General features: G+C 44.1%; 3 protein-coding genes and 3 pseudogenes across 6 annotated transcripts; 2 read left to right on the top strand and 4 right to left on the bottom strand.

Moving 5' to 3' along the window:
* Window positions 1-17,215: 17,215 nt before the first annotated feature.
* LOC308163367 (aldo-keto reductase family 1 member B1-like) lies at window positions 17,216-25,278 on the top strand. Its single transcript, XM_080537557.1, has 10 exons — window positions 17,216-17,376; window positions 18,624-18,791; window positions 19,928-20,044; window positions 20,388-20,465; window positions 20,893-21,015; window positions 21,997-22,103; window positions 22,497-22,578; window positions 23,377-23,460; window positions 23,589-23,671; window positions 24,072-25,278. The coding sequence occupies exons 1-10, from the start codon at window positions 17,296-17,298 to the stop codon at window positions 24,112-24,114; spliced, it is 966 nt and encodes a 321-aa protein (XP_080393683.1). The 5' UTR covers window positions 17,216-17,295; the 3' UTR covers window positions 24,115-25,278.
* A 2,527-nt stretch (window positions 25,279-27,805) lies between these two features.
* LOC308163481 (aldo-keto reductase family 1 member B1-like) lies at window positions 27,806-32,397 on the bottom strand (the record flags this gene model as incomplete). Its single annotated transcript, XM_080537664.1, has 10 exons — window positions 27,806-27,848; window positions 28,147-28,229; window positions 28,736-28,819; window positions 29,082-29,163; window positions 29,421-29,521; window positions 29,684-29,797; window positions 29,917-30,003; window positions 30,364-30,480; window positions 30,851-31,021; window positions 32,383-32,397. The coding sequence occupies 10 exons, from the start codon at window positions 32,395-32,397 to the stop codon at window positions 27,806-27,808; spliced, it is 897 nt and encodes a 298-aa protein (XP_080393790.1).
* Window positions 32,398-43,259: 10,862 nt separating this feature from the next.
* Window positions 43,260-72,854, bottom strand: LOC308163482 (cohesin subunit SA-1-like; annotated as a pseudogene). The gene is made up of 24 exons: window positions 72,673-72,854; window positions 71,191-71,308; window positions 70,599-70,794; window positions 69,232-69,328; window positions 68,503-68,579; window positions 58,811-59,019; window positions 58,312-58,463; window positions 58,000-58,094; window positions 56,149-56,203; window positions 53,571-53,648; window positions 52,914-53,006; window positions 51,843-52,043; window positions 51,381-51,445; window positions 50,794-50,881; window positions 50,614-50,694; window positions 48,698-48,733; window positions 48,164-48,305; window positions 46,805-46,896; window positions 45,591-45,700; window positions 44,980-45,099; window positions 44,396-44,571; window positions 43,765-43,897; window positions 43,486-43,570; window positions 43,260-43,310 (listed from the first exon to the last, which is right to left on the bottom strand). The product of its transcript is annotated as a cohesin subunit SA-1-like (transcript).
* Window positions 72,481-84,800, bottom strand: LOC308163366 (nipped-B-like protein B; the record flags this gene model as incomplete). The annotated part of the gene is given in 35 exon segments (XM_080537556.1): window positions 72,481-72,860; window positions 72,864-72,899; window positions 73,872-73,946; window positions 74,118-74,292; window positions 74,454-74,791; window positions 75,289-75,435; window positions 75,598-75,825; window positions 75,919-76,026; window positions 76,517-76,707; window positions 76,912-77,085; window positions 77,264-77,354; window positions 77,486-77,634; window positions 77,745-77,838; window positions 77,983-78,123; window positions 78,806-78,942; window positions 79,068-79,176; window positions 79,312-79,365; window positions 79,491-79,589; window positions 79,700-79,834; window positions 80,405-80,551; window positions 80,865-80,963; window positions 81,065-81,167; window positions 81,312-81,496; window positions 81,662-81,748; window positions 81,878-82,024; window positions 82,189-82,321; window positions 82,491-82,573; window positions 82,661-82,787; window positions 82,969-83,069; window positions 83,216-83,296; window positions 83,439-83,590; window positions 83,907-84,081; window positions 84,231-84,317; window positions 84,429-84,526; window positions 84,716-84,800. Coding segments are annotated over 35 exon segments (4,671 nt in total). The 3' UTR covers window positions 72,481-72,560.
* A 20,688-nt stretch (window positions 84,801-105,488) lies between these two features.
* Window positions 105,489-109,038, bottom strand: LOC308164084 (aldo-keto reductase family 1 member B1-like; annotated as a pseudogene). The gene is made up of 10 exons: window positions 109,030-109,038; window positions 108,495-108,665; window positions 108,008-108,124; window positions 107,561-107,647; window positions 107,328-107,441; window positions 107,075-107,175; window positions 106,736-106,817; window positions 106,388-106,473; window positions 105,798-105,880; window positions 105,489-105,531 (listed from the first exon to the last, which is right to left on the bottom strand). The product of its transcript is annotated as an aldo-keto reductase family 1 member B1-like (transcript).
* Window positions 109,039-109,329: 291 nt separating this feature from the next.
* On the top strand, window positions 109,330-117,786 carry LOC308164085 (aldo-keto reductase family 1 member B1-like; annotated as a pseudogene). Its single transcript has 11 exons — window positions 109,330-109,338; window positions 109,652-109,826; window positions 110,309-110,425; window positions 110,725-110,802; window positions 110,939-111,061; window positions 114,807-114,855; window positions 116,121-116,202; window positions 116,459-116,540; window positions 116,899-116,982; window positions 117,439-117,521; window positions 117,675-117,786. The product of its transcript is annotated as an aldo-keto reductase family 1 member B1-like (transcript).
* Window positions 117,787-118,255: the final 469 nt, after the last annotated feature.

A 118,255-nucleotide genomic window follows, 5' to 3' on the forward strand; every position in this document is an offset into this window, starting at 1 on the left:
AATATCAATAAATACCATTTTTAAAATGCAGCATAGGACACTGTTCACTAATCTTATCTAAAAGTCAGATACATATCCATGCTTATGCAAAACAAGAGACAGTAAATATTGTCATTCAGACCACATGTTGGGTGATTAAATAGATAGATGGCATACTGCTGTTCTGTAGATGTTGTAGCTTCCCTGGGCATCACACATCTTAACCATCCACTAGAAGTTACAAATGGGTCCCCCTCAACATTTCATCAAACAAATGTTCATCTTCAACAAGCAGTCCATTCTAATAATGACCTACTTCCTGTGAAACAGGATGTTGAAAGTGGAGAAGTGAGTAATGGATGCTACCAGAGTAGGTAAATTGCCCCTAGCCACTGATACAGGGTCAGATATGGTCACCCCCTGTGGGTTAAGATTAGGATTTGGGGTAGTGTAATCTGGTCCTAGGTCTGTAGTTAGGGACAACAGAATAGGCATGCCTACCCACTCTCAAGCATCCATATAATTATTATTTTTAAATACTGTATGCTGAGAGTCTCATTGGTGCATCTGTAAACGTTCAACAAACTATTCAAACTGTAAAAAAAAAAGAAAAAAAAAACCAAAATATAGTTGATCCGTTATATATATATATATATATATATATATATATATATATGATAATATAGATAAGGCTGTGATGGAATTGGTAAACAAAATCACTCCTCCATTACCTGTGTTTGGCGAGGCAGCAGGTCTTGAATGCTCAGCAGGATTCTCTTCTGGTGTTGTATAATTCTAGTCTTTCATGAGTCTCTATAACAGTGTCAGTTAGCCCCAGATATCAGCATGGACAAGTGAAAGGGACCTAGATATAAACCATTCCTGTTTCCTCTTTTCTTGTGTCTGGGGAGTAGGGTGCAAAGGGAAGTTGTTACGTCAATCCCTTCTACATATCCCAGACCAAAGTAATCACAGATTTTTGACAAGTCATTCATGGTTATGTAATACCTTCCATGTGTTGTGTGTCTGCCACCAGGCTGGAGGCTCTTCTTCCTCGTTGTATGAACCTGAGTACCACTGAGGATGGCCGTAGTGGGCCAATTGAAGGAATTGGCGTTAGCACAATGTGTCATATTTTCTCTGTGGACTCCTTGGAGGAGAGCGATATCTAATGGTCTGGTGGGCCGAGGTGTTCAAGCTGAGGTTGACTGAACCGTTGTTGTTTCCTACGAGTTGTTTTGTTCGTCTTTGACGTGGAACCTGTTTCCTCGACGAGAAGCTTTTTCTGGACATTCTACACAGCATGAGCTTAGAATTATAAGGTTCTATCTCCGTTTAGGGTAGTTCAGAGATATTGAGCGTCAAAGTTTTTACATTCCATTATGTTTTGTGAGATGGAACCGTTGTATTTTATTAATTACTAACTCAAAAATGTCAACATTTTAAAAATAACACCACACAGGCATTCATAAACACCTAATGGATCAGATTATGTAAAAACCTTATGATTCTAACGTCACGACAGAATGTTGTTCTCAAAATGTTCTTGTAAAAACGAGCCGTGCCAACAGATGTCCTTTCATTGCAAACCGTGGAAATCAAACATTCGACAACAATTTGATATTCATGATTTACGAACTGTAGTAAAACACAACAACATACACAACAACATACATCGTATGCAGTCATGCCTAAAGGCATATTAAAAACTATTATGATGTTGTGAAGGGACAAACTGAAAACAGTCATTTGACTTTCATGTCTTGAATGACTCCCTTGTCCTCTAATCTTGAGATTCTCCACGTTTGGTGGAGTGCTGTTCCTCTTGTCAAGAACAAAGTACACAGAAGAATGTGATTGGCCACCTTTATTGACCTTTATTGGCTTTCGAACCCAACCAGCTCCGACGGCAAATGACTCTGTTATTCCCTCCTCTACCACACACTCATCTGCATAATGAGTCAGATGAACGACCCATCACGGTGATTTGAGAGAAAAAAGCCTCCGGTTCCCCTCTCTCCAGCTCGTATTGATTATGTTTATTCACGTCAGTTAAGGTTGATGAGGGAGCGATATGGAGGAGGTTGGATGGACACTTGTTTTTGGCAGGGGGGGGAAAAAGAAAGAATAATGAAACACCATTAAAAGAGAACAAACACCACCCAAACCCAGAGGAAATCAAGCCGAAATTGGCACTCAGGAAATGCAGATCTCAAAAGCACTTCATTACCGCCTTTCTCCCTGCAATCTTCCGTCTGAGAGGCCGAACGAAGTGGTTAATCAAGCCCAAAACGGAGCCCTGTCTGAGGGGGAGCCAGGCGAGGACAGGAGAGGCCCCCCTGGTTCTCGGATTCTCTGGTTGTTTGCTGCTCCCCAGGCCCTACCCCCACCCCCCCCCACCCCAGACCCAGACAGACACTCAGGGGCTCACATCTGCCTCACTGCCCAGTAGAGGTGAGAGGTCGTCCAGCCCTGAGAGGGGCAGCATGCGTCTGCTGCCGGACAGAGGAGCACTTCTGTTTGATGGTGAGGTTGATAGTTCAGACGTGTTGCATGTCTTCATAGGTTCTCTCTCCCTCTATCTCTCTCTCTCTCTCTCTCTCCCTCTCTCCCTCTCTCTCTCTCTCTCTCTCTCTCTCTCTTTTCTTTGAGGGCTGAAGGATGGTCTTCAGGATCTTATTTTCCTGCACTATGATTGAACCCTCAAAGAAAGAGTTTTTTCTACTACTAAAAATGTCTTTACTCCTCTGAAAGTATTACAGGGCTTGAAAAAAAAAAACACGCTGATACTAATTCTAGTTCATGTCTGAAATATATCTGTGAAAACCCAATAAACGTAAAACGCGTTTTGAAAAAAAAGTATTTCGCTATTTGCAAAGACGATAAAATCAAGGCCTTTATTTGAAAATCCGAACCGGACAAAAGACATGATGTGATAACTATTTCCCATCCGAGTCTGTCGAAGAAGCAGTGGATCTTCTTAGGCTTGAGTAAACAAACCTGATGATGTATCTCATATCTTGTAATAGTTTGTTTCTTTGTTCCGTAGACAGAATGTTCGGTATGTGAGTGAACGCCGCGGGAGCTGACACTCAGCATTACCTCAGCAGACAGAGATGACCCTGTGCTCTCCCCGACAGAGACAGGCAGAGACAGGCAGAGACAGGCAGGGAGAGGAGGCCCGGGGTGGAGGTACTGTTTGATCTCCCCAGGACAGGCCAGATCTTACAGATGTAGTGTCTGATCTCCTAGAGGGAGCAGGCAAGCATGGGCACCAGGCCCACAGACAGGCCTCCTATTATGGCCACACAACAGGGAGAGGAGAGGAGACCAGGATGTACTGTAGCACAGAGGGGAACATAATAGAATTCCATGTTAGGAATGGGAGTATAGGGGTGTGTGTGGGTATGTGTGGGTGTGTGTGGGTGTGTGTGGGTGTGCATGTGTGCGTGCGTGCGTGTTTGTATTTGTATATTTGCCTGTCTGCTCTTGCACCAATGATGGTGGACATATGTTGAAATGAGTAAGACAGAGACAGAGTGTGTGTGTGTGTGTGTGTGTGTGTGTGTGTGTGTGTGTATTTAATTAATCACTTAAACATGAACCTGAAGGGTTCGGTTATGAATATTCCCTCTCAAGTTCAAATTCTTTGAGCCAGCCGCTCTCCCAGACTCCCAGACTCGCTCACCTCCAACTCCGCAGCCGCCACTCTTTGTCCAAAAGTTTCCTGCGAGACAGTCAGATCAACTTCATCTCTCTCATCTTCAAAACCGATCATTCTTCTCCCTTTTATTCTGATCGATGCTACTCTGTTCCGGCGGAGGCTGTGTCATCCTAGTCAAGTAAGACAAAAGAGAAAAAGTGTTGAAAATGAAAATGTTCCTTCTCTTTTAGATGGCAATTGTATGTGGCTCCATGTCTGGCTTTACCTGAAGGCCTTTGATCATACCGGAGGCACGGATGTGGGGATGGCGTTTGATTTCCTGGGGTACTTTGACAGCTCACAAGCTGGCAAAAGGCTCTCGGATGTCTGCAGACAGGATCAGAGGAGACGAGGTGGAAAAGCAGTGGAGTCCAGCTGGGAGAAGATCAGAAGAGACACAAACTTCAGCGGAGAGCCATTGTGAGGGTACACACAGTGGCTTCCCATAACCTTTTCTTTTCTTTTTCTTTTTTGGGTAACTTCCTTTCAGAATGTTGAACGGCTCAGTTAAAGGTCTGTGAGGTTTTTTGTCTGACTTTGACAAAAGAGGCCGTTTTTTTTCTTTTTTCTTCTTCTCTCTTTGTGTTCCCCACTTGGGGTTTGGCTGATTCTTTACCATGGTGGAAATAACTAACTGTGGTCCTCGTGCGCTCCAGGCATTCGCATTGCTGCATGCTCTGTTGTTTCAAGATGTATCTCATGTCTTATAGTACACAGTATCATTTTCTTTTTAAGCTTAGAATTTTGAAATGGTCCTATTAGAAGATGTGCATTGAGGTGAATACAATTCGGAATTTCCATAGTTTTCGTTTTTTCTATATTTGCTGGTTTTAGGTTTGGTGTTTGAAATGGGATGTTTAGGGTTATGTTATAGCAACTTGTTATGCCCATTGAGACCCCGTTCTTCTTCCTTCTCTGACTTTGATTGATGTCCACAGCTGGCACATTTCATTTTATTTTTAAACCAGTGTAAATCAATTAAATTATGGAACTTATGTTTTGAGTTAAATAGAATAAGAAATAATAAGAAAAATATGTTAGAGCATAGGCCTTCAATAGCTAGATTCTTAGACTTTGTTATGAACTATCCTTGAACTATCCTTTAGATTGAAATAATAGCAACTGGTTATTATTACAATATTTCATTTTAGCATTTAAAGTTTTACTGCATGTATCACCAAATGTAAGTGTATATCTCAGGTTTTCCTTTAAGTTCAGATCGAAAACCCTTGCTTTAATAAGCCAGTCAAGTTTTTGAGATCAATGTTAACTGGCTGGTGAGTGTTGTAATGTCTCCCTCTAGTGCTGTTTAATGTGCATTGGCCATTCTGCATCAGCCTAATTATGGAGTGTGTCTGTGTCTGTGTCTGTGTGTCTGTCTGTGTGTAGTCTGCGTGTGTTCAGTGTGTGAACTCACATAGACAGCTCTTAGTCTTGTTGTCGTAAATGTAGCCCATCTCACACAGACACTCATAGGTCCTGTCCTGATTCCTTCCACTCAGGTTCCTGTCCTTCCACTCAGGTTCCTCATTGCTTGCACCACACCACAGAACAGGTTACAGAAACACTATCACACATCTTGAATGGCTGTTATGTTTACAAAGGAATGTATATAGCATGTCATGACAGAATTGTGAGCCTTATAGTAAAGGACATATCACTCCACTTCCCAGTTACAGTGAAAATGTATACACATGCTTGTGTCAATGCATCTATGTTCAATTTCTGTAATAACCAATGTCACTTTTCACAGTTGTCTGCTAACACACCAGATAGTAGTTGTTAATGAAGAGTCCAGAGAGGTGTCTGTATTAGAGGTAGCATGCACCTTTGATATAAGCCTAGAGGAAGCCTTCATGACTAAGGTCATGAAATACCAGCAGCTTGTAGATACCATCTCAGAGCTAGGCTATAGGTGTACGCTATTAGTCTTTATATTTGGCAGTCTTGGACATGTGCACAGATTGGTTGTCAGAGGACTACGTCTACTGGGAATGTCCAAGGGAGAAGCAAAAAGGCTCAGCAAGTATTGCTCTGTCTCTGCGATTATTGGCAGCTGCCATATACAGTGTTACTTGTACCCGTGAGTCTTGTCCTGTTGTATGTGAAAGACATTGTCCATGTCTGTTTGTGAATGCATCCCATCTGTGCCTTCAGTATTTGTGTCCCTGTATACTTGTTTCTATGTGGACATAAATAAATGATTAAAATGTGTGTGTGTGTGTGTGTGTGTGTGTGTGTGTGTGTGTGTGTGTGTGTGTGTGTGTGTGTGTGTGTGTGTGTGTGTGTGTGTGTGTGTGTGTGTGTGTGTGTGTGTGTGTGTGTGTGTGTGTGTGTGTGTGTGTGTGTGTGTGGGTGGGTCTGGGTGGGTGTGAGTGCCCGCTTTTCCCCTCTACTGTGTCCCCTAAAAACTTAGATTTGCCCCCCTTGTACTGTTTCTCTGTTTCTCCAGTGTCTAAATAAAAATAAAAATAAAGTAAAAGGTTAACTTTAGAAGAAGGTGATAGAAGAAGGTTTTTCCTTCTATCAATGGCCCCGGGCCTGAGCTAGATTACTCTTCCTGCTACGACTGGTGGATTGATGATTCACTTGCTTTGTCAAAGGTATTGAATGTAAGTCGCTTTGGAATAAGGCGTCTGCTAAATGCCAAAAATGTAATGTGAGTGTGTGAGTGTGTGAGTGTGTGAGTGTGTGAGTGTGTGTGTGTGTGTGTGTGTGTGTGTGTGTGTGTGTGTGTGTGTGTGTCTGTGTCTGTGTCTGTGTCTGTGTCTGTGTGTGTGTGTGTGTGTGTGTGTGTGTGTGTGTGTGTGTGGGTGTGTGTGTGGGTGTGTGTGTGGGTGGGTCTGGGTGGGTCTGGGTGGGTGTGAGTGCCCGCTTTTCCCCTCTACTGTGTCCCCTAAAAACTTAGATTTGCCCCCCTTGTACTGTTTCTCTGTTTCTCCAGTGTCTAAATAAAAATTTAAAAAAAGTAAAAGGTTAACTTTAGAAGAAGGTGATAGAAGAAGGTTTTTCCTTCTATCAATGGCCCCGGGCCTGAGCTAGATTACTCTTCCTGCTACGACTGGTGGATTGATGATTCACTTGCTTTGTCAAAGGTATTGAATGTAAGTCGCTTTGGAATAAGGCGTCTGCTAAATGCCAAAAATGTAATGTGAGTGTGTGAGTGTGTGAGTGTGTGTGTGTGTGTGTGTGTGTGTGTGTGTGTCTGTGTCTGTGTCTGTGTCTGTGTCTGTGTCTGTGTCTGTGTGTGTGTGTGTGTGTGTGTGTGTGTGTGTGTGTGTGTGTGTGTGTGTGTGTGTGTGTGTGGGTGTGTGTGGGTGGGTGTGTGTGGGTGGGTGTGTGTGTGTGTGTGTGTGTGGGTGGGTCTGGGTGGGTGTGAGTGCCCGCTTTTCCCCTCTACTGTGTCCCCTAAAAACTTAGATTTGCCCCCCTTGTACTGTTTCTCTGTTTCTCCAGTGTCTAAATAAAAAATAAAAAAAAGTAAAAGGTTAACTTTAGAAGAAGGTGATAGAAGAAGGTTTTTCCTTCTATCAATGGCCCCGGGCCTGAGCTAGATTACTCTTCCTGCTACGACTGGTGGATTGATGATTCACTTGCTTTGTCAAAGGTATTGAATGTAAGTCGCTTTGGAATAAGGCGTCTGCTAAATGCCAAACATGTAATGTGAGTGTGTGAGTGTGTGTGTGTGTGTGTGTGTGTGTGTGTGTGTGTGTGTGTGTGTGTGTGTGTGTGTGTGTGTGTGTGTGTGTGTGTGTGTGTGTGTGTGTGTGTGTGTGTGTGTGTGTGTGTGTGTGTGTGTGTGTGGTGTGTGTGGTGTGTGTGTTCCTGCAGAGGCCCTAAAGCCTGCTGGACAGAACCACCTCAGACCCCCTCAGAGCCTTTCACCTCGAAGAGAATAACCCGGTGCCGAAACAACTCTCTAGTCTAGCCCATTCTCCATCTTTGTTTGCTGATCAGAATGCATTCCATAACGCAAAACGGTGAGGGATTAGAGCTGTCTGAGTATTTATTATCTTATGATCAAACTACAACCGTTGTACAACCAGAAGAAGGTCTTGGTTGTTTCATGAACTGTAATTGAATCGAGTGGACATATTAAATGTTTTAACATACACGTAAAATAATTTGTTGAGATCATAATGGCTAATCATTAGACTGTAAGCTAGGCTGGTGTGTGTGGTCTCTGGTGCCACCTACTGGTCATCTATCTTTATTGCAGCTTTGAGGATATGATCAGTCCTGGGCTTGAGTGAGCATATTGATGTGATTAGTTGTAACAACACCACTATATTGCTGAAATCGGACTATACACGCACACACACACACACACACACACACACACACTCACACACCATAGCTGATGTTGTAGAGAGTGAATCTATCTGCTGTCAGGGTTGTTGTATGTATCCAGTTGACTCGTTGACTTGTGCTGAAACACACACACACACACCCACACACACACACACACACACACACACACACACACTCAGGATTCCCAGGCCATCCTCTTTAAAAGGGCACTCTCCTGCTCATGCATGTCTTCCTTCAGAGTGAATTTAGATGTCTGTTCTCTGTCCACCGCTGTCTTCACCACCGCCTCCCTGTCGATCTTCATCACCCGGCTCCGCCCCTGCTGCTCCGCCACAGAGACCTGTGGACCAATCAAACCAAGTCACATTTGAAGAAGAACCGTCCCCCCCTCAGAAAACAAGACGGCTGTATACTGTGTTGTTGCATGGCCGTGTCCCATCCCCCCCCGCCCCCCCGCCCCCTTTCCCTGAAGTGTTGACCTATGACCTATGCACAGTGGACTCCCACACTCCTCCACACATGCACTGTCCTCACTCTCATCTACATCTCAACCCCTCTGAGAGGGAAGGGGGGAGGGAGGGGAGAGAGAGAGGGGTGGGTGGAGGTGAAGAGACGGTAGAAGACCGAGAGGGAAAAAAGGGAGAGATGGGCAGGGGGAGGAAGAGAGAGAGAGAGAGAGAGAGAGAGACAGAGAGAGGTGAGGGTGTGTTTATGAAGCCATCTCTCAACCTTAGTGCATTCCAACATGGGAGGAACCCACAAGCCTCCATACACATGAACATGTCTGTGTCTGGGTGTCTGTCTGTGTGTAGTATGCAGTGTAGTGTTCAGTGTGTGAACTCACAGAGACAGCTCTTTAGTCTTGTTGTCGTAAATGTAGCCCATCTCACACAGACACTCATAGGTCCTGTCCTGATTGGAACACTGTGCAGTCCCACACACACTCAGGTCTTGACACTTGGTCAAGAAACACACACACACACACACACACACACACACACACACACACACACACACACACACATTAAAATCATGAAGACAGAAAAATACAGCCTTTAGTTTCCACGTCTAACGTACTCTTTTAGCATAACGGTTTCTTACCACGACACTGTGTGGCGTCCGACCAGTGTGTAACCATGGCGACAAACTAGTGCATTCCAAAATGGGAGGAAGCCCACAAGCCTACATAAACATGAACAGGAAGTGTACAAAAAAAACGACCATCTGGAGAGGACCTGTTTATGGTCAGCAAGGTACGGCTGTAGGAGACTGTGTATGGTGTCTATCATTTATTCTTTTAGGACTCAGCTCTCTGCTAATATCCACATGTTATTTATATCTAGTCCTTACTTATGGGCCTTTTCATGTAGGCTACATGGTATTTTGAGCCTTTTGATAACTAATATCACGTGGGTGGGTTCTCACGGGTGCTGCTCATTCAATCTAGCCTACACCTGTCTATTTAACACCTGGCCGACATTTAATGGCCGACATGCACCATCCTGTTTGTAAGACTTGACAAAGGCTTCTGGACGAAACTGTTGTCGTTAATGATACACCTGACCTTTTGCATCTGGAACGAGAGTGTGCGGCTTCTTCTTTACCCTTCGGTATTCTGCTCTGTCGCCAGCACCTCGCCCACGTTTTCTGCGGTGTTGTACGTTCTCTTGTTCAACTAAGTCTATCATTTACCATGGATATTGCTGTCAAAACAAAACTTGAAACTTCCTTTTCACCTCAAATAAACTACCACCCAAATGTACCACGTGTCCAAGAGAAGACATACCGGTACCTTGAAAATAATCCCATTATTTATATTTTATCTATACAGATAATCTAAATGTAAACGAATAGACCGAGAGAACAAGTTTACAGGAGCAATTTGAAGGTTGTTGCTCAGCTTTCTCAGAAAACGTAGGGTCGGTTTCACAGATAAGGCTTAAGCCTATAGCCCTGGCCTAAAAATCACCCTTTTAATGTCAAATCTCCATTGAAGATGCTTTTTTAATCTAGGATTACTCTTAAACCTTATCTGTTTAGCTGCATAATGGTTTCTTACCACGACACATGTGGCGTCCGACCAGTGTGTAACCATGGCGACAAACTAGTGCATTCCAAAATGGGAGGAAGCCTACAAGCCTACATAAACATGAACATGAAGTGTAACAAACAATGTCAACTTGACCAAATGTCAGCAAGGTACGACTGTAGGAGACTGTGTATGGTGTCTATCATTTATTCTTTTAGGACTCAGCGCTCTGCTAATACCCACATGTTATTTATATCTAGCCCTTACTTATGGGCCTTTTCATGTAGGCTACACAGTATTTTGAGCCTTTTGATAACTTCTATGTAAAACCGGCTGTGTTGTTAATGTATGAAGGACATGTGTAACCTCACGTGGGTGGGGTTCTCACGGGTGCTGCTTATTCAATCTAGCCTACAGCTGTCTATTTAACACCTAGTCTATTTAACACCTGTTTATTTAATGGCCGACATGCACCATCCTGTTTGTAAGACTTGACAAAGGCTTCTGGACGAAATTGTTGTCGTTAAATGATACACCTGACCTTTTGCATCTGGAACGAGAGTGTGCGGCTTCTTCTTTACCCTTCAGTAAACATGAACATGAAGTTTAGGCTACAAACAATGTGAACGTGACCAAATGTTGTCACCATCAACAGTTCTGGGTAGAACCATCGAGTCTGTCTGAGCTCTGACTCTGTATGGCCTTAAGAGATCACAGACACACTAGTAGGCTACTGTCTGTACTGTTGAATAAATGTTAATTCTCGTAAAGAGGGAGGGAGACTGTGACATCTTTTGGATCCAAAGCAACCCTGCCCAATGTTGTTTGAAGTACAGTAGACCAACATACAGCACTATAGCAGGTATCAAAGCTGTGCGCTGGGAAACCTTGTTAGTGCATAGGTGAAGTTATGGGTGGTGGTGAATTTTCTCATTTTGAAGTTACTGTCTTTTTCGGTTTTTGACAAGCCATAACTTCTCTTTTAAATAGTAGTTTTTGGTCATGAATAGAATAAGAGAGGGACGAACATCCCCCTGGCATTTAGGCATCATGTGATGTGTATTTTGATACGACATTAGTTGCAAATGTCAAAGCATGTAGTGTGTCATTTTTGTCTGTGGTTTGACCTTACATACTTCTGACAATAAGACAGAAGGCCTCTCCACTAGTAGTCCAGTCAATCTAACTAAAAAAAAGGCCCAACCCAGGAGAAATTGCAATAGTAATGTTTCATAGTTTTTATTGTTCCTAATACCCTCCTGCATCATATATTAAAAGTCTTACTTGATTAATTTATTGGATCATACTTTTTTCAAGGTCAAAAGAGGTTAAACAATGTTTTAGAGTGACGCCATCTGGGTAAAATGGTGTTAATATTGGAGGGCCTATGTATACCTATCCAACATATTTGGTGTCTTTTCCTATGTTTTGGGGATCAATCTTTCCAATAAAACACTTTTTCAGAGGATATTCTTAAGTCTTATACCTGTATTAGGGGTACAACTACCCCAACACCCACTTATTTGCCAAATGTGACGCCAGACAATGTTTTCATCAATCAGTTGCCTACATAAACTCTCAGTTTTTTTTACATATTCTGAAGCTACAGATTGTAAGCTTTCAAATGATGTGTCATACATTGAAATCGGACAGAAATTGAAGACGACACAAGTATTTGAATGTTGGTACACCTCAAACACAGAATGGGAGAAAAGTCACAACAAACGCTGCTAACAGCTAGCGGCTAAGAATGGCACATAGCTACGAACATCTAACTGCATTTTTATAACATCACAACATGCTGAGAGAACATCAACATGCTAAAAACACATAACTACACATAATTAGATGATCACACAGTCCTTGCTTTTGAACACGAACAAAAAAGAGAGTATAGGCCAATGCACACGGCGTGCGATTTTGTCGCACGACAACATTTGATTCTCAATTCACACCACCGAAGTGTGTGGGTGTGAATGGAGAATCGAATGTTGTCGTGCGACAAAATCGCATCGCACGCCGTGTGCATTGTCTCATTCAAAACAATGGAATTGAATTCGGCGGTGCGACAAAATCGCCGCCGTGTGCATTGGACTTATGTTCACAAGTCAAGTCTCCCTTACCAGTAGCCTAAGGCAGAGGAGAACAGTGAATTAAATCCACACGTTATAAGTATTTAGTGATCGTTAAACTTTATTAGGCCTATATTGAGTGGGTACTTTAAAACTTAAAGTTGAGTGTTGTGAGAAAAAAAAAAGAAAACCAAATATTGTTGACACAATAAGTTTCACTTAAATTTTCTGTGACTAGTTTATCCCTAGACTGGCTTGCGTCACAAATGTTCCTTATCATGTGTCACGCCCCACCCCCATCCTGTGAATGATATTATTGGTCCCCCACAATATATCACTGTAAACACAACTTGATGCATCATTGATGTAATTTCAATAAAAATACACAATGAAAACACCACTCCCAGTCTGTCATTGGTAAGTAGTTCAAACACCGATGTTAGACATTTCTCAAAATCAAAATGTCTAGTTGACAGTCTGTATCACCTTGGGTTTGGCTGAAGTGCTGCAGTAGCTGAGAAACTTGAGGTACATGGATTCACACCTGGGCACTTCATGCAATATGTTGCTGATAATGCTGACCATAATATCTGAACAATTGATGGCCATGGAACGTTCTATGGCATGGGAATTATTGTATGCATCACCCGCAGAATTGAACAAGCTTCCATCATTCCACGTATCAAGTTGACAGCAAAGGACGCAGATGTCGGACGCATTAACATTGTTCCATATGTACAGAAGTCTGGGGGCCTAGTGTACACACCAAATGCATTTGTATTTGTACTTGTTTTGTTCATGTATATGTGAAAAAAGCATAAATGCACCTTCTGTAAATGCCAAAGCAAATTCCTACATGTGTCAAGCATAATGGCAATAAACGTTATCTGAATCTGAATCTGAATCTGAAAAAGCAGAAGCCTCAGATCTGTATGACAGTGTTATGGCTGCCACCGCAACCGGGACAAATGCAAGTGCACTACTCCAGATCATAGCTCAGCGTTTGGGGGCAGAGAAGACAACCATGGTAGATGACCGGCAGCAGCATTGTGGCTACAGTACATGGAGATGATCGACCTAGTCTGTGCATTCATTGGATCGGAGAGAACTGGAAATTGGGATCAGCACCTTGATACCCTGACAGACATGATGCCATTCAAGGCTGCCTCCGGACATAACTTGTATGTAAAATCATTGACCATATACCTCCAGAAAATGCACCAACTAGAAGACACATATCCCCAAGTTTACAAACGATTTCAGGAAGATGGTCTGCAAGTTGTTCGTAGATGAAATGAATACTGGGCCGGACTATCCCCCGACCTTGTAATAGAACAAGCCCTCGTGCGAAGTATGAAAACAACCGGAGGACTGACACAGGGAAGGAGTATGTCTGAAACACAACGTTTGGTCTGGGTTCTTTCCAACCCTGCAACATCTGAAATCAAAAATGCAATGAAAGAAGTGACAGGGGTAAACTATGAAACTAGTGAACAGCACAAGGACCTTTCTGCATCAAGACAGGCACGAGACAACGGTGACACTATCAAAATACTTCAATTGTTGGAGTCACAAAATCCGTTTGCCGGGTATGAATGAACACCTTCAGCACCTAATCACTGGTTTCCAAATCCACAGTCAAACTGAACAAAGAAGAAGTTGTCCATATTGATGAATGAATGGACTTTATTGTCATTGCTACAGTACAGGTACCAAACAACGAAATTTAGGAGGGGTGGCTCCCCTGGTGTAAGGAAAAGGGGAAAAAAAACACTTTAAAAAGAAAAAGAAAAAAGAAGGGAAGGAGCTGGTTTACATAAATAAAGGCTATGTACACAATCCACTGTACTATACTGTACAGATAGACGACTAGGGTTGTCATATTGCACAATAGTATTGTTTCACGTTATTTAAAGTGTCACAGTTTGCAGGCTTGAAATGTACATGTTTGTGCCTCAGCACTACACCTGATTTTTTTCAGTCCAGCAGCTGCCATACAATCCGTCCAGACTGTCCAGGGCGGCCAGAACTTAGGTCTTTGCTGTGTTCAGGGCCTGGACAGCCCTGTGGTAGAAGCTGTTCTTCAGTCTGTTAGTCTTAGCGGCCAGGGTCCTGAACCGCCTTTTCGAGGGCAGCCTGGTAAAGTGTACGTACCCAGGGTGGGTCGGGTCCCTGGAGATCTTGGAGGCCTTCCTGAGACAGCGTGTGTTGTACAGCTCTTCCAGAGAGGGGAGGGGGGCGCCGGTGATCTTTTGTGCTGTTCTCACGACTCTCTGTAGCGCATTTCTCTCCGCTGTTGTGCAGCTGGAGAACCAGTTGCAGATGCCGTAGGTGAGGATGCTCTCCACTGCGCCGCGGTAAAAGGTCACCAGTATCTCCTGCTTGCTGTGTTCCTTCCTGAGGCATCTCAGGGTGTATAGCCGCTGTTGTGCCCTCTTGATGGTGCCTTTTGTGTTGTCCTTCCAGGTCAGGTCATCCCGCATGTGCGTCCCCAGGAATCGGATGGTTGAGACTCTCTCCACGCTCTCTCCGTCGATGAGCAGGGGCTGGATCTCGGACTTTTTCCTCCTGAAGTCTACGATGATTTCCTGGGTCTTTGACTTGTTCAGCAGCAGGTTGTTAACCTTGCACAGCTTGCTCAGTTGCTCTACCTCATCCCTGTACGCCGCCTCGTCCCCCCCCGAGATACATCCCACCACGGTGGTGTCGTCTGCAAACTTTACGATGGAGTTGCTGGGGTGGACAGGGGTGAAGTCGTAGGTGTAGAGGTTGTAGAGGATGGGGCTTAGCACGCAGCCCTGGGGGGACCCAGTGCTGAGTCTGAGGGCTGTGGAGGTGTGGGGGCCCACCCGCACCCTCTGGGGGCGGTCGGTCAGGAAGTCCTTGATCCACGCACATATAGAGTGTGATAGACCCAGGTCTAGTAGTTTGGTCACTAGCCTGTCTGGAAGGATGGTGTTGAAGGCGGAGCTGAAGTCCACGAAGAGCAGTCTCGTGTAGCTGTTTCCCCTCTCCAGGTGGGATAGAGTGGCGTGGAGAGTCGTCGCGATGGCGTCCTCTGTGGACCTGTGGGCTCTGTAGGCGAACTGGTATGGATCCAGGTTGGGCGGGAGGCGTGTGAGTATGTGGGCCCGGACTAGTTTCTCGACCTGTAACTTGATCATCAAGTTACAGGTTGTTTGCAACAACATCTTATTCGCGCATGCCATGCTTGGCTGTGATACAACATCCAGACTCTTTGGGGTTGGGAAAGGGGTATCTCTGTGTCTGGTTAGCGAAAACGACTCATTCAGAGTACAGGCCAGCATTTTTCAAAAACAATCTGCTACCAAAGAAGAAATTGCTGCTGCAGGGGAAAGGGAAATGAACTAATATACCAATATACTAATACTAATCTACAAAGGTGCTGAAATGGATTCTCTCAATGACCTCAGGCTGAAAAGTTTCTATACTAAAGTGACTGACAGCAAAACGGCTATCCACCCTTGCAACTTGCCACCAACATGGTCGTCTGCCATGCTTCACAGCTTCAGAGTGTACCATCAGGTTCAGGAATGGATGGGAAACTCGCTACCACCAGAAGAATGGGGCTGGAGGATCCAAGACTCATGCCTCATTCCCATCCATTCCGACCAGGACCTTGCTCCTCAATACTTGTTGGAACTTGTGCGCTGTAATTGCAAGTCAGGTTGTGGCACTATGCGCTGCAAATTGAGATTGAGATTGAGATTGAGATTGAGATTGAGATTGAGATGCAAATGCCGTTGTCAAGGAATTGATTGCTCTGTAGCCTGTTCAGAATGCAGAGGTGTATGCGCGAATATGTCGGCACAACATTTGGATGAGGACATGGAGTGAAGGTTACATGTAAGCCTACAGTAAAGGCATATTTCAAGCTTGGTCTAAAAACAGTTTTTAATAGGTTTATAGGTTTATATGGTTTATTTCTCATTTAAGGGTTTAATCTGTATATGATATGCAACATAGTTTTCATGGAAAAACATTAACATTTCTGTATGTTCAGAAATGTCAATGATAATACATTTGTTATAAACTAATTTGATTGACTTTGTTTGAATAAAATAAAATAAAACTATAAAATAAAATAAAATAAAACTATATCATTTTTGGGTTAAGGGGGTAATGGCCATTTTCTCAAAAATAGTTTTTTTCTCATACTCTGAGCCAGAAATCTCCACTTCAGTAGCACTTACATACACCAAACTTTCCAGTTGTATTCCTATCTACATTCCGAGGTCTGCTATAGAGGGGTTTGTTAATATATCATTCATAGCCTGATTTATGTAACATTTACTCCTAAAAACATGGCAAAATGTTATAGAGGACCTTGACTCTAATATGACAACAAGATGAAACAATAATTTTTAACCTGGCTTTATCCAATGTTCAGATTTCTGATTTTGAATGTTATGCAAATTAGCACATATTTCATTAGATAATGCCTAATTTGCATATTTAAACATAATATTTCAGAAAACTTGTAATACAAAAAATGTTAGTCTTAATGTAAGTGATTAACTGGTGAAGTTTCATGGTGATATCTATTAGTTGATTTTTATATCCTATTAACTGGCTGTGTTGCGCCTGGCACAAAAACCCACATTTTCGACCCCTGAATTTACCTTGATCCAATAAATATTAAGACTAAGACTTTTAATATGTTATTTGGTTGTCCCTAGGGATCACAAAAAAACTTGAATGATTACTATTGCAATTTCCCCTGGGTTAAACCACAGATTGACTGGACTATAGCCCAGATATACTTTTTTTACTTGATCTAAGTGGGAATGCTATTTCGTCTAGTTCTTTGTCATTATAGGATTCATTCACATTTTGGAACTCTTTTTAAATCATGACTATTATTATTATTGTTTATTGATTGTATTCATTGTAAGATTAAGAAGTCTGTTACCATCTCAGCGGGTGCATATACACTTTTACCAGAGGGTGGCGCTCTTGCCAAAAAGAATCACCGAACTTTGACCGAGAGAGAACGCCAAGACGTGAGTAATCGAGCCACGATACATGTTGGCTGACAGCTCCTACGTTCGCTCCATTTGCAGTTGACCGTCTGCAGCTGACCGTGCCTTACTTCTGAGAGGCTGCTCCCTGGCGATACATTTTGCATTTTTCTTTTACAACCGATCTAGACATTTTCTCGCCTTTTTTTTTTTGCAACGATGGCAACATCAGTGCTTCTCTGTAGACCCATTGTCACACAGTCGACGGTCATGCCCATCTTGGGTCTGGGGACATGGAAGGTGCGTTCTTATTTAATCATTTTAATTAATTTAATTTATTTGAGTTAGTGTATGACAACTGTGAACAACTGTGAACATTCTAAATCTGCTAACTGCGACACTTGAATGAATGTGCAACAATACTATGTGCAATATGATAACCCATGTTTACATAAGGTTCAGATATAGGAAAAAGTGAGGATATTTATAGCATAGCATAGAGTACAGCACAGTGTTTTATTGTATAGTATAGTATAGTAGATAGTGTACATAGCCTTTATTTATGTCAACCAGCTCCTTTCCCTTTTTTATTTTACCCTTTGCATGCATAAATCTCATCTCATGCTTTGTATTATGAGATCAGCGTTGTGCCTTTTGTGTAACTACAGTACAGCACTTTTGTCTATTTGCAAGTTACATGTAAATGCAAGGCAGGGTTACATAGTTCACTTAATTTGTAATAGGCTTACACACCAATTACGCAAATAACATACTCCAAACTCTTTTCAGGAGCTAACTGTACATTAAGCTTACTGCTATGCGTCTCCTGTATATAGCCTACCTCGAACTACCATACTGCCACAGCATTGGCTTGGTGTAGGTAAGCATCATCCATTTGGGAGAGTGAAGAAAGTACACACCTTAGGAAGAAGGATAGACGTATGGACTGGATTTGCTTCAATATACTTTTTTATTTCTAGACCATTCGTTTAGAAACTAAGGGATTCAGGTTCTGTTAGAGGCAGTATCATCAGGAGTATTATGTGATGATGACTGTTTCACAACTCTTACGCAGTCTGGAACAGAGCTCTTCCCCTCGTATCATGTTTTATATCATGTTTTATATCACTATTTGCACTTCTGGGTTAGATACTAAACTGCATTTCATTGTCTGGTACTTGTACTCTGCAATGACAATAAAGTTGAATCTAGCCTCATCTATTACAGCAAGGGTGAGGCTCTACTTAGCAATAATTTCCCTGTTGCCACACAGATTTTTGCTAAAAGTACCGTAGTGTCTTGTGATGTGTGTATGATTGATAGAATTGCCTAACATTTCAAAAACATGTACAATTGGCCTGCATATTGTGCTTTTGAGACAGATTTTCAATGCACATTCTATTTCTTGAATCAAAGAGCTAGCCGTGAGTATTCAATTTCAAAGTAAGCAATGTTATAATTGAGTTACAGGCCTATACCGTGTATAAGCTAGGCTAATGAAATAGGTATTCATTCTCTCTTTCTCTTCTCCCCCTCTCGCCCATCAGTCTCCCCCAGGTAAGGTTACGGAGGCTGTGAAGGCGGCCATTGCTGCAGGCTACCGGCACATCGATGGGGCCTTCGTCTACGAGAACGAGAAGGAGGTGGGAGAGGGCGTCAATGCCATGATCGATGATGGCGTGGTGAGGAGATCGGAAATGTTCATCGTCAGCAAGGTACGACTGCAGGAGACTGTGTATGGTGTCTATCATTTATTCTTTTAGGACTCAGCTCTCTGCTAATACCCACATGTTATTTATATCTAGCCCTTACTTATGGGCCTTTTCATGTAGGCTACACAGTATTATATTTATTTTTTTAAGTTCTTTTTTCTGAGTGGGGCAGTCCCACTCATATTTTTCATTTTTATTGATGGTTACAGAGAAGATTTAGACAGGAAGGATGGGTGAGAGAGAGAGGAGGGATGACATGCAGGATATGTCCCCGGCCGGAATCGAACCGGGGACCCTGCGGTTACATGGTCAGCGCTTAACCCGCTACGCCACCTAAGCGCCCCAGGCTACACAGTATTTTGAGCCTTTTGTAATGTGTAATCTCACGTGGGTGGGTTCTCACGGGTGCTGCTTATTCAAGCTAGCCTACACCTGTCTACACCTGTCTATTTAACACCTAGTCTATTTAATGGCCGACATGCACCATCCTGTTTGTAAGACTTGACAAAGGCTTCTGGATGAAACTGTTGTCGTTAAATGATACACCTGACCTTTTGCATCTGGAACGAGAGTGTGCGGCTTCTTCTTTACCCTTCGGCATTCTGCTCCGTCGCCAGCACCTCGCCCAAGTTTTCTGCTGAACAGCTTGAAACTTCCTTTTCACCTCAAATAAACTCCCACTTCCTTTTCACCTCAAATAAACTACCACCCAAATGGACCACGTGTCCAAGAGAAGAAATCCCTCATAAATAATCCATTATTTCTGTTTTACCTATACAGATAATCTAAACTTAAAACCAATAGACAGAGAGAACTAGTTACAGGAGCATTTGAAGGTTGTTGCGCAGCTTTCTCAGAACACGTAGGGTCGGTTTCACAGATAAGGCTTAAGCCTAGCCCTGGCCTAAAATTCACCCAAGATGCTTTTTTAATCTAGGATTACTCTTAAACCTTATCTGTGAATGCGTGCCGTAGAGTCGTAGGGATAAAATCAGAGCTTGGCTTGTGGGTTGTGGTATTAGACGATTGTGTAAGAGGAGTTTCTGAGGTTGGGCGATAAGTTGCGTAACAGGTATCTGTTTGAGCATGAAATACCACCAGATTGGGCTGTGGGTAAGATGTTTTTCCTCTTTCTACAGCTGTGGAGCACCTTCCATACAAAGTCCTTGGTGAAGGAAGCCTGTGAGAAGACTCTCAGTGACCTCAATCTAGGCTACCTTGACCTCTACCTGGTGCACTGGCCTATGGGCTTTCAGGTCATATGCATATACCTCATTTTACCTCATAATTCATTTGTCATATTTTACATCCTAATGCTCTCCCTTCTCACGACCCCACATTGATTCAAAAGCATCGGATGGGTGTAAGCAATCATCCGTTTGGCAGAGTGAAGAAAGTGCACACCTTAGGAAGAAGGATAGAGTTTCAGGATCGGATTTGCTTCAATATGCTTTTGCTTTTTTTATGACCATAATTCATTTAGAAACTAAGGGATTCGGTTTTTGGTGTCAGAGGCACGGGAGTATCATGTGACGAGTATCATGTGACGAGTATGACGTGACGCTTCTGGTTGTTTCTGTGGTAACTGTGGTTACGCAGGCTGGAGAGGCGCTCTTCCCCTCGGACAGCGAAGGGCAAGCCATCACCGATGGGACCAGCTTCCTGGAGACATGGGAGGTGAGGTAGACAGGAAGGAGGCGGCGGCGACATTATCTTAAATCCAGTTATTGTATATTGTGTGTATATATATTTATTTTCTTGTTCTCCTCTCCTCCTCTCCCCTCCCGTCCTCTCCTCTCCTCCTCCTCTCCTCTCCTCCCCTCCTGTCTTCTCCTCTCCTCCCCTCCTGTCTTCTCCTCTCCTCCTCTCCCCTCCTGTCCTCTCCTCTCCCCTCCTCTCCTCCTCTCCTCTCCTCTCCCCTCCTGTCCTCTCCTCTCCTCTCCTCTCCTCTCCTCTCCTCCTGTCCTCTCCTCTCCTCTCCTCTCCTCTCCTCTCCTCTCCCCTCCTGTCCTCTCCTCTCCTCCTCTCCCCTCCTCCTCTCCTCTCCTCCTCTCCCCTCCCCTCCTCTCCTGTCCTCCTCCTCTGATGTGTGTTTGTATTCCAGGCGATGGAGGACCTGCTGGATTCTCGTCACGTCAATGCCATCGGCGTTTCCAACTTCAACAGCGAGCAGATCGAGGCCCTCCTGAACAAACCAGGTCTCAGGCACAAGCCTGCCATCAACCAGGTACAGACCGGTTTCGCTTACCTGTGTGTTCTAGCTTTCTAGGATAATCTACCCCCACTTTAGTTGTGGGTCATTGAAAATCATTTCCAAGTTTCGACAGAAATAAGGTCATGTCCTCACATGAAAGTCTGAATCGTGACCCGGAGCAAGTGGATGAGATTGCAACATTGTTGCATAAATTATTTCTGTTATTGATTTGCGTTCTCACAGCCCTTTATGTAAACGAAGTAACATATACGCAATCGAAGCAACAGACGTGGTAGTTGATTGGGCAGAATAATTTGAAAATTGCCCGTTCGTCCCGCTCTTATCCAGATCAACACGCATGCGCTGTTGTTTTCCTATGGACAGCCTCAATGCGTCGTTTCTAACCGGAGCGAAACCACCCTTTTCAAGCGGAGCATTCCGTTGGTTGTTTGCTCTGGGTGTGACTTTGAATGCGTGTTCTCACAGCTCCAAATGACGCAGAGCAAAGCGCATTTTATCCTAAACTCCGATTCCAAGTGAAGCAAATGTTCTAGTGAGAACACACCCTAATACTTCGCTTAAGATCGCCAGTCGCTCAAAGCAACGCATAAGTCTAAAAGGGATAAAACTCCCAATTGTATCAAATGATGTCTGGTGTTTTGTTGTTTGCTTTCTGGACGCTAAGCAACAAGCAAAACTAGCTTTTCCTTGAGGAGTTTTGAATCCCCCCTTTAAAGGGCAGAGGCCCTCGTGCTGTCATTCTCTTCCTCTCGTTGTCTTATTCACAGTGGCAGGTCTGGCCAACACAGGCCAGCTAAGACCTAATAGTCGCCACCAATCACCCTGAGGCTAGACCGCAGTAATCTGGTGACTTTATCCCTGCTGTCTATATCTATAAACATCCTGGTATACTGCTGGTACTATGTTGTGATAATTATTTCTCTCTGTCTCATATACTGTATGTACTGTATAATTAATAAATAATAATCTCATGAATACTCCTACCCATGGCAGGTGGAATGTCACCCTTATCTCAACCAGGAGAAGCTGATCAGCTACTGTCACTCTAAGGGCATCGAGGTGACGGCGTACAGCCCCCTGGGGAGCCCAGACAGACCCTGGTCAGTTCACACACTCTCACACTAAGACTCTAGTGTATTAACTCTGGCCAGTTTCAAAACACCTAATTACCATTACACATTCAGGCCAGTGTGAAATCGGTACTCTGTTGATAATGACTGGACACACTACTGTACATGGCTCTCTCTGTGAAAAGGTTATAACTTTATCTACCTAGCACATTTTTTTATACACACACAGATACAATACAATGTGCATTTTCCGAAGAATAAATATAAACAACTTTAAAACATAAAAAAGTATTACAGCACAAACAATCCAAAGCAAAGATCACCTCATTTGAACTTGTCCCTCAGAAATGTAAACAGGGAGATATAGAGTATTTCAGCTTTGCTATAGATTCATTCTGTTAATGTGTACATCCTAATTAACAGGGCCAAGCCAGAGGACCCGTCTTTGCTGGAGGATCCCAAGATCAAGGCCATCGCTGAGAAGCACAAGAAGACCTCTGCTCAGGTACTACATATGAGGCCCAGAAAGGCCTGCTTTAGTGGCATGGCTGAATATGTACGATGTGTTCGGTTGCTCTTGGAAGACAAACGCAACCCCTCGATGGACCAAAAACACATTTGTTTAAAGATAAAGAAGCACGTGTTTATGAAGCTCCGTTTGCCCTCCAAGAGTGACTCAGCACATCTCACATCCAGTCAGCTCCATACTGGCCCCATGAGGCCGGTTAACCTCTGGTCAGAGTCACATCATCATGACACAGCCCTTTCCTCTCCCTCCCTCCCTCACCACCTCTTTCTTTCTCTTAACCCACTCCTTTTTTCCCCTCTTTTGTTTCTATCGTAAAGCGCTTTGAGTTGCGTTCATGTACGAAAGGCGCTATATAAATACAGGTGCAACAAAAAAAATATAGAATATCGTGCAAAAGTCCATTCATTTCAGTAATTCAACTTAAAGGGTTAAACTTAAATATTATATAGACTCATTGCATTGTACATATGCATGATTATACTTTTCAGAGGGCTGACATTTCTGTATTTAAAATCCTTTTCTTATTGATTTCATGTAATATTAAACATTTCTGAGATATTTAATTTGGGGTTTTCATAAGCTGTAAGCCATAATCATAAAATGTATAACAAATAAAGGCTTTAAATATCTCGCTTTGCATGTAATGAGTCTATATAATATCTAAGTTTAACCCTTTAAGTTGAATTACTGAAGTAAATGAACTTTTGCACGATATTCACATTTTTTGAGTTGCACCTGTAAATAAAGTTTCACTTCACACTTCCCTCTCTTCAGGTTCTGATCCGCTTCCACATCCAAAGGAAAGTGGTTGTGATTCCCAAGTCCATCACACCCGAGCGCATTCGGGAGAATTTCCAGGTACTTTCTAATGTTCAGAGGTTTGAATCGAAGACTCGTGGCTACTTGGCTTAGTTGCCGAGTTCACAAACAACATACTGTACGCGACGTTGGTGTGAACATGTATTTAAAAATCGATTACATTTCAGGTGTTTGACTTTGAGTTGAGCGAGGAGGAGATGAAGACCATTCTAGGGTTCAACAGGCCCTGGAGAGTCTGTGCCATGGGAATGTGAGACACCACCTTATCATCTCTGTACTTGTAGACATTTTCGTGACGTTAGAATTATAAGGTTCTATCTCCATTTTTGTCAAAATTTAGTTTTTTACATAATCTGATCCATTAGATGTTTATTAATGCCTGTGCGGTGTTATTTTTTAGTTAGTAATTCATAAAATACAAAGGTTCCATCTCACAAAACATAATGGAATGTAAAAACTTTGACCCTCGATATCTGAACTACCATAAACGGAGATAGAACCTTATAATTCTAAGCTCACGATTCGATGACATCAGGCTAATGGCATTGTATCGTATTTAATCGATTTGACTGCCAAGTCCATCCTGTGTTTTTTCTGAAGTTGGAATCATGTGAGCGACTTGTCTTGACCTTTTTCCCTTCTCATTCTAGGAGCGACAAGCACAAAGACTACCCTTTCCACGCAGCGTTCTGAGGAAAACGTCAATGTCACAGGGTTGTCATCAGGTGCTGCCGTATGGAAATAGGCACAAGTAGCGAACCCCAACGTGGTGTCTGTTGCACACTATGCTGCATTATAGGATATCTCTCCCAAGATAGGAAATGTACAGTATGCGTACATCCTCTTTTTCTTTATTACTCTTCACATCCTCTTTTCTTGCCTTTTAATCAACGCTAACTGCACTATCTCAAAGCAAAAATTAAGCCAATTTAACCACAGGGTCAATAAAATGACTTCAGCGTAGCATTATGGCCTATGTGTATGACAACTGGTCTATTATGAGACCCAGAGTTACTGATATAAGTTACATGAGTTGAGTTATTAGTTCAACAGTAGAATCACATGATCCATTTTGGGGTTTCAGTGGCTCTTCAGATTTGGTCCTACCATAGTTTCTTATACAGTGCATCCCAGCGCTAATAAACAAGCCACTCATTTACTGACCAGGATTGCTGTATTATTTGACAGAATGTAAATGTTACATTATTATACAGCTGTTTTATTATTGTTTTACCAAGCGGATCAATTAAGAACAAATTGTGATGTTTACAATGACGGCCTGATATAAATGTAATAGGTTTGAGTTGTCAACTTTATCTTGAAGTAAGTTTACATGAAGTACAATAGTGAGGGTGCATAGACACATGGTATTACATTACCTTTCTTTATTGTTAATTTCAGTCAACTGCCAAAAAGAGGAAAATGTTTTCTTTCACCAGGCTAACATGATGACCAGCATTGACTAGTTATTAGGGAAGGGTCAATGTGCTAAATTGGAGATGTCATCGTGTTATCAGCTATTTAGCATATTTGGTTTTTTTATGAACACTCCTTTCTTCTTCCTATCATAGGCGTTGCTATTAATGATAACTGTTAATGATTATTGACTGGACTTATGAAGCACTTATCTAGACACTCAAAGCATTGTCTGGGGGATAACTCTCATCACTACCAATGTGATGACCTGAGTAGAGGAAGACGTCCCCTCACACCATCACACTCCTAGCCTTAAGAGGATTGATTCTCTCGATTGATATTGACTAGTTTTTCACATAATGATGTTCATCAGTGCTCAGTGTGAACTGTGTTTTTTTTACTGTATTAGATTAAAAGCTTTTTTCTCCTCAGTTTCTTTTTATGTATGCATGTAATTAAGCAATATCACTGTCATTCATATTTCAAGACATCGTCAGTTTTATTTGTTGCCAACACAACTTGTTTTATGAGCCTGCTACAATGGAAAGTAGTGTTATAGTTAATGAGGTAGTAGTGGGGATAACTCACCGAATCCATTGCATAATTGCAATATCTTGGCTTGACTTATATAGTATAGTATGATATATTATGATGTAATATAGTGTCACAATTTTTTTTTATTATAGTATGATGTAGTCATACTATACTATCATACTATACTACAACATACTATAAATGTGTGTGTCCATGTGCTTTTGTATTACAATAAAGGGAAAAAATAATTAAGTGAAAAAAAGAAGAAGAAAAGAATATAGTATACTATGTTCTTTTTTCACTTTATTATTTTCTTCCTTAGTATGATAGTATGATGTAGTATATAGTATAGTATGATATTCATTATTTTCTTCCTTAGAATGATAATAATATATCATACTATACTATATACTACATATACTATACTACAAATGATTAAAAAAAACTGAAAAAAGAGAGACCTAGGATATAAAGGGAAACCTAGGATATAAAGAAAAACCTACAGTGCCTTGCAAAAGTATTCACCCCCCTTGGCTTTTTACCTATTTTATTACATTACAACCTGTAATTAAAAAAAAAAAAAAAAAAAAATTTATTTGATGAATCTGCACAAAATAGTGTTAGTTTTTAAATGAAATGAGAAATATATATATAAAAAAAGAATTTTTAAAAATAAAGAACTGAAAATTGGCATGTGCATAATGTATTCACCCCCTTTGTTATGAAGCCCCTAAAAACTTCTGGTGCAACCAGTCACATAATTAGTGAAATGAAGTCCACTTGTATGCAATCTAAGTGTCACATGATCTGTCAGTATATACACACCTTTTCTGAAAGGCCCCAGAGGCTGCAACACCTAAGCAAGAGGCACCACCAACCAAACACTGCCATGAAGACCAAGGAACTCTCCAAACAAGTCCGAGACAAAGTTGTTGTATAAAGGAAAATCTAGGATATAGAGAGAAACCTAGGATATAAAGGGAAACCTAGGATATAAAGAGAAACCTAGGATATAAAGGGAAACCTATGATAGAGAGGTAAAAACCTAGGATAGGGTAACCCTAACCCTTTTGTGACACATACTGATTTGATTTGATTTTGATTTGATTTGATTTTTATTAGGAATTTACAATAGAATCATTAACACATCATGACACTCAGTAAAATGTCCAGAGGATAGCACTTGAAAGCATTATTTAAAACACTTATTTCCAAAGTGGTCCTCAGTGGAAACATAAAATGAATAAAACAAAACATCAATACAGCATAAAACATATAATGAATAAAACAAAACATCACACGTCCTAAAACAGCATAAAACAGCATAAGAAACAACACAATTTAAAACACAACATGGAAACATAAAGTGAAACAAAACAAAACAGAATCATCCTCTCGTTCTTAAGGGTGAGCCATTAGTTCTCCCCATAAATAAGACTTCACTTTTGTTTTAAAGATGGCTTTGCTTTATATGCAGAGGCAGATGGTTCCATAAAGAAATCCCAGTATAGAAAAAGGAGCTTCTTGCTGTTTTGCTTTTGACAAGAGGAACACTGCATGACATAATACTTCCTCTTGTATTATAATCATGTATATTTCTCTCCATATCTATGTTACAGTTCATATATTCAGGGGCCCGGTTATGAACTATATCAAACATATGGTTGAGTTTTAGTTGTTTTACTCAAACCTCTACAGGTAACAGACCAACTTACTATTATCATTCTATACTATATCAAAAAATATAACACATAGTATAGTATGATATATTATATCTTTTTTTCACTTTATTATTTTTTTCCTTAGTATGATAATAATATATCATACTAACTATATAGCCTAGGCTACGTCTGTAAACGTCACACAAGCAAATTAGCCTATACGAGTGTATGAATGCATTAGACATAGCAAGTTGAAATAGCCTACGAATAATGCCTAATCAAGATTGCAATCAAATCAAAGTTTGGATTTAGCCTGATTTAGCTCTGAAGCAGCACTGTCATGCAAAATCATGACGCTAACGCTATTAAATACAAAATATATAGTGGAGGTTAAAATAAGAATATGACTTGGCCTGAAAAAAAATGGAGTCAAGAGATTTTTCTTTTTTGCTTTAATCCCTGTGACTAGCGAGTAAGTCATTGACTTTCAACAACGTTTAAATTAATTCACATTTTTCAGAATAAAAGACATCAGGATTGGTTGCCGACTTGTTCCCCCTTTCAGCAGCTGCTGTCACATATGATATCAGTGGTTAGACCTCACACAACTACAGAACGTGTGTTAGACCTCACACAACTACAGAAAGTGTGTGTCCCTCCCCAGCATCTGCTCCAGGCTGGAGGACTGCAGATCTGAGGTAGTATACAGGGATGTGTTGGTCAGGTGTGTCGTCTCCTCCATCTCTGCCAGCCACACACTCTTCTCTGAAGGCTCAGTCCTCTGCCCTGATTGGGTAGTCTTTGTGGTTCTTGGCCCTGTGGTGAAGGAAGCCATAAAGAACTAGTAGGTGACAGGGTATTCATTACTGCCGCCCTAAAAACACACAGTGGGCACTATCTTCCCTCTTTCTTTCTCTTAACCACTCCTCCCCTGATCTCCTTCTATCAACCCCCCTCCCTCTCTCTCTCTCTCTCTCTTTCTCACCAACCACTCCTCCCCCTATCTCCTTCTATCAACTCTCTCTCTCTCTCTCTCTCTCTCTCTCTCTCTCTCTCTCTCTCTCTCTCTCTCTCTCTCTCTCTCTCTCTCTCTCTCTCTCTCTCTCTCCCTCACCATTCCATTGTAAATGCTCTCCAGTTCCTGTTGAAGCTCAGGATGGTCTTCATGTCCTCGTCACTCAGGTCAAAGTCACACACCTGTAGAGGTACAACCACATTCTCACAGACGCTGTGCTGCTAGCAACACACGCTTACTCGCTCTACACACTCACAAGCACACGCTTACTCACTCTACACACTCACAAGCACACGCTTACTCACTCTACACACTCACAAGCACACGCTTACTCACTCTACACACTCACAAGCACACGCTTGCTCACTCTACACACTCACAAGCACACGCTTACTCACTCTACACACTCACAAGCACACGCTTACTCACTCTACACACTTACAAGCACACGCTTACTCACTCTACACACTCACTATCATCATTGCTGCTATATTGCGTAAAATGATTGTGTTATTATTGAATAAACATTTATTTAATTTGATTACATTTTATAGAGCTTTCTACACAAAGTTTTCAGTTCAAGAGCAGGATACAGCTCTACTGCTCTATGGTTATTTCTTTAAGTCGATTTTTTTTTTTTTACATCTCTGACATGACATGTATTTATGGGGGATTTAACAAGATTTACCTGGAAATTCTCCTTGATCCGATGGGGCGTTGATGACTTGGGAATGACGATCACATTCCTCTGGATTTGGAACCGAATCAGAACCTGATGGCAGAACATTGATCCGATTTGAATTGAACCATCTGAAAAATGTTTTACTCTTTAACCATGTAATTCCCAAACACACCCTGATATCAAATGTTATATAAAAGTCTGATTGGTATTCCGACTGCTGTGTGTCTATTGCATTCCTTTATGCAGAATTAGAGCAAAGGTCAGTGTTAAGTCACAGGGTTTCCAGGGGAGGCTGGTGGAGGAGACATGGGAGGACAGAGGAACGGTATCAAACAGCCGTGTTAAACAGCACCTGTGCAGTGGTCTTGTTGTACCTATCAGCTATGGCCTTTATCTCTGGGTCCTCCAGCAGAGATGGTTCCCCAGCTTTTGCCCTTTTGGAAAATAGATTTGATTAAGTCTTTACAACAGTATACTACCTCTTTACATTGAAAATGCATTTTACTCCTCCAAGCACAGTACCGTACACAATATGCTGGTCCCCCCCTTTATATTGTCCCAAGATATAACAACCCCTAGGTAAAAATCATTGCAGTACCTGAAAAAAAAGTTGTGTGTAAAATGGCACTTTAATGTAAGATTGCAGTGAGTCTCGTAAGTATTATTGTGGTGAGAGTGTGTGTGAACTGACCAGGGTCTGTCTGGGGAGCCCAGGGGGCTGTACGCCGTCACAGCGATGCAGTGACAGTAGCTGATCAGCTTCTCCTGGGTCAGATAGGGGTGGCACTCAACCTGGAGGCGCGCGCGCAAACACACACACACACACACACACACACACACACACACACACTTTAAGGTGAGGCTTTCCTGTAAAGGGGAGATGATTGAACAAGTCTTTGGTACAATCCACCCCCGCTGGTGTTGCCTGTAAGTTACCTGGTTGATGTAAGTTACCTGGTTGATGGCAGGCTTGTACCTGAGGCCTGGTTTGTTCAGGAGGGCATCTATCTGCTCGCTGCTGAAGTTGGAAATTCCGATGGCTTTGACCAGACCAGCATCCACCAGCTCCTTTGTCAACATTGGTATTAGAGAAACACTTCTATTTCACTCCCCTGTCAAAATCCTACAATACCATCTAGTATTCCTGTGTTCAGGACTGTAGCTTTTAGAACCACAACACCCATCATTTGTATTACCTCCCATGTGTCCAAGAAGTTACTGTCATCTGCAATGACTTGTCCATCTTCACCAACGGGAAATAGATTGTCTCCCGACTGCAATGTCAAACAACCTAGTTACCGTGGGACATTTTGTTTCACCACTATAACCAAGGATACAATACAAGCTGAGAGAACTGTTACTTCCAATGTTACTACAGTTTAATACCTGTATGTCATAGTAAATGTTACATTACAACATACTGTATGCTTCCCTGTGTTTCCGCTTTAGATTCATAGTTTATGTGCAACAATGGTAGCAATCATTAAAATCTGGATAATGCAAACGTGTCAACGCACGGACACACACACACACACACACACACACACACAACACACATATACACACAACACACATATACACACACACACACATTACACACACATGCACACACAGTGTTCGCTCTGTGTCCGTACCTTCATGCCGACAGGGAAGTGAATCAGGTAGAGGTCCAGGTAGTCAAGCTTGAGGTCACTCAGAGTCTTTTGACAAGCTCCTTTCACCAAGGACTTCTCATGGAAGGTGTTCCACAACTTTGGGGAGAAACAGTCATATGAAACACTGGGAAAAACAGTGAATATTGTTATTGCCTCATTTGAATTTAGGCTAAAGGATGTTACATCTTGAGACTGGATAGCAGACGACCCATCTCAGTGAGTCGTATATGCAGCTGAAGTGGAGTGAGGTGATTTGGTCTTGATGATGTCATTGGCCTCAAATCCTACGTACATTGGTTGGATGACATGCTTTCTTTTTCTGCGTGCATGACCTCTTGGTAAACCAGGCTGTAGTAGAGTAAATCAATAGCAGAGAGACAAGGCTCTTCTAGTGAATCAGCAACTTCAGGTTTTTCTTCCAGTTATTTTTTCCCCACAGACAGACACGGTTGGTGTGACCACCCACCTTACTGACGACAAACAGGTCCTCTCTCTGCACGTCCCCTTGGTCGATCATGGCGTGAATCCCGCTTCCCACTTCTTCCTCGTTCTGATACAGGTGCGCCCCGTCGATGTGTCTGTAGCCCGCGGCGATGGCCACCTTCACAGCCTCTGCTACTTGTCCTCCTATGGAGGCCTGGAGTTTTAGAGGAATTATTGGTTAGGTCATATGTGCACTGTGGGGTTAGCACAGTGTTACACACCCGAAGGTGGTGACAAATAAGGGAGTCCACACATGTGTTTAAATTATCCAAATAAAGTTTTATTTAAGTAAATAAGCCAACATAAACTAAATAACATATGTATATGATTATGGATAAGAATCAGTAGTGTATGCCACGAGTGAATGGTTGTATAATGTATGTTGTATGTGTAAGAGCTGTATGGATGTATGTAGTGCAAAACTGAAAGGCCCCAAAACCTGGTACCCAGAGACCTTACAAACAAACCCCCAACGGAACCAAATCAAAAGGAAGGAAGAGAGAGAGCTGAGGACACACCCATCTCATATATACAGGTGCTGGTCATATAATTAGAATATCATCAAAAAGTTGATTTATTTCAGTAATTCCATTCAAAAAGTGAAACTTGTATAATGTATACATTCATTCCACACAGACTGATATATTTAAAGTGTTTATTGCTTTTAATTTTGATGATTATTACTGACAACTAATGAAAACCCCACATTTAGTATCTCAGAAAATTAGAATATTACTTAAGACCAATACAAAACAAGTTTTTTTTAAAATGTTGGCCAACTGAAAAGTATGAACATGGAAAGTATGAACATGGAAAGTATGAGCAGAGTGGGAGGCGTCACAACAGGTAACCGCTGAGTTGAGGAACGTAAAGGATTAGAGGGTTTAATAAGGTCTTTAGTCGTGGTGTAGCCTACAATACAGCAGAATAGATGATGTAAACACAGTAACAACTGTAAAAGTTAAATGTGACTTTGAGGGAGACAGTAGCCTACTACTGAGCATGTTAACATTATATGTAAGCCCTAATTCTAAAGACCTTACTAGGGACCCTACTAAACCCTCTAACCCTTACTTCCCTTACCTGTGCTAACCCCACAGTGCACATATGACCTAACCAATAATTCCTCTAAAACTCCAGGCCTCCATAGGAGGACAAGTAGCAGAGGCTGTGAAGGTGGCCATCGCCGCGGGCTACAGACACATCGACGGGGCGCCCGCACGTGTATCAGAACGAGGAAGAAGTGGGAAGCGGGATTCACGCCATGATCGACCAAGGGGTCGTGAAGAGAGAGGACCTGTTTGTCGTCAGTAAGGTGGGTGGTCACACCAACCGTGTCTGTGGAGAAAGAACAGTGGGAAAAAATCCTGAAATCTCAGATTTCCTAGAAAAGCCACTCTCTGTCTCTCTGTCTCTCTGCCTACAGCCTGGTTTACCAAGAGGTCATGCATGCAGATAAGAAAGCATGTAATCCAACCGATGTACGTAGGATTGAGGCCAACGACATGCCAGTACTGCTTTTCCATCCATTATGGCTGTGTGACTAATCGGGTTGTTGTACTGTGTAAGCCTGCTGAGCTAAAACCCACAGGGGGTATTAGTTTGGGAATCTTAGACAAGTCAAGACCAAATCACCTCCACTGCAGCTGTAAATACTACTCACTGAGATGGGTCGTCTGCTATCAAGTCTCCAAAAAGTGTAGCATCCTTTAAATTCAAATGAAGCTGATAACAATATATGTGATAACAATATTCACTGTTTTTCCCAGTGTTTCATATGACTGTTTCTCCCCAAAGTTGTGGCGCACCTTCCATGAGAAGTCCTTGGTGAAAGGAGCTTGTCAAAAGACCCTGAGTGACCTCAAGCTAGACTACCTGGACCTCTACCTGATGCACTTCCCTATGGGCTTCAGGGTACAGACACTGAGCCAACACTGTGTGTGTAATGTGTGTGTGCGTGTGTGTCCGTGTCCGTGCGTTGACACGTGTGCATTATCTAGATTTTAATGATCGCTACCATTGTTGTACATAAACTATGAATCTAAAACGGAAACACAGGGAAGCATACAGTATGTTGTAATGTAACATTTACTATGACATACAGGTATTAAACTGTAGTAACATTGGAAGTAACTGTTCTCTCAGCTTGTGTTGTATCCTTGGTTATAGAGAAACAAAATGTCCCACGGTAACTAGTTTGTTTGACATTGCAGTCGGGAGACAATCTATTTCCTGTTGGTGAAGATGGACAAGTCATTGCAGATGACAGTAACTTCTTGGACACTTGGGAGGTAATACAAATGATGGGTGTTGTGGTTCTAAAAGCTAAAATCCTCAACACAGGAATACTAGATTATATTGTAGGATTTTGATAGGAGTGAAATAGAAGTGTTTCTCTAATACCAATGTTGACAATATGTTTAAAAGGCCATGGAGGAGCTGGTGGATGCTGGTCTGGTCAAAGCCATCGGAATCTCCAACTTCAGCAGCGAGCAGATAGACGCCGTCCTGAACAAGCCAGGCCTCAAGTACAAGCCTGCCGTCAACCAGGTAACTTACATCAACCAAGTAACTTACATCAACCAGGTAACTTACATCAACCAGGTAACTTACAGGCAACACTTGTTAAACTTGTTAAACACAGCGGGGGTGGATTGTTGAATCATCTCCCCTTTATGAATGAATGAATGAATGAATGAATGAATGGTCTTTATTGTCATTGATATAGTACAGGTACCAAACAACGAAATTTGGGAGGGGGGGCTCCCCTGGTGCTAGGAAAAGAAAAAAAAACTAAAGAAAAACAAGAAGGGAAAGGAGCTGGTTTACATAAATAAAGGCTATGTACACTATCCACTATACTATACTGTACAAATAAAACACTGTGCTGTACTCTATGCTATGCTATACCTATTCTAACATTTCCTATTCTCTGCAACCTTATGTACCCTAGGGTTGTCATATTGCACATAGTGTTATTGCACATTCATTTAAAGTGTCGCAGTTTGCAGGCTTGAAATGTACACATTTGTGCCTCAGCACTACACCTGATTTTCAATCCAGCAGCTGCCATCAATCCGTCCAGACTGTCCAGGGCCCAGAACCTAGGTCTTTGCTGTGTTCAGGGCCTGGATGGCCCTGGGGTAGAAGCTGAGCTTCAGTTTGTTTGTCCTTGCGAACATGGTCCTGTACCGCCTGTTCGAGGGCAGCCGAGCAAAGTGTTCGTACCTAGGGTGGGATGGGTCTCTGGAGATCTTGGAGGCCTTCCTGAGGCAGCGTGTGTTGTACAGCTCTTCCAGAGAGGGGAGGGGGGCGCCGGTGATCTTCTGGGCCGTTCTCACGACTCTCTGTAGCGCATTCCTCTCTGCGGCTGTGCAGCTGGAGAACCAGTTGCAGATGCAGTAGGTGAGGATGCTCTCCACTGCGCAGCGGTAGAAGGCCACCAGCATCTCCTGTCTGATGTGGTCTTTCCTGAGGACTCTCAGGAAGAAGAGCCGCTGTTGTGCCTTCTTGATGATGGCTGCTGTGTTGTTCTTCCAGGACAGGTCATCCTGTATGTGCACCCCCAGGAATCGGAGGGTTGAGACTCTTTCCACGCTCCCTCCGTCGATGAGCAGGGGCTGGACCTCAGATTTTTTCCCCCTGAAGTCCACGATGATTTCCTGGGTCTTTGACTGGTTCAGCAGCAGGTTGTTAACCTTGCACAGCTTGCTCAGCTGCTCTACCTCATCCCTGTACGCCGCCTTGTCCCCCCCCGAGATGCAGCCCACCACGGTGGTGTCGTCTGCAAACTTTACGATGGAGTTGCTGGGGTGGACGGGGGTGAAGTCGTAGGTGTAGAGGTTGTAGAGGATGGGGCTTAGCACGCAGCCCTGGGGGGACCCAGTGCTGAGTCTGAGGGCTGTGGAGGTGAGGGAGCCCACCCGCACCCTCTGGGGGCGGTCAGACAGGAAGTCCTTGATCCATGCACATATAGAGTGTGATAGTCCCAGGTCTAGTAGTTTGGTCACTAGCCTGTCTGGAAGGATGGTGTTGAAGGCAGAGCTGAAGTCCACAAAGAGCAGTCTCGCGTAGCTGTTTCCCCTCTCCAGGTGGGATAGAGTGGAGTGGAGAGTCGTCGCGATGGCATCCTCTGTGGACCTGTGGGCTCTGTAGGCGAACTGGTATGGGTCCAGGTTGGGCGGGAGGCATGTGACTATGTGGGCCCGGACTAGTTTCTCGAAGCACTTCATGATGATTGGTGTGAGTGCCACCGGGCGGTAGTCGTTTAGGCAGCTCACCGTGCTTTTCTTCGGGACTGGGATGATAGTTGAGGTTTTCAGGCAGGGTGGGATGGTGGCCTGGGACAGGGACTGGTTGAAGATGTTGGTGAAAACCCCGGCCAGCTGGTCGGCGCAGTCCCTCAGCACCCGTCCCAGGACGCCATCCGGCCCTGAGGCTTTCCTGGGGTCCACCGCCTTCAGCACGCGTCTCACTTCATGCTCTGTGAGGGTGAGGCTGCTGAGAGCTGGAGAGAGTGGTGTTTGTGTTGTGGTTACCTCCGTTCGCCCCTCGTCGAACCGGGCGTAGAAGGAGTTCAGCTTTTCCGCCAGCAGGGGGTCGTCCTCTGCGGCTGTGAGCCTGTTGGCTCTGAAGTTTGTAATGTGCTGAACCCCCTGCCACACCCGCCTGGAGTCGCTGCTCAGGAAGCATTCCTCAATCTTCTCTCTGTGGTCTGCCTTGGCCTCCCGGATGCCGCGCTTTAGGTTAGCCCTGGTGGTGCTGTACAGCAGTGTGCCCTTCCCTGCGAAGGCGTTGTCCCTCTCATTGATCAGTTTTTGGACCTTCCCAGTCATCCATGGCTTCGTGTTGGGGTAGACCCGGACCCGTTTGTCCACGGTGACTGAGTTGGTGCAGTTCACTATGTGGTTCAGAACCGACGACGTGAACTGTTCCAGGTCCTCATGCTCATATTCCTGCCATGAGGTGTCATTCAGGCAGATCTGCAGTGGAGCGGACCCTGCTGGCCAGGTTCTGACAGTCTTAGTGGTGATGGGAGCACTTTTCCCAGTGGTGTAGTCTACGTGATACGCAGGACTACGCCGTATACCCACTAGGAAAGGCCAAGGATTTGCGTATACCCACTAGAAAATGCGCGAGGATACGTAACGGCGTTTTGTGACAGAACTTTCACTTTCATTCATAAAATTCACCCCGTAGACCTGTGTTACGAAGCACTTACTTCGAACTTTCTGACATGTTTGTTATCACATAACCAGTCGTTCAGAATGCTAGTCTCAGTATTTCCCCTACAGAGCCTTGGGGTGGGCGGGCCGCGAATTTGCGAAACCTAGGATGGTAGGGGGAGGCAGGGCAATACCGCTACCTGATTGGTTGGCGAAGCACTCCCTCATTTCGCCAGCCAGCTGGACTGAAAAAATCAGGTGTAGTGCTGAGGCACAAATATGTACATTTCAAGCCTGCAAACTGCGACACTTTAAATAAATGTGCAATAACACTATTGTGCAATATGACAACCCTAGTCGTCTATCTGTACAGTATAGTATAGTGGATAGTGTACATAGCCTTTATTTATGTAAACCAGCTCCTTCCCTTCTTGTGATTTTTTTAAAAGTGTTTTTTCCCCTTTCCTAACACCAGGGGAGCCACCCCTCCTAAATTTCGTTGTTTGGTACCTGTACTGTAGCAATGACAATAAAGACGATTCATTCATTCATTCATTCATTAATTCATTCATTCATTCATTCAAGTGTCTGATTATAGTTTCATGGTGTGAATAATAGTGTCAAAGAACTAGCAAGCTAGCTAGCTAGCTCAGAGGTGATTAGATGAGCTAGTCTGCTGCACACATGCCAGCTAAAGAGCTAACTGGAGGCACTTTATTATTTTACTTAAAGTAGATATACAATCTTTCTTATTCTGCTAGAATTGGGCTTTATGGTAATACCATAATGGCATATTTACAGTACATGGACAGTGGATTGAAGCATTGGAACAAACCCTCACTCATTGGAAATGTCTGTTTTTTGTAGTTGGACATACGATTTTCTTACAGGTGAGAGAGTAATTAAAGACAGTATCTGACTCTATTGCCCACAGCAACCCAATATTCAATTAGAATGATGTTATGATTTTATATGAATTCAATGTATACCTCTTATTAAATTATAAATACTCTGGTTGTTATATTTGCCTTTTGGGTGACAGCAAAAGAGGGAGAGAGGAGGATAGAGAGGGAGAGAAGGAGAGAGAGCAGGATGGTGTCGGCACACCAGAGAGAGAGAGAGCAAGAACCAGGTGAGAAAGTGGACATGTAGTCAAGACCACGTAAGTAGCCTTGAGAACCGATGGTTCTCGAGCCTAACGGCCCTTAGGGGGCAGGAGCCTATCTCCTGTTTCTGTAGCGTGAGGCAGCTTGATGTACAAGTACAGTCCATGCCACCCCCCCCCCCCCCAAGGCAGCAAACACTGGTGTAGATGCATACTGTATGCATAAGTGAGTGTGGTGGTGCGTATGGGGTGTCGCTACGGGACAGGTGTCGCTCTGACTGGGAGGGCAAAATCACAGTATACCCACTAGAAAAAACTAGACTACACCACTGACTTTTCCTCATGGGAGTGTAGGCTGGGATCAGGAGGATTGACACATGGTCAGACATGCCTAGATGAGCTAGCGGTCTAGCCTTGTAAGCAAGCTTGATGTTGGTGTATACCTTATCCAGTGTTTTTTCTCCTCTTGTTGCACATTTAACATGCTGATAGAACTTGGGTAGTACTACCTTCAGGTCAGCATGATTAAAGTCTCCGGCGATTATATGAACTGCCTGTGGGTCTGCGCTCTGTCTACCACTGATGACGTCATGTAGCCGCGCCAATGCTAAGCTACCATCCGCGTTAGGCGCAATGTAAACAGATGTTATGTGCACCGCGTTGAATTCCCTCGGGAGGTATGTGGGTCGGCATTTAACAGTCAAGTATTCCAGGTCTGGGGAGCAGTGGCTACTTACAGTTTTTGTGTTTAAGCACCAGCTGTCCTTCGTAGATATAATGAGGCCGCCTCCTCGCGTCTTCTCACTAAGCAGCGTCCGGTCCGCCCGGTGTAAAGTCCTTCTTTCCAAGCCTACCGTGGAGTCCAAGATGGTGTCATTTAGCCAGGTCTCCGTGAGAATAATCACACAGCTATCTCCCACGATGTTATTAGTAGCGACCTGCAGTCTCAATTCGTCCATCTTGTTAGCCAGAGACCTGACGTTGGATAGGAAAATACTCGGCAAAGCAGGTTTATCCGGGCTTCTCTTTAGCCTAGCTAGCAGGCCTCCCCTTCGTCCTCGGCGTTGCTTACGATCACGACGCCGACGTTTGCATTTGAGGGCTGGGACCGAGAACCACTTTTCACCCGGCGACCTAGCGATTTCGAATGGGATTCCTTGTTGTTTCAAGAATTCCGTTGTTACAGTCCTCTCATTTTGCGCACCAACTTCTAGTAAGTCTAGTCTGCTGTAGGTACTATTTGCACAACCGTTCCCTATAAGTACTAAAATAAAAATGTACATACAATACTATTTGCACAACCGTTCCCTATAAGTACTAAAATAAAAATGTACATACAAATGTACTTAAAAACACTAAAAAAACACCAGCGTTGGAGCCACTCCGAGCCGCACGTCTGAGCGCGCCGCCATCTTAAGGTGAGGCTTTCCTTTTTTACAGGAAAGCCTCACCTTAAAGTGTGTGTGTGTCTGTCTGTGTGTAAGGCAAGGCCAGGCAAGTTTATTTGTATAGCACATTTCATACAATAGGGGCAATTCAAAGTGCTTTACATACAGCATAAACAATACAACAAGAGGAGAATAGTAAGTGACAAGAATATATATATATATATATATATATATATATATATATATATAATAAATAAATAGATAAACATTTAATAAGATAATAGATAATGGATAAAAAGACAGAGATAAAAGTGTTTCAGAGAGATAAGATTTCACACAGAGAAGCAGAGAGTGAAGGGGTGTGTGTCCTTGAGAGATACGTTTTCACACAGAGAAGTCAAGGGAGAGATGTTCTCTGAAAATGAATACTCACCTTTTCCCTGTTCATCAATTCATTTTTGACCAGGTTCCAAAAACCTCTGTGTGTGTGTGTGTGTGTGTGTGTGTGTGTGTGTGTGTGTGTGTGTGTGTGTGTGTGTGTGTGCCTGTGTGCCTACAGGTTGAGTGCCACCCCTATCTGACCCAGGAGAAGCTGATCAGCTACTGCAGTGTTTCCCAAACTGTGGGGCGCGACCCCCTAGTGGGGCGCGGGGGTACTGCAGGGGGGGCGCAGAAATAATATGGGAGGGGGGGAAAATGCACACACAAGAGCTGTAAACAAACACTGCTTGCTTAAGGTTACCATCAGGGGTGTTGTGGGCGTTGGATGATAAAAATGAGAACCTGAATGGAGCGCAGGCCATAAACTGTAACAAAGAGGCAGCGAGGGGGCGCGAGCCCAGAGGGGCTCCATTCACGTCATTGACGCGCGCTCTCCCTCCCCATCATTCCAGCTATCTAGCAGCAACAACAACAATGGATAAGTTTATGAAAGAGCCAGAAGCTAAACGAAAAGCGAAGGAGCCCATAACAAACGTCCCAAAGCCAAAGTCAAGAAAGTATGACGATACATACCTCTCCCTGGGCTTCACGTCTAATGTGGACAGGATACAATCTTTCACATGGAAACTGGACATGTGGGGGAGGAGACTTGAACAGGGGGACATCGACTCATTTGGGAATCTGAAGGCATTCATCGAGACCAATGAGCTGCAGAGCACAGTGGTTCCATGTATGACAGAGCACATCTCAGCCCTGAAACAAAGCTTCCAGAAATACTTCTCTGTGGATCCATTTGTTGCACCACCACCTGCCATGTTCAGCACTGCGGAAGAGGAACAGTACATCGACATGACTTCAGAGTCAACCATGAGGCTGCAGTTCACATCCACGACTTTGGCTGGGTTTTGGATTGGAGTGGAGAAGGACTACCCTCTCATTGGACAGAAAGCTGTGGGAATACTGCTGCCTTTTGCAACATCATACCTGTGTGAGATAGGCTTTTCTGCTGTTGCTGCTATCAAAAGCAAATACAGGTCGAAGTTGAACATTGAGAATGAACTGAGAGTGGCAGTCTCAAAACAACAACCCCGCTTTGAGAAGATTTGCAAGGCAAAGCAAGCACACACAAGTCATTGATCGTAATTGTGATAGGAATGTGAGGAGTAAGAATAGTGATGCAGTAGAAATTAGTTAATGTTGATATGTTGAATATTTCAGTGGCACAGGATCATTTGCCAAGCACTTATGTTCCTTTTCAACCCATAATAAAATATAAAACTATAGTTGGATATATGTGTCTTGTTATTATTAGAAGAGAAAATGTAATGTTTTTACAACTTTATACAATTAATTATATCAATATAGGTGGGGACTGGGTTAGGGGGGGCTCGAAAATATTTCCAATTACCCAAGGGGGGCCTGATTGAAAAAGTTTGGGAACCGCTGAGCTACTGTCACTCTAAGGGCATCGCTGTGACGGCGTACAGCCCCCTGGGCTCCCCAGACAGACCCTGGTCAGTTCACACACACTCTCTCACCAGAATAATACATACGAGAATCACTGCAATCTCACATTAAAGTGACATTTTACACAAAACGTTTTTTGGGTAGGTACTATAATGATTTTTACCTAGGGGTTGTTATATCTTGGGACAATATGAAGGGGGGGACCAACATATTGTGTACTGTGCTTGGAGGAGTAAAATGCCTTTTCAATGTAAAGAGGTAGTATACTGTTGTAAAGACTTAATCAAATCTATTTTCCAAAAGGGCAAAAGCTGGGGAACCATCTCTGCTGGAGGACCCAGAGATAAAGGCCATAGCTGATAGGTACAACAAGACCACTGCACAGGTGCTGTTTAACACGGCTGTTTGATACCGTTCCTCAGTCCTCCCATGTCTCTTCCACCAGCCTCCCCTGTAAACCCTGTGACTTAACACTGACCTTTGCTCTAATTCTGCATAAAGGAATGCAATAGACACACAGCAGTCGGAATAACAATCGGACCTGAAATTCTGCTCCATGCCAAAATCCATTTAAAGGGAGTGTTAATGCAGTGTTAGGGAATGAATGTATTAACTACATTTACTGTAGACAGCATAAGAAGACATGCGCGATATCAGGGTGTGTTTGGAAATTACATGGTTAAAGAGTAAAAAAATAAATCTGATGGTTCAATGTTTAAATCTGAAGATGTTCTCCCATCAGGTTCTGATTCGGTTCCATATCCAGAGGAATGTGATCGTCATTCCCAAGTCATCAACGCCCTATCGGATCAAGGAGAATTTCCAGGTCAATCTTAACAATCATCCAAAGAACAGTGGGAAAAATATTTTTACTTTTGAGAAACATGGCATTAGCATAACATGATCGAATAGAAAGGACTTCATCTGGAAATCAGGATCAGTCAAGTCAAAACGCTCCCTGTTAAATACATGGACTGAAAACTTTGTGTAGGAAGCTCTATAAAATTCTAATCAAATGAATCAATGTTTATTCAATAATAACACAATAATATAAGTGTAAATAAGGCAATATGTGTAAGATAAAGTTAGCAATAAAATAAATAGTAATACATAGCAGCAGTGACGATAGTGAGTGTGTGTGCAAGCGTGTACTTGTGAGTGTGTAGAGTGAGTAAGCGTGTGCTTGTGAGTGTGTAGAGTGAGTAAGCGTGTGTTTCTAGCAGCACAGCGTCTGTGAGAATGTGGTTGTACCAGAGCCAACCCATGCTGCCTGTCTCTACAGGTGTGTGACTTTGACCTGAGTGACGAGGACATGAAGACCATCCTGAGCTTCAACAGGAACTGGAGAGGACTTGCAATGGACTGGTGAGGGGGGGAGAGAGAGAGGGAGGAGTGGTTATGAGAAAAAAAGAGGTGGTGAGAAAGATAGAGGGAAGATAGTGCCCACTGTGTGTTTTTAGGGCGGCAGTAATGAATACCCTGTCACCTACTAGTTCTTTATCGCTTCCTTCACCACAGGGCCAAGAACCACAAAGACTACCCAATCAGGGCAGAGGACTGAGCCTTCAGGGAAGAGTGTGTGGCTGGCAGAGATGGAGGAGACGACACACACCTGACCAACACATCCCTGTACACTACCTCAGATCACCTGACCAACACATCCCTGTACACTACCTCAGATCACCTGACCAACACATCCCTGTACAGAGATGGAGGAGACGACACACACCTGACCAACACATCCCTGTACACTACCTCAGATCACCTGACCAACACATCCCTGTACACTACCTCAGATCTTCGGTCCTCCCGCCTGGTGCAGACGCTGGGGAGGGACATGACAGCAGCTGGTGAAAGTGGGATGAAGTCGGCAACTGACCAAATGTTCAGACTTTTATTCTGAAAAATGTAAATATATTTCAATGTTCTTGAAAATTAACGACACACTCGCTAGTCAAGCCAAAATATTTAAATGCAATGGATTCGGTGAGTAATCCCCACTACTACCTAGGGGGGTATTCCATCAATGTCACTAAAGGAAAATCCAGGCTTATTTTGATAAATCCCGCAAGATCTTGCAGGATTTATCAAAATAAGCCTGGATTGTCCTTTAGCAGTAGAGTAGTAGGAATTAGTCACTGAATCCATTGCATTGCAATGTTTTTGCTTGACTAATATAAAAGTCTAGAATAAAAGTCCGAATATTTTGATGCTGACTTGTTCCCGCTTTCACCAGCTGCTGTCACATAGACACGTTGTGTAGTTGTGTGACACACGTTGTGTAGTTGTGTGACACACGTTGTTTGTATGGTTATGCAACAACATCCCATGTCCATCTGCAACAATGCAGACTTCAAACCAGAAGGCGCGCGGCTCGCTGCTGTAGTACTGGCAGCTACAGAAGTTTAGCTATATGTGCACACTGCAATTTACAATACTTTGTAAACGATTGACATTGCATGGGTTTATAATCTTGGTGACAGTATGGCTGTAACTCGAGTAGTTATCTAGCTCCACTACTACAACCCCCACTACAATCCCCGTGTGCTCCTGGCGCCTCATTCTTTGTCTGATGTCGACGAGGGCCATTGCAACTTCCATGAACCACCACGTGTGTTAAATCATTCCCAAATAAGCAATGCTGATACACTGCATTAACTTAATAATAGTAAGGCACCTGTATTTTATTTAACATTAAAAACACAAAAACAACAACAACAACAACAAAAAGTCAAGTGCATCATTTAACCCTTCAACTGATAAGGAGTTATCAAGATGTTTTCACAGAACTGTGTTCTCCTTCAAATAGTACTGGCGTCCACTCTCTTACTCAAACCGCCCCTCTAGGTAACTGGTGGTGGATCGACGGGTGGATGGCTGAGGAGCAAAAGAGGGAAAGAACAAGAAAGGTGAGAGACCACAGGAATAGATAGTGGGGTGTAGACGTTTTGGGGTCAGAGCACTTTCCTTTTTTTGTTTAACTAGTATGAATAGATGTTGTTATTTGTCTTGTTGAAGTCCATGGTTGGATCTGAGTGGGCTGGGGAGTTACCAGTGTGATGGAGGTCTCTCTGTCAGAGTCATCGATCTCAGGCTCTTCCTCTACCTCATCCTCATCTTCCTCAATCATGGACAGCCTGGGAGACATAACATAAGGGTCGTTCAAACCTCAAGCACTTGTACTGTACCAGGAGAAGCCGTGCTCTTCTGGCTTCTTTGTCTCTCTCTCACACACTCACACTCACACTCACACTCACACTCACACTCACACTCACACTCACACACTCACACACTCACACTCACACTCACACTCACACACACTCACACACACGTGTGTTTGTGTTTCACTCCAGGCTTGGGCGCCCTTCTCTCCACGGTGGAGGTCAGGGTGGGGGTCGGCAGGGAGTGGATCCTGCCGCTGTCCTGCCACACCCCTCGTCCGCTTGCACTGGACGCTGCTGAGCCTGGAGAGAGAGAGAGAGGTCAAAGGTTAAACCTCCTAAATCCTTAGCAGCCACCTCCCCAGCCTTAATTAATCAGGCCCCTCTATCATTTAAACAAACCCTGGCCTACACCCTTTTCCCAAATAGTATGTACTTCTGTGATATTACGGAGACTGTATATATGTTTATGGAATGTCTTTTTTTTGGAACAAACCAAAACATTTAAAAGTGTGTGTGTATGAGTGTGTGTGTGTGTGTGTGTGTGTGTGTGTGTGTGAGTGTGAGTGTGAGTGTGAGTACGTGTGTGTGTGTGTGTGTGTGTGTGTGTGTATGTGTGTATGAGTGTGAGTGTGTGTGTGTGTGTGTGTGTGTGTGTGTAAATGTCTGTGTGAGTATGTGTGAGTATGTGTGTGTGTGAGTGTGTGAGTGTGTGTGTGAGTGTGTGTGTGTGAGTACGAGTGTGTGCGTGTGTGTGTGTGTGAGTGTGAGTGTGAGTATGTGTGTGTGTGTGTTACCCACCCCGGGGTGTGGTCCTCCTGTGCGTGGATGCAGGGGTGCTACGGGGGGACGGTGCTGGGCTCTCCTTCTCCTTCTCTCCTCCTCTGGACTTAGCAGGGCCCAGAGAGCGCTGGTACATACCCAGGGACGGCCAGGAGGGGGCAGCAGAGGGAAGCTCAGCTCTCAGGAAACGTGACCTGGAGAGGATAGAGAGAGGGAGGGACGAATGGATGTTTGGATGGATGGAGGAAAAAGAGTAAGAACAACCTACAAGTATTTATATATATTCATGTGACGTGTACTTACTACATATTGTGCGAGTTCCGGTGTGGAAGTTATTAGTGAGGGCAAAGGGGGGATGATTGATTGGGTGGTTATTTGAATATTTGTGTGAGTGTCTGTGTGCACAAACACACTATCATATATGTCATATGTCAAGTCATATGTATAGATGCTTGTGTGGATGAAGACGTGTGTTCATGTACGCCGGTGTGTGGGTGTGTGTGTGTGTGTGTGGTGTATGTGTGTTGTGTGTGGTGTATGCATGAGTGGTGTGTGTGTGTGTGTGTGTGTGTGTGTGTGTGTATGTGTGTGTTAAGACTCACAGTTGAATGCGGTCCTGAGGGAGGACTTTGAAGCTGAACTCGCTGAGGATCTCCAGGAAGGGCAGGTTCGGAGGCTCCTCCCCCTTCACCGCGTCGCGCAGCGCAAACCGGATACCGCTCCTGAGAACACATCAACAACCCAAACATGGTTCTACACAGACGTGGCACAAACTGCACCATGTTGCATAGGTTAGAAATAGAGAGAGAGAGAGAGAGAGAGAGAGAGAAAGAGAAAGAAACAAAGAGAGAGAGAGAGGCAGAGAGAAAGAGAGAGAGAGAGAGGCAGAGAAAGAGGCAAAGAGAGAGAGAGAGAAAAAGAGGCAGAGAGAGAAAGATGCAGAGAGAAAGATACAGAGAAAGAGAGAGATAGAAAGACAGACACAGAGAGAGAAATAGACAGAGAGAGAGAGACAGAGAAAGAGGCAAAGAGAGAGAGAGAGAGCGAGAGAGAGAGGCAGAGAGAGAAAGATGCAGAGAGAGAGACAGAGAGAAAGCGACAGACAGGGACGGAGAGAGATAGAGACACAAAGAGAGAGAGAGAGACAGACAGATAGAGACAGAGAGAGAGAGACAAAGGTGTGTGTGTGTGTGTGTGTGTGTGTGTTACTGACATATGCAGGGTAATCAGTGGCTTGCGGACACAGTGCAGGTCATTGCCGAAGCTCATAGCCAGTCTCTTGGCCAGCTCTCTGATCTCTCCTAACTCCTCACTACCACGCTCCTCCAGTAACGTGCAGTGAGGTCGTTGGCTGGGTAGGCAGTGAGCTATTTAAAAAAAAAACATGCGATTAACGCAGCAGCCAGACTTCAAATGGCATAGCGCATACTATAAAGGCAATCAATAGCCCTTATATCTTTTAACGCAGGCTCAAAACTCACTTCTTCAAGAAGTAGGCCTACTACCAGGATCCTCCCTGTTAAGCACCTACTGTATTTTTAGTTTGCTATTCTTCATTTTGCCTTACAAAAGCAGTACACTCCTACTCCTACGTTAAATGCAATTATTGTAAGTCGCTTTGAATAAAAGCGTCGGCTAAATGACTGTAATGTAATGTAGGCTAATATACTATACTATAAAGTCAATCACATAGCCCATATATACTATACTATCAAATAGCTGGTCAAAAATGTAATGTATTGTTCTCATTATGGGAAATGTAGAACCGCGGCGCGAACAGCAGAGGAATGCCGCTACGGCAAGCCAAACGCAAACTGTCAATCATGCTGTCAGAGGCAGCCTGCACGGTGCCTCAACGTCCATCAATGAAGACAATGTGAGAACAGACTACGCATGCGCAAACCTACGAAACTGTTGGTCTATCACTTCGCATAGCACAGAGGCACTGCTTCAGCCTCTCGCCAGCAATCAGCTCGCTTTGGGAGCAAACTCTCCTGGTGCCAGGGCATGCATTATATTTTTAAAACAACACATTTTACATCATTTATTTTTATTTTAACAACATTTTAACACATTAAAGTTAAGAATAATGAGTAAAATAAATAAAAAATAGATATTTTTTTGAGATAAAAAAATAATTAAAACTTAATTAAAAAAAACTTCTTTTTCTTTCTTAAATGCCTGGGTGAGGCACTGCCTACCCTGCCTCACCTGACTGCACGCCACTGCGCTCCTCTGGAGCCAGCGCAGCAAGCAGCTGAGGAAACACACACACACACACACACACCACACACACCACACCACACACACCCTATTAGTAGTCCACCCCTCATCACTTACACACAGTAATACAGAGGTATTGTTTATTTAAACACACGCGCACACACACGCACACACGCGCACACACACACACACACACACACACACCTGCTGCAGACTCAGACAGACGGTGCTGGCGCTCTCCGTGGGGCAGATGAGCCTGGTTTTGCTCAAGGTGTCCTTGATGATGTCACCGAAGTCTTTGTAGAACTGGAGAGAGACGTGACAGAATGAGTCGTCATCCTCCTCTCATTCTTCTGACCACTGTGTTTAATCAATCCTTTTCTCAACTTTCCATCCGTTTCTCACCCACTCTCTCTCTCTCTCTCTCTCTCTCTCTCCTCTGACTCATTCCGCCACCCCTTACTGATACTAAGAACAACTTCTCACCCCTCCTCCACCTTCTCACACACTTCTTCCTTCCAGTGCTATCTTTTTTGGTGATCTCTTCCTCCTCTCTCTCCTCCAGTTCTCCATCTTCCTTCACTCTAATCATCCTCTCTTCCATCCTCTTACTCTCTTCCCATTTCTCCTTCCTCTCTCCCCTACTTCATCCCCCTCTCTGCCTCCCTCCCATCATCTTCTCTTCTATCGTTCCCTCTGACCCATTTCTCTCTCCCCTCGGGCCTCATCCCCTCCTCCCTCAGGCCCTACCCTCTCCACCCTTCTGCCCTCATCCTCTCCTCCCTCCCTCCCTCCCTCCCTCTCTTCTCCACCTTGCTGTAGTATTTGAAAATGTCCGTGGCAGCGTTGAGGTCCAGGACTCCATAGATGACCAGTTTACAGAAGCCAGTCAACTGGTTTCTCCTCCGCTGGAGGCGACATTATGTTCAACTCCTCCGCTTCTTCCGAGAGAGGAGCCAAAAGAAGACATTATCCAGAGAGAGAGAGAGAGAGAGAGAGAAAAAGAGAGGGGGGCGGGCACAAAAAGAGGAATGAGATGTGAGATGTATATATATATAATGCGCTTTGAGTTGCATCCGTGTACGAAAGGCGCTATATAAATAAAGTTTCACTTCACTTCACTACATGTGGGAATACGGTACATGTGAGAAAACTAGGGTTAGGGTTAGGTGCTAGGGTGCTAGGGTTAGGGTTAGGTGCTAGAGTTAGGGTTAGGTGCTCGGGTGCTAGGGTTAGGGTGCTAGGGTTAGGGTTAGGTGCTCGGGTGCTAGGGTTAGGGTTAGGTGCTAGGGTTAGGGTTAGGTGCTAGGGTTAGGGTTAGACATGCCAGCATGTACCAAGTCTACGTTTTATGCTGACATGTCCCCGGGAAATGCCGACATAAACCGTATTCCCACATGTACCGTAACATATACACCGGTATATAATATATTTTTTACGTTTTTAAGGGGAGTCCCACTCATATTTTTCTTTTTACTGCAATAGAGACAGTAGAGATTGACAGGAAGGATGGGTGAGAGAGAGAGAGAGAGAATGTTGGTAATGTAACGTAATGTTCCCTACCGAGCAGCTCGTCATCCTCAGGCTCAGTGAAGACGTAGTCCAGGAGGAAGCCGGCCATCTCAGAGCGGAGGGAGTCGGAGGGGGGGTAGGCCATCGCCCCCACCCCCAGCAGCAGCAACAGGTCACACAGCACCACAAACGCCTGGGGAGATTACAATTACAGGAACATTCCCCCTGGAGTCACTATGGGCTGAGAATGGTGCCTTACTCAAGAGCCCACTAGTGTTTCAGGCGGGATTTTAACTCACAACCTTCCGATCACCAGTCCAACTCACTATCCACTAGACCACCACTACCCCGCGCATGCACACACACAGTCGAGTTCCACACATCATCCCCACACACCCACACTGGGTGACGACTGCTACCATACCAGACAGCTCTACCACCTTTTTTGGAGCAGCCTTACAAAAACAGCCCGTCGTTGTCATCCTTGTCAGATTGTTCCCCCCCCCTGCTCTCACCTGGTCTCTGACCTCACCTGGTCTCTGATCTCAGCCTGGCCCACTGACAGACAGCTCTGACACACCACACAGAACGAGTGGACTTCTTCAGACGCTTGAGCTCCACCTGGGAGTGTGTGGGTGTGAGGAAGAGAGGGGGAAAGAGAGGGGGAGAAGAGAGGGGGAAAGAGAGGGAAGAGAGGGAAGAGAGGGGAGAAGAGAGGGGGAAAGAGAGGGAAGAGAGGGAAGAGAGGGGGGGAAGAGAGGGGGGGAAGAGAGGGGGGAAGAGAGGGGGGAAGAGAGGGGGAAGAGAGGGGGGAGAGAGGGGAGAAGAGAGGGAGGAAGAGAGGGGGGAGAGAGGGGGAAGAGAGGGGGGAGAGAGGGGGAAGAGAGGGGGGAGAGAGGGGGGAGAGAGGGGGGAGAGAGGGGGAAGAGAGGGGGGAGAGAGGGGGAAGAGAGGGAGGAAGAGAGGGGGAAGAGAGGGGGGAGAGAGGGAGGAAGAGAGGGGGAAGAGAGGGAGGAAGAGAGGGGGGAGAGAGGGGGAAGAGAGGGGGGAAGAGAGGGGGAAGAGAGGGGGGAGAGAGGGGGAAGAGAGGGGGAAGAGAGGGGGAAGAGAGGGGGAAGAGAGGGGGAAGAGAGGGGGAAGAGAGTGACAGAGTGAGACACGAGAGTGGCAGGTTTCTGAATGACTAAACATAGTATTTAGGAGGGGGGGGATTTGTGTCTGTTTATGTTGGAGCTCTGCGCTATGTTGGCTAAACAGCCATGCCAGTTTGCCTCATCATCATAACTGACTGCATGTGTGTGTGTGTGTGTGTGTGTGTGTGTGTGTGTGTGTGTGTGTGTGTGTGTGTGATGATGTCCATAACTCGACGTGTATGTCCATCTGTGTGTGTGTGTGTGTGTGAGTGTGTGTGTGTGTGTGATCGTGTGTCCATATCTGTGTGAGTATGTGTGAGTGATGTGTGTCCATATCTGTGTGTGTGTGTGTGTGTGTGTGTGTGTGAGCGTGTGTCCATATCTGTGTGTGTGTGTGAGCGTGACGTGTGTCCATATCTGTGTGTGTGTGTGTGTGTGTGTGTGTGTGTGAGCGTGTGTCCATATCTGTGAGTGATGTGTGTCCATATCTGTGTGAGTATGTGTGAGTGATGTGTGTCCATATCTGTGTGAGTATGTGTCCAAATCTGTGTGTGTGTGTGTCCATATCTGTGTGTGTATGTGTGAGCGACGTGTGTCCATATCTGTGTGTGTATGTGTGAGCATGTGTCCATATCTGTGTGTGTATGTGTGAGCGACGTGTGTCCATATCTGTGTGAGCATGTGTCCATATCTGTGTGTGTATGTGTGAGCGACGTGTGTCCATATCTGTGTGAGTATGTGTCCAAATCTGTGTGTGTGTACTGTGGAAGCCTGACCGCGGCGCTGTGGACTCAGATGCTCTTGAACAGATTGCTGTGTTAATTGCATGCTGTCCTCACAGCTGGTGAGAGGCTTAAGCAGGCAGGCAGGCAGGCAGTGCCGTGGTGAAATATGGGCACTTTGGTGTGTGAATACAGTAGCACCATGTAATACATTTACATTTTTATCATTTAGGAAAAATGCTTTTTTATCTTTAGGTCTCCCTGGAGTAACTTAGGGCTAAGTGCCTTACTCAAGGGCACACTAATACCCAAGATCGGTGTTCCCAGGTGGGATTTGAACGCATGATCTTCAGATCACCATCAGTCCAACTAGCTATCCACTAAGCCACCGCCACCATAGGTACAGGGTGGCTACGTCTGTGTTAATAGGTTAGATGGACAGAGTTTGGTATTACTACAGTATGTAAATACGTAAATAAATAGGTAAATACGGCAGACAGGCAATGCCAGAGGAGTCAGGCACACACAGATATGGACACACGTCACTCACACATACACACACACACACACACAGATATGGATATGGACACACGCTCACTCACACACACACACACACACACACACACACACACACACACACACACACCTCGGTTGGTGTAGAGTTGGACACCCTCACTTTCTCCCAGGCCAGGTGGAAATATGCACACTTCAGGGCTGGGACCATCAGCTGAAACCAGATAGAATAAAGTTGTGTGTGACTGTGTGTGTGTATTATATACAGTGTCTGCCAGGAGAGATGCGAGGAAACACACACACACACACACACCTCCTTGTCGAATTCTCTAGACTCCACGCCGGTCTTTAGCAACTGAAAGCAGGGCTCAAACAGCTTCAACGCAGTCAGGTCCTTGGCACTGAAAACAGAAACACACATATCAGGGCCAACACACACACACACACACACAGACACACACACACACACACACACACACACACACACACACACACACACACGATCCAAACTCACATAGAATAATATGATTAGAAAAAGATGGGAGAGAACTGAAAGTAAATAAAAAGAAAATACTTTATGAAAATCACATCAAACAACACCTGTTCTGAAAAGGATTAAAGGCCTTTGCTTGGCCATTTCTTTTTTTGTGATCAAATGTTTCTTTATTTTCTTTTAAAACAAACATAATGACAAAACAAGACAACAAGGCCACATCCTGCAATCAACGCCCCCAACAGCCCATACAACCACACCACAACACACAAATTACAATATAGCTATCTAGGTATTAGGGACATACATTACAAGTCGGGACTGCTTGGCCATTTCTATTCAAAATATGTGTTAAAGGCATTTCATCAGTAGTATTTCATTTCACACACTAGTCGACACTCTCTTACCCGCTGAAGGCAGCGATCCTCTTCAGGGCGACCGCAGCACTGTACACATCATCTTCAGCAAAGCCCTGGGCACACACAGGAAACCTCATTACCCACAACACCTCAAAAGGCTCTCTCACATCTACACCTGGGGCGCACACAAGCCTCATCAGCTCAAGTTAAAGACTAGAGAGATGAACTGAATGAGACTCAAGTCAAGCGTGTGTGTGCGAGTGTGTGTGTGTGAGTGTGCGTGAGTGTGCGTGAGTGTGTGTGTGTCAGAGCGAATGCGGGTGTGTGTGAGTGTGAGAGCGTGTGTGTGTGTGTGTGTGAGAGTGTGTGTGTGAGTGCGAATGTGAGAGTGTGAGTGTGCGAATGTGAGAGTGTGAGTGTGTGTGTGAGTGCGTGCGTGTGTATGTGTGATTGCGTGCGAGTGTGTGTGTGTGTGTGTGTGCGTGTGAGTGTGTGAGTGTGTGTGTGTACCCGCAGCAGGTCGCTGAGATGGGAGCTGAAGCGCTCCATCAGGCTGTCCAGCAGCTGGCTGATCGCCAGGTCGGCGCGGGAGGAGAAGGTGTAGCTCTCTGCACACAGGGCACACGCCACACGGACACACGCCTCCAACACCCCAGAGTCCACGTGCTTCTCCACGATGCCACACAGCTGGGACAGGAGCAGGTCCAGAAACTGACAGAGAGAGAGAGAGAGAGAGAGAGAGAGAGAGAGAGAGAGAGAGAGAGAGAGAGAGAGAGAGGGGGAGAGAGAGGCAGAGGGGGAGAGAGAGGCAGAGGGGGAGAGAGAGAGAGGGAGAGGGAGAGAGAGAGGGGGAGAGACAGAGAGAGAGAGGGAGAGAGAGGGAGGGAGGGGGAGAGAGAGAAGGGGAGAGAGACAGAGGGGGAGAGAGAGAGAGAGGGGGGGGGAGAGAGAGAGAGAGTGAACGCTGATGGAAAAGAGAGAGTGAAGCTGGTGGAACCAGGACTGCAGAGTCACTCCCTATCTTCCGCCGTAGACTGAAGACCTCCATCTCTTCAGGCTACACCTTGACTGTCCCTCTACCCCCCCTGTACAGTTTCTCTACTATTAACATATATATTTATTTTACATTTAATATATATATTTTAAAGACCTTCCTTCTTCTAGCACTACGACTGCCAATGGCCCCTGGGCCCTGAGCATAGATGACCTTTTCCTGCCATGACTGATGGATAGATGATTCACTTCACTTACATACACAAATGTATTTGTTGTAAGCTTTGGATAAAGGTGTGTGTGTGTGTGTGTGTGTGTGTGTGTGTGTGTGTGTGTGTGTGTGTGTGTGTGTACCTGCAGCAGAAATATAATGTGATTGACAACAGGCGAAGAAGGGATGAATACAAGGAGGATAAAAGAGAAGAAAAGGTGGGGTAAGAAGGGTGAATATGATGAACGGAGTGGAGTATTTCAATCTTTTGCAGCCTCCTCTTTCTCCAATATTTGTACTGAGAGCAATAATATGACATTATAGCTATGGGCGTGTAAGCAGCGCTCTCATCTCCCTACTCATCTCCCTCCTCCTACCTTCTCCAGTCTGCCAGCGCTGCTGTAGGTGTCCAGGTCAAAGTACAGAGGGGCCTTGAGGAGGCTGGACACCTTCTCTGTGTCTGCTGAGTACTGTGTATGGGGGCGGAAGAGATAAACATATTGAAATCAAATAGTAACAGGGATGCAAACTGGTGATGGCCCAAAAAGGTGACAAAATAGTTTTTTGCCTGAAAACAAAGAACATTTATGAAAATCGTTGACCTATTTTGAGGTAAAAACGGCTAAAACGGCTAAAAGGTGACAGGTTTGTACCCCTGAGTAAGTTCAAACCATGAGCGCTGACATGTGTACGTGTGTGTGTGTGTGTGTGTGTGTAATGGACTGACTTATATAGCGCCTTATTCCAAAGCGCTTTACAATGGCCTCTCATTCACACACACATTCACACACCGATGACGGCAAGCTACCATGCAAGGCGCCGGCCCCGCTCATTGGGAGTTCAATTGGGGGTTCGGTGTCTTGCCCATGGACACCTCGACATGTGGCCAGCCGGGGTTCGAACCGGGTTCTACCTCCTGCGCCACAGCCGCTGTGTGTGTGTGTGTGTGTGTGTGTATGTGTGTGTATAGAACTCACAATATATGTAGAGTTAACAGTTGATAGACACTATAATGTGTTGTTAATGTTCACCACCTTGGCCAGAAGCTGGGGCAGCTTGGGGATGAAGTGAGTGGAAATGCGTCTTCTGTCCTGAGCTTGTGTCTTCTTATCCTTCTTGCCCAGGATCGAGGGCACACACACACACACACACACACACACACACAGACACACAGACACACAGACACACACACAGACACACAGACACAGACAAATATTCAAAGGCAAACAAAGCAAGAAAACATTCCTTGCATTAACACAAACATAAGAAAGCATGAAGATGTGCACAAGCAGAATGAAAAGCAACACACACACACACACACACACACACACACACACACACGTCCTCCTCCTCTCCTCAGACAGTACAGTAGTGTTCTCCTCTCTCACCCTCTTGCCCTGAGCTCTCCCAGGAGATGGGTGTCCTTCAGCTGCCTGTCTGACTGCACACATCATCAGCTCTATCAGACCCACCTCCTCCTCATCCTCCAGACCTAACACAGGGAGAGAGGGAGAGAGAGGTACAGAGAGAGAGATAGAGAGGTAGAGAGAGAAAGAGAGGTAGAGCGAGAGGTAGAGAGAGAGAGAGGTAGAGAGGTAGATAGAGAGGTAGAGAGAGAGAGAGGTAGAGAAAGGGAGGTAGAGAGAGGGAGATATAGAGAGGTAGAGAGAGAGAGAGAGGTAGCAAATATTTTCAAGTCAAGACTTTAAAAATCTTTTAAAAATTGCCTTTAAATGACAAAATGATTAAATTATCATTATATAATGATTAAATCACTTTGAGCTGCAACGCAGGAAATGTGCTATACAAATAAAAGTTATTATTATTATTATTAGAGAGAGAGAGAGAGAGAGAGAGAGAGAGAGAGAGAGAGAGAGGTAGAGAGAGAGAGAAGGGTGGGTGAGAGACAGAATTAGTCTAGTCACATTTTGGTTCTACTTCCCAGGTGGTTTGTGACGGTCATGGTTTGGTTCTACTCCCCAGGTGGTTTGTGAGTGACGATCAGGGGCGGCGCTAGGGGGTGGCTATTTGGGCTCAAGCCCCGGATGTTTTCTGAAAAGCCCCGAATGTTTTACTTTCCCCCCCCCCCCCCCCAAAAAAAAAAACTCTCGTGAGTAACGTGCAGTACCGGAGTCCAACAGAGAGGCAGCAGCTGCGCGACATTAGCCTGCGTACTGCGTAGCCTGCCCTGCCCTGAAGAAGAAGTGATCTCAATCAGTGCCTGACTTGCAAAATTGTAAGGATGGATATCCCAAAGTTGTTTTCAACAAAACAAGCGCCAAGAACTGTTGCAGCAGCAGTTTCAGCAGCTGACAACAATGACATCACCAGCAGTGATGACATAGATGATGTTTCAGGTTTGTGAATCTTATTAGAAAGGTGACTGACTCACTGACACTACTTTTCCGGTTTGCTAATGCTAGCTGGCTATCATAACATAACGTTATGTTATAATGAAAATGAAACATAGCAAGGTACTGTTACGGTACATGGTAAGAAATCAAACAAAGGATAATACTTGTACAAATAAAGTGAATAACAGGCTGATAGTCTTTGATATCTGCACTCTGGTTGACTGAGTAACAAGTGAAAAAGAATGATGTAACGTTAATGTTACAGCTAGTAAACATGGAGTTTTCGGCAAACGCGCGCACATTATATGTGCGCACATTATATGTGCGCACATTATATGTGCGCACATTATATTCTCCCTCTGGGCTAAGCCCCGGATATCCTACAATTCTAAATCCGCCTCTGGTGACGATCATGGAGCCCTGCCTACCTTGTCCCTGGCCCGGTTCCTGCAGCAGCAGGGATGTCATGGTCTCTCAGTCCCTAAGCTCCACCTCTGCCACGTCCCACAGACTGTCCACCAGATACGCACCTTGCTCATGGAACTGAGACGAGACAGAGAGAGAGAGGGAGAGAGAGAGAGAGAGAGAGAGAGGAAGAGACAGAGAGAGAGAGAGACAGAGAGAGAGCAAGTGTTCTTGTGAACATATAGCATCTAGTACAACAAAGTGCACATACAGTAGTACAACTATTATCTATAGGAGATTGTTTCTGCCTGCAGCAATAACACTGTACCAACTCCTCCTCCGATTGGCTCGGTCTGGGTGAAATCTTACCGTCTGTATATATATATATAAGGTTCCAAATGTCTATTGGTCTATCTTTATTTTTTATTTGTATCTATTTTATTTTTGCCTATTAATTCAATTGTTTTATTTTGTTGTTGTTGTCTTTGTGGTCTGAGCTGCTGTAATGCCTGAATTTCCTCTCAGGGATCAATGAAGTACCTATTGAAGTACCTTATTAAGTACTGTCTACCTATCTAACATCTAGTACAATACTGTACATTAATGTTCGTTTTACTGTGTTGCTTTGGCTGCTTTTATTCATGTCACTAAATTTAGTTTGAATCAAACTGGAGTGAGAGAGACGGAGAGAGAGATGGAGAGAGAGACAGAGAGAGAGAGATGGAGAGAGATGGAGAGAGAGACGGAGAGAGAGACGGAGAGAGAGACGGAGAGAGAGACGGAGAGAGACGGAGAGAGAGATGGAGAGAGAGATGGAGAGAGTGTGTTTGTGTGGTCAGAGTGCTTTCTTTACCTCACTCTGGATGTAGAAGGAGACCAGCAGGTTGAGGAAGTCTTTGGCCCCGTGACTGCACAGCCTGACACACGCATACACGCGCACACGCGCACACACACACACACACACACACACACACACACACACACACATTCCAATACACTGGAGATATTCAAACAGATACAAGAGATATCGATAGAGAATTGAAGGATGGAGTGATCATGATGTACTTGGTAGAGTATGGTGGCATGGTAGAGGTAGAGTAAAAGTATATATATTTACGAACAAGTAGAGAGGGATGGAGGGATGACTGAAGGAAGGTTGTAGAGAATACAGAGAGGTGTACTTGTGGTACAGGAAGGTTGTAGAGAATACAGAGAGGTGTACTTGTGGTACAGGAAGGTTGTAGAGAATACAGAGAGGTGTACTTGTGGTAGAGGAAGGTTCCAGCAGCTGACGCCAGGCCTCGGTGACAAGTAAACACCAGAGGGTACACATTGTTGCTCTCCTCATCTGTCAGCCCCTCCTCTGTCCCCCTACACACACACACACACACACACACACACACAACAGGTCAGCAGCCATGCTTGTACATACACACAAACAAACAACCAAGAAATTCCCATACCAGGACATATTTGCTTACGTTCACATGCACACACGCGCGCGCACACACTCACTGTTGGATGAGCAGCAGCAGCTGGATGGTTTTCATCGCCACGTCTGGGTCCTTGTCGCGCACCATGCTGAGCATCCTATTCTACACACACACACACACACACACACACACACACACACACACACACACACACACACAAGGGAAGGAGCAATTCCACTAAGCCCAAGAGTAAACCCAAACTTATCTCAGGCAACACATGGGGCTTAAAAGGTTTATGTGAAGCCATTTCTCATTTGCTTATGAAGAGATTACTAGTCACCCATTCTTGATAAATAATCAGAGAAAAATAATGAAAATTCAGAGAGAAAGAGAGAGACCCAGAGAAAGAGAGACACCCAAAGAGAGAGAGAGACCCAGAGAGAGAGAGAGAGAGAGAGAAAGACAGAGAAAGAAAGAGACCCAGAGAAAGAGAGAGACCCAGAGAGAGAGAGAGAAAAAGAGAGAGAGACCCAGAGAAAGAGAACAGCACAGAAAGAAAGTGTACATAAAGGTATTTTGAACGAGACATACTTTGAACTTGTTGGTGAACAGCTTCAGGCGCCCAATGAAGTCCTTCTCCTGGTAGAGACCCTGCAGGGCAAGCACACACTGCAGACGCACTGAGCTTTGCTGTAGGACACACACACACACACACGCGCGATCAGAAATAGGTCTACTGTCTAATAATAATAATAATCATAATAATAATAATAATAATACATTAGACTTATATAGCGCTTTTCTAAACACTCAAAGACGCTGAAAAGATCGAGTAGTAATAATAGAAAGAAACCAAAAATAAATAAAAGAAAGTATAGAGGTCTAATACATTTTTAGATTACTAAATCTAAATCTAAGTTTCTTTGTAGGACAATCTACTCTGCAATTACACCTAGATTTCGGGGCGGAGAAGCGGCGAACAAGCAACGCCAGCGTCCTCTCTCAACCGGCATTTTTTGAAAAGCTCAAATTTGTAAATAAACATCAATCATCGACCCCTGAAGAGTAGTTGGGCTTCTTCATCAGTGGATGTGTAAATGAACCTTACTAGGTCTAGGTCTACAGTATGTGTGAGGGGCGAGCCATAATGAACTTTATGAGCTAGCCTTTGTTTGAAAAAAGGGTTAGCTGTCAGTGTGTGTGTGTGTGTGTGTGTGTGTGTGTGTGTGTGTGTGTGTGTGTGTGTGTGTGTGTGTGTGTGTGTTGAAAGCCGGATCTCTGGCATGCGGTCCCGATAGCGGTGCACAAACACATCTTTGAAGGTACTGTTCATTATCGCCGACAGCTCCCCAATATGCTCCTGCAGCTACACACACACACACACACGCACGCACAGGCATACTCACACGTTGAGATTTTGGCATGTTAAGTCAAGAGGCGTTAACAAAATGTGTTTCCTTTACCTATATAATTGGCAAGAGGAGGCACAGAACAGAACAGATGGATTTTCACACTCAGCTCAAATGTCCCTAAAAAGGGATTCCCTATGACTGTGTGTCTGTGTGTGTGTGGGCGTATTGTACCTCTCTGATGGTCGCCTGTAGCTCCTCCAGCCTCTCCGAGGCCCTGTCCTCGGCCCTCTTGCTCTGCTCGACGTCGTAGCGGCGCTGGCTGGTCTTCATCTGGGTAGAGACCACCACCGCCACCTCCATCACCCCCGTCATCAGCTTCATCGCTGGGGGGTGAGGGGTGACATACTCATAACCATGCTCACACACCGCATATACTGTATGTGCTACTGTGTATGTGTGTGGCGAAAGAAGGTAAGTGAAAGTGTGTGTGTGTGTACACGTGTTCGTATAACATTAAAGTGTGTGTCTTTGCGGATATGTGTTGACATACAGTATACTGTATGTGCTACTGTATGTGTGTGGCGAAAGAAGGTGAGTGAAAGTGTGTGTATGTTCGTATGACACACTTCATTAAAGTGTGTGTGTGTGCGTGTGTTCGTATAACACACTTCATTAAAGTGTGTGTGTGTGTGTGTGTGTATGTGTGTATGTGTGTGCTCCTGAGGCTCACCGAGGAGGGTGCTGGTGTGCCTGAAGGCGCGGGCGGACCTGCGAGTCGGACAGCCCCGTGAGCAGAGCCAGCAGGGAGGAGAAGAGGTAGTCGTCGTACAGCAGGCTGTGCTGACAGGAGCGCACCAACACGCGCACAAACTCACACAGCCCGGCCCTGAAAGTCCTCCACTGGGGGTCAGGGGAACTCAGGGGGTATGGCACAGAGTCCTGACGGCAGACGAGCATACGACAGGCTGGTCAGATCGAGCATTGTGATCCGGCCGAGAAGAAGCATTCCCAGCCGTTTCCGATATTCACAATATCAGCACAGCTACCTAGTCACTTTCACTTGCAAAATGTATACATTTACACACACACACAGAATATTGTACAATTACATTTGATTTTAGACATTTAGCAGATGCCTTTATCCAAAGCGATTTACGAGTACAATTTGTCTAAACAAGTGAATCATCGATCTATCAGTCATCATAAGAAAAACAAGCAGTCACAATGCTAGAAGAAGGAGCATTTTTCACATCCCAGTGAGCAATTTTACGTTGATTAGACGTCTAAACAACGTCTAAATGGCCCGTAGACGTCTAGGCCAAATCGAGGCTAAATATCGGCCATATTGGAAATTTAAAAAACGTCTATGTTTAGACGTTGAAATGCCGTTGAAACATAGACGTTGTTTCCCTTTCTATGTTTCAACGGCATTTCAACGTCTAAACATAGACGTTGTTTCAATTTCCAATTTAGCCTAAATTTAGCTTAATTATAACCTAGACATTGAAACACCGGTGTTTAAACCTCTAGGCTAAAACAAAGCATAATGGAGGTGAAATTGAAACGACTGTTTCTATAGGCATTTCAACGGCAGACTATATATAGCTGTTGAAATGCAGTTTAAACAGACGTTTCAATTTCCAATTTCACATCAATTTAGCTTTGTTATAGCCTAGACGTTTAAACACTTAGTATAAGTAGACAAATACAATTTTCATGAGTAATAAGTAAATATAAATAAGGAAATATGAATAGGAACATGTATTTATTTAGGGAACTAGTAAATACGAAATATAAATAAGGAAAAAAGAATATTAAATATTAACAATGAAATAGGAACATTACATACAACATAATAGTATTTATTAACAGTTAGGGAGACAACATTTAGGTTGGGTTATTCTGTCTGTAGCCAGCACCGCCCGTTCTGCCTGGGGCCTGCTTCAGGTGATCTCCAATGCTCGCCCTTGCCTCCACCTCTGTGACCTTTTTTAGGTTCATGACAGCTTCTGTAATTAAATAAAGCAAAAGAAAAGTTATTTTCACAGAAGAATCCCATTTAAAACTTTAAAAAGCAAGAGTAAAGAGCCAGATAAATTGTGGATTGCCTACTATGTGCCAAAGAAAATGTAATATGCTTGAATGTCTGGTGCCCTGTAGCTCTTGTTCCTATAGTGAGCAAATGTTTGACACTCGCCACAAAATAATCTGTAGTATGCTACCACCCACCCTAGACCCCCGTGTATGGATAGTAGAGTTGAAGCCGTTGCTATAGACAACAAACCTTTAGTGCACACCTTTTTGATCAAGTCAAGTTAGCTGATGACGGTGCAGGCCTGATCAACAACAACATGGCGGCCTACAGTACAGAGGATAAGTTAACCACGTAGTATAATGCTGCCTGGAAAATTACCTCAGCATCGACAAGACCAAGGAGCCGATTGTGGACTATAGAAAGGGTAGCAAGAGGAAGAGAAGCAAAAAGCCCCACCCCTTGCAGATACAATGCTTCTTGCCCAGTTATCGGTTCCAACCTACCCAATATGACACGGTACAGGGCAGTCTGCCCAAAGGCCCTCTTGTTCCGCAGCCCCCCACCACTGATGTTGAAAAGGGACATCAGTCTATTTGTCATGCATCTGTAAGAGAGAGGGGGAAAAGCTGTTACATGACTAATGTGCATTATGGGTGAAATTATGTTATACATGAAGTCAACCTGCGTCTTTGTTCATGCATTTAAATACCTGTCCATCATCTTGTTTGTGCAGTCCCTTGCACTTTTCCCTCCGATGCTCATCATCACGGAGGTCTGTGTGGAAAACATTTGACAAATCATGTACAAATCATGTACAATCATTTCAACCCTTTGAAGTTTAAATATTTTGCCATCTCCATTGAACTCATTTTCAGGTGTATTATACATTGAACTCATTTTCGTGTATATTACATTTTTGGGGGTTTAAATTTGTCTGTAAATTTTTTGCGCGGTAAATGCAGCCGTAAACTTTTATTTTAAATTATCACCATGCTTTGTCGGAAATGTTCCTTCTTCAGCTCCTCCTCCTGCTCTGTGAAATCTGTTTCCGTCTCCAGCTGTCGCAGTGAAAATGTTTGCCCTGGCTCTCTCCTCCTCACCTCGTCCAAAATTTCGAGGAGTAGGCCCACAACTGTCCTCTGGAATGCTGATGTAAATCACAATGTAATAAGTTAAATAAAGTGAAAACATTCCGTGCTTAAGCAAACCGCAAAGATCTCACAAATATAACCATTTTTTTTCTTTTTTTCTTTTTTTCAGATTTTATCCCTTTTTCACCCAATTTGGTAGCCAATTTAACCCAACTTAGCATCCAATTATCCCCTGCCTATTGCATGGGATCCGCCGCACGACCCCGTGGCCGGCAGTCCCAGAGGAGGGCGCCAGGCAGACTAGGCTGACTGGCTCCTCGAGCCCAGTACCGTTATTCCGGCACCCAGGGGGCGGTGTTGCGCGACGGATCCTAGTCCAGAAATACTCCTATACCCCCCCTCGGAAGCGGCCGGCCAATATGCCGCTTCCCGTGTGCCTCGGCCATATCTGGATCTGGCGAGCCGGGATACGAACCCCGGCCCCGGTGGGCAGCATGCACTAGCGGCCAGTGCGTAGACCGCTACACCACCGCGGGGCTATATAACCATTTCTGACTGAGGCAATGGAAGGAGCTTCTTCTTTTGTATTTTCACATACTTAACAGGACTGAAGTCAAATAACATGAAATGTTACTAGCTTCAATTGGAATTCTTACTTTTTTCTGAGAGTGGGTATTTGTCTTTAGGTCCTGTTGAGATAGAGAGCATACGAACAAGTTTGCTAAATCAGTTTGGAGAAAAAAAAATCACAAACATGCAGATAATCGTGAGATGCATTTGAATACATACGTTTAGGGGGAGTCAGGCTTTTCTGGGGTGTACCTGAAACAAGCAAGTATATTTTCTTCAAACTCTGAAGGGTCACTTTTGGCTTCAACTGGTGCAACTGTAACTCAAGACTGTACAGGGGGTCGCCCAATAATCGCAGGGTCCAATCCTGGCTCCTCCTCTCCTCATGTCGAAGTGTTCTTTGGCACGGCTCTCTAGTGAGCAGGCTAGCACCATGCATGGCAGCTACCGCCATTGTTGAGTGAATGTGATTTGAAAACGAACCTTTAGGAGTTCTGGTCTGTGCTGGTGGAGAGTCAGAGAGGGCCACTATTGAAATGAGAATGAAACATGTTAGTGATACAGGTCACTAATACAGACCTGTAAGCTTCTTACTATCAAAAGGAAGTACCATTGGAGCTCTGTGCCCTCTGTGGAGTCAGGCGTTTCTGGGACAAGCCTGAAACATAGAATGATTTGTATTCAACTGTTAAGGGTCGCTCTAGACCTCATCTGTGTCAAAACATCAACAATAACTAAGACATGCTGTGACAACGTGATTTGAACACAAACCTTTAGGAGTTCTGGTCTGTGCTGGTGGAGAGCGAAAGATGGCCCTGGACTTTGATTTTTGACTCAGCCTTCTATTGGACAAGCCTGAAACATAGAATCATTTCTATTCAACTTCAATGGGTTGCTTTAAACTTCATCTGTGTCAAAACAACAAGAACAACAACATGTAGGACATGCTGTGACAACTGTTGACAATGTGATTTGAAAACGAACCTTTAGGAGTTCTGGTCTGTGCTGGTGGAGAGTGAAAGATGGCCCTGGACTTTTTGACTCAGCCTTCTATGGGACAAGCCTGAAACATAGAATCATGTGTATTCAACTTCAATGGGTTGCTTGTGACTTCATCTGTGTCAAAACAACAAGAACAACAACATGTAGGACATGCTGTGACAACTGTTGACAATGTGATTTGAACACGAACCTCTAGGAGTCCTGGTCTGTGCTGGTGGAGAGTGAATGATGGCCCTGGACTTTGATTTTTAGCCTCGTTCTTTCTTCTTTCTTCCACTCGCAAACTTCTGTTACTAGTTCGACTAGAAACTGACACATTGCTCTCAGACGATGAAACCAATTCTGACCTCGACAGGTTAGACATAGTTTTCTACATAGTTCCATTAAAATACGTATTCATATTATTACGGTAAAATCTCTGGCCAACAACATTCAAATCTTGCGCGCGACCGTTTGCTGGCTGTGCGCAGGCGCAGTGTAGTAGTTCCATGAGTGCCCGCGGGTAGGTAGACGGTCGTTGTAGTTCTCAGCCTCTTTGTTGTAGTTCAACGTCACTGCATCACTGATGTGCTATCAAATAAATCGTGTGGAATGTATCATTTTGTTATGAACGGAATGCAAATGATCCGCCATTTTCACGTCCACTGTGTTTTAAATGTTTTGTAATAATGCAAATTTTAATTGAACTGCAAAAAAACACAGGCCACATAATGGACACATTGTTCATCTCACCCATATGCCATTCTTTATTTTTCTCATCGTTGTTTTACAGAAGCATTTTTAATGCATTTAAAATAAGTAGAAAATATGTTTAGACACAGACCGCATTTAGCTGGGTTAAAGGACAGCGATGTATAGACGCAATTTAAACCACCACTTCTGCATGAATAACTATGCTAGATAGACTACATGGAATCTCAGACTAAATGACGGTCTGGTACATATTTTGACAATCTACAGGCGTTTAGGGTATTAATTTAAACTCAACGTGCTGCTAGACTAAAACAGGTTTAGACACAGACCGCATTTATCTGGGTTAAAGGACAGCGATGTATAGACGCAATTTAAACCACCTCTTCTGCATGAATAACTATGCTAGACTACATGGAATCTCAGACTAAATGACGGTCTGGTACATATTTTGACAATCTACAGGCGTTTAGGGTATTAATTTAAACTCAACGTGCTGCTAGACTAAAACAGGTTTAGACACAGACCGCATTTATCTGGGTTAAAGGACAGCAACGTATAGACGCAATTTAAACCACCACTTCTGCTAGGATAACTATGCTAGACTATATGAATCTCATACTACATGACGTCTGGGACGTATTCTGACAGTTTAGAGGGGTTTAATAACGGTTTTAATGCATTTAAGATAAGTAGAAAATATAGCCGTAATATAGCTGGTTTATATGATGGTCAAGCGTAGACGCGAGGTTGAAAAGACGTCTATTGCTCACTGGGGTACGTCGATGGCAGCGTCCTACCACCGACTACCAGCCGCCTTCAACCCAGCAGGGAAGTAGGTGACCTCTTGATCTCTGCCTGTCAGCATGGAGTAAGGTGTGCAACTACCTCACCTCCGACCTGATCACACGGCTGCGCTCTGGCGTTCCCCCTAAGGTGAGCCCTATGTGCTTTCCTTTGGGCACCTCCCCTTTTCCTATTGGCGCCACCCGCCACATATCTCCTACTCCAAATGAATCGGCGCCCCGACGATGTACTGATTAAAAAATACAGTGGGGAAAACTCTCAAATGAGGAAAAGAACACTATACATTATCTGATCCATCAACATCCGGTGTTACGGATTTTGGAAGTCGAAAAAGATTACTGTGTTTGCCTGCAGTAATTCTAGTAGACTTTCGGGGGCCTTCAACTACCACTGGGGACCCTGGTGTTTCTATCTCCTCCTCTTCTCCTTCACCCACCTCAGCCTCTGGGCAAAACTCAGATTCTGACAGTGACTCCTCACTATGAGATTCAAATGTCAACGCTTCTGTGAGTTTAAACTCTGTTTCAGCATGGTCTCCTATGTCCCCCTGCTCTTCTCCTGTATCGTGGCCTGTATCCAACCTCAGCCCACCCACAGGCATACCTCTCAACTCAGTCCGATGGACTTGCCGTATTGGCCCATCCTGGACTGCTGGAGTGATAGAGTAGACAACACCGCGTTCTGGGGGACACTGTACCACCCGGTAAGGGGTCGATTGCCAGACGTCCTGGATCTTGTTCCGGCCCCTCACCCCATGGTTCCGGACATACACAAGGTCTCCCTCACTTAAGGATGGGTCTCTCACTTGCTCCTCCTGTTTCTCGTCTCTGCACTGTCTCCTTGCAGCCAACCGCTGTCGTACATGACTGTATGCTTCCTCAAGTGACTCCTGATGCTCTTGCACCCAGTCTTCCTGGCCCTGCTCAGACTCCTCTACCTCCCCCCCTAGAAAAAAATCTATAGGCAGCCGGGGCTCTCGGCCAAACATTAAAAAGTAGGGAGTCATGCCAGTGGACTGATGCACTGTGGTGTTGTATGCATAGGTCACCTGCGGGAGGTGCCGTGGCCAATATCTCTTCTGATCTGGGGACAGTGTGCGCAGCAAATCATGCAGTGTACGGTTGAACCGCTCACACTGACCATTACCCTGAGGATGGTATGGGGAAGTACGAGACTTGCGAATCTTATAGACCTTACATAACTGTCGGACCAAATTACTCTCAAAATGTCTTCCCTGGTCTGAATGGATACGCTCAGGGGGCCCAAATAAATGAAACCAGTGTTTCACCAAAACATCAGCTACGGTACTGGCCCGCTGATCCTTGGTGGGAATGGCCTGGGTGTACTTGGAAAACACGTCTGTTAAGACCAACACATTTTCTCTTCCATTTGAAGCTGGCTCCAACACAGTAAAATCTATTGCCAGGACTTCATGTGGCCGAGAAGCATGTAAAACTGCCCATAAAAGGTTTGATTGTCGGCTGTACAGTTTAGCCAAAACACATCTCCCACACTGTTGACACCATTTCTCGACCTCTTTATACATGTTGGGCCAGTAGCACCGGGAACGCACTAATTGCAAAGTACGTTCCACCCCCTGATGCCCATGATTATCATGTAGCTGAGTAAGGACATCTTTCTGTAAACACTGTGGCAGAACAAGCTGGTAAGTCTCCTTACCACCATCAGGAGAGTTGAACTGACGGTACAGCACTTTCCCTTCCTCCCTTAGGCGTCCCCATTGACGTGCAAGCTCCTTGGTAGCACGACCAAATCTCTCCCTCTCCTTTGAATCAGGTGGCCTGGCTTTTCTCCAACAGTGGTCCAATAACTGGGTCTTGGGCTTGCAACATGGCTAGGCTCTCTTTGGAACAACCTGGGAGGACAGAAATGTCAGATTGAATTACAAAGGGCACTCCCTCGCAGACATTATCCTCCTCTGAGGCCTCAGCTGCACTGGCCTCCCTGTACTGGCGAGACAAGGCATCTGCATTACCATTACGAGCCCCCGGGCGATATTTTAAGGTAAGGTTGAAAGGAGCCAGCTCGCCTGCCCATCGTTGCTCTACTGCTCCAAGTTTTGCTGTGTCTAGGTGGGTAAGTGGGTTGTTGTCTGTAAAAACAGTGCAAGACCCGCCTAACAAATACCCTCTGAACTTCTCGGATACTGCCCACTTAATACTAGAATTTACCGTTTTGACCGGGGTAGCTCTGTGCAAACAATGGATGTGGATGACATTATTAACTCCCTTGAATCTCCACTATCGGATAACCAAACCACCAAAGTTAATCGACGACGACGATGTAAGTGACGATGGACTGATTTCTTCTTCTGAACCAGTTCTAGCGAATTTACCTAACATTAGCTTGTAAACTGTGCAGTTTGTATGGTCTGGATCTAGCACTCTATAAATCACGGTGTCTGACAACACACAGGGATGAAGTTAAGGGTGGGAATCGCAAGGTAACTGACGTATTGATAACCGTACAATATTACCCCCCGATAATCTATACATTGTAAGAGAAAATCAACGATACATCCCAATATCTGTTAACTGATATTTCATAACGTGGTTCCAGTGTTAGCAGCATTCGGCAGAAACCTTCGTTTTCCACACCCCTGTACAGGCGAAGGTCCTTGAATGAATGAATGAATGAATGAGCCCTCGGGGAGTTAAAGTTTGTTTTGAAATATAATCGTTCGAGACTTTAGATCTCGTATCTGTTTTTCCCCGCTTTGCGCCATTTCAAACATTCATCTTCTTTATTTTAATAACATCAAAACATTCTGATAGAACATCGACATGCTAGAAACACATAACTACACATAATTAGATGCTCACACAGCCAGGGCCGGCGTGAGGTGATTGGCCGCCCTAGGCAAACAAAAACAGTGCGCCCCAAATGCTAAATAGCAAAGCAAGACAACTTATTGCGGCTGACTATCGATCCAATCGTAAAAACAGCCGCGGTGGGCTAAGTAGGGTAAACTGTGCATTCATTTACGCGCACAACAAAAACCGAGTCCAAGTCCGACGTTTGCTACAAACCAATTTATTGTCCATATCACATCGCTTGTTCCATACCATTTAGCGAGTGCAAGGTTAATTAGGCCATGTTAAGCAGTGCGGTCTGTCTCGTTCCGTTAGTGTGTTAATTGCGGTAAACAAATTGTGTGTCCTTTACCCCTGGCTCACCCCACCATTACAAGCCACAAACCAACCAGGCACACATGCAACTAGTAGCCCCCAACCCGAGCACACACCCACTGCCACACCCACAACCAACAAACAAACCCCCATGGCTCCTACACAACTGTTTGGAAATGAGATAATAGGACTACATTTATTTTTAACCAGTAAGGCAACTGTTAAAATCATCATATTAATATTCATATAATTGTCTATAGCCTATGTATTCTCATGCCACAGCGCAGCTGGCTCTCTCTCACACACACTGATCGAAATGACACTGTAGGCTAAACAACACACTGCAAGCCTACAATGGGAAAGGGGGAAAGAACGAAAGAAAGATTCAGGGCCAAGGCTAATGTTACCAACGTGAAAAGCAAGCAAGAAAAAGTTGTGTTCTGCCAGCACCAGGGACAGCGCCCGGGTCCACACACACACACACACATGCGCGCGCGCGCACACACACACACACACACACACACACACACACACACACACACACGCACACACACACACACACACACACACACACACACACACACGCACACACACACACACACACACACACACACACACACACGCACACACACACACACACACACACACACACACACACACACACACACACACACACACACAGAGAGACAGAGAGGGAGAGATATCAGATAAGTTCACACTCACCCGCTTAGAAGTAGACTTTTCTTGCCTTGGCTGCAGCAAAGTCCTCAATAGTTTTGGTGCAGTCCAAGTTGCTGTGTGTGTGTGTGTGTGTGTGTGTGTGTGTGTGTGTGTGTGTGTGTGTGTGTGTTTGGTGCAGTCCAAGTTGCGAGCTATTTTGTGCTCGATTGCTATTTCAGCAAGTCCATTTAGACGGTCTTGAGACATCGTTGAGCGTAGGTAGTTTTTTAGGAGTTTTAGCTTGGAAAAGCTTCGCTCCCCAGAGGCCGTTTATTTACAGTAGAGAACTTGTCAAAAATAAGCCTGGATTTTCCTTTAGCGACGTTGATGAATACCCCCCCCCCCCCCCCCCTTTCACCTTGTTGAACTCTTTGGTGAGAGTGCCGATGATCTCTGCGTTCTGATCGTTGTCAAACATGGCCCTGCTGACCACACCTGCAGAAAGGGAGGATCTAAGATGACAGACACCTCCCTACAGTCTGTTCCTTTTCAATCACATACTTGTATTGGACAAGATGACATGAACATAAGACACTACTCAACAACGCTCTAAAATATATGTCAACTATTTTCTTTTTTTATTATCTATTTTGAATATTTTAAACCCCCTCTGCTACCAGTAAGAAAACCCTGGGCCCTGGCTTTCTTCAGCCACCCGTTAACTCCTCCTTATAGTGGACTGGTATCGACAGACACAGACACCACTGTGGCTACCTGATGCTAGGGCTAAGCATTGTTAGCCCAGCTTAGTAATCAATGGCTTGTAGTGGTGGTCTAGTGGATAGTGAGTTGGACTTGGGATCGGAAGGTTGTGAGTTCAAATCCCGCCTGAAGCCACACCACTACTAGTGTGCCCTTGGGTAAGGCACTTAGCCCTCAGTTACTCCAGGGGGAATGTCCCTGTAATTCGTAATTGTAAGTCGCTTTGGATAAAAGCGTCTGCTAAATGGCAAAATTTAAAATATATATATATATAGTGCTGATCGATGCCTTTCCTGGGACCAGGTCAAAAGATAATCTTGTGAACTCTGACCCCAATCACCCCCCTGGCCTCTCCATCTCTCAGACACTCTGGCCGACCCCTGACCTTTGCAGCCGCAGCACCGCACGATGAAGTTGATGAGCTCTAGTAGTCCCGCCTCCCGGTCCTTCTTGTAGCTGTCCAGCCACTCGTCCACCACCGTCTGGAGATTGACATAGAGGACACAGCCAATCAGGGAACGGTATTCAAGGTCGGAGGTGTCATCCCCCGCCACACACACACACACACACACACACACACATCTCCCGCCGAACTACACATTGTGCTCATTGAGCCACAGAGGCTTTTCCATCTTCTGGAGAGAGGGGTTAGAATAAGGGCCTGAATACCATCTGTATTGTGGTGCTACTGTATAGAGGAAAACTCTTTTCTACTGCCCATCACTCTTAGTTTCTGTTCATTCTCTGCCCATTGTCCTTCACTCCCTCCCCCCCTCCTCAGAAATGGGGAAACAGAGCTTCAGAACACAACAATGGGTGGGACGGACATGGGCTGTCAATCATTGACTGTGTGACCCAATGGCAGCGTTCCTTCCTCTCTACATCAAAGGGGACAACGTAGGGTTGGATCAGTCAGCTACTGACAGTGCATGATAATCACCTCCATTGTGGGCTTTAAAGGCCTTGTTTCCCCATCATCACTCATCGCCTCCTTCCCTCCTTCCCTCTCTCTCCACCCCCCCCAACCCAGCTTCAATCCCTCACTCCTTCCCTCCCCCTCTCTCTCTCTCTCTCTCTCTCTCTCTCTCTCTCTCTCTCTCTCTCTCTCTCTCTATCCACCCCAGCTTCAATCCCTCACTCCTTCCTTCCCTCCCTCTCTCTCTCTCTCCACCCCCACCCCAGCTTCAATCCCTCTCTCTCTCTCTCTATCCACCCCAGCTTCAATCCCTCACTCCTTCCTTCCCTCCCTCTCTCTCTCTCCACCCCCACCCCAGCTTCAATCCCTCTCTCTCTCTCTATCCACCCCAGCTTCAATCCCTCACTCCTTCCCTCCCTCTCTCTCTCTCTCCACCCCCACCCCAGCTTCAATCCCTCTCTCTCTCTCTATCCACCCCAGCTTCAATCCCTCACTCCTTCCTTCCCTCCCTCTCTCTCTCTCTCTCTCTCTCCACCCCCACCCCAGCTTCAATCCCTCTCTCTCTCTCTATCCACCCCAGCTTCAATCCCTCACTCCTTCCCTCCCTCTCTCTCTCTCTATCCACCCCAGCTTCAATCCCTCACTCCTTCCCTCCCTCCCCCTCTCTCTCTCTCTCTCTCTCTCTCTCTCTCTATCCACCCCAGCTTCAATCCCTCACTCCTTCCTTCCCTCCCTCTCTCTCTCTCTCTCTCTCTCTCTCTCTCTCTCTCTCTCTCTCTCTCTCTCTCTCTATCCACCCCAGCTTCAATCCCTCACTCCTTCCCTCCCTCTCTCACCACCATTGCACTCTTTCCAGACCGGATGGCCTCATACATATCCCCCGCACTGATGTTCTGGTCCCCGTCCCTCTCCCGCCTGGGGTCGCCTCGCCTGGATGTCCCCAGGGAGGGCTGTGGGGGCTGGGGCGGGCGGGGGGGCTGGGGAGCTGGGGCCAGGCTGGGGTGCAGCTTTACGCCTTGGTCTCTTGGGTGGCTGGTAAGGGTGTAACGGTTCACAAAAATCATGGTTCATTACGTACCTCGGTTTGTAAGTCATGGTTCGGTAGGTTTCCGGTACAACAACTTAAAAAGAAACACAAAAAAAAGAAAATGTTTTGGTTTACAGAACAAACTATGGGTCTTTCTTTCTTAAATAAAAAACTCTGTCAATACTGCTGCAACCAGCTGCAATCTACTATTAAAAAGGTATAATTTACTGAAAAGTAAATCAAAATAAATATTCTCATTCACACTTTCAATAAAAAAAATCTATTAAGGTGCAGCATTTAGAAAATTAACTACTTGAACTGAATTCTGTTTTGCTATAGACAACGTTTATTAGTAAGATATCTGAGGGAACAACAGTTGAACCTATATGTGATTAGTTGACTTGACTAATGTGTGTGTGTGTGTGTTCAAGTGCAGTGGTCTGTTTTTTCCGCTTCATTGCTTTCAGCTCGACCTCAAAGTCACTGCCAGAGTCAGATATGTCCTCCATCTCCTCAAGACTGCACAGAATGGGAAGGAGTTTAGGAACAGATAGGTAAAAAAATAAAATATGTTATATTTTATCCACTGTAGTGGTATCCACAGCAGCGAACTTCAATTTAACTGAACATAACAGACATTAGAAACGTTAGATAAGCACTGTGGAAATTAAAGTAAATAAGACTTAGTTAGCTATATGTTTAGACGCTTTGGTTAACTATCAAACCTCTAAGGTATATTCTCTACCTGAGCTTTTCATATGTTCACTTAAAACACTGTTATACCAGTTCAATTTTCAAGACACTGGAAGCAGGCAAGCAGCATACAGACAAATGAATGGCCAGTATTGCCTCTGTCACTAGATGATGAAGTGTTTAAAGTTCAGAACACTGTATTAATCAAATAGACTACTAAACCCCAGCCAAAGCAATCATTGAAAACATGGGGCCATATCATTATCAATGGGTCATACATTATAGTTCTAGGGAATCAAAATACTGTTGCCTTCTGGATGGACTCAATATCTCTTCTTAAGAAAAAAAGACAGACAACAAATAACAAGCTGACGATTGATACTACATACATAGTGGGTCTTACAATACCCATGAAAAAATAAAACAAAGTCAAATGCAAACAAGACCAGTAACAAAGAGAAGTAAAACAATTTATTGCAGTATATTGAGCCCTTTTCTCGCTCTCGGGTGACCTAATACATCAAAATCTACATTTACAAAAAAACTCCCCCTGCATGTAGGCCACAGATACTGCATGCTTCGCTTTCAACAGAATAAATTATATCCAAGAGACTCCATTGTACAGCATGGGTAAACAATTAAAAGTGAATAAAACATAAAAGAAAAGGAAACGTTTAAAAGGAGCTTCCCTGGAAACTGAGCTAAGCTAAAGAAATCCATTCACTTTGTTTATTTATTTAAACAGAATTTTGTCAGAGATATAAACATTTTTGTTTGGTTTTTTGTTAAACTATTATACAGTGGGAGTAAAAATCAAACAACCGAGTTGCTGCACAACAGCGAAGGAGCTCCCACACAATGTTTTCCAAACATTTCCTTCTTGTGTGTTTTTTCTGTTTAACTTAAACATGTCCTGCATCCAGATTAAAAGTACTTTCTCTGCCCCTCTCCCTCGCTCTCTTGTCCATACATGTCTTGTTTTGTGTGTAATATTTGTCTTTTCTGTATTGGTTTAGAAAACATTGGATCTTCATAGAGTTTGGCTGCAAAGGGTGCCTGTCTGAGAAGCTGTAGTTGATTAGCTGGAAGTCCCGTCCTTGGCTGCGTACAGTGACCGTAAAGTCTGCACTACTCTGTTCGTAAGCTTGTGTGCACTTGTCAAGGTGATTTTCTTGTAAATTATGTCCGACTCCTTGATAGTGTCTACCCAAGGCACCAGTTTGCGTCCGTCCCGTTTCTTGGCCTCTGCCCAAATGCCAGAGTAGGAGCCGGCCATCCAGTGCACACTGCAGCCCGTGCTGGTCTTCTGAATGACACGGGCGATCTGTGGCCGGTCTTTATACTTGGGGCCGGAGAGGGCGATGACGTACATTTTCATTCATGTGGCCTCGTCGCCACCCCTCCTTCGCCGTGATGACTGAAAACAGGAACAGTGGAGTGTTACAACTTACACAACAGTTCATAACTACAACCCATTACTAACAACCTGCACCCATAAGTAGAGAGATCACACAAGGTTCAGTATCTATCACAAGTGAAGGTCTTGAGAGACATCATCAGGGTATATACAGGAATCTTGAGGTTAATTTCAATACCTTTCTAAGACTTTTTAAAGACCTTGTCAATATTTTTCCAGACCTCACCGCCACTTCGAGCTGTAACCGTTTACATCAGTGAGACCTTTAACTTAACAGTTTTAGTTTGCAATAGACTAGACCACTATCATACAACAGAATTTCCGGTTCATCTTTGTTTTTTAATAAAACTAATAAATTCACAAACTTTTACTAAAAGTTTTTAGGACTCAAACTCTTTGGACAGAGTCTAATTCAGAAAAATACCAACAAAATTCAAGACCTACAGGTGTAAATGGAAAAGGCTATCTAAGTGGGTACAATCATTGCATGCACATACACTTGATAACCACAGCTGCAGATCAGTCAGCACACCCACCGAATCCTTCTTCTTCTTAGCTTTGTTTTCCTCTGGCTCCTCAGTGGAGGACTTCCTTTTGTTGGAATCAGGCTTCTCCACTACATTCTTCTGAGATTCAAGGAACGCTGAAATCAGCTCCGGACATTTAAGGTTTTTCTCAGGCTCCCATGTGTTCTCCGTACTGAAATATAAAAAAAATAAATGATCACCAAGCCAATAATTCACATTGAATTCTACAAACATAGCCCCATACCAGGGAAGCACTTCCAGGTTGTACTCACTCTGGAAATCCTTTCCATTTTAGAAGGAATTCAACCTTCCCATTGACGAGAACCCGTTGGTCCATCACCTTCTCTACAACAAACTCCTGAAGGAGGGACAAACTTGCTTAAGGACAATTACACTGTGAAGTCCCTGTCTAACAGCTATAACCCAGGTGCTTCAGATGGCTCACCCCGGGGGTTTTCTCGTCTCCGTCACTCTCGTCGTCCTCTTCATCAGGGTCCAAGTGCCCCATCTGTAACTTGAACTGAGAGAGACAAGAGTGTCAACCTGTGTGTCCAGACATTCCCTTTCTAGTTTACACTGCTTTTTTATTTACTTCTGAAAGAGACTCCATTACTGCCTTAGGAAGTCAGAATAAACAAAAAAAAATCACTTATAAGAAAGAGAAGAGGCCGTGGGGAGACAGAATGCTTACATCTAGGTACTGCTTGACGATTCTCTTCTTGATGTCATAGGTGAGGTCTACGTTGGCCAGGTCACTGTTCAGAAAATCTAGTGTCTGGCGCGGGGTGAAGTGCGCGGTACCCTTTCTGTTCACCGCCTTGTCGTACACCTTGGCTGATTCAGTCGGTGAGTACTTCAGGATTTTACTACAATCATAGAGGATGCTTTAGTGAACAGTATTACACATAACACAGACTACTGCAACAGGATAATAAAATAAGTAGCTTTGAGAAGATCTGTATGCGACACAAAATATAATCTCACATCCAGTTTTTTGTTTGTTGTGCTCCTACTAGCTGGGGCCTACCTGTCCGAGAAGCCGTAGAAGTTCTTCAGGTGCTGCTTCAGCACCAGCAGCAGCAGGATACCCTGCGAGGCGTTGGCAAAGTCCAGCAGAGACACAGAGTTATCAGGCAACCGCTGCATCACCTTATCCACATCCTCCAGGTCCAGGTCAGAGTCCGAGTCCGACTCCACTGGTGCCTGTTTGGACTTCTTGGGTCTGCGGACCACCTCCTCGTCGTCACTGCTGTTAGACCCGCCGCTCCGCCGCTCGTTCTCTTCTTCCTCCTCATCTTCCTCCTCGGAACAATACTTCCTGTCTCGTACCTTCTTCTCCTTCCGTTTGGGCTCTTTGAGGAGAGACTGCAGAGAGAGCAGAAGGGAGTCAGTCACAACAAAGCCTCTTTGAGGAGAGACTGCAGAGAGCAGGAGGGAGTCAGTCACAACAAGGCAAAGCCTACTTTGTGGGGCGGCAGTAGCCTAGAGGTTAGAGAGGCCTGCTAGCAATCGGAAGGTCGCTGGTTCGATTCCAGCCTCAGGAGGGAGCTGCATGTGAGCTGGTGACTGGAGGGTTGCTGACATCATATCTAAGGTGCCTACCACTGCCGTTGTGCCCTTGAACAAGGCAATTAATCCCTAATTGCTCCAGGGGCGTTGACTACGGCTGACCCTGTGCCTAGAGCAAAAAATAAATTTCGTTGTACTGTGCAGTGACAAAAAGGTTGAATCTAATCTAATGTAGGGATTCTAAAATCAGATAGGAACACGACCGGAGCCACGAACAGCTCAACTGTTTTCATAAGCATGTCGTGTGTGCTTCATCTTTAAACTACAATGGCAGGTTGCTGTGTGTTTCTCACCTCTTTGAAGGACTGTAGTAGATTGCTGCCAGACACGGACACTGTGATGTCGATGTGGTGCATGATGAAGAGGGGCTCGTCCTGGCTCACGAAGGGAAAACAGGCCAGGTTGTCCGCAACGTAGAGGAGCATGTTCACATCAGTCTTCTGCAAGGGGAAACGTCATGACTACTTCATCAAACTCTTTAGCTTGTCCACACTATACAAATGATATGTCTAAGTGAGCAACATGGTAAAACATATCTGGATTTTTTTTTTAAAGAAAAAGAAAAAAAGTGATTTCCTCTCTGTGGGGAAGAAGGAACTCACAGAACTGTCGTCGAACAGGTTGAGCAGTGAGATGAGGAAGTCTCGTCTGTGCTGCCGGTTCGTTCTGACCATAGTGAAGACGTGGGAGCAGAGTGCTGAGTGGCGTGACGTGAGTGACGTGGGAGCAGAGTGCTCGTCCTGCCGGTAACCGCGGATCACCGTACCCTGAGCTGCCCAGATGGCCTGCTGCACCTGGTAGGACATCTTCATCCCCGCCACGGCCTTCATCTGTACAAAAACAAATCGTCATGTATTGATTACATGACACACACACACACACACACACACACAAAGCCTATAGGCCAACCTCTAAACACTCACATGGATGAAGCCTGTATACTTCTTATCAATCTCCACCAGCTGCTGGTCAGCCTTGTTCCTCATGAAGGGGTCTGGGTCTGTTCCCATGGCAATCAAGTACGGCACACACTGAGAAGGAAAAAAAGCACACAGGTTCCAAAACTGTCTTTGTAGAAATTGATTTTTTTTTACATTGCCAGGCATCATATACTGTATGTCTTTCCTAAGCATCAGACAGGTGCTAGTCTTGTGTGAGTGTATCTAACGGCGAAAAGACACCGCAAGCGTCAATCTCAGCAGAGTGCGTGGCGGAACTGCTGCGGCTCTCACTGTTGCGGCTTCCACACTGGCTGCTGCGTGTCTTCTGTGGTTCTAACTGTGGAGCTGCTACTGCCAGCCCAATCTTTCTACTTTGAGTTTTGCCTGCAACACACTCGGCACGCGGACAAAACAGGCAAGAGTCCTTATCTCTAGATGGTGTGCCACGGTAGCCAGCGTGACACGCTTGGGAGCGCGCTGTATGGCTGCTCGAACCCGTTAACATGGGCGCCGAAATTAAACACACTTGCTGCTGAGGACGCTGCTTGCGGTGTGTTTTCGCCGTACGGTGAGAGCGTACCTGCACAGGATGGATGAGGCCCTGATTGAGCGTGAGGGCGATGACACTGAGGGCGAAGTGGCGTACGGTGGACAGTGTGTGGAAGAAGGCCTCCAGCACCTGCTTCAGGTACAGCTGCATGATGGAGCTGCTCATGCCTGACATGATGTCGCCCATCTCCTTCAGGTCCTCCTGCTTAGACAGCTTCTTCCCTGAGGATGCAAACACAAGGACCAATTAGATGACACCCAGTGTTTCCCATTAATTACCTAGACTGTGGCCCGCACTAACACCATTAGAGGCATGATCCAAAGGCCCCAATATATATATTTTTAGTGACATGACGAGTTGCTCCTCCGACTGTGAGGATGTGAATACATGGACACAGAGGTGAGAGGGGCTTGTGTGGGACGCACATTGTTGGTCGGCCTCCAGCATGCGAGAGTCCTCCTCCTGGAGGTACGTCTGCAGGTTCTTCAGCACCTGGATCTTCAGGGCTTCAGAGGACTTGCTGTCTGACAGGATGCCGTTGTACAAACACTTCACATCGTGCATAAACATCAGGTCTGGGTACTGGATGAACAGGAAGCCTGGAGAAAGAGAAAGAAACGAGGAGGACAGAGAGGGGAGGTATATTAACACAAGTGCCATGGGCCAGAGTGAAAAGGAGTCGTTGATGGTGAATGACAGATGTGACTCCATCACACAATGTGAATCGCATAGGAAGGTCTTCATAAGCAGAATAACATGATCGGAAGTGAGTTTTACCTAGACCAATGATGGCCTTGGTCTGAACCTCCTCATCTTCATTCTTGGTGAAGAAAAGCAGAAGCTCCATCACTTTGTCTTTGATGACATGCTGTAGGATACAAGAGGGGAGAAAACATCAGCTATTGAAAATAAATTGAATGTAAACATTTTGGGTTTTTTTTAATTTAAAAATATTTATTTTATTTTATTATTAATATTTTTTTGGACTCCTATCCCTACCTTGCAGGAGGGGCCTTTTAATTCCTCCATGTCAAAGTCAAAGTGGCGACAGAGCGCCCCGACAGTGAATAGTGAGCGTAGAAGAGACGGTTTATTAGAAATCAGATTAGCGTTGTTTGGGTCCTCTCTCTTGACCTTGGAGATAGCACCTGCAGACACACAAGGGCAATGAGAGACCAAGAGATGCTGGATTTTAGTTTCCATTGGGTGTTAAATCAAGTGTTGCAGCTATGCTTGTGTTAATCCAAGTTATTCTCACCATAGTATTGGTTGAAACACACCCAGACAAACTTATAGTTTCGAGTGACACTGTTCACAACAGCTCCCAGACAGCTCACACAGTGCTGCACAACCTGAAAAACAGATCAAGTGAAATTATTATTATTATTATTATTATTATTATTATTATTATATACTTCTTAACCTTTTATTTGTTACTTCACTGTTATTTTCACAGCGTTCCTTGCAACAAGCAGTATATTTTACTTGAGACTGACCGTCATGCCGTGTTTGATGATGAGCTTCATCAGGTCTTTCTCTATGGTGGTGAGGAAAGTCTCACTGGGATGCTCCATCAGAGGCACCACTAGCTCCAGGATCTTCGCCACGTTACAGATCACCATGAAGTCACTCTGGGTCTGTGAGAACACATTACAAACACAGACAATGTCAATACACAGGCATAGAAATGCATGCCGTCCACCAGACAGGCTGAAAAGACCTAGGTTCTGGGCCCTGGACAGTCTGGACGGATTGATGGCAGCTGCTGGACTGAAAAAATCAGGTGTAGTGCTGAGGCACAAATATGTACATTTCAAGCCTGCAAACTGCGACACTTTAAATAAATGTGCAATAACACTATTGTGTAATATGACAACCCTAGTCGTCTATCTGTACAGTATAGTAGATAGTGGATAGTGTACATAGCCTTTATTTATGTAAACCAGCTCCTTCCCTTCTTGTGTTGTTTTTTTCGTTTTTTTTTCCTAACACCAGGGGAGCCACCCCTCCTAAATGTCGTTGTTTGGTACCTGTACTGTAGCAATGACAATAAAGACCATTCATTCATCATTCATTCATTCATTCATGAAAGCTAAGCTGTTGGACATTATGTTGGAAAAGGTGTGCTTTCAATGACCAACCACTAGATGGCCCTAGAGCTCCATATAACAAAGTTGATACTTTTTGGCACTTCTTTGCACATCACATCACTCTATTATTCACTCTAGTATTTTATGATACACATAACCATACATTCAGTGAAATTAACCATTTCAACATTTTACAAATTGAAATTAACATGTTCATCATTGTTCTTACGTTGTATTTGGTGGTCAGGTAGTGCTGCATGGTCATGGCATGCTTGACCATCAGCTGGGCTCTGATCTTGCTGAACAGGAAGAGTGTGGTGATGCATGACACCAGACGATCGGAGTTCACCCCCTTATTCTCACAGTCTGAAACAGAAACACAACTCTCTACCTTAATCTCAGTCCACAACGGAAAGAGTGCACCTTGTTACGATACTGCAAAACAAAAGCATTGGTTTAATATCAAAGGCAGCCGTGAGTGAGAGTCATACCAGCAAGAGACTCCTCGTATTTGAGGATGTGTTCCACTAGATTGTCCACCAGCTGAACGCAGGCCTTCCTGGCTGGTTTGTCGGCGGCATCCTTCTCTGTCTTGAGCAGCTACATAGAGAGGATGGGGTGATGGTGAGTGGAGGGAGGCCCACTGCATGAAAAGCTTAACATTTAAAACGTAAGGCTCACTTTTCCCATGGACGCCACAGGCTTTATACGTTCAAAGACACATTAACTACTCACATTTTGAAGCAGCTGCTCAAACCAGTCATAGCCTGTGTCTTTGCATGCAGACACCTGAGAAAAAAAAAAATCACAGATCAAGAGACGGAAAAAAAAAAAGACTTCAAATAGCCAGACAGATGTACATGAATAGTCATTTGGACAGTTAATTCTTTCACTTGTTAACCCCTGGTACTCACCACGTCAGTGATGTTGAGGATCTTCCGGGTCATGGCCTCTTTATCGTTGTTGGGTGTCGGGGTGAACCAGAGTTTCTGGAAAGTCTCGTTCACCAGTTTCTGCAAGAGCGCATGAATGAATACATTTTGGCATGAATACAGGTAACATGTTTCAGTCCTAATAGGTATCCGTTGATTCACACACACAACTATTATACACATGTACACACCTTGATCCCCTCCTCATCGTTGACCCTGCGGATCATCTTCACACACATCTCAGTGACCTTGTTGAAGGTGGGCTGCTCCAGGCAGATGTCTCTCAGGATCTTGATCACCCTCTTCCTCACACTGATACCCGTGTCCTGTGGAGAGAGAGAGGACACATGGCCACTTCAGTCACGCCGCATCACTGCTCGTTATGAATCACTGCATTTTTATATGTTTTTATTACTGTGCAGCCAAAATAAATGTTTCACCATGTATGAAATATGATGATGTGTCAGGTCATAAACAAAGCCAGTCAATCACCTGACTTGAGATCAAATAACAATCTGAGTCACTTCTGCAGGGCAGATCAAAACTCTTGTTTACATTTTGAAAAGCCTACAGTACTCCTGTAGATCCCTAGGTGGCAGTGTGGCTACACATGAGGATTTTACCTTATGTGAACTTTTACACTTGGAATGAACTCTCAGCTAGGGGTGGCCAATGTCGTGGGCACAGTTCCATTTCCCACAGCTCCCTGTTAGTTGATGGATGTTCATTTTCATAAAGTCCATAGAAAGGCCTATGAAAACTATTACACCCCCCCCCCCCGCCAATAAGTTACGTACTCTGAACTGTACTTAGCTTCTGTGACTGGTTGAGTATAATATGTGTTAGATATGTGTCAGCTTGTTCAGGTGTGTGTTGTTATGTGTGATGATGTTTACCAGTATCCTCTCTATGAGCATGTCATAGTACTGCTCCGTGAGCTGGGGTCTGCTCAGCACAAAGCGGCCTAGCAGCTCCACCGCAGCCTCCCGCACGCTGGTGGAGTTGTCCATCAGACTACCGTGAACCCCGCGCTGCATGTCCAACTGAGGAGAGAGGGGAGACGAGGTGTGAGGAGACACATCCACACGCAAACACAGTCTATTTACAACTCAGAGGGTAGGCGTGCTGAGTGTGAAGAAAAGAAACACGAGTTAACACCTCAAAATGATAACATTGGCATATAGACTGTGAACACGCACGCAAGCACACACACATCTCAAATTCGATCGAAGGAAGACTAGTACAATTCTATGCATGGATGCATACAAGCATGTCTGTATACAAGCATGTCTGTGGATCAGTCCCGCGGTTCGAGGAGCTTGCCGTTAAGTGTTGGGAAGAGCAGACAAGACTCACCCTGGACAGAATACTAGGGTCTACAGCCACCACCTCAGACAGACACTTCATGGCTTTAGTTCTGACAGCGATGGCACTCTCCTCCAACATTCTCAGGATCTGTGGGAGGAGAGAGGGAACAGAGCCCCGGTTTTATATTCCTTCACCGCCCACTTGGGAACAAAGTCATCCCTCACTCCTCATCGTGATATTGGTCTTACCTGTGTTAAATAAACACTGAAGCTCTGCGAAAACGGCCTCATAGAGGCCAAATATCTGACAATGAGGCAGGAGTCTTTGTAGTCCACAGTGTCAGAGTTCTTCCTGGGGGGGAAGAGAAACCGAGGATGTGTCAACTCATCTTCATAAAAAGAACTTGTCGTTGCCAACAAGTGGAGGACACACTTTACATCACGTATGACAGCAGAGTGCTGCAAACATAATGGGCCGGTGAGGATTAATGCCTACCTCACGGTCTTGATAATGTTGCGGAGGTACTTTTTACACGATTCCGCTCTCTGCATAATCTCTCCAGCGCTTTCGATGTCCTTGGCGTGGTGCTGGCCTTCAGACGAATCCTCGTCCCTCTGATTCTGAGACTTAGCTTTCTCCGTCTCGGTCGTCCACTGTGCAATGTAGAACTTCCTGGAAAACTGTGAGGCAACAACCGAAATAAATGGTTACAATTCACCAATTGAATAATCTACTAAGCTTAGAAAACGTGCAGGGACCTAGTCTCTTACAATGGACCCAATGCTATGGGACATGCTAGAAGCTTTCTTCAGATGAGCATAGGCATATGTAGTGAAAACACTCACGACTAGAGATGGGTCTGTCTTTGCGTTGTCATCCAGGTAGTCCAACAGGATTTTCTGCAGCTGCTGGGCCTCATCATTGCCTGTGGCCTAGGTTGAGAACGGTAAAGCAAAATCATTGTGTGAGCAGTGCAGTAATATGCTATAGAAAGTGCACACATTTAGAATGAGACATAACTTTGAGGATGTGGCTAAGCGTAGATGGTTCAGATGGTCTACCTCTTTGAGGATGCGGTCGATGGAGCATCTAGCATCCATCTTGCTGTGGACAGCATCTTTGCGTAGATGGGCAGCGACAGTGCCAAGGTAGTCCAGCGATGCCACCCTCAGGGCCATCTCTGTCTGCTTGTTACTGAACTGGTGCACGTGGGGCAGATGATGGAGAGAAGACAGTCAGTGGCTGTATAATGACCCCCCCCACCCCCCACTCGCAATAACAACAGGAACTCAACTCAACAAATTCTGCAATGCTTTTATCAATAGCTCTACTGCTGCTCGGTGATTGAACTGATGAATAGATGGAGACTCACAAGTAGATGGCCCAGTAGACTGAGTAGCAGTTCAGCTGCTGGCCACTCCGGCTTGTTCACTGTAGACAGCAGATCCTGGACAAAGTTCTCAAATAGTGGCCGGTAATCCTCCTCCCCCTGCTTACTACCACACCTGAGAGAGGGGCAGAGGAACACAGCGGTTTGGTAAAAGACCTCGAGCACAAAGGGATCTTGCACCATGATATTCCTGAACATTGCGAACATTCTAGGACACATTGGAGCCCTGAAAATCATGTATGATAACAACTGACTCAATCAGAGATTTTTTTAGACGATCTTACTTCTTGAAGAAGACAGAGAGGAAGTTCCACGCCGCTGTCCTTGCCGTTTCATAACAGTTTGTGATCAGGAGGTCTTGATCCACCTAGGAAAAGAGTGATCGCTTGTCAACGTCTTGGAAATCATCACCTCTGGCCAAGATTTCTATAAAAACACTCCTAGCTTTCCTCACATTCTTGTCATACTCATCATGGTCCCTGTCAGAGGGGAGGTGCACCACACACTGGATGAGCTGAAGCACCAGAGCAGTGACCATCTGGATGTACATGGGATTTCCATCCTTATCACTGCTATTCAGCCTGGAAGAACACAACAAGCACCACTTCAACATACTGAAGAAGATGAGTCAATGCACTCAAAGTAGGAACAACTTCATTAATCAACACAGTAGAGTTTGTCAGAAATACGTTATGGATGGACACAGGGGGCCTGTCTGTGTGGTGTTACCACGTGCATGGCGCTTCCTGGAAGTGTAGTTACCTGAAGTTCCTGAGGCTGCATTTGCTGGTGGGGAGTCTGGGCAGAGAGGTGAAGATCTCCTCCAGGATGAGCTGCCTGTGCTCCTCATAGCGAGAGAACACCTGAGGAAAAAAGGCACCACACCAGACACAAACAGAAGAAACAAAGCGAGGATTTACAGGAGAGAAAATAGATGACGGCCAGAAGGATAATATTAGACAACACATCTTGGATCTCATGGGATCCCTCTTTCGATTTGGATTCTTACCGCAGTCACTAGTTTGATGCCACACAGCTGTAGCTCTCTGACACCCTCCACAAAGAATGGAGTGATGCCCATGGAGGATACCTGCAGATGGCGAGAGAGGGAGAGAGAGAGTGAGGGAGAGAGAGAGAGATAAGTCAGTTAGTTAGTGAACAGGGAACAGGCCAGAGGTCCGATGTCATGAGGAGTTGTAACCCCAGGAATAGCTGTAGGGACATTCTCTTACCTGCCGGATGGTGGTGTCAGTCAGCAGCTGGATCTCCAATAGCTCCGAGATGTTGGTCACAATGCCACACACCTTGTTGTACAGCATGACTATAACCTTCTGCTTGTGTGTAGAGCGTTTAGCTCTCTTGGCCTTCGGGCTCAGCAAGCCACCTGGGTGAGAAAGGGAGATGAATAGAGAGGACAGAGGAAAAGAGGAGAAACTATGAAATAAACAGATGCCTAGAGCTAGAGATCTGTAACCCTTTCCTCAGTCCACTATGCCAGGAGTTTACAGAATATTGGTCGCGAGTTCTGAGTGGACGACACTGTGCTCTTACCACAACATGATCAATATTTTGTTGAGCACTCACTAATTGAGCATCATGAGTGTGACTATAGTCCAACAACATCCCTCTGTGGCCAGCTCTTGCCACATATGAAAGGGATTTGTTCCAACTGCTTTAAGATAAGACGGTGGGGTGCTGACCTCCATGTGGGTCCACTCTGTAGTGAGGGTAGAGGCTGTTCTGCAGGTGAAAGTTGGTGTACTGCAGCACTCTCTCGATCACGTCCTCGATGTACACGGCCTTGGGCATGCGTGCCGACGTCATGATGTTGAGTGCTGTCAGACAGGCGTCAGCAGACGCCTCTGCATCGTTGTCCTAGAGAGAGAGGAAGACGTTCAAGACAAGTGGGAACCCCACTCACTGCAGAACATCATTCTGCCTGGGCATGTTTACCTACAACTGTCAATGATTGAACAGACTCCCAATAAACATCCTGTCTCAACTTGGCCACCAGGAGAACTCACATGATTCATCAGCGTGGAGAGCCTTGAACCATCCTGAATGTTCTTCTCCAGGATGTTCAATACCTTCACCAACTTATCCGATGGAAGCTGTGGAAGAGGGATGACCATTAGTGAGCCAAACAATGCAACACCCCCAAGGATTAGAAAATACAACTCCTGCATAGCCACATCACTGTGTGTGTTTCTTCCCTTCCTTACTTTGAATGTGATGCCCATAGCCTTGATCTTGGCAGACTCGCTGCCCAGCTCACTCAGCTGATCCTTCCCCAGTAGAAGCTCCGGGATTTCGTCGTCATCTAACGGGAAATCACAGTGGCTCACAATAAAACACTTCTGGCATCAACGTCCTAACATTATTATGGCTTACATTAATATAATTTGAATGTAATATTCAATAAGATATCTTGCCCATCCATGGTATTGTATACAGTCATTCAAACCCCTGAACATTACAAACATCTAAGTCAAGTTTGAAGACTACTTACCCACGGCTGTGAAGTCAACATCTTCCAAACTCTCGAGAATGTTATCCAAAATTGCAGAGAACCTCTTGAACGTGGATGAATCCATCAGTTCTGCTTCACGTGAATATAGCACTAAATCAAGAGTGACAAAGTCGGACATGTGAAGTAAATAGTGTTTGTTTGTTTTTTTTGTTTTGTTTTTTTTTCTTGTTTTTGTTTTGTTTTTGTTTTTGTTTTTTTTGACTCATCAAGACCTCCTAAGAAGAGTTCATCCAGTCATCTACCAGCTTCCTTGGCTTAATACCATTTCACACACTCATACAGTTACTGTGGATCACAAACAAACTGTGGTGATTTTGTCTCTCGGATTTATTAGTGTAACTACCCAATACTAAGTCCCTACATAAATCTTCCCAAGAAAGTAACATGCAGTATTCTAAAATGTATTCAATATCATAGTTGTGGAAAATGAGTTAGGTGTGTGCTTCTCAAGGACCAACAGACCAATTATCTAGGACTTCAGGATGCTCAACTTCATTATTGAAAATGTGTCTTTGATAAGGGAATGAATGGGGCCATATCAGTATCTAAAGCACAAGACTGACTGTCTGACCTAATCAACTACAGCTATGGCCAGTGCCAACAAAAACAACTTACCATCACAAAGCTGTAAATCTAATGGCTTGTTGATATACAAGTCTTTATCTTGAACCAAAATATGCTGAAAAGTATACTGTATGTATCCTTGTTGAGATACTGTCACTTATTGTCGGATGGCAATACTGTGTTTTCAAGTAAATGATGTTGAAGAGAACCTGTCTGGTCTCTAACCGTCCACAGAGCTGATGGTGGTTCAGCAGAACATGTCGTACATCAACGAGGGTTATGAGAGCCTGGGGGAGCTGCTGAAGAGTCGGGCTGCTGAGCTCACCTGCTGGAGTTCTACTTTCTGGGCGTTGAGCTGCTCCTGCTGCCTCTCCAGCTCCTGCCTCTGGTTGTGGAGGTCCAGAGCCTTCTGGTTGAGGTCCTGCTCCTGCTGGCTCAGGTGCTCCTCGAACTCCCTCATCTCCTCGTCCGTGTACGCCTGGTTCTGCTCCAGGGTCTAAACAAAAGAGTCACGTCACGTCACGTCCCTACTAACTTTCCTTATCAGCACGAGGAGGAACATGATTACAGTGTCTCAAGTTTATTTGTTTACATCACATTAGACAAGTGTAACAGAGTAAAATTGTTAGGCTTCAAGATCCTGACATTATTATAGCATAATTCAAGATAAAACGTGTCAGTAGTACAGGACATCAGAGACAAAACATAATAGGCATAGTACAAGATAAGGTGGCAATAGTGCAGGTAAGACAAGACAGGTTACACTAGTGATGCCGCTAGTCGCTATGTACACTTTAAAAGTGGAAAATCCCTTTCAATGTACTCAAACTAATTATTCAGAGACTTGAACACAATGTCAACAGGTTAGCACGGAATTAAACTGTCCAAACAAAGCAGGGTGCTGCTCTCCCTTACCTTTCCCTTTGACCCGGGGCTCACTGCAGGGCACCTCCACTGCCCCTGCCCCTGCGCCTGCGCCTGGCCCCAATCCAGGCTTACGCACATCAGCAGAAACATTCCCATCCTTATCTCGCTTGAACTTCTCCAACTCGTGAATGGTGAGTTTGTGAAGCACCACCACAGGTTTGGCTCCTGCGAGTATGCCCTCTACAAGCCCCATACGCACCAGCTTGACCCGGGGCTCACTCCAGGGCACCTCCACTGCCCCTGCCCCTGCGCCTGCGCCTGGCCCCAATCCAGGCTTACGCACATCAGCAGAAACATTCCCATCCTTATCTCGCTTGAACTTCTCCAACTCGTGAATGGTGAGTTTGTGGAGCACCACCACAGGTTTGGCTCCTGCGAGTATGCCCTCTACAAGCCCCATACGCACCAGCTTGACCCGGGGCTCACTCCAGGGCACCCTGCGCCTGGCCCCTGCGCCTGGCCCCACTCCAGGCTTACGCACAAGTCGCTTCAACTTGGGTCCAGGACCTTGGGAGTGTCGGCTCTTGCTGGACTTGGAGCTGCGTGCATTTTTCATACTACGGAGCTAGACACACACACACACACACACACACACACACACACACACACACACACACACACATTTTAAATGCTTTATTTATGTCCACATACAAAGTACAATTCTAAAGGACATAAATACTAACAGTGCATTTGACATCCTGGAAACAATTTGTTACAATAATGCTGAGCCAACAACCAGTTCTGCCACACACAGGATGTTATTCGCACAAGACCAGTGGGTTGATCAATACTATAAGACAGACAGTATCCAGCTCATGGGTACAGGAAGCACCGCCTTCTCCATATTGAGCGGCTACCAATAAGAGCGGATATTGAGCAATATTTTGCTAACTGTTTGGCTGTTTTCACACACACACACACACACACACACACACACACACACACACACACACACACACACACACACACACACACACACACAGAGGAAATCGCGCAATCAGCAGGGAGAGGGCCCGGAGCGCACCCGCGTCATGATTGATGAAAACGATGAATGACGATGTGGGCAAGTAGTTCTACACAACCGAACTGCCGTTAATCCCCATCAACGTAACATGTTTTATGTAATGTGTAATAATGTAATTAATACAATTTAACAATTTCACTTGGGGGCTGCAGCTACAAATGTTTTCTCAATAGCCCCCTGATCTATTCATCTCTCTTTCTATCAAACATTAAATAATTGAATGAGTCCATTGATCAAAAACGGACTATAATGTCCATTTACATTGTAATTTAATTGATCAAAAGATAACGTCTCTATATTTGAAGATAAGTGAATATATTTTTGTATCTCTTATAAATGAAAATGAGCGTCGATACAACATCATGTATGTGAACAAGTTTTGGCTCAATAAAAAACATTTGAAATAAAAGATAACTTCTCACTATTACTGCTAATACTGGCTAAACTACTAGTTGTAATTAATTCAGCACAGTTCAGCTAAATTCGATGTTCACATTTCAGGGAACGAGACATTATTACCCATCGCTAGCGAGTACAGATAGTTGGCTTGACGTGCCAACCAGGGCCACTAGCCCACTACTAAGTTTGCTTTTACACATTTTACAAACCATATTTACCTCAGAAGTTGAACAAAAACAACACAACGTTTCTACTCAAATGTGTTGATGATAATTTTCAGGTAATTTTCAGGTGGTCAGTCAGTCAGGACTGCTAGCTGTCGGTGGCAATGTCAGTTTTTAGCTAGTTGCTTGCTTACCTTCATCAATTCGCTGACAGGCTCTTACGTTTGACGGATTAAATAATCACAATTGATCACACAGATGAATAAACTAGCTAAAACTGTCTAACGCCAGAGGGCAATGACAGAGCAGGAGAAATGGTGAGGCGCAGCTTATTTGATCTCGAGCTTGGCTGGTTTGACGAGCTTGGTACGAGCTTGGTGCGCGAGGCAGGGGCGCCGCTAGGGGGGTGGTAAGTTAGGACGATTCTAAGGGCCCAGCACTGACAGGGGCCCAAGAGAATCTTTTTTGGAATTTTGGAATTAATATTATCATAAGGAAGTTAATGTAGCCGACTGTGTGTATTAAAAAAAGTCACAAAAGAAACAAACTGGAGTTTTGTTTCTTTGTTTGACAAAATTAAGCCTTATTATTTACCCCCCTCTTTATTGCATGGTTCAGTCCACCGCGACTTTCCGCGAGATTTCGCGAGATTCCGCGAGCCTCGATTCTGCGAGATTCCGCGAGATTCCGCGAGCCGCCTAGAGGAACGTTACCGCTATTCTGACAAGGAGAGAGACGATGTTGGCAAAGTCAAAGTCAGGCTCTCAAAAGAGAAAAGAAAAAAGAAAGAACGAGGAGAGTGAGAAAAAAGGACGACAACTAGTCACAACGTTTTTTAAAAAGAAAGGTATTTATTCACAGACCTTCTTTTGGGGCCCATAACATGTCACTTAGTCAACGTTGTGTGGTTTAGCACTAGCTAATCACTGTGTAGATGATCTAGTTAGCTAGCTCACTAGCTAATTAACATTAACTTCAAGTAAAGTTAACTTACAGTACACTCCCGACGAGTATATTTTCCCGTAAATGTCACGTATTTTTAACCTATTATTAGGGATGTCCCGATCCGATACTGATAGACTACCATGTTACACTACCATGCTACACTACCATGCTACACTACCATGCTACACTACCATGCTACACTACCATGCTACACTACCATGTTACACTACCATGCTACACTACCATGTTACATTACCATGCTACACTACCATGCTACACTACCATGTTACACTACCATGCTACACTACCATGTTACACTACCATGTTACACTACCATGCTACATTACCATGCTACACTACCATGTTACACTACCATGTTACACTACCATGCTACACTACCATGCTACACTACCATGTTACACTACCATGTTACACTACCATGTTACACTACCATGCTACACTACCATGCTACACTACCATGCTACACTACCATGCTACACTACCATGCTACACTACCATGTTACACTACCATGCTACACTACCATGCTACACTACCATGTTACACTACCATGTTACATTACCATGTTACATTACCATGCTACACTACCATGTTACACTACCATGCTACACTACCATGCTACACTACCATGTTACACTACCATGCTACATTACCATGCTACACTACCATGCTACACTACCATGCTACACTACCATGTTACACTACCATGCTACACTACCATGCTACATTACCATGCTACACTACCATGTTACATTACCATGCTACACTACCATGTTACACTACCATGTTACACTACCATGCTACACTACCATGCTACACTACCATGCTACACTACCATGTTACACTACCATGTTACACTACCATGTTACACTACCATGCTACACTACCATGTTACACTACCATGTTACACTACCATGCTACACTACCATGCTACACTACCATGCTACACTACCATGTTACACTACCATGCTACACTACCATGCTACACTACCATGCTACACTACCATGTTACATTACCATGCTACACTACCATGTTACACTACCATGCTACACTACCATGCTACACTACCATGTTACATTACCATGTTACACTACCATGTTACACTACCATGCTACATTACCATGTTACATTACCATGTTACACTACCATGCTACATTACCATGCTACACTACCATGCTACACTACCATGTTACACTACCATGTTACACTACCATGCTACACTACCATGTTACACTACCATGCTACACTACCATGTTACACTACCATGTTACACTACCATGCTACACTACCATGCTACACTACCATGCTACACTACCATGTTACACTACCATGTTACACTACCATGTTACATTACCATGTTACACTACCATGCTACACTACCATGTTACATTACCATGCTACACTACCATGTTACACTACCATGTTACACTACCATGTTACACTACCATGCTACACTACCATGTTACACTACCATGCTACACTACCATGCTACACTACCATGCTACACTACCATGCTACATTACCATGCTACACTACCATGTTACACTACCATGTTACATTACCATGCTACACTACCATGCTACACTACCATGTTACACTACCATGTTACATTACCATGCTACACTACCATGTTACACTACCATGTTACACTACCATGCTACACTACCATGCTACACTACCATGCTACACTACCATGTTACACTACCATGCTACACTACCATGCTACACTACCATGCTACACTACCATGCTACATTACCATGCTACACTACCATGCTACACTACCATGCTACACTACCATGCTACACTACCATGCTACATTACCATGTTACACTACCATGCTACATTACCATGCTACACTACCATGTTACACTACCATGCTACATTACCATGCTACATTACCATGTTACACTACCATGCTACATTACCATGCTACACTACCATGTTACACTACCATGCTACATTACCATGTTATACTACCATGTTACACTACCATGCTACACTACCATGCTACATTACCATGTTATACTACCATGTTACACTACCATGCTACACTACCATTGGTGTCAAGTCATGTAGAAATAAATGTGCTGAATTGATATGCCCTTTTGTGTTTTCATAATGTAGGGATGTTCAAAGTATTGTCTAAATGTAAGGGGTACCCTATGGTTGTCTAGTGGTGATGTTAGGGTTGACTGTGTGTACCCTTGTCTAAATGTAAGGGGTATGGTATGCTGGCAGTGGGGGGAGAGGATGGCCGGGGGTGCGCAGGGGGATATCCCTTATTTTGGGGGGAAATATCCCTTATTTTCAAATCCCAATGTTGCTAACTAGTATAATGTTAACTTACATGCTAATCACGTCATGCACAGATGCAGCTTCAGGATCAGCAGGACTCCTTCCCTCAACCCACCTCCCAGTTGAAGGAGAAGGAGGTGAGCAGTGGGAGTTTCGGGTTAACAAACAGATTTTGAATATTTTAATGCATTACTATGCAAGCATTGAATACAAATTTAGCTAATATTCATATTTAGTTAATAGTTCTTCCAGTAATTGCAATAACATTGACCACTAGCATGTTAAAATAAGATTGTTAGCTAGCTAGATAACATTTAAGTTAGCTAATCTGGTGTAATGTATGTATTACTATGTTAATACTATTATAGGACATATTATGAATTATGTACCTATGGATACTCCATGCCAGGGCCCACTTCAAGCAAGGCAGCCAGAGAGGAGAGCAGAGGCCAAGAGGCAGAAGAAGAAGCAAAGGACAATGGCAGCAGCACAGATGAGAAGGAGGAAGCAGCTATGGAGAGTCAAAGCCAGGGACACAATGAGGCTCAGATACAGGATGCCTTAGATACTGAGCCACCTGTAGTTGTATCTGAAATAGAACATTTGCTGTCACTTGACCCAGGTTTATTTCCACCTAAATTGAGTGACAAGGACAGGGCAACTATTGTCAAGAAATTAGCAACGAGAGAAGATAAACAAATCCCGCATGATTCACAGGGGAAGCCATTTCCAGAGTACCTAAAATACACTAAAGCAGCAAAAGGTATGGGAAAAGTGAAAAGGGACTGGTTGATTCATAGTGAAAGTGCAAATGCACTGTTTTGCATACCATGTGTTCTTTTCTCCAAGGAGCAAAACATGCCATGTCATAGTGCTTTGTATAGTGACCATGGTTACAAGATGTGTGATGTTGTGTGGTGTCGCATGTATGATAAATTCCCACGCCATGAAAAAAGTAGGAATCACAGGGACTGTTATTTGAAATGGAAAAACCTACAGTGTTCTGTTATGACTGCAGGTGGCATCGACCATCAGTTGCAGAGAGAGCTACAGTCTGAAATTGAGAAAAACAAAGCTCTCTTGCAGAGACTCCTTGATGTCACTCTGCGCTTGGCAACAAGGAATTTACCTTTTAGAGGTAAAACAAAAGATTTAGGCGATGTCCACAATGGAAATTTCTTAGGTACGCTAGAACTTTTGTCCCATTATGATCCACTCTTAAAAGAGCACTTAGAGAAAATCAAGACATCCAAAAAAGAAAGCCGGCTAACTCATTATTTGAGCTCAGGAATCCAGAATGAGTTTATTGAATTGTGTGGGGGAAAAGTTTTAAAAACCATTCTGAAGGAAAGGGAGGATGCCATATACTATGGAATCATTTGTGATGCTACGCCAGACATTTCCCACACTGAGCAAAATGTTGTTCTCATACGATATGTCCATTATAATGAAGATACGGGCGAATGGGAGATTACTGAAAGATTCATTGAATTCAAAGATTTCAACCAAAAAACAGGAAGTGAAATAGCAGGGATGATAGAGAGTGTGCTTCTGGATCTAGGGATAGACATCAGTGATTGCAGGGGGCAAGGGTATGATAATGGGGCAAATATGTCAGGGAAAGCCAAGGGAGTCCAAGCCCAAATACTGAAAAGAAATAATCTTGCTACATTCTCACCTTGTGCCTCTCACACGTTAAATCTGGTAGGCGTGCATGCTGCAGAGTCAAGCCCTGAAGTGTCAACATTTTTTGGCTACATTAATCGCCTTTACACATTTGTAAGTGCCATTCCAGGGCGTTGGGCTATATACAAAGAAAAAACAGGCTGCTCTGTTCACCGGCTATCTGACACTCGCTGGAGTGCGCGAATTGATGCTGTGAAACCAGTAGCAAAGCACCTACCTGGTGTCATTGAAGCCCTTGGTACCATACTAAACTCATGCAGTCTCACAAGTGAGGCCAGATCTGAAGCTGTTGGTCTGAGGAACTACCTCATGTCATTTGATGCCATTGTCCTTCTCACCATTTGGGTGAAAGTATTGCAATGTATTGATGACAGAAATGTAATACTCCAGTCAGGGAAAATCTCACTTGAGGTAGAGTTAGCTAATGTAACTGCACTTAAAGATGAGATGCAGGCTCTTAGAAATGGATGGGATGCTCTTGTGTCTGAGGCATCAATGGTAGCTAAGGAAATGGAGGTTCCACCTCATTTTAAAAAAGAACTTAGCCGTGAGAGGAGGAGGAAGAGGTTCCATGATGAGACTGCTGAAGAAACAGGTCAGAAGGATAGGCCAGAAACAACATTTCGGAACACTGTGTTTTTTTCTGCCATGGACCAGATAATAAGTGACTTGGACACTCAGTTCAGAACCACAGCAAATATTGTTGAAGAATTTGCTGCCATACTTAAAGTTGGGCAGTTGAGTGACAGTGTTATGGCTTCTGTGTGTCAGCCACTGAGGGAGAAGTACAAAAAAGACCTCACAGATCAGTTTGAGAGCGAAATCAGGCATCTCAATGCAATCTTTTCAGCCACTTTCCCCTCTGGCTGTAGCTCTCTTGCACTCCTGAATGCAATCTATAAAATGGAACTCCAGAGCATTTTTGGAGAGGTTTGCATTGCTCTGAGGATTTTCTGCACTCTCCCAGTTACCGTTGCCGGTGGAGAAAGGGTATTCAGCAAACTGAAACTGATCAAGAGCTATCTGAGATCAACAATGTCTCAAGAGAGGTTGAACAATCTTGCAATATTGTCAATAGGAAGCAAGTTGGCTTTATCGCTAGATTTTAAGGATCTTATTAAAGATTTTGCTACCAAGAAGGCCCGGCGCTTAGCTTTGATTTGACTTGTAATTCTTCATTTATTTATTTGTGTGATTTATTTATAATTTGGAAGTCAATTCTTCATTTATTTATTTGTGTGATTTATTTATAATTTGGTTCATATCTTTATTTATTTTTTATTTGTGTCCTTGTTTTGATCAAATCTTAAGGTAATTAGGTTAAAGAATGTTGAGATTTTTATTTTTATTTATGTGTGTGATTTATTTATAATTTGGTTCATATCTTTATTTAATTTATATTTTTGTCCTTGTTTTGTTCAAATCTTTAAAAAAGTGAAAGAATGTTGAGATTTTTTGGGGGCTAAATTGTTCCTGTATTAACTGTAATTTTCCATTAAATTTACAAAAGATGGCCATCATTGGATTTCTTGCAGTGCATCAATAGTTCATCAACTTCAACTGGGTTGTCTAGGTTGATGGGTGGTTTAGGTGATTCAACAGATTAGTGACCTTGAGCTTGTATATCCTCAAAGCATGTACCTGTATGTATGAGTTGACTTGGAAACTGTTGACATTCAGGCTCTGAGTCAAAAATATCCTGAAATATAGATAGGATTCAGATAGGAAAGAGTTCTAAATGGATTGACTTCTATAGCGCCTTATTCCAAAGCACTTTACAATGGCATCTCATTCACCCATTCACCTACCAATGGTGGCAAGCTACCATGCAAGGCCCGCCGGGTTGTCTAGGTTGATGGGTGGTTTAGGTGGAGGGGGCCCAAAATGATATTCTGTCATGGGGCCCAGAATCTCTAGCGGCGCCCCTGGCGCGAGGGTACACGGTGCGCGAGGGCACATCAACAACGAAGTATTTTCTCTATTCTGTCCCAACCATTGGTCAACCATTGGTCAATGTGAAGTGTTTGTATCCAATGGGCATCTAACAAATATCCAGTTGCTATGACCTTTGGATATTCCCCAGCAACTGGATATTTTCAATTGAAGATGTTGAAGGCCTGAATGAACCCAAACAAAGTAGTTTTAATCTACTACTACTTTTTTCTTTTCGCACATCTTACTATTATTGCATAATCTATGTACATTTCAGTACGATTCTGTTATGTTTCTATGACTCAACATTTCTGTCAAGCACACCTTTCTGACATTATTATTTGTTAGACAAAGTCCCTTCCCATGGATTCCTTTTGGCCTGGAGATGGAGAAGCATTGTTGGGTGTATTTATATAGTATAGTAGATAGTGTACATAGCCTTTATTTATGTCAACCAGCTCCTTTCCCTTTTTTATTTTACCCTTGGCCCTCTTTTTTAGTCTTTTCTCCAAGCACCAGGGGAGCCCCCCCTCCTACATTTCGTTGTATGGTACCTGTACGTTGTTGAAATGAAAACTGAAATAATATCAAGCTGTTTAGTTTAGATGACACATGCATGCATACATCTCATCTCATGCTTTGTATTATGAGATCAGCGTTGTGCCTTTTGTGTAACTACAGTACAGCACTTTTGTCTATTTGCAAGTTACATGTAAATGCAAGGCAGGGTTACATAGTTCACTTAATTTGTAATAGGCTTACACACCAATTACGCAAATAACATACTCCAAACTCTTTTCAGGAGCTAACTGTACATTAAGCTTACTGCTATGCGTCTCCTGTATAGCCTACCTTGAACTACCATACTGCCACAGCATTGGCTTGGTGTAGGTAAGCATCATCCATTTGGGAGAGTGAAGAAAGTACACACCTTAGGAAGAAGGATAGAAGTATGGACTGGATTTGCTTCAATATACTTTTTTATTTCTAGACCATTCGTTTAGAAACTAAGGGATTCAGGTTCTGTTAGAGGCAGTATCATCAGGAGTATTATGTGATGATGACTGTTTCACAACTCTTACGCAGTCTGGAACAGAGCTCTTCCCCTCGTATCATGTTTTATATCATGTTTTATATCACTATTTGCACTTCTGGGTTGGATACTAAACTGCATTTCATTGTCTGGTACTTGTACTCTGCAATGACAATAAAGTTGAATCTAGCCTCATCTATTACAGCAAGGGTGAGGCTCTACTTAGCAATAATTTCCCTGTTGCCACACAGATTTTTGCTAAAAGTACCGTAGTGTCTTGTGATGTGTGTATGATTGATAGAATTGCCTAACATTTCAAAAACATGTACAATTGGCCTGCATATTGTGCTTTTGAGACAGATTTTCAATGCACATTCTATTTCTTGAATCAAAGAGCTAGCCGTGAGTATTCCATTTCAAAGTAAGCAATGTTATAATTGAGTTACAGGCCTATACCGTGTATAAGCTAGGCTAATGAAATAGGTATTCATTCTCTCTTTCTCTTCTCCCCCTCTCGCCCATCAGTCTCCCCCAGGTAAGGTTACGGAGGCTGTGAAGGCGGCCATTGCTGCAGGCTACCGGCACATCGATGGGGCCTTCGTCTACGAGAACGAGAAGGAGGTGGGAGAGGGCGTCAATGCCATGATCGATGATGGCGTGGTGAGGAGATCGGAAATGTTCATCGTCAGCAAGGTACGACTGCAGGAGACTGTGTATGGTGTCTATCATTTATTCTTTTAGGACTCAGCTCTCTGCTAATACCCACATGTTATTTATATCTAGCCCTTACTTATGGGCCTTTTCATGTAGGCTACACAGTATTTTATTTATTTTTTTAAGTTCTTTTTTCTGAGTGGGGCAGTCCCACTCATATTTTTCATTTTTATTGATGGTTACAGAGAAGATTTAGACAGGAAGGATGGGTGAGAGAGAGAGGAGGGATGACATGCAGGATATGTCCCCGGCCGGAATCGAACCGGGGACCCTGCGGTTACATGGTCAGCGCTTAACCCGCTACGCCACCTAAGCGCCCCAGGCTACACAGTATTTTGAGCCTTTTGTAATGTGTAATCTCACGTGGGTGGGTTCTCACGGGTGCTGCTTATTCAAGCTAGCCTACACCTGTCTACACCTGTCTATTTAACACCTAGTCTATTTAATGGCCGACATGCACCATCCTGTTTGTAAGACTTGACAAAGGCTTCTGGATGAAACTGTTGTCGTTAAATGATACACCTGACCTTTTGCATCTGGAACGAGAGTGTGCGGCTTCTTCTTTACCCTTCGGCATTCTGCTCCGTCGCCAGCACCTCGCCCAAGTTTTCTGCTGAACAGCTTGAAACTTCCTTTTCACCTCAAATAAACTCCCACTTCCTTTTCACCTCAAATAAACTACCACCCAAATGGACCACGTGTCCAAGAGAAGAAATCCCTCATAAATAATCCATTATTTCTGTTTTACCTATACAGATAATCTAAACTTAAAACCAATAGACAGAGAGAACTAGTTACAGGAGCATTTGAAGGTTGTTGCGCAGCTTTCTCAGAACACGTAGGGTCGGTTTCACAGATAAGGCTTAAGCCTAGCCCTGGCCTAAAATTCACCCAAGATGCTTTTTTAATCTAGGATTACTCTTAAACCTTATCTGTGAATGCGTGCCGTAGAGTCGTAGGGATAAAATCAGAGCTTGGCTTGTGGGTTGTGGTATTAGACGATTGTGTAAGAGGAGTTTCTGAGGTTGGCCGATAAGTTGCGTAACAGGTATCTGTTTGAGCATGAAATACCACCAGATTGGGCTGTGGGTAAGATGTTTTTCCTCTTTCTACAGCTGTGGAGCACCTTCCATACAAAGTCCTTGGTGAAGGAAGCCTGTGAGAAGACTCTCAGTGACCTCAATCTAGGCTACCTTGACCTCTACCTGGTGCACTGGCCTATGGGCTTTCAGGTCATATGCATATACCTCATTTTACCTCATAATTCATTTGTCATATTTTACATCCTAATGCTCTCCATTCTCACGACCCCACATTGATTCAAAAGCATCGGATGGGTGTAAGCAATCATCCGTTTGGCAGAGTGAAGAAAGTGCACACCTTAGGAAGAAGGATAGAGTTTCAGGATCGGATTTGCTTCAATATGCTTTTGCTTTTTTTATGACCATAATTCATTTAGAAACTAAGGGATTCGGTTTATGGTGTCAGAGGCACGGGAGTATCATGTGACGAGTATCATGTGACGAGTATGACGTGACGCTTCTGGTTGTTTCTGTGGTAACTGTGGTTACGCAGGCTGGAGAGGCGCTCTTCCCCTCGGACAGCGAAGGGCAAGCCATCACCGATGGGACCAGCTTCCTGGAGACATGGGAGGTGAGGTAGACAGGAAGGAGGCAGCGGCGACATTATCTTAAATCCAGTTATTGTATATTGTGTGTATATATATTTATTTTCTTGTTCTCCTCTCCTCCTCTCCCCTCCCGTCCTCTCCTCTCCTCCTCCTCTCCTCTCCTCCCCTCCTGTCTTCTCCTCTCCTCCCCTCCTGTCTTCTCCTCTCCTCCTCTCCCCTCCTGTCCTCTCCTCTCCCCTCCTCTCCTCCTCTCCTCTCCTCTCCCCTCCTGTCCTCTCCTCTCCCCTCCTCTCCTCCTCTCCTCTCCTCTCCCCTCCTGTCCTCTCCTCTCCTCTCCTCTCCTCTCCTCTCCTCCTGTCCTCTCCTCTCCTCTCCTCTCCTCTCCCCTCCTGTCCTCTCCTCTCCTCCTCTCCCCTCCTCCTCTCCTCTCCTCCTCTCCCCTCCCCTCCTCTCCTGTCCTCCTCCTCTGATGTGTGTTTGTATTCCAGGCGATGGAGGACCTGCTGGATTCTCGTCACGTCAATGCCATCGGCGTTTCCAACTTCAACAGCGAGCAGATCGAGGCCCTCCTGAACAAACCAGGTCTCAGGCACAAGCCTGCCATCAACCAGGTACAGACCGGTTTCGCTTACCTGTGTGTTCTAGCTTTCTAGGATAATCTACCCCCACTTTAGTTGTGGGTCATTGAAAATCATTTCCAAGTTTCGACAGAAATAAGGTCATGTCCTCACATGAAAGTCTGAATCGTGACCCGGAGCAAGTGGATGAGATTGCAACATTGTTGCATAAATTATTTCTGTTATTGATTTGCGTTCTCACAGCCCTTTATGTAAACGAAGTAACATATACGCAATCGAAGCAACAGACGTGGTAGTTGATTGGGCAGAATAATTTGAAAATTGCCCGTTCGTCCCGCTCTTATCCAGATCAACACGCATGCGCTGTTGTTTTCCTATGGACAGCCTCAATGCGTCGTTTCTAACCGGAGCGAAACCACCCTTTTCAAGCGGAGCATTCCGTTGGTTGTTTGCTCTGGGTGTGACTTTGAATGCGTGTTCTCACAGCTCCAAATGACGCAGAGCAAAGCGCATTTTATCCTAAACTCCGATTCCAAGTGAAGCAAATGTTCTAGTGAGAACACACCCTAATACTTCGCTTAAGATCGCCAGTCGCTCAAAGCAACGCATAAGTCTAAAAGGGATAAAACTCCCAATTGTATCAAATGATGTCTGGTGTTTTGTTGTTTGCTTTCTGGACGCTAAGCAACAAGCAAAACTAGCTTTTCCTTGAGGAGTTTTGAATCCCCCCTTTAAAGGGCAGAGGCCCTCGTGCTGTCATTCTCTTCCTCTCGTTGTCTTATTCACAGTGGCAGGTCTGGCCAACACAGGCCAGCTAAGACCTAATAGTCGCCACCAATCACCCTGAGGCTAGACCGCAGTAATCTGGTGACTTTATCCCTGCTGTCTATATCTATAAACATCCTGGTATACTGCTGGTACTATGTTGTGATAATTATTTCTCTCTGTCTCATATACTGTATGTACTGTATAATTAATAAATAATAATCTCATGAATACTCCTACCCATGGCAGGTGGAATGTCACCCTTATCTCAACCAGGAGAAGCTGATCAGCTACTGTCACTCTAAGGGCATCGAGGTGACGGCGTACAGCCCCCTGGGGAGCCCAGACAGACCCTGGTCAGTTCACACACTCTCACACTAAGACTCTAGTGTATTAACTCTGGCCAGTTTCAAAACACCTAATTACCATTACACATTCAGGCCAGTGTGAAATCGGTACTCTGTTGATAATGACTGGACACACTACTGTACATGGCTCTCTCTGTGAAAAGGTTATAACTTTATCTACCTAGCACATTTTTTTATACACACACAGATACAATACAATGTGCATTTTCCGAAGAATAAATATAAACAACTTTAAAACATAAAAAAGTATTACAGCACAAACAATCCAAAGCAAAGATCACCTCATTTGAACTTGTCCCTCAGAAATGTAAACAGGGAGATATAGAGTATTTCAGCTTTGCTATAGATTCATTCTGTTAATGTGTACATCCTAATTAACAGGGCCAAGCCAGAGGACCCGTCTTTGCTGGAGGATCCCAAGATCAAGGCCATCGCTGAGAAGCACAAGAAGACCTCTGCTCAGGTACTACATATGAGGCCCAGAAAGGCCTGCTTTAGTGGCATGGCTGAATATGTACGATGTGTTCGGTTGCTCTTGGAAGACAAACGCAACCCCTCGATGGACCAAAAACACATTTGTTTAAAGATAAAGAAGCACGTGTTTATGAAGCTCCGTTTGCCCTCCAAGAGTGACTCAGCACATCTCACATCCAGTCAGCTCCATACTGGCCCCATGAGGCCGGTTAACCTCTGGTCAGAGTCACATCATCATGACACAGCCCTTTCCTCTCCCTCCCTCCCTCACCACCTCTTTCTTTCTCTTAACCCACTCCTTTTTTCCCCTCTTTTGTTTCTATCGTAAAGCGCTTTGAGTTGCGTTCATGTACGAAAGGCGCTATATAAATACAGGTGCAACAAAAAAAATATAGAATATCGTGCAAAAGTCCATTCATTTCAGTAATTCAACTTAAAGGGTTAAACTTAAATATTATATAGACTCATTGCATTGTACATATGCATGATTATACTTTTCAGAGGGCTGACATTTCTGTATTTAAAATCCTTTTCTTATTGATTTCATGTAATATTAAACATTTCTGAGATATTTAATTTGGGGTTTTCATAAGCTGTAAGCCATAATCATAAAATGTATAACAAATAAAGGCTTTAAATATCTCGCTTTGCATGTAATGAGTCTATATAATATCTAAGTTTAACCCTTTAAGTTGAATTACTGAAGTAAATGAACTTTTGCACGATATTCACATTTTTTGAGTTGCACCTGTAAATAAAGTTTCACTTCACACTTCCCTCTCTTCAGGTTCTGATCCGCTTCCACATCCAAAGGAAAGTGGTTGTGATTCCCAAGTCCATCACACCCGAGCGCATTCGGGAGAATTTCCAGGTACTTTCTAATGTTCAGAGGTTTGAATCGAAGACTCGTGGCTACTTGGCTTAGTTGCCGAGTTCACAAACAACATACTGTACGCGACGTTGGTGTGAACATGTATTTAAAAATCGATTACATTTCAGGTGTTTGACTTTGAGTTGAGCGAGGAGGAGATGAAGACCATTCTAGGGTTCAACAGGCCCTGGAGAGTCTGTGCCATGGGAATGTGAGACACCACCTTATCATCTCTGTACTTGTAGACATTTTCGTGACGTTAGAATTATAAGGTTCTATCTCCATTTTTGTCAAAATTTAGTTTTTTACATAATCTGATCCATTAGATGTTTATTAATGCCTGTGCGGTGTTATTTTTTAAATGTTGACATTTTTTTGTTAGTAATTCATAAAATACAAAGGTTCCATCTCACAAAACATAATGGAATGTAAAAACTTTGACCCTCGATATCTGAACTACCATAAACGGAGATAGAACCTTATAATTCTAAGCTCACGATTCGATGACATCAGGCTAATGGCATTGTATCGTATTTAATCGATTTGACTGCCAAGTCCATCCTGTGTTTTTTCTGAAGTTGGAATCATGTGAGCGACTTGTCTTGACCTTTTTCCCTTCTCATTCTAGGAGCGACAAGCACAAAGACTACCCTTTCCACGCAGCGTTCTGAGGAAAACGTCAATGTCACAGGGTTGTCATCAGGTGCTGCCGTATGGAAATAGGCACAAGTAGCGAACCCCAACGTGGTGTCTGTTGCACACTATGCTGCATTATAGGATATCTCTCCCAAGATAGGAAATGTACAGTATGCGTACATCCTCTTTTTCTTTATTACTCTTCACATCCTCTTTTCTTGCCTTTTAATCAACGCTAACTGCACTATCTCAAAGCAAAAATTAAGCCAATTTAACCACAGGGTCAATAAAATGACTTCAGCGTAGCATTATGGCCTATGTGTATGACAACTGGTCTATTATGAGACCCAGAGTTACTGATATAAGTTACATGAGTTGAGTTATTAGTTCAACAGTAGAATCACATGATCCATTTTGGGGTTTCAGTGGCTCTTCAGATTTGGTCCTACCATAGTTTCTTATACAGTGCATCCCAGCGCTAATAAACAAGCCACTCATTTACTGACCAGGATTGCTGTATTATTTGACAGAATGTAAATGTTACATTATTATACAGCTGTTTTATTATTGTTTTACCAAGCGGATCAATTAAGAACAAATTGTGATGTTTACAATGACGGCCTGATATAAATGTAATAGGTTTGAGTTGTCAACTTTATCTTGAAGTAAGTTTACATGAAGTACAATAGTGAGGGTGCATAGACACATGGTATTACATTACCTTTCTTTATTGTTAATTTCAGTCAACTGCCAAAAAGAGGAAAATGTTTTCTTTCACCAGGCTAACATGATGACCAGCATTGACTAGTTATTAGGGAAGGGTCAATGTGCTAAATTGGAGATGTCATCGTGTTATCAGCTATTTAGCATATTTGGTTTTTTTATGAACACTCCTTTCTTCTTCCTATCATAGGCGTTGCTATTAATGATAACTGTTAATGATTATTGACTGGACTTATGAAGCACTTATCTAGACACTCAAAGCATTGTCTGGGGGATAACTCTCATCACTACCAATGTGATGACCTGAGTAGAGGAAGACGTCCCCTCACACCATCACACTCCTAGCCTTAAGAGGATTGATTCTCTCGATTGATATTGACTAGTTTTTCACATAATGATGTTCATCAGTGCTCAGTGTGAACTGTGTTTTTTTTACTGTATTAGATTAAAAGCTTTTTTCTCCTCAGTTTCTTTTTATGTATGCATGTAATTAAGCAATATCACTGTCATTCATATTTCAAGACATCGTCAGTTTTATTTGTTGCCAACACAACTTGTTTTATGAGCCTGCTACAATGGAAAGTAGTGTTATAGTTAATGAGGTAGTAGTGGGGATAACTCACCGAATCCATTGCATAATTGCAATATCTTGGCTTGACTTATATAGTATAGTATGATATATTATGATGTAATATAGTGTCACAATTTTTTTTTATTATAGTATGATGTAGTCATACTATACTATCATACTATACTACAACATACTATAAATGTGTGTGTCCATGTGCTTTTGTATTACAATAAAGGGAAAAAATAATTAAGTGAAAAAAAGAAGAAGAAAAGAATATAGTATACTATGTTCTTTTTTCACTTTATTATTTTCTTCCTTAGTATGATAGTATGATGTAGTATATAGTATAGTATGATATTCATTATTTTCTTCCTTAGAATGATAATAATATATCATACTATACTATATACTACATATACTATACTACAAATGATTAAAAAAAACTGAAAAAAGAGAGACCTAGGATATAAAGGGAAACCTAGGATATAAAGAAAAACCTACAGTGCCTTGCAAAAGTATTCACCCCCCTTGGCTTTTTACCTATTTTATTACATTACAACCTGTAATTAAAAAAAAAAAAAAAAAAACAGAATTTTATTTGATGAATCTGCACAAAATAGTGTTAGTTTTTAAATGAAATGAGAAATATATATATAAAAAAGAATTTTTAAAAATAAAGAACTGAAAATTGGCATGTGCATAATGTATTCACCCCCTTTGTTATGAAGCCCCTAAAAACTTCTGGTGCAACCAGTCACATAATTAGTGAAATGAAGTCCACTTGTATGCAATCTAAGTGTCACATGATCTGTCAGTATATACACACCTTTTCTGAAAGGCCCCAGAGGCTGCAACACCTAAGCAAGAGGCACCACCAACCAAACACTGCCATGAAGACCAAGGAACTCTCCAAACAAGTCCGAGACAAAGTTGTTGTATAAAGGAAAATCTAGGATATAGAGAGAAACCTAGGATATAAAGGGAAACCTAGGATATAAAGAGAAACCTAGGATATAAAGGGAAACCTATGATAGAGAGGTAAAAACCTAGGATAGGGTAACCCTAACCCTTTGACACATACTGATTTGATTTGATTTTGATTTGATTTGATTTTTATTAGGAATTTACAATAGAATCATTAACACATCATGACACTCAGTAAAATGTCCAGAGGATAGCACTTGAAAGCATTATTTAAAACACTTATTTCCAAAGTGGTCCTCAGTGGAAACATAAAATGAATAAAACAAAACATCAATAGAGCATAAAACATATAATGAATAAAACAAAACATCACACGTCCTAAAACAGCATAAAACAGCATAAGAAACAACACAATTTAAAACACAACATGGAAACATAAAGTGAAACAAAACAAAACAGAATCATCCTCTCGTTCTTAAGGGTGAGCCATTAGTTCTCCCCATAAATAAGACTTCACTTTTGTTTTAAAGATGGCTTTGCTTTATATGCAGAGGCAGATGGTTCCATAAAGAAATCCCAGTATAGAAAAAGGAGCTTCTTGCTGTTTTGCTTTTGACAAGAGGAACACTGCATGACATAATACTTCCTCTTGTATTATAATCATGTATATTTCTCTCCATATCTATGTTACAGTTCATATATTCAGGGGCCCGGTTATGAACTATATCAAACATATGGTTGAGTTTTAGTTGTTTTACTCAAACCTCTACAGGTAACAGACCAACTTACTATTATCATTCTATACTATATCAAAAAATATAACACATAGTATAGTATGATATATTATATCTTTTTTTCACTTTATTATTTTTTTCCTTAGTATGATAATAATATATCATACTAACTATATAGCCTAGGCTACGTCTGTAAACGTCACACAAGCAAATTAGCCTATACGAGTGTATGAATGCATTAGACATAGCAAGTTGAAATAGCCTACGAATAATGCCTAATCAAGATTGCAATCAAATCAAAGTTTGGATTTAGCCTGATTTAGCTCTGAAGCAGCACTGTCATGCAAAATCATGACGCTAACGCTATTAAATACAAAATATATAGTGGAGGTTAAAATAAGAATATGACTTGGCCTGAAAAAAAATGGAGTCAAGAGATTTTTCTTTTTTGCTTTAATCCCTGTGACTAGCGAGTAAGTCATTGACTTTCAACAACGTTTAAATTAATTCACATTTTTCAGAATAAAAGACATCAGGATTGGTTGCCGACTTGTTCCCCCTTTCAGCAGCTGCTGTCACATATGATATCAGTGGTTAGACCTCACACAACTACAGAACGTGTGTTAGACCTCACACAACTACAGAAAGTGTGTGTCTCTCCCCAGCATCTGCTCCAGGCTGGAGGACTGCAGATCTGAGGTAGTGTACAGGGATGTGTTGGTCAGGTGTGTCGTCTCCTCCATCTCTGCCAGCCACACACTCTTCTCTGAAGGCTCAGTCCTCTGCCCTGATTGGGTAGTCTTTGTGGTTCTTGGCCCTGTGGTGAAGGAAGCCATAAAGAACTAGTAGGTGACAGGGTATTCATTACTGCCGCCCTAAAAACACACAGTGGGCACTATCTTCCCTCTTTCTTTCTCTTAACCACTCCTCCCCTGATCTCCTTCTATCAACCCCCCTCCCTCTCTCTCTCTCTCTCTCTTTCTCACCAACCACTCCTCCCCCTATCTCCTTCTATCAACTCTCTCTCTCTCTCTCTCTCTCTCTCTCTCTCTCTCTCTCTCTCTCTCTCTCTCTCTCCCTCACCATTCCATTGTAAATGCTCTCCAGTTCCTGTTGAAGCTCAGGATGGTCTTCATGTCCTCGTCACTCAGGTCAAAGTCACACACCTGTAGAGGTACAACCACATTCTCACAGACGCTGTGCTGCTAGCAACACACGCTTACTCGCTCTACACACTCACAAGCACACGCTTACTCACTCTACACACTCACAAGCACACGCTTACTCACTCTACACACTCACAAGCACACGCTTACTCACTCTACACACTCACAAGCACACGCTTGCTCACTCTACACACTCACAAGCACACGCTTACTCACTCTACACACTCACAAGCACACGCTTACTCACTCTACACACTTACAAGCACACGCTTACTCACTCTACACACTCACTATCATCATTGCTGCTATATTGCGTAAAATGATTGTGTTATTATTGAATAAACATTTATTTAATTTGATTACATTTTATAGAGCTTTCTACACAAAGTTTTCAGTTCAAGAGCAGGATACAGCTCTACTGCTCTATGGTTATTTCTTTAAGTCGATTTTTTTTTTTTTTACATCTCTGACATGACATGTATTTATGGGGGATTTAACAAGATTTACCTGGAAATTCTCCTTGATCCGATGGGGCGTTGATGACTTGGGGGAATGACGATCACATTCCTCTGGATTTGGAACCGAATCAGAACCTGATGGCAGAACATTGATCCGATTTGAATTGAACCATCTGAAAAATGTTTTACTCTTTAACCATGTAATTCCCAAACACACCCTGATATCAAATGTTATATAAAAGTCTGATTGGTATTCCGACTGCTGTGTGTCTATTGCATTCCTTTATGCAGAATTAGAGCAAAGGTCAGTGTTAAGTCACAGGGTTTCCAGGAGAGGCTGGTGGAGGAGACATGGGAGGACAGAGGAACGGTATCAAACAGCCGTGTTAAACAGCACCTGTGCAGTGGTCTTGTTGTACCTATCAGCTATGGCCTTTATCTCTGGGTCCTCCAGCAGAGATGGTTCCCCAGCTTTTGCCCTTTTGGAAAATAGATTTGATTAAGTCTTTACAACAGTATACTACCTCTTTACATTGAAAATGCATTTTACTCCTCCAAGCACAGTACCGTACACAATATGCTGGTCCCCCCCTTTATATTGTCCCAAGATATAACAACCCCTAGGTAAAAATCATTGCAGTACCTGAAAAAAAAGTTGTGTGTAAAATGGCACTTTAATGTAAGATTGCAGTGAGTCTCGTAAGTATTATTGTGGTGAGAGTGTGTGTGAACTGACCAGGGTCTGTCTGGGGAGCCCAGGGGGCTGTACGCCGTCACAGCGATGCAGTGACAGTAGCTGATCAGCTTCTCCTGGGTCAGATAGGGGTGGCACTCAACCTGGAGGCGCGCGCGCAAACACACACACACACACACACACACACACACTTTAAGGTGAGGCTTTCCTGTAAAGGGGAGATGATTGAACAAGTCTTTGGTACAATCCACCCCCGCTGGTGTTGCCTGTAAGTTACCTGGTTGATGTAAGTTACCTGGTTGATGGCAGGCTTGTACCTGAGGCCTGGTTTGTTCAGGAGGGCATCTATCTGCTCGCTGCTGAAGTTGGAAATTCCGATGGCTTTGACCAGACCAGCATCCACCAGCTCCTTTGTCAACATTGGTATTAGAGAAACACTTCTATTTCACTCCCCTGTCAAAATCCTACAATACCATCTAGTATTCCTGTGTTCAGGACTGTAGCTTTTAGAACCACAACACCCATCATTTGTATTACCTCCCATGTGTCCAAGAAGTTACTGTCATCTGCAATGACTTGTCCATCTTCACCAACGGGAAATAGATTGTCTCCCGACTGCAATGTCAAACAACCTAGTTACCGTGGGACATTTTGTTTCACCACTATAACCAAGGATACAATACAAGCTGAGAGAACTGTTACTTCCAATGTTACTACAGTTTAATACCTGTATGTCATAGTAAATGTTACATTACAACATACTGTATGCTTCCCTGTGTTTCCGCTTTAGATTCATAGTTTATGTGCAACAATGGTAGCAATCATTAAAATCTGGATAATGCAAACGTGTCAACGCACGGACACACACACACACACACACACACACACACAACACACATATACACACAACACACATATACACACACACACACATTACACACACATGCACACACAGTGTTCGCTCTGTGTCCGTACCTTCATGCCGACAGGGAAGTGAATCAGGTAGAGGTCCAGGTAGTCAAGCTTGAGGTCACTCAGAGTCTTTTGACAAGCTCCTTTCACCAAGGACTTCTCATGGAAGGTGTTCCACAACTTTGGGGAGAAACAGTCATATGAAACACTGGGAAAAACAGTGAATATTGTTATTGCCTCATTTGAATTTAGGCTAAAGGATGTTACATCTTGAGACTGGATAGCAGACGACCCATCTCAGTGAGTCGTATATGCAGCTGAAGTGGAGTGAGGTGATTTGGTCTTGATGATGTCATTGGCCTCAAATCCTACGTACATTGGTTGGATGACATGCTTTCTTTTTCTGCGTGCATGACCTCTTGGTAAACCAGGCTGTAGTAGAGTAAATCAATAGCAGAGAGACAAGGCTCTTCTAGTGAATCAGCAACTTCAGGTTTTTCTTCCAGTTATTTTTTCCCCACAGACAGACACGGTTGGTGTGACCACCCACCTTACTGACGACAAACAGGTCCTCTCTCTGCACGTCCCCTTGGTCGATCATGGCGTGAATCCCGCTTCCCACTTCTTCCTCGTTCTGATACAGGTGCGCCCCGTCGATGTGTCTGTAGCCCGCGGCGATGGCCACCTTCACAGCCTCTGCTACTTGTCCTCCTATGGAGGCCTGGAGTTTTAGAGGAATTATTGGTTAGGTCATATGTGCACTGTGGGGTTAGCACAGTGTTACACACCCGAAGGTGGTGACAAATAAGGGAGTCCACACATGTGTTTAAATTATCCAAATAAAGTTTTATTTAAGTAAATAAGCCAACATAAACTAAATAACATATGTATATGATTATGGATAAGAATCAGTAGTGTATGCCACGAGTGAATGGTTGTATAATGTATGTTGTATGTGTAAGAGCTGTATGGATGTATGTAGTGCAAAACTGAAAGGCCCCAAAACCTGGTACCCAGAGACCTTACAAACAAACCCCCAACGGAACCAAATCAAAAGGAAGGAAGAGAGAGAGCTGAGGACACACCCATCTCATATATACAGGTGCTGGTCATATAATTAGAATATCATCAAAAAGTTGATTTATTTCAGTAATTCCATTCAAAAAGTGAAACTTGTATAATGTATACATTCATTCCACACAGACTGATATATTTAAAGTGTTTATTGCTTTTAATTTTGATGATTATTACTGACAACTAATGAAAACCCCACATTTAGTATCTCAGAAAATTAGAATATTACTTAAGACCAATACAAAACAAGTTTTTTTTAAAATGTTGGCCAACTGAAAAGTATGAACATGGAAAGTATGAACATGGAAAGTATGAGCAGAGTGGGAGGCGTCACAACAGGTAACCGCTGAGTTGAGGAACGTAAAGGATTAGAGGGTTTAATAAGGTCTTTAGTCGTGGTGTAGCCTACAATACAGCAGAATAGATGATGTAAACACAGTAACAACTGTAAAAGTTAAATGTGACTTTGAGGGAGACAGTAGCCTACTACTGAGCATGTTAACATTATATGTAAGCCCTAATTCTAAAGACCTTACTAGGGACCCTACTAAACCCTCTAACCCTTACTTCCCTTACCTGTGCTAACCCCACAGTGCACATATGACCTAACCAATAATTCCTCTAAAACTCCAGGCCTCCATAGGAGGACAAGTAGCAGAGGCTGTGAAGGTGGCCATCGCCGCGGGCTACAGACACATCGACGGGGCGCCCGCACGTGTATCAGAACGAGGAAGAAGTGGGAAGCGGGATTCACGCCATGATCGACCAAGGGGTCGTGAAGAGAGAGGACCTGTTTGTCGTCAGTAAGGTGGGTGGTCACACCAACCGTGTCTGTGGAGAAAGAACAGTGGGAAAAAATCCTGAAATCTCAGATTTCCTAGAAAAGCCACTCTCTGTCTCTCTGTCTCTCTGCCTACAGCCTGGTTTACCAAGAGGTCATGCATGCAGATAAGAAAGCATGTAATCCAACCGATGTACGTAGGATTGAGGCCAACGACATGCCAGTACTGCTTTTCCATCCATTATGGCTGTGTGACTAATCGGGTTGTTGTACTGTGTAAGCCTGCTGAGCTAAAACCCACAGGGGGTATTAGTTTGGGAATCTTAGACAAGTCAAGACCAAATCACCTCCACTGCAGCTGTAAATACTACTCACTGAGATGGGTCGTCTGCTATCAAGTCTCCAAAAAGTGTAGCATCCTTTAAATTCAAATGAAGCTGATAACAATATATGTGATAACAATATTCACTGTTTTTCCCAGTGTTTCATATGACTGTTTCTCCCCAAAGTTGTGGCGCACCTTCCATGAGAAGTCCTTGGTGAAAGGAGCTTGTCAAAAGACCCTGAGTGACCTCAAGCTAGACTACCTGGACCTCTACCTGATGCACTTCCCTATGGGCTTCAGGGTACAGACACTGAGCCAACACTGTGTGTGTAATGTGTGTGTGCGTGTGTGTCCGTGTCCGTGCGTTGACACGTGTGCATTATCTAGATTTTAATGATCGCTACCATTGTTGTACATAAACTATGAATCTAAAACGGAAACACAGGGAAGCATACAGTATGTTGTAATGTAACATTTACTATGACATACAGGTATTAAACTGTAGTAACATTGGAAGTAACTGTTCTCTCAGCTTGTGTTGTATCCTTGGTTATAGAGAAACAAAATGTCCCACGGTAACTAGTTTGTTTGACATTGCAGTCGGGAGACAATCTATTTCCTGTTGGTGAAGATGGACAAGTCATTGCAGATGACAGTAACTTCTTGGACACTTGGGAGGTAATACAAATGATGGGTGTTGTGGTTCTAAAAGCTAAAATCCTCAACACAGGAATACTAGATTATATTGTAGGATTTTGATAGGAGTGAAATAGAAGTGTTTCTCTAATACCAATGTTGACAATATGTTTAAAAGGCCATGGAGGAGCTGGTGGATGCTGGTCTGGTCAAAGCCATCGGAATCTCCAACTTCAGCAGCGAGCAGATAGACGCCGTCCTGAACAAGCCAGGCCTCAAGTACAAGCCTGCCGTCAACCAGGTAACTTACATCAACCAAGTAACTTACATCAACCAGGTAACTTACATCAACCAGGTAACTTACAGGCAACACTTGTTAAACTTGTTAAACACAGCGGGGGTGGATTGTTGAATCATCTCCCCTTTATGAATGAATGAATGAATGAATGAATGAATGGTCTTTATTGTCATTGATATAGTACAGGTACCAAACAACGAAATTTGGGAGGGGGGGCTCCCCTGGTGCTAGGAAAAGAAAAAAATGGATGGCCCTGGGGTAGAAGCTGAGCTTCAGTTTGTTTGTCCTTGCGAACATGGTCCTGTACCGCCTGTTCGAGGGCAGCCGAGCAAAGTGTTCGTACCTAGGGTGGGATGGGTCTCTGGAGATCTTGGAGGCCTTCCTGAGGCAGCGTGTGTTGTACAGCTCTTCCAGAGAGGGGAGGGGGGCGCCGGTGATCTTCTGGGCCGTTCTCACGACTCTCTGTAGCGCATTCCTCTCTGCGGCTGTGCAGCTGGAGAACCAGTTGCAGATGCAGTAGGTGAGGATGCTCTCCACTGCGCAGCGGTAGAAGGCCACCAGCATCTCCTGTCTGATGTGGTCTTTCCTGAGGACTCTCAGGAAGAAGAGCCGCTGTTGTGCCTTCTTGATGATGGCTGCTGTGTTGTTCTTCCAGGACAGGTCATCCTGTATGTGCACCCCCAGGAATCGGAGGGTTGAGACTCTTTCCACGCTCCCTCCGTCGATGAGCAGGGGCTGGACCTCAGATTTTTTCCCCCTGAAGTCCACGATGATTTCCTGGGTCTTTGACTGGTTCAGCAGCAGGTTGTTAACCTTGCACAGCTTGCTCAGCTGCTCTACCTCATCCCTGTACGCCGCCTCGTCCCCCCCCCGAGATGCAGCCCACCACGGTGGTGTCGTCTGCAAACTTTACGATGGAGTTGCTGGGGTGGACGGGGGTGAAGTCGTAGGTGTAGAGGTTGTAGAGGATGGGGCTTAGCACGCAGCCCTGGGGGGACCCAGTGCTGAGTCTGAGGGCTGTGGAGGTGAGGGAGCCCACCCGCACCCTCTGGAGGCGGTCAGACAGGAAGTCCTTGATCCATGCACATATAGAGTGTGATAGTCCCAGGTCTAGTAGTTTGGTCACTAGCCTGTCTGGAAGGATGGTGTTGAAGGCAGAGCTGAAGTCCACAAAGAGCAGTCTCGCGTAGCTGTTTCCCCTCTCCAGGTGGGATAGAGTGGAGTGGAGAGTCGTCGCGATGGCGTCCTCTGTGGACCTGTGGGCTCTGTAGGCGAACTGGTATGGGTCCAGGTTGGGCGGGAGGCGTGTGACTATGTGGGCCCGGACTAGTTTCTCGAAGCACTTCATGATGATTGGTGTGAGTGCCACCGGGCGGTAGTCGTTTAGGCAGCTCACCGTGCTTTTCTTCGGGACTGGGATGATAGTTGAGGTTTTCAGGCAGGGTGGGATGGTGGCCTGGGACAGGGACTGGTTGAAGATGTTGGTGAAAACCCCGGCCAGCTGGTCGGCGCAGTCCCTCAGCACCCGTCCCAGGACGCCATCCGGCCCTGAGGCTTTCCTGGGGTCCACCGCCTTCAGCACGCGTCTCACTTCATGCTCTGTGAGGGTGAGGCTGCTGAGAGCTGGAGAGAGTGGTGTTTGTGTTGTGGTTACCTCCGTTCGCCCCTCGTCGAACCGGGCGTAGAAGGAGTTCAGCTTTTCCGCCAGCAGGGGGTCGTCCTCTGCGGCTGTGAGCCTGTTGGCTCTGAAGTTTGTAATGTGCTGAACCCCCTGCCACACCCGCCTGGAGTCGCTGCTCAGGAAGCATTCCTCAATCTTCTCTCTGTGGTCTGCCTTGGCCTCCCGGATGCCGCGCTTTAGGTTAGCCCTGGTGGTGCTGTACAGCAGTGTGCCCTTCCCTGCGAAGGCGTTGTCCCTCTCATTGATCAGTTTTTGGACCTTCCCAGTCATCCATGGCTTCGTGTTGGGGTAGACCCGGACCCGTTTGTCCACGGTGACTGAGTTGGTGCAGTTCACTATGTGGTTCAGAACCGACGACGTGAACTGTTCCAGGTCCTCATGCTCATATTCCTGCCATGAGGTGTCATTCAGGCAGATCTGCAGTGGAGCGGACCCTGCTGGCCAGGTTCTGACAGTCTTAGTGGTGATGGGAGCACTTTTCCTCATGGGAGTGTAGGCTGGGATCAGGAGGATTGACACATGGTCAGACATGCCTAGATGAGCTAGCGGTCTAGCCTTGTAAGCAAGCTTGATGTTGGTGTATACCTTATCCAGTGTTTTTTCTCCTCTTGTTGCACATTTAACATGCTGATAGAACTTGGGTAGTACTACCTTCAGGTCAGCATGATTAAAGTCTCCGGCGATTATATGAACTGCCTGTGGGTCTGCGCTCTGTCTACCACTGATGACGTCATGTAGCCGCGCCAATGCTAAGCTACCATCCGCGTTAGGCGCAATGTAAACAGATGTTATGTGCACCGCGTTGAATTCCCTCGGGAGGTATGTGGGTCGGCATTTAACAGTCAAGTATTCCAGGTCTGGGGAGCAGTGGCTACTTACAGTTTTTGTGTTTAAGCACCAGCTGTCCTTCATAGATATAATGAGGCCGCCTCCTCGCGTCTTCTCACTAAGCAGCGTCCGGTCCGCCCGGTGTAAAGTCCTTCTTTCCAAGCCTACCGTGGAGTCCAAGATGGTGTCATTTAGCCAGGTCTCCGTGAGAATAATCACACAGCTATCTCCCACGATGTTATTAGTAGCGACCTGCAGTCTCAATTCGTCCATCTTGTTAGCCAGAGACCTGACGTTGGATAGGAAAATACTCGGCAAAGCAGGTTTATCCGGGCTTCTCTTTAGCCTAGCTAGCAGGCCTCCCCTTCGTCCTCGGCGTTGCTTACGATCACGACGCCGACGTTTGCATTTGAGGGCTGGGACCGAGAACCACTTTTCACCCGGCGACCTAGCGATTTCGAATGGGATTCCTTGTTGTTTCAAGAATTCCGTTGTTACAGTCCTCTCATTTTGCGCACCAACTTCTAGTAAGTCTAGTCTGCTGTAGGTACTATTTGCACAACCGTTCCCTATAAGTACTAAAATAAAAATGTACATACAATACTATTTGCACAACCGTTCCCTATAAGTACTAAAATAAAAATGTACATACAAATGTACTTAAAAACACTAAAAAAACACCAGCGTTGGAGCCACTCCGAGCCGCACGTCTGAGCGCGCCGCCATCTTAAGGTGAGGCTTTCCTTTTTTACAGGAAAGCCTCACCTTAAAGTGTGTGTGTGTCTGTCTGTGTGTAAGGCAAGGCCAGGCAAGTTTATTTGTATAGCACATTTCATACAATAGGGGCAATTCAAAGTGCTTTACATACAGCATAAACAATACAACAAGAGGAGAATAGTAAGTGACAAGAATATATATATATATATATATATATATATATATATATATATATATATATATATATATAAGAAATAAATAGATAAACATTTAATAAGATAATAGATAATGGATAAAAAGACAGAGATAAAAGTGTTTCAGAGAGATAAGATTTCACACAGAGAAGTCAAGGGAGAGATGTTCTCTGAAAATGAATACTCACCTTTTCCCTGTTCATCAATTCATTTTTGACCAGGTTCCAAAAACCTCTGTGTGTGTGTGTGTGTGTGTGTGTGTGTGTGTGTGTGTGTGTGTGTGTGTGTGTGTGTGTGTGTGTGTGTGTGTGTGCCTGTGTGCCTACAGGTTGAGTGCCACCCCTATCTGACCCAGGAGAAGCTGATCAGCTACTGCAGTGTTTCCCAAACTGTGGGGCGCGACCCCCTAGTGGGGCGCGGGGGTACTGCAGGGGGGGCGCAGAAATAATATGGGAGGGGGGAAAAATGCACACACAAGAGCTGTAAACAAACACTGCTTGCTTAAGGTTACCATCAGGGGTGTTGTGGGCGTTGGATGATAAAAATGAGAACCTGAATGGAGCGCAGGCCATAAACTGTAACAAAGAGGCAGCGAGGGGGCGCGAGCCCAGAGGGGCTCCATTCACGTCATTGACGCGCGCTCTCCCTCCCCATCATTCCAGCTATCTAGCAGCAACAACAACAATGGATAAGTTTATGAAAGAGCCAGAAGCTAAACGAAAAGCGAAGGAGCCCATAACAAACGTCCCAAAGCCAAAGTCAAGAAAGTATGACGATACATACCTCTCCCTGGGCTTCACGTCTAATGTGGACAGGATACAATCTTTCACATGGAAACTGGACATGTGGGGGAGGAGACTTGAACAGGGGGACATCGACTCATTTGGGAATCTGAAGGCATTCATCGAGACCAATGAGCTGCAGAGCACAGTGGTTCCATGTATGACAGAGCACATCTCAGCCCTGAAACAAAGCTTCCAGAAATACTTCTCTGTGGATCCATTTGTTGCACCACCACCTGCCATGTTCAGCACTGCGGAAGAGGAACAGTACATCGACATGACTTCAGAGTCAACCATGAGGCTGCAGTTCACATCCACGACTTTGGCTGGGTTTTGGATTGGAGTGGAGAAGGACTACCCTCTCATTGGACAGAAAGCTGTGGGAATACTGCTGCCTTTTGCAACATCATACCTGTGTGAGATAGGCTTTTCTGCTGTTGCTGCTATCAAAAGCAAATACAGGTCGAAGTTGAACATTGAGAATGAACTGAGAGTGGCAGTCTCAAAACAACAACCCCGCTTTGAGAAGATTTGCAAGGCAAAGCAAGCACACACAAGTCATTGATCGTAATTGTGATAGGAATGTGAGGAGTAAGAATAGTGATGCAGTAGAAATTAGTTAATGTTGATATGTTGAATATTTCAGTGGCACAGGATCATTTGCCAAGCACTTATGTTCCTTTTCAACCCATAATAAAATATAAAACTATAGTTGGATATATGTGTCTTGTTATTATTAGAAGAGAAAATGTAATGTTTTTACAACTTTATACAATTAATTATATCAATATAGGTGGGGACTGGGTTAGGGGGGGCTCGAAAATATTTCCAATTACCCAAGGGGGGCCTGATTGAAAAAGTTTGGGAACCGCTGAGCTACTGTCACTCTAAGGGCATCGCTGTGACGGCGTACAGCCCCCTGGGCTCCCCAGACAGACCCTGGTCAGTTCACACACACTCTCTCACCAGAATAATACATACGAGAATCACTGCAATCTCACATTAAAGTGACATTTTACACAAAACGTTTTTTGGGTAGGTACTATAATGATTTTTACCTAGGGGTTGTTATATCTTGGGACAATATGAAGGGGGGGACCAACATATTGTGTACTGTGCTTGGAGGAGTAAAATGCCTTTTCAATGTAAAGAGGTAGTATACTGTTGTAAAGACTTAATCAAATCTATTTTCCAAAAGGGCAAAAGCTGGGGAACCATCTCTGCTGGAGGACCCAGAGATAAAGGCCATAGCTGATAGGTACAACAAGACCACTGCACAGGTGCTGTTTAACACGGCTGTTTGATACCGTTCCTCAGTCCTCCCATGTCTCTTCCACCAGCCTCCCCTGTAAACCCTGTGACTTAACACTGACCTTTGCTCTAATTCTGCATAAAGGAATGCAATAGACACACAGCAGTCGGAATAACAATCGGACCTGAAATTCTGCTCCATGCCAAAATCCATTTAAAGGGAGTGTTAATGCAGTGTTAGGGAATGAATGTATTAACTACATTTACTGTAGACAGCATAAGAAGACATGCGCGATATCAGGGTGTGTTTGGAAATTACATGGTTAAAGAGTAAAAAAATAAATCTGATGGTTCAATGTTTAAATCTGATCAATGTTCTCCCATCAGGTTCTGATTCGGTTCCATATCCAGAGGAATGTGATCGTCATTCCCAAGTCATCAACGCCCTATCGGATCAAGGAGAATTTCCAGGTCAATCTTAACAATCATCCAAAGAACAGTGGGAAAAATATTTTTACTTTTGAGAAACATGGCATTAGCATAACATGATCGAATAGAAAGGACTTCATCTGGAAATCAGGATCAGTCAAGTCAAAACGCTCCCTGTTAAATACATGGACTGAAAACTTTGTGTAGGAAGCTCTATAAAATTCTAATCAAATGAATCAATGTTTATTCAATAATAACACAATAATATAAGTGTAAATAAGGCAATATGTGTAAGATAAAGTTAGCAATAAAATAAATAGTAATACATAGCAGCAGTGACGATAGTGAGTGTGTGTGCAAGCGTGTACTTGTGAGTGTGTAGAGTGAGTAAGCGTGTGCTTGTGAGTGTGTAGAGTGAGTAAGCGTGTGTTTCTAGCAGCACAGCGTCTGTGAGAATGTGGTTGTACCAGAGCCAACCCATGCTGCCTGTCTCTACAGGTGTGTGACTTTGACCTGAGTGACGAGGACATGAAGACCATCCTGAGCTTCAACAGGAACTGGAGAGGACTTGCAATGGACTGGTGAGGGGGGGAGAGAGAGAGGGAGGAGTGGTTATGAGAAAAAAAGAGGTGGTGAGAAAGATAGAGGGAAGATAGTGCCCACTGTGTGTTTTTAGGGCGGCAGTAATGAATACCCTGTCACCTACTAGTTCTTTATCGCTTCCTTCACCACAGGGCCAAGAACCACAAAGACTACCCAATCAGGGCAGAGGACTGAGCCTTCAGGGAAGAGTGTGTGGCTGGCAGAGATGGAGGAGACGACACACACCTGACCAACACATCCCTGTACACTACCTCAGATCACCTGACCAACACATCCCTGTACACTACCTCAGATCACCTGACCAACACATCCCTGTACAGAGATGGAGGAGACGACACACACCTGACCAACACATCCCTGTACACTACCTCAGATCACCTGACCAACACATCCCTGTACACTACCTCAGATCTTCGGTCCTCCCGCCTGGTGCAGACGCTGGGGAGGGACATGACAGCAGCTGGTGAAAGTGGGATGAAGTCGGCAACTGACCAAATGTTCAGACTTTTATTCTGAAAAATGTAAATATATTTCAATGTTCTTGAAAATCAACGACACACTCGCTAGTCAAGCCAAAATATTTAAATGCAATGGATTCGGTGAGTAATCCCCACTACTACCTAGGGGGGTATTCCATCAATGTCACTAAAGGAAAATCCAGGCTTATTTTGATAAATCCCGCAAGATCTTGCAGGATTTATCAAAATAAGCC

The sequence above is a fragment of the Nansenia antarctica genome, assembly GCF_963989245.1.
Source record: "Nansenia antarctica genome assembly, chromosome: 8".
NCBI classification, from domain to species: domain Eukaryota; kingdom Metazoa; phylum Chordata; class Actinopteri; order Argentiniformes; family Microstomatidae; genus Nansenia; species Nansenia antarctica.

What these genes read in the sequence shown, in the direction of transcription:
- LOC308163367 (XM_080537557.1), top strand. Translation starts at nt 17,296, where the DNA reads ATGGCAACATCAGTGCTTCTCTGTAGACCCATTGTCACACAGTCGACG. An exon ending in AAATGTTCATCGTCAGCAAG is followed by an intron (nt 18,792 to 19,927) that starts GTACGACTGCAG and finishes CTCTTTCTACAG; the next exon opens with CTGTGGAGCACCTTCCATAC. An exon ending in GGGAGCCCAGACAGACCCTG is followed by an intron (nt 22,104 to 22,496) that starts GTCAGTTCACAC and finishes CCTAATTAACAG; the next exon opens with GGCCAAGCCAGAGGACCCGT.